Genomic DNA, 144179 nt, shown 5'->3' with positions numbered 1-144179 from the left:
TTGTTGTCAGGTTAAAACTTAACAGATTCAATTCAGTACTGTGTCCTTGCATTATGTTTTCCCGACAGTCTGACACAGATATATCTTTAAAATAAATAAGAAAACACTCCTCATTCAAATCACCGTTTTCTCATAATTTTATCCATTCCTAATCATCTTGATATAAACAAGACACAATTCCATCTCCGTTGTTTTTTCAATAACAAGTTTTATCAGTAATCAATCTTCCAGTTCCAGGAAGCATTAGTCATTTATTTTCGAGCCAGCCTTTTTTTTAAGAAATTCATATGTTTACCGTTTCCGATAAAATCACTGCCAATCAGTGGCTCTAGTTTATACCACATGATCGTTCAAGATGGTTTCTGTATTGGATACAGTGGACTTTCATATTGGGCGGTTCAAAAAAAATGAAAAATCGGACATCAGTATTCATATGGCGCCATTGTTGGATTATTCCACTGCGAGTGTTAAACTATTTTATTCTTTCTACTTTGCTCACTAAAAAAGAACAGAAAATAAGAGTTATTTAACATTGTTCATTAAAATACTATATCGACTTGTGTAATATGACTTTTCAGCTGAGTGCTCGTCCAAATATATCTCTTTATTATATACCTTTATAAATTCTGTAAAAAAAACGGCCTGTATTTCACAATTAGATAGGAACAGGCAGAAAAAATTCCGTATTGTATGCTGCCGGACTACTTTCATTAATATGCATGACCTGACACACTTCTATAAATAGCGCACATAAAAACTTCACTTAGTTCCATTTTAATATTGATAAACATTGAAGATTTCGTTCAATAACCAAACAACAAACAAAAGGTAGAGGTATATCATTAAAGAGTCATTATAACAGTAGCTAAATCTGGGATTTTGTATTCAGCTCTCATGGATTTTGCAAGGTCGGATCACACTCGGCGCTTGCGCGCCTCGTGAGATCCGATCTGGCAAAAATCCACTCGAACCGAATACAGCATCCCAGATCGAGCTACTGTTATAATAACCCTATTATTCTTCAACATTCTGAGCTAGCATTGCCCTGTACATGATTCTGCTACAGTAATTACAACAACTCCTATTACTACAGTAGTCAGTTGCCGACTCTCGGGTCCTTCAGACCTTTGATTAATCACCGGTCGTTCTTTACTTTTTTTTTCAGGTGTGGGTAGAAAATCCTACTCCAGGTTCCCTAACGGTGACTATCACTGGACCGCAATCTCACTCAGTCACAGAGACGTCAGTGATTTATACGGGAGATAATTTGTACGAAATTTCCTACGGAGTTGCGCATCCTGGAAAGTATAAAATATACGTAAGGTGGGGCGACAGGTCACTTTCAAAACATCCATATATATGTGAAGCTACATTGTAAGGTACATTGTATGCCTCTAAAGTTTTAAGCACTACAGTTACATATAGCCGGATAGGTCCTTATTAATTCAAAAGATATGGCAAAACATGAACACAGTTTTTTTCATAAAGACATTCACAATGAAAAGAGTATTTAGAGTGACATTGATTACAAATGTACTAGCTTTACTGTTGGAGGAGATCCAAAATGGTCATCCGTGCATTATTTGAAACTCTGCAATCGAGCTGTCGAAAGCCAGCTAGTCATCGAAGAGGAAAGTCAATGTTTTTCGTATCCTGCCTCATACATCAGTTTGGTGCAATGTTTTGTGTAAGGCTGTAGAATATTTATATGTTCACTGCTATTTTTCCTGCCCCGTGGTGTTTGTTATATTCACATAATACACGTGACTACCCGTTCATTACAATAACACACAACTGTTATTATGCCGAGAGTAATTTTAGTGGAATCATTGTTATTGCATGTTATATATAGTATATTTTCTATATCATCTGTTTGGTAATAAATAAAATCATTATATTTGTACACACGACTGTTCTTATGCCCCCAGAAAAAGAATTGTTGGAGTCGAAGTGGGGTGCATATAGTTGCCGCATTGTCCTTCCGTCAGTCTTCCCGTCTGTCCAAAAATCTTTGCTGAAACAACTCCTACAGCTTTCAAGGAATTTAGCTCAGATCTACAGAAATATATCACTATGAATTGAAGTCATGGATACTGTCTGGACATTACTTTCCTGATTTAGGAGTGCAATTTTAGTATCCAGCGACCCGTCTTCCAACCGCTTTTGAAATAAATGATTTTAACAGTTGCAGAGTTCTTTCTGAACAATCTGCCTAAACAATGAGATATATTTATTGGAAATCGAACAACCGTCATATTGTTACAACAAAGATGAAGTGTTAAGATCTTGCTGCTTTTAGCATTGAAATACAGAATTTTCCATGTGTAATACGAAGACTATTATGTACATAACTATTCATGCTGAAATAATTTTAAATGTTTTTACATCATAAAAAATTGTCTTGGGAAGAAACACAGAGTTCAAGTTACAGTGTTACCATGACAATATCTGCGTGATATTCTAATGGAAAATATCTGGGAAAAAAATCTGTTAAAGGTATTTTCTTTGCTGATGTTTCTTTGCTGAAACAGCAATTAGAAGCAAAGTGAACGATGCACTGTTAAGGTGTCAACGTATCCTGTTAATTAGTATTCACACTCATTTTATAGTTGCTTGCAACCGCCAGTGTCATCTTGTCAACCGTAAAAAAAGGCGCAGTCAAAGGTGCAGTGCTGTATTGGAGACTTGCATCCGCTTCGTGCATTCGACATTTTTTTAGCTCATTTGATTTTTTTTTAAATGATGAGTTATTGTCATCACTTGATCGGCGTCGGCGTTGGCGTTGGCGTTGCCTGGTTAAGTTTTATGTTTAGGTCAGCTTTTCTCCTAAACTATCAAAGCTATTGCTTTAAAACTTGCAACACTAAAGTCTTGTTCATCATCAATAGCTGACTCTGCACATCAAGAAACATAACTCCATCCTGCTTTTTGCAAGAATTATGGCCCCTTTTGAACTTGGAAAATATCAGATTTCTTGTTTAAGTTTTATGTTTAGGTCAACTTTTCTCCTAAACTATCAAACCTATTGCTTTAAAACTTGCAACACTTGTACACCATTAACAGCTGACTCTGTACAGCAAGAAACATAACTCCATCCTGATTTTGCAAGAATTATGACCCTTTTTGGACTTAGAAAATATCAGATTTCTTGGTTAAGTTATTGCTTTAAAACTTGGAGCAGTTATTCGCCATTAAAAGCTGACGCTGCACAGCAAGTACCGTAACTCTACATTGCTTTTTGTAAGAATTATGGCCCCTTTTGGAAAATCATGGGTAGAACAATATTTCTATTATACAGACAAAAAAATCAGATGAGCGTCTGCACCCGCAAGGCGGTGCTCTTGTTGTAGATGACATCACATTAAAGAAACATGCGAAGTCAATCCATTATATTGTATACCCATTGTATACCTGGTAAATTATTCCTGTAGAGATGATGCATGATGCTGTACCACCTCTAAAACGTTGTCGCAAATCTCCTGATTGCACCACATTTAACAATTTGTCACTAGCCTCTAAAACGTTGTCCTGAACCTTACTGTACCACCTACAAAACGTTTTCAGAAACGTTGCAGTACCACCACAAACCTCCTTACTGTACTACCTCTAAAGGTTAGAGAACACCAGTTGTTTTCCCATAGACTTCCGTTATAAGATTGTGGCGTGTACAGCCTTCCATATATCGAAACATGTATATCTAATCACATTTTTTCGAGAACTATCTTAGTTCCACCAACGAATCGGACGAAAAACATGAATAGTGATACTATATTTAAGTAATTTTCGTGCGAATGAGATGACCCCCTAGTTTACATCGTTGGCATTGCGGACACAACTTTTTTCAATACACATAACATGTAGAAAATGTTGTCAAATTTGAAGAAGAAAAAAACAGCTCTTAAGTTTGTTTACATGACTGACCAATCAGAACGGACAAACATTACCTTATCCCCAGGTATACACTTACCTTATTCCAGTAAGTTCCCTGTACGTTTTGAATCGGTGCTCTATGACATAAAACGTTGTCAGAAACCTCCTTATTGTACCATCTCTGAAACGTTGTCACAAGACTCCTCACTGTACCACCTCTGAAACGTTGTCACAAATCTCCTTACTGTTCCACCTCTGAAACGTTGTCACAAACCTTATTACTGTTCCACATCTGATTCGTTGTCACAAACCTCCTTATTGTGCCACCTCAGACCCGTTGTCACAAACCTCCTTACTGCGCCACCTCTGAAACGTTGTCACAAACCTCCTTACTGTGCCACCTCTGAAACGTAGTCACAAACCACCTAACTGCCACCTCTGAAACGTTGTCAGAAACCTCCTTACTGTAACACCTCTGAAACGTTGTAAAACATCCCTCCTACTGTACTACCTCTGTACCATCTCTGAAACGTTGTCACAAACGTCCTTACTCTACCAACTTTGAAACGTTGTCACAATCCTCCTTACTGTACCACCTCTGAAACATTGTCACAAACCTCTTTACTGTACCACCAATGAAACGTTGTCACAAACCTCCTTCCTGTGCCACCTCTGCAACGTTGTCACAAACCTCCTTACTATGCCACCTCTGCAACATTGTCACAAGCCGCCTTACTGTGCCATTTCTGAAACGTTGTCACAAACCTCCTTACTGTGCCACCTCTGAAACGTTGTCACACATCTCCCTACTGTGTCACTTCTGAAACGTTGTCACACATCTCCCTACTGTGCCACCTCTGAAACGTTGCCATAAAGCTTATTTCTGTGCCAACTCTGAAACGTTGTCACAAACCTCCTTATTGTGCCACCTCAGAAACGTTGTCACAAATCTCCTTACTGTGCCACCTCTGGAACATTGTCACAAACCTCCTTACTGTGCCACCTCTGAAACGTTGTCACAAACCGCCTTACTGTGCCACCACTGAAACGTTGTCAGAAACCTCCTTACTGTACCACCTCTGAAACGTTGTCAAAACCCTCTTACTACAGGTACTACCTCTGTACCATCTCTGAAACGTTGTCACAAACGTCCTTACTCTACCAACTCTTTAACGTTGTCACAAACCTCTTTACTGTACCACCTCTGAAACGTTGTCACAAACCTCGTAACTGTTCCATCTCCGGGCCGTCTTTGCACCAGCTCTGAAACCTTGTCATAAAAAAGGGTAAAGATTCTTGTTTAACGCGGGAAGCCGACGAAAGTCCCCACCTGGAATGGATGGAACAACTTATTTCCAGCCGCGCCATAACAGGTGTCATATCACAGGCGTTTGAAGCTCTATCAATAGATATATGCATTACCATACCCCACCCACCTATATACTCTTCAAGAGATCTAACCTGCATATATATTTTATTGATTGAGCTTCAGACACCTGTGGTCATATTTACTTCCCCAGCATCCAGTCTAGGCCGATACTGCTGGAAACAGTACCAATTTAAGTAAATACCCAGCACTGAACACTAGTCGGGATATCAGCCGCGACCGCTGGCGTTGTAGTCCAACCTGCTAACCATTGCGCCGCTGACTTACTATCATGAACTCCTTACTTTGCCAACTCTGAGACATTGTCGCAAATCTCCTTACTGTACCACCTCTGAAACGCTGTCATAAACCTCCTTACAGTACCACCTCTGAAACGTTGCCACAGATTTCATTACTGTACCATCTTTAAAACGATGCCACAAATCTCCTTACTGTACCACCTCTAAAACGTTATCACAAACCTCCTTACTCTGCCACATCTAAAACTTTGTCACAAGCCTCCTTACGGTGCTACCTAAGAAACGTTGTAACAAGCATCCTTACCTGACACGTTATCATGGCAACCTTACTGTACCACCTCTGTAACGTTGTCCCAGACCTCCTTGATGTTCCGTGTCTGAAACGTTGTTACAAACCTAACTATACCACTTCTGAAACTTTGTCACAAAACACCTTACTGTTCCACCTCTGAAACGTTGTCGCAAACCGTACTGTGCCATCTCCGAAACGTTGTGTTGTTAGAAACCTCCTTACTGTAACGTCTCTGAAACGTTCTCATAACCCCCCTTGCTGTTCTACCTCTGTATCATTTCTGAAACGTCGTCAAAAAACTCCTTACTGTACCAACTCTGAAACGTTGTCATAAACCTCCTTGCTATTCCACTACCTTACAATCACTGCACCATCTCTGAAAGGTTGTAACAAACTTACTGTGCTAGCTCCGTACTACGTCTGTTCGATCTCTAAAACGTTGTCATAAACCTCCTTCCTGTATCACCTCTGAAACGTTGTCACAAGCCTCCTTACTGTGACGGTCGGCATTAATTATCCCGCATTGAGAGTACGCACGCATTGAATGAACACTATGTTAAACCTAACCCTAACCTTTAGTCAGTATATTGTACACTCAATACGTGCGTACATCCAGTATGGGCGATGTAATGTTGGCGTTACTGTGACACCTGAAACCTTACTTTACCACCATCCACCCGTCGGTCCATATCCATCCATCCACCCATCCGTCCGTCCATCCATCTACCGCTACTGTTACACCACTCTTGAGTGTTTTGGACAGGAGTGCGTGCTATGATTAGTGAAGGGAACTGTTAAACCACTGCTGAGAAAGTTCAAAGTGGATAGTGAGAACATGAAATGATAAAGAAGAAATAAGAGAAAGTTGAAAACGTTAAAATACCCCTTGCCGACGTAATAGTTTGATTCTTAGACAGCCTGCTTGAAGGAGTTCAAACTACGCTTGACAGCAATGTAATGAAACTAGAGGTAGACCATTCCGGAGTAATATTGTAGGAGGAAATAAGGAGATTTTAAAATAATTCGTGCTAACATAAACCTGGTGAAGATAATAATGGTCCATAAGGCGCGTAATCCTTACAGAAGGTTAGAGATCAAGAGGGAAGTTGAGTAGCCACCAAATTATTATAAATTTAGCCAGGCATCATTTCTACGGTAATCGGGACGTTCAACTTAAACTCAGTTGCATTTGGCAAAGGACTACTCCTATTTTCCATTGTATTCCACGGTGCTTCACCATCTCAAGGTTATTTATGTTCTTTTTATGGTCAGGCAACCAGACGGTTGATGCGCACTCAGGTTTGGGATGAACATCATAAAGAGTTCTGCTGAAAGCCCATGTGGCGGGAGGGGCTTGAGCTAGGGGTGTTACACATTCTATCATCTCTAATGAACAGATTCAGTGAAACCGAGTCTGCTGTGATTTTGTTTGAGCGCGTTCTATGCTTTAAAAGGATCTTCTTACGGATGGTTTTATCTATATAAAATTTCAAAATTTAATCTTTAGCTTGCAAAATTTCTAAAATGGACTAATCCATCATTCAATCTGGCAGTACCACTTATTATTCAAAGGGGTGTTCACTGAAAATATACTAACTGAACAGCGACTGTGCAGACCATGCTCAAGCCTGATCTTGGTCGGCACTGGTCGAAAAAAGCAAAATCACTTGCCGCCAGCAGGCTAAAGGTTAATCAAGATACCAACGAGAATTTGAGATAAACATAATAATTGTCTTTTAAAATTTGAGTTTCGGCGATATGTATTCGGCAGCCTTTCGCAGACATGTTTGTGACGTCTGCATTGGCACTTAAGGTGTGCATTTTTTCCGTATTGCTAGGCTTGTATTTACTGTACGAGTAATTGGGAATACGTACCCCAGATTGACTAGTTCAACCTTGTTTTTGGCAACTTAACCCTCAACCTGGTCATTTTTATTGTGGCCAAAATGTCACTTTGACGCAGTTTTTGAAAAGAAGACTAAATCCTTTTAACAGTTTTCCCATAATCGTGTGTAATCTCGGATATGTTCGGTCATTGTTACAATCTGTGCGTTTTATTTGTGCAGATCTAAACTCAATTAATAACGATTTATTGGAATTAGAATTATTTGTATATAAACAAGGCTTTGCTATTTGTGAAACGTTTAACACGGTTTCTCAAGAGAAAGGCCTGTACTGATACGTACTTCGAGAATCGATCAGTTAACTTTAGACAATATTTAAACAAACATTTGATAACTGAAGTAAGGTGGATAATAAGAATCGATGTTTGAAGTGCAATAAAACTGTCAAATATAGCATGGTACATACTTATTACTACAGGATATGCATGAGATATACATGCTGATGGATTTTTACATAAACTTATACATGTACAAAGTTATATTTCATAAAGACGGGTAAGTGTTGCAAATTCTTTTAAAGTTTTCAATGAAAAGAAGCTTATTAAAAAAAAAACGAATATGATAATTTTCTAGTGTATATCTAACACAGACTTTCACTTAAACCTTTCTTTGTTTTATCTCCTTCAATTTAGGGAAAGAATTTTGTATAATTTGTAAGATTTTTACTGCGAGACTGTTGCAGTAGGGGTCTCCGTGCCTGAGTGGTTAAGACTGCCGACCCTTCACTAATGTGGGATCGATTTGAGTGTAGAATTGTTCATGTGATCTAGTGATGGTTTACCGATTTGCATTTTTCAAACATACATATAATAACCTCTCTAAATTGTCCCGAATTACAAAAAAAAAAAAGGCTGACGCAGTGCTCCACTTATTATTTATTACACAGAGTTGATATTTAAGACTCGCAATATTTTTGTTAAATGCTGCACAAAATAATAATGCTGTGAACAGATTTTTTTTACTTTAGGCTTTAAAAGACGTAGGTGCTGAAATAAAAGTATTTGTCTAGAAGAGAAGTGCGTTATTTGCAAGGCTTCCTATCTCCAGTGGTGTTAAACTTTCAATCATGACCTCAACTGTTTAATAGAAGTGAAGGGCATCAGCCTGAAGTTTTAAACACAAAGGTTGGCACCTGACAGAACCGTTTAAAAAATGTAGGTCTTCATTTACAAAGTAAAAATGAGTTTATAAATTGACGGCTATTAAAAAGGAACTCAACAATGTTTGCATTTAGAAAAGGTTTTTAAAATTCAATGCCTCAAACAACTGGTTCCCCCTGGAGTCAATCTTTCCTATAAGCGTTACTGTTTCGTTTAAACAGTCCAATTAATAACAATTACGTGAAAGTGGCTTTTACATTTGAAAGGCAGAAAATTACTTTTGCACTTGAAAAACGTTTATAATGTGTTTCTTTTGTCGTGGTAAGTGAAATAAGTCCTCACGGATAAAATATTTTATAATTTCTTTAATTGTTATACCATTCATTTGTTCGAACATACAAGAACGCCGGTTATCTGGTGTAATGTTAATATGGAAATCAGTCAGGTTTATGAACAATATGCGAAAGCTAAACTTTAGATCATTTGGAACAATGCAAAATGATAAAAGTCATAAAGTTATTGATTTGAACCGAGCCTTTCTTAATTAAAATAAGAAAACAAACGATATCTGTTTACAAGTTTCAATGAAAGGGGTAGTGTTCCAGAAAGATAAACTTTTCTCAAGTGACAAAAATTGTGACGGTTATTGTACCCTTGCTCATGGAGATTTTGTTGTTAGCTACATTTAAGCTAACACAGTATGCGTCACAGTGTTAATTATATTAATGAAAAAGGGAAATTTCATTTGAAATTCTGACATATCTTGAACAATATAGTCTCCACTACCGTTTCAGGAAGGGAAAAGAAGAGATGAGTAAAACACAAATTAGATATTCATTGGAACTGATATTCACTGGATCTGATGTTCATTGGAACTTATAGTAGAATCCGGATTATACCAATTTGAAAAAAGTTGATTTAGTTCGCACGTGCCCACATGCCGGAGATAGTGATGACACATTCAGAATCCTCCGTCACGTGCTCGACGGATGTGACCAATCATATTAAAGAATTAACGGAATATATGAACAGTGCAGATATTATGCCAGACGGGTTCAGTGATAGTGATGAAAGTTTAGAAAACGAGGGCTCAGTCTACCAACCAATCTCTAAACACACGCAAGACGTTATAGAGACGGAAAAACGATTGCTACACACACTAGGATTAAAAAACGAATTGTTTGAACGCCGCGTTCCTCTAAAAGTTTACAAAAATAAGAAAGCTGAGGAGAAACATGACAAACAATTACACGTGCGTCCGAAATCTACTGGTACGACGTGTAGCATAAAAAATAAGTCTGAGAATCAAAATAGTGATGAAAAGACAAAACATGAATCAGCGCATAATGACAAGACACACAAACATGATAACGAACATCCTGATAAAACACATCATCATCATAATCATCATCACCACCAACATCACCATCATGGGAAGTCACATCATCATCAAACGCAACATCAAAGTACTTCCCATCACCATGAAAGCTCTCATGAAAAGCATCAAAACAACCATCATCACCACCGTAATCATCACCATTATCATCACCACGAGGGGTCACATGGAAAAGAGCACTATGGGAAGTCTGGTCAAGGAAAACACCATAACGAAAAAGGCGATCAGGAGATAAGTGATAATTTTGACAAAGAATCGACCCCTTTTGACGCAAGTTTCTTCGAAATTATTTCACCAGGACAGTCAGAAGAGTTTTTGCACATGCCATTAATGTCTCCTCCACCGAAAGTAATCTCAGAATCTCCAACGGGGAGCAGCAGCAGCTATTCCAGACCAATATCCTATAAATTCCTTCTTGCCGGAGAAACCATAAAATGCAATTTCGACGAGAATAAGAACAACGACGCAAAAGCAACTTTACTGTCAGAACAATTGAAAGATACTCAGCCTGTCTGTCTTTGTTCGTCATATAACGCATATGATGACGCTTTTACGGGCTGGGAGGTCCCGCAGAAAGGGAATAAGACAAAAAATTGCCGCCGGAAAAGAAATATGAAACCAGGATCCTCAGACATCACGTTCAGTAGACTTACACACACTATGGGCAAAGACCCGGTGATTTTTCAGCATTACAACGACTATTCTAAGTACATAGAACGATACCGTTTCTATCATACGGTAGGGAACGTCGGACGGCCGTTATCCTACTCAAATTATGCGGAAAAGGGGGTGGATTCTGACCCCTACTACAGTAAAATGAAGTCAAATTTAACAAGGTATGTATATATGTGTAAAATTTCTATAGACATGTTGTTCCGTTGTAGTAGTAAGTAAAATCGGACATAGGAATTAAAAGATCATTTTCCATAGGTTGCAAAACATTTTGATTTTAAGTACAGTATATTAAGCTGAAAGTCTTAATCAAAAATAGTTTTCGACAAAATATATTTACGTGTTTAAAAATATACATATGTACAAAAATGCTAATCTTCTTAAACGGAGATTCATTGCACAGCTGTTGCTTTCGCAAAACATTGAAAAGTTCTGGCGGTCAAGTTTCTCACAGCTGGGCAAAGCCAAACTTAAGAGTGCAGCTGGTCCGTATTTGGCGGGTACTCGAGCCTAATGAACTCGTTGATCACCAGTATGTCCCTAAAAGGTCAAAGCAAAGCAGATTAATGACATGTATAGGTCTACACTGAAATATACATAATCTGTATATGAATTTACAATATCGCAGAAAGTGATTAGATAGTAAGACAGCACCTTATGCTGGTCTTAGTTTCAGACTTAAAGCGTTGACGACTTTGACTATGGCAATGGATACATGATAAAGGTTCGGGTCTGGCGTATCAATAGTTTTAGAACTCTATTAATCGTACAAGTAGCATTATATTTAAATAAGATTACACTAAAGAAGAAACAAAAATAAATATAGCCTAGCCGAAACCTTGGAAATACTGGAATTTTTATCAGATCATTCCGCCACAGAAGAGAAAAGACTGTTAAAACATTTACATAATACAAACTAGATTTCTGTCAGGAGCAATGAACTATTAAATATTGATGCGGTTTTATAATTCCTATGTAAATGAAAGATAAACTCTGACAGTTTCTTATTTGATTGTCAAAGAATATCAAAGCAGATTATGTCAGTTTTGAACTTTATCTCGGATTTGATTAAATAAGTTATTAATATGGTAAAGGAGCAATTCACGCAATGAAATATTGAAATTAAACATGCCAATATACAGTTGACGCACCAGAAAAATGCGGTATCGTAATTACCGACTTAAAGGTTTAGGAGTATATCATCAAAATACAGATATAGTTGATAAACGAGCGCAGTCTATCTGACCACTGGCATCAGCTCTCCCGCATTGAGTGTACGCACGCATTGAATGTACACTACTATGTTAAACCTAACACTAACCTATAGACAGTCAATGTACACTCAATAAGTGTGTACATCCAATAGGGGCGATTTGATGTTGGCGTTTGACTATTACAGGTTTTCAGGTACTGGCCCATACGATGGATACTTAGGATAGCCTCAAAACGTTGTCCCCCTTCAAAAATGAATACCATTTGTAAAGAAATAATGATAAACAATTGTTGAAAACTACGTTCCGCTTAGTTATCTTAAATTTCAGCACTACGATTTTATTGTAAATGCATCAAAACGAAGACATATAACAGTTCTTAAAAAATTGTGAGTTTTTTTTAATGGCATTGAACTGTCTGAAAGTGTGGCCCTTTTATACGGTCCCTTTCCGGCATTACGGTTTTGTAGAGTACTATACATGTCAATTTTCATGTGAAACAACCCTTCCTTTGTATAATTTGGTGTAGATCGATTTTTTTTTCTTCTCAAAATATAAGGCTAAGCGTTAAGCGCGAGAACACCGTGATTCATATGAATACATACATGTAGTAGTCTGGTGTCGCCCTTATTTGTTGGTTGTTGGGTTTTTTTACACTCAGAAAAAGCCACAACCTGATTTTTTTTTCATGATCCAGCGTAGATATAAAATATGTTATATGATATTCATAAAAAAATAAAACCCTTTCATTTCATGCCCGAGTTGCAATGACTCCAGGTATAATACTTATAGTTCTTTAGCAATTCACGTGTGCATAAAAGCTGATACGGGTATCTTAAGTTTGATCCCCTAGCGAGGCAGTTTTGCTCAGTGGAAGTAAAATAGTTATCAAAATAAAAACAGAACGCATTTATGGTTCGTTTTATAAAAGTAAAAACAGCAGTATTACAATGGGTTCCTTCTACTCTAGAATAGTTTGCCAATTACCCAGCTATTTGTTCAGTTCTAGCCGTTCTGTTTGTGTTCTGTATATCTCATGGATTTAATGAAGTGACAGAAGTGTAACAATTATTGGGTCCACCAGTGAATACTTTAGTGATTCAGCAGATTGTTCAGTCAGTATTCAATATCACCTGAACTGCTGGCATGCCGAGAGTAATCGATTACAGGCGATACAGTTACTATTAAAATCCGTTTTAAATCGTGATAAACACGTTGGCTGCCTGTGGAAAATACATTGAGGGCGTTTAATTAAAACATATTCTCCTATTAAAGCAGACAAGGTAGATCCAGAAGGGTTACGGTTTGGCGTGTAAAAATGCAATGTATTATCAGACTGCCCTTTGTCTTTTTACTGTTGAAGAAAAAATTTATATCGAGAAAATATAGAAATAGTAATCAACTCGGACTGCAATATCTTCCCTGACATCCTTCAGGGCAAACTGACCAAAACATCTACATTAAAAGTTCTGTTTAAAATATGCTTCATTAAATATTATTTCCTTTACTATTTTATTGTTGCAGTGCCATAGCAGGTCCCTTCTACGGGCTAGCTGCTCAACTTTTGGAAGAAAAGACTGGGTACGTGTTTTTCCATTGCAAGCTTTCCCACAAATATTTTCCATTTATTTACCGTACTAACAACCTTTGGATTTATATCGCGATTTATCAAGCTGAATCGAGAGATAATTCATAATGAAACAAGAGCTCGCCGAACACGAAATGCCCCTTTTGATGAATTCAGTAATTGCACAAGTAACAGAAATTATTTGCTCACTGTAAACAGAAGTTCTACTAATATGGTTTAATGTGACATTGACCTTTGACCTATTGACATCAGAATCAACAGGAGTGATCTGCTGGTCATGATCAACCTCCCTATTAAGTTTCGTGATCATAGGCCCAAGTGTTCTCAAGATATCGTCCGGAAATGGTTTATCTGTTCCGGGTCAATGTGACCTTAACCTTTAGCATACTGACCTCAAAATATACAGAGGTCACCTACAGGTCATGACCAACCTCCCTATCATGATTCAGGATCCTAGACCCAAATGTTCTCAAATTATTGTCTGGAAATGGTTTAAATATTCAGCATCACTGTAACCTTGACCTTTGACCTACTGATCTCAAAATCAAAAGGGGTCATCTGCTGGTCATGATAAACCTCTCTATCATCTTTCATGACCCTTGGCCCAAGCGTTCTCAAGTTACCGTCCAGAAACCGTTTTACGGTTCCCGGCCAATGTGACCTTGAACTTTGACCTAATGACCTCAAAATCAATAGGGTCATCACCCTATCAATTTTCCTGATCCTAAGCCCAAGCGTACTTGAGTTATCGCCCTGAAACCATTTTACCATTCCTGGTTAATGTGACATTGACCTTTGACCTACTGATCATAAAATCAATAGGGGTCATCTGCTAGTGATGACCAACCTCCCTATCAACTTTCCAATCCTTGGCCCATGCATTCTTGAGTTATCACCCGGAAACCGTTTAACTGTTCGGACTTGACCTTTGACATACAGATCTCAAAATCTATAGGGGTAATCTGCTGGTGATGACCAATCTTCCTATCAACTTTCATGATCCTATAGGCCCAAGCAATCTTGAGTTATCATCCGGAAACAGTTTAATTGTTCAGGGCCACTGTGACCCTGACCTTTATTGTACTGTTTTATATGATATGCTCTATTCATTAATAATTATGTGATGTTATACTTTAATGATTGCACTCGCCATCGCTACGATAAGTAATATAGACGTACATCATTGTTGTTGTTTAATAAATATATATCTATGATATATTATTTATTATCATTACAGTCCTTTTGCCAGTAGAGTCCAGAAGGTAGAACCCTCTGCCCATACAAACAAATATGTTGCCACGTATATACAAATGTCGGCACAAATAGCAGCATATATAGCTCTACCGAAGCAACCCGTGACATTTGACATACAGATCTCAAAATCAATAGCTGTCATCTGCGGGTGATGACCAACCTTCCAATTAACTTTCATGATCCTAGGCCCAAGCATTCTTGAGTTATCATCCGGAAATGGTTTTGTCTGCATACCGACCGACAGACCGACCGACATCAGCAGAATAATATACACCTCCTTCGAAGGGTGGGGGGGGGGGGGCATAATAAATCAAGAATATGTTATTGTTTCCTTGTGTAACACGTCTGTTTTATACTGGCTCAAACGTAAATAATACAGCAACTGAGTCTTTATGGATAAATAAACTATTTGCATTTTATGGTCGAGCGTGGCTTTCCGGAATGATGCCGCTATAGCCACATCATTTTTCATATTAATGAAAGACTTACACAATGTCCATTGATGCTAAAATGACGTTCTATATCTAAATAGATTTCTTTCGCCTTGGAACTGTAAATTTCCAATTAAAATGCTACATTTTCAGCGTAACTATTTAAACAAATATGACTTTTTCATGCCGTTTTCAGTTCTGCATCGAGTAGAGGAAGTGCACATGACAGGCCAAGATCTGATGATGACAGTATAGAAGATAGTAGTGTTGATGCCAGGCCATACTCCATGCGTGACAGGGGCAAAGCTTTAAACCTCGCACCAGTGCGTGAATGTACTGTTCCGAATCTCAGACCTACGGATAAAATTGACATTATGCAGTTAAATAAATACTTAAATCTCACCACGCCTCCGGTGCCTAGTAACTGTATACAGCTTAATTTCGATGAAGTGAAAGCAAAACGTTACGGCATAGCCAATGAGAGCAACATGTTTCCTGCATCAAGCCCTCGCCGTGGTGGGCGGACCTTGCGGTTAGGTAGTGCAGAATTTGTAAAACCAGGAACGCCAGATGCTAATCAGAAATGGACTGTAGATAAGCGTGGTTTGCATCGGTCCGCTGTTACTTCAGGTGGCTCCATGCCCGGAAATCTTTTCGTAGGTAGTACCGTGTGGTCACCAGTACCATCGAATACGACACGTGCTAAAAGTGGCGGGAGAATGTCACCATATGTGCAGTTTCAAAAAGAACATTTACAAAACCCCTCTACACCGCCGCAGCAAGTATCAGGCCAAAATTTCAAGTCATGTGAGCGTGTGACAGACTTGTCGGGTAAAGATGGCAAAGAGCGCGGAAAATTTAGTTACACACACGCGGCGAACTCTGAACGGCCGCCACCACCAGTACGCACAGCTACTGCAGTAGATTTCCAAGAAACTTATATACCACGTGACAGATCTCGTACAATCACGTTAGATGTAAATCACCTTGGAATAAGAGGTCAGCCATATAAACAAAGAGAACAAATAGTGCTTTATAAAAACAGACGAGCTCAGATTGCAAGATCATAAAACAGAGTAGAAGTGTTTTAAATATTGTTGTAATATGATTGACTAGATATGCAAAAAACATAATTTTATATATTTTTTTAAATAAATAAAAAAAATTGTGTGCATGTATTTCTTGAGCAGTCTCGTTACTCGTCTGGCTTGATGTAACTCCAACTAAATTGTTTCGTCGTTTATGGCATTTTACTGTTGCCAACGACTGTCCGGTCACAGTTCAGGAAATCATATTCTTCCTTTTCAGTTGTAATGGTGAAGGGAGAGCCCAAATGCCCCTCCAAGCATTGTTTCAGGTGTGTGTTAAGGGCATGCGATTTGAAGTCGTGATCCAAGAGGTGCTTGGACATTCCGGACCCGGACCATACTCGGGACAACACGGACCACTTTTCAGAACGACCTTTACCATGTCTCTTAAAGTTCTGTAACACTATTTTTTACCAAATCATGTTTCTTGGTGTTTCAGAATAACTAGTACAACCGAAGATGAATAATGCTCACTTTTAGTAAACCTTAATTCTAGGTTGATGCAAAGTACTATAAAAATACTTATTTTTATAGCTCTTTGGTTGATGCTATCATGTCAGGGACGACCCGGACAATACGAAGAACTACCCGGACCAAGATAGCACAACATGTACTATGTTTCAATATCTTCTTTATATTGGAGTTGTAAAATGATTATATTCTCTGGTTATTTCCAAGATAAATGAAATGAGATAATTAGGATTTGTAGTTTAATGAGGAGACGAATGATGTGCTTTTCTGTTTTCTTTAAAATTAACCGAAGGCATAATGTACGGAAACACTGGAGGGACATTTATTTATAGATTATAACTTATTATTTATTAGTTATAATTTATTACTTATACATATGTAACTGAATGTATGGACCCATAGCATTCTGGTAGAAAATTGCCTGAGGTAGACGAAAAGAAGACGAATAAAGAAGGGCCACAAGCTGTTACAGCAGGTTTGTATTTGTACGACTGTTTTCCCTAATCTTACAGTTATGATTTTTATCTTACTACTTATTTGAGATTACTTATTATTTATGACTTATACGACTCGTGATTTAATTATTGCGCATCCGAATTCCTGCCCATATTTTATTAACTGATAAAATATGGGAACATATTTATTATTTCTTAATTAATAACTTATCATTTATTACTCTAACCCCAACCTTATGGACTATAGCACACTATCATGCATTCTGTATGGTGGGAGATATTTGAGTACAGATAGTATATATGTGAAGACCCTCTGTATCCAGCTTTAATGACTGCAAAAGACCCTATGTATCCAGCTTCAATGACTGCAAAAGACCCTATGCATTCGGCTTTAATGACTGCAAAAGACCCTATGTATCCAGCTTAAATGACTGTAAAAGACCCTACGGGTCCGGCTTTAATGACTGCAAAAGACTCTATGTATCCAGCTTAAATGACTGCAAAAGACCCTATGTATCCGGCTTAAATGACTGCAAAAGACCCTATGCATCCGGCTTTAATGGCTGCAAAAGACCCTATGCATCCTGCTTTAATGACTGCAAAAGACCCTATGTATCCAGCTTAAATGACTGCAAAAGACCCTATGTATCCAGCTAAAATGACTGCAAAAGACCCTATGTATCCAGCTTAAATGACTGCAAAAGACCCTATGTATCCAGCTTAAATGACTGCAAAAGACCCTATGTATCCAGCTTAAATGACTGCAAAAGACTCTATGTATCCAGCTTAAATGACTGCAAAAGACTCTATGCATCCAGCTTAAATGACTGCAAAAGACCGAATGTATCCAGCTTAAATGACTGCAAAAGACTCTATGCATCCGGCTTAATGGCTGCAAAGACGACCATGCATCCGGCTTTAATGACTGCAAAGACCTATGCTTCCAGCTTTTAATGACTGCAAAAGACTCTATTGTATTCCAGCTAAATGAACTGAAAAAGGATTATGCATTTAATTATGGCATCGAATGATCTGCTCTGTTTTTTTAATAAGAAATATGGGAAACATGACATTTATTTTTAATTATAATTAACTTTATTCATTTATTACTCTAACCCACTTGGAACTAATGATGCATGCATTCTGTAGGAGAATTGTGAGTAGCGAGAAGTAATAAGAAGGGCCAAGCGACACGTCTGTTTTGTACATCCGCTATCTTAAGTTGATGATTACACTACTGATATTGAGTCTTAAATGACTTGAAAGACTCGTGATTTAATTATTGCGCATCCGAATTCCTGCCCATATTTTATTTACTGATAAAATATGGGAACATATTTATTATTTCTTAATTAATAACTTATCATTTATTACTCTAACCCCAACCTTATGGACTATAGCACACTAGCATGCATTCTGTATGGTGGGAGATATTTGAGTACAGATAGTATATATGTGAAGACCCTCTGTATCCAGCTTTAATGACTGCAAAAGACCCTATGTATCCAGCTTTAATGACTGCAAAAGACTCTATGCATCGCTTTAATGACTGCAAAAGAGCCGCTATGGAAGCATCCAGCTTTAATGCTGCAAAAGACCCTATGATCCAGCTTAAATGACTGCAAAAGACCTATGTATCAGCTTAATGACTGCAAAAGACACACCTTATGCCAAGCTTGCACGCTTTATGACTGCAAAAGACCCTATGTATCCAGCTTAATGACTGCAAAAGACCCTATGATCCAGCTTAATGACTGCAAAAGACCTATGATCCAGCTTTAATGACTGCAAAAGACCCTATGTATCCAGCTTAAATGACTGAAAGACTATGATCAGCTATGATGCAAACTCTAGATCCAGCTTAATGACTGCAAAAGACCTATGTATCCAGCTTAATGACTGCAAAGACAGTGATCCAGCTAATGACTGCAAAGATCTAGCATCGCTTTAATGACTGCAAAAGACCCTATGCATCCGCTTTAATGACTGCAAAAGACCCTATGCATCCAGCTTTAATGACTGCAAAAGACCGAATGCATCCAGCTTAAATGACTGCAAAAGACTCTATGAATCCAGATTCTAATGACTGCAAAAAGAACATATTATTCCAGCTTTAATTGACTGCAATAGACAGCCTATGCATCCGCTTTAATGAACTAGCAAAAGACCCTATGATCCAGCTTTAATGACTGCAAAAGACCTATGTATCCAGCTTAAATGACTGCAAAAGACCACATATTATCCGGCTTTAAATGACTGCAAAAGACTCTATGCATTCCGCTTTAATGACTGCAACAATGACCCTATGTATGGCTTAAATGACATGCAATATAGACTCTAGATCCGCTTAATGACTGCAAAAGACCCTATGTATCCGGCTTTAATGACTGCAAAAGACCCTATACATCCGGCTTTAATGACTGCAAAAGACCCTATGCATCCGGCTTAAATGACTGCAAAAGACCCTATGCATCCGGCTTCAATGACTGCAAAAGACCCTATGTATCCGGCTTTAATGACTGCAAAAGACCCTATGCATCCGGCTTTAATGACTGCAAAAGACCCTATGATCAGCTTAAATGACTGCAAAAGACCTATGCATCCAGCTTTAATGACTGCAAAAGACTCTATGTATCCAGCTTAATGACTGCAAAAGACCATGCTATCGTTAATGACTAAAGACTAGCACGCTTAAATGACTGCAAAAGACCCTATGTATCCAGCTTATAATGACTGCAAAAGACTCTATGTATCCAGCTTAATGACTGCAAAAGACTCCTATGTATCCAGCTTAAATGACTGCAAAAGACCCTATGATCCAGCTTAAATGACTGCAAAGACGATGCATCGCTAAGCAAAGACTATGATCCAGCTTTAATGACTGCAAAAGACCTATGTATCCAGCTTAAATGACTGCAAAAGACCCTATGCATCCAGCTTAATGACTGCAAAAGACTCTATGTATCCAGCTTTAATGACTGCAAAAGACCCTATGCTATCAGCTTAATGACTGCAAAAGACCTATGCATCCAGCTTAAATGACTGCAAAAGACCCTATGTATCCGCTTTAATGACTGCAAAAGACCCTATGTATCCAGCTTAAATGACTGAAAAGACCCTATGGATCCAGCTTTAATGACTGCAAAAGACCCTATGATCCAGCTTAATGACTGCAAAAGACCCTATGCATCCAGCTTTAATGACTGCAAAAGACCCTATGTATCCAGCTTAAATGACTGCAAAAGACCCTATGCATCCGCTTTAAATGACTGCAAAAGACCCTATGTATCCATGCTTAATGACTGCAAAAGACCCTATGTATCCAGCTTAAATGACTGCAAAAGACTCTATGCCTCCGGCTTCTAATGACTGCAAAAGACCCTATGTATCGGCTATGCTGCATAAACCTTATCGGCTTATGACTGCAAAAGACCCTATGCCTCCGGCTTTAATGGCTGCAAAAGACCCTATGCCTCCGGCTTTAATGACTGCAAAAGACCCTATGTATCCTGTTTAAATGACTGCAAAAGACCCTATGCATCCAGCTTAAATGACTGCAAAAGACTCTATGTATCCAGCTTAAATGACTGCAAAAGACCCTATGTATCCAGCTTAAATGACTGCAAAAGACTCTATGTATCCAGCTTAAATGACTGCAAAAGACCTATGTATCCAGCTTAAATCACTGCAAAAGACCCTATCTCCGCTTAAATGACTGCAAAGACCTATGTATCCGCTTAATGACTGCAAAAGACCTATGATCCGGCTTAATGGCTGCAAAAGACCCTATGCCTCCGGCTTTAATGACTGCAAAAGACCCTATGTATCCTGTTTAAATGACTGCAAAAGACCCTATGCATCCAGCTTAAATGACTGCAAAAGACTCTATGTATCCAGCTTAAATGACTGCAAAAGACCCTATGTATCCAGCTTTAATGACTGCAAAAGACCCTATGATCCAGCTTTAATGACTGCAAAAGACCTATGCATCCAGCTTAAATGACTGCAAAAGACCCTATGCTATCAGCTTAATGACTGCAAAAGACCGAATGATCCAGCTTAAATGACTGCAAAAGACCCTATGTATCCGCTTTAATGACTGCAAAAGACCCTATGTATCCAGCTTAAATGACTGCAAAAGACCCTATGCCTCCGGCTTTAATGACTGCAAAAGACCCTATGTATCCAGCTTAAATGACTGCAAAAGACCCTATGCATCCAGCTTTAATGACTGCAAAAGACCCTATGTATCCAGCTTAAATGACTGCAAAAGACCCTATGCATCCGCTTTAATGACTGCAAAAGACCCTATGTATCCTGCTTAAATGACTGCAAAAACCCTATGCATCCAGCTTAAATGACTGCAAAAGACCTATGCTCCGGCTTTAATGACTGCAAAAGACCCTATGTATCCAGCTTAATGACTGCAAAAGACCCTATGCATCGCTTTAATGAATGCGAAAGAACCCTATGCCTCCGCTTTAATGACTGCAAAAGACCCTATGATCCAGCTTTAATGACTGCAAAAGACCTATGCATCCAGCTTAATGACTGCGAAAAGACTCTATGCATCCAGCTTAAATGACTGCAAAAGACCCTATGTATCCAGCTTAAATGACTGCAAAAGACTCTATGTATCCAGCTTTAATGACTGCAAAAGACCCTATGCATCCAGCTTTAATGACTGCAAAAGACCCTATGCATCCAGCTTTAATGACTGCAAAGACCCTATGTATCCAGCTTTAATGATTGCAAAAGACCCTATGATCCGCTTTAATGGCTGCAAAAGACCCTATGTATCCGCTTTAATGACTGCAAAAGACTATGTATCAAGCTTAAATGACTGCAAAAGACCCTATGATCCAGTTTTAACGACTGCAAAAGATCGTATGTATCCAGCTTAAATGACTGCAAAAGACCCTATGTATCCAGCTTTAATGACTGCAAAAGACCCTATGTATCCAGCTTAAATGACTGCAAAAGACCCTATGTATCCAGCTTTAATGACTGCAAAAGACCCTATGTATCCAGCTTTAATGACTGCAAAAGACCCTAATGTATCCAGCTTTTATGACTGCAAAAGACCCTATGTATCCAGCTTTAATGACTGCAAAAGACCGAATGTATCCAGCTTAAATGACTGCAAAAGACCCTATGCATCCAGCTTTAATGACTGCAAAAGACCCTATGTATCCAGCTTAAATGACTGCAAAAGACCCTATGCATCCAGCTTTAATGACTGCAAAAGACCCTATGTATCCAGCTTAAATGACTGCAAAAGACCCTATGCATCCAGCTTTAATGACTGCAAAAGACCCTATGTATCCAGCTTAAATGACTGCAAAAAACCCTATGCATCCAGCTTAAATGACTGCAAAAGACTCTATGTATCCAGCTTTAATGACTGCAAAAGACCCTATGTATCCAGCTTAAATGACTGCAAAAGACTCTATGCATCCAGCTTTAATGAATGCGAAAGACCCTATGCATCCAGCTTTAATGACTGCAAAAGACCCTATGCATCCAGCTTTAATGACTGCGAAAGACTCTATGCATCCAGCTTTAATGACTGCGAAAGACTCTATGCATCCAGCTTTAATGACTGCAAAAGACCCTATGTATCCAGCTTAAATGACTGCAAAAGACTCTATGCATCCAGCTTAAATGACTGCAAAAGACCCTATGCATCCAGCTTTAATGACTGCAAAAGACCCTATGCATCCAGCTTTAATGACTGCGAAAGACCCTATGTATCCAGCTTAAATGATTGCAAAAGACCCTATGGATCCAGCTTTAATGACTGCAAAAGACCCTATGTATCCAGCTTTAATGACTGCAAAGGAGCGTATGTATCAAGCTTAAATGACTGCAAAAGACCCTATGTATCCAGTTTTAACGACTGCAAAAGATCGTATGTATCCAGCTTAAATGACTGCAAAAGACCCTATGTATCCAGCTTTAATGACTGCAAAAGACCCTATGTATCCAGCTTAAATGACTGCAAAAGACCATATGTATCCAGCTTTAATGGCTGCAAAAGACCCTATGTATCCAGCTTTAATGACTGCAAAAGACCCTATGTATCCAGCTTTTATGACTGCAAAAGACCCTATGTATCCAGCTTTAATGACTGCAAAAGACCGTATGTATCCAGCTTTAGGACAGGAAAAGACCTGGAAGGGCAATAGGTTTTAGACAAAATGATTTGGGTTAATTTTGACCCTAGGGGCACGATTTGAACAAATCTGGTACAGGACCACCACACAATGCTACATGCCAGATATAATGCTCAGGGCATTACAATTTTAGACATGCCAAATATCTAAGATTTAGGCCTTGAGAATTTAGACAAGAAGACTTTTTATTTTTTCTAGTAAAAAGCTATGTAAAAGAATTGTACCTTGAACTGAGACCAACATTGATCCAAGTGGCATCATTTGAACAAATTCAGTAGAAGACCATCAGGCAATGCTACACACAATATCTAAGCTCTGGACCTTGCAGTTTTGCAATACTTTTTAATTATTTTCCTTTTGGTTGCCATGGCAACCAGAATTCTGCATGGAATGGAATTATTTGAACAACCCTGGTAGAGGACAATCCAAAGAACAACCAAGCCAAGTTTCTTCAACTTCCACCAAATGATTTATGATGAGGTGTTGTTTGAATAAAGGAGTAGATCGATGGACATATGACAGACAACATACAATGAGTGATAACAAAAGCTCACGCTGAGTATTGTGCTCAGGTGAGCTAAAAATGTTGATGCAGGATGATAAACCATGGATGCAAAATCATCAGCCTTTATTAATACCTCACCCTGAAAAAAGTACAGGTGAGCTAAGAATAACTGGGGGTGGCAGGTGGGGGTGCGGGGGAGACACAATAGTTACAAATTATTTTTCAGTTATTTTCTATTTCACAAAATGACATAATAAATGAACAAAACACGAAAGACTTGGTATATTACAATGATGGCAGATCAGTAGCGCCTTTCATAAGAATGTCTGTGTTTGGGTTTTCTAGCAAGATCCGGATTAAACATAGAATTATACCCTCTATCTCTCTCATTCACTGTTTCTTCTGTAACCTTTGTCTTCTGACCCTGACCTCCAGATATAAGGTCCAGAGCTTTTTGTCTCTCCTGTCGTTCTCTATTTAACCTTTCTGCCCTTAACTGTTCTATAGTTTTTGTTGCCGAGACATGTTTCTCTGTTTTTTTGGAATCTTTTTCTTTACTCTTCTTCTTGTGTTTATGTTTATGGTGCCTTTCCTGAAACAAAATACAAACAGAGCTACTTTTGAGAAAAGCACATGTCTCCTACAACTGCCTAATCATCTGAATAGTATTACATGTATATGAGTCAACCATGCACCAAGACCTCAACTGCGTTATGAGACTTTTAGTGCTTTAATCATCAAAAACAAGTTTCAAGGGCCATAATTCCGTGGCGGAGTGGTTAAGGTTGCCAACTTCAAATCACTTGCCCCTCATGTGGGTTCGAGCCTCACTCGGGGCGTTGAATTCATTATGTGAGGAAGCCATCCAGCTGGCTTACAGAAGGTTGGTGGTTCTACCCAGGTGCCCGCTCATGATGAAATAATGCATGGAGGGGCACCTCGGGTCTTCCTCCACTGTCAAAGCTGGAATGTCGTCATATGACCTATACATGTAAATAAATCATTTCAACACAACAAGCTCTGATAAATGTGAAATCTGAAAATTATGAATTCTGAACAAAACTGTTGGCCACAGAAATGCACTCTGTTACTGTTATTTTCCTCTGATGGCTATACATGTATGTGTGTAAATTTGAAGGAGCAAAAATCAGGAAAAAATTATTTAAGTTAGCAAAAACTGCAAAGCACTGAAAGATCACATCTTCTTTAAACATGACATGTCCATTCATTCAAATGACTTGTAATTGACAGTGATGTTTACAGAGATTTTATCTACGAACAGTTGCATTTTTCAAAATTTGACTTACAATTTAAAATAAGTTTTATCAAGCATATTTGTATCATTTTTTAAACTAAATCAGACTCTCACACAGTCTAAAAATAAATGTTTGTTTGAAAAATGGGCTGGCACGTGGCAACAGTCTAAACATTTAACAAAGTTTATCTATATTTTAAATAAAAGGTATTTCTGCTTTTGTTTGTCATTTAAAGATACTTTGGTCAGAAATTAGCATATATGTTCAAATGAATACCATCTCTAGTCAAAATTCAAAAACGTTTACTTTTTATTAGAAATGTAACATGGTCTAAGGAACTGAACAGCTATGAAAACTGAAATAATTAGAGCTATCACTAAATGTGATGAATGTACCCCCTGCATGCACTGACACAGTACATTGCAATTTGACGCACACAAGATTGCATAATTATGTGGACTGTATGTATATAGACTGTATGTATACAGTATAGTAACAAACAAGAGCTGTCTCCGTAGGATGACACATGCCCCCGATGGCACTTTGAATGAATAGTTATGGCCAATGTTAGAGTTTAGGACCTTTGACCTACGGAGCTGGGTCTTGCGCGCGACACATCGTCTTACTGTGTCACACATTCATGCATAGTTATTTTAAAATCCATGCATGAATGACAAAGATAAGGACCGGACATGCCCATCAATGCATTATCATGAAAAATGATCTTTAACGTCTAAGTGTGACCTTGACCTTTGAGCTACGGACCTGGGTCTTGCGCACTGCACGTCGTCTTACTGTGGTACACATTCATGCCAAGTTATTTGAAAATCCATCCATCGATGACAAAGATATGGACCGGACACGCCCATCAATGCACTATCCTTTAACGTCTAAGTGTGACCTTGACCTTTGAGCTACGGACCTGGGTCTTGCGCACTGCACGTCGTCTTACTGTGGTACACATTCATGCCAAGTTATTTGAAAATCAATCCGTTGATGACAAAGATATGGACCGGACACGCCCATCAATGCACTATCCTTTAACGTCTAAGTGTGACCTTGACCTTTGAGCTACGAACCTGGGTCTTGCGCACTGCACGTTGTCTTACTGTGGTACACATTCATGCCAAGTTATTTGAAAATCCATCCATCGATGACAAAGATATGGACCGGACACGCCCATCAATGCACTATCCTTTAACGTCTAAGTGTGACCTTGACCTTTGAGCTACGGACCTGGGTCTTGCGCACTGCACGTCGTCTTACTGTGGTACACATTCATGCCAAGTTATTTGAAAATCCATCCATCGATGACAAAGATATGGACCGGACACGAAAATTGTGGACAGACAGACAGACTGACAGACAGACAGACGGTTCAAAAACTATATGCCTCCCTTCGGGGGCATAAAAACAAAGTCCCATAACTATGCAGAATATCTATCTAAAAGAATGTAACATGCCCATGCACAACTAGGGTTGGTACTGATCACTTGTGTGAAGTTTCATTTAATTGTGTGTACGGGTTTGGCAGATTAGGCACGCACAAGATTGCATATGCAGACTGTATGTACATAGTATGTTAACAAGAAACAAAGTCCCATAACTCTGCAATTTTTGTCGCTGAAAGAACCTAACATGACCCATGCACAACTACTGTTGTTACTGATCACTTGTGTGAAGTTTCATTAAATTGTGTCAAGGGGATGAGGAGAGATGGTGCGCACAAGATTGTGTCTATGTATATAGTATAGTAACAAAAGAACAAGGTCCCATAACCCTGCAAATTTTTTTTCTGAAAGAACCTAACATGCCCCATGCACAACTACTGTTGTTACTGATCATTTTTGTGAAGTTTCATTAAATTGTGTTAAGGGGATGAGGAGAGATGGTTCGCACAAGATTGTGTCTATGTGTATAGTATAGTAACAAAAAAACAAAGTCCCATAACTCTGCAAATTTTTTTTCTAAAAGAACCTAACATGCCCCATGCACAACTACTGTTGGTACTGATCACTTGTGTGAAGTTTCATTAAATTGTGTCAAGGGGATGAGGAGAGATGGTGCGCACAAGATTGTGTCTATGTATATAGTATAGTAACAAAAAAACGAAGTCCCATAACTCTGCAAAAATTTTTTCTAAAAGAACCTAACATGCCCCATGCACAACTACTGTTGGTACTGATCACTTGTGTGAAGTTTCATTAAATTCTGTCAAGGGAATAAGGGAGAGATGGTGCGCACAAGATTGCGTCTATGGACAGACGGACAGACAGACTGACAACCTGAAACCAGTATACCCCCCCCCCCCCCCCCCCCCCCGTTACAACTTTGTTGTTGGGGGGTACAATAAGATTTAGAAGCTGTACTATACTATTTGTAACAAGAGCTCGTCGAACACGAAATGCCCCCCTTGATGCATTCAGTAATTGCACAAGGAACAGAAATTATATGCTCACTGTAAACAAAAGTTCTACCATTCTGGTTTAATCTGACCTTGACCTTTAACCTATTAACCTAACAAGAGATTACAGAGTGATCTTGGCGCCATCCACTGAGCCATTTTTGAATGTTCCAAATTTCAAGACTAGCTCAAGGTCAAAATCAAAGTCAAATTTCATTTTGGTACAAAACAATGTGTATGTGGTCCAAATTTGAAAGCTGTGGCTTGAGAAATGTGAAAGCAGGTAACTAAATCAATTTCAAGGTCAAAGTTCATTTTGGTAGACAGAACTATGCATGTGCTTCAAATTTGGAGGCTGTAGCTTGAGAAATGTGAAAGTAGGTAATAGGTAAAAATCAATGTCAAATTTCAATTCAGAACACAAAAATAATTATGCATGCGGTCCAAATTTGAAGCCTGTAGCTTGAGAAATGTGAAAGTAGGTCACTAGGTCAATGTCAAGATCAAAGTTCATTTTGGTACACAAAACTATGCATGTGGTTCAAATTTGAAGGCTGTAGCTTGAGAAATGTTAAAGTAGGTCACTAGGTCAAAATCAAGGTCAAATTTTATTTCAAAACACAAAACTATGCAAGTGGTCCAAATCTGTAGCCTGTACCTTCAGAAATGTGAAAGTAGGTCACTAGGTCAATCTCAAGATCAAAGTTCATTTCAGTACACAAAACTATGCTTGTGGTTCAAATTTGAAGACTGTAGCTTGAGAAATGTTAAAGTAGGTCACTAGGTCAAAATCAAGGTCAAATTTTATTTTTGAACAAAAAACTATGCATCTGGTCCAAATTTGAAGCTTGTACTAGGTCAAAAACAAGGTCAAAGTTTTTTTCGGTACACAAACCTATGCATGTGGTCGAAATTTGAAGGCTACAAAAATGTGAAAGTAAGTCACTAGATCAAGATCAAGGTCAACTCAAGGTTCATCTTGCCATTCAAAACTATACATGTGGTCCAAATTTGAATGACGTAAGTTATGAACATGAAGATTCTAAGTTTTTCCCTATATAAGTCTATATGAACCATATGACCCCTGGGCTGGGGCCATATTTGACCCTAGAGGGATAATTTGAACAAACTTGGTAGAGAACCACTAAATGATGCTACATTACAAAATATCAAAGCCATAGTCTTTGTGGTTTGGACAAGAAGATTTTCAAAGTTTTTCCCTATATAAGTCTATGTAAACCATGTGACCCCCCCAGGGCGGAGCCATATTTGACCCTTGGGGAATAATTTGAACAATCTTAGTAGAGGACCACTAGATGATGTCATATACAAAATATCAAAGCCCTAGGCCCTGTGGTTTTGGACAAGAGGTTTTCCAAAGTTTTTTCCTATGTAAGTCTATATAAACCATGTGACCCCTGGGGTGGGGCCGTATTTGACCCCAGGGAAATAATTTGAACAATCTTAGTAGAGGACCACTAGATTTTGCTACATACCAGATATCAAAGCCCTAGGCCCTATGGTTTTGGACAAGAAGATCAGAAACCATTTAACTGTTCCTGGCCAATGTGACCTTGACCTTTGACCTAATGACCTCAAAATCAATGGGGGTCTTCTGCTGGTCATGGCCAACCTAACTATCAATTTTCCTGACACTAGATCCAAGCGTTCTTGAGTTATTGCCTGGAAACCATTTTACTGTTCCTGGTCACTGTGACCTTGACCTTTGACATACTGACCTCAAAATCAATAGGGGTCATCTGCTGGTCATTACCAACCTCCCTATCAACTTTCATGATCCTAGGCCCAAGTGTTCTTGAGTTATCATCCGGAAACCGTTTTACTATTCAGGGTCACTGTGACCTTGACCTTTGACATACAGACCTCTAAATCAATAGGGGTCATCTGCTGGTGATGACCAACCTCCCTATCAACTTTCATGATCCTAGGCCCAAGCATTCTTGAGTTATCATCCCGAAACGGATTGGTCTACATTCCGACCGACCGACATCTGCTAAACAATATACCCCTCCTTCTTCGAAGTGGGGCATAACAAGAATATAGATGGTTAATTTCATTCATGAATTCAAACACTTCACAATGATATTTTCCAGCCCTAAGAATCGTTAAGGGGAGGCAATACTGACTACAACAAGTGCTTGTTGAACAAGAAATGCCCCCTTGATGCATTCAGTAATTGTACAAGAAACAGAAACTATTTGGTCAATGTGCACTGGACTACTGACATACTGTCCTCAAATCAATAATTGTGGGTCATTTACCTGTCATAAGTAAACTCCATATCAAATGTGATTTTAGCCCAAAGCATTCTCTTGTTATTTGGCAAAACAAGTTCTACTTTTCTGGGTCAATTTGACCTTGAACTTTGACCTACTGAACTCAAAATCAATAAAGGCCATCTGCAGGTCATGATCAACCTCCCTATTAAGTTTCTTGGCCCTAGGCCCAAGTGTTCTTAAGTTATTGTCCAGAAATGGTTTAATTGTTCTGGGTCACTCTGACCTGGACCTTTGATCTACTGACCTCAAAATCAACAGGGATCATCTAATGGTCATCATCAACCACCCTATCAAGTTTCTTGATCCTAAGCCCAAGCATTCTCAAGACATCGTCCGGAAACGGTTTAACTGTTCTGGGGCACTGTGACCTCGACTTCAGACCTAATGGCCTCAAAATCGATAATGGTCAACTGCTGGTCATGATCAACCTCCCTATAAGTTTTATAATCCTAGGCCCAAGGGTTCTCAAGTTATCGTCCAGAAACGATTTTACTGTTCTGTGTCAGTGTGACCTTGACCTTTGACTTATTGGCCTCAAAATGAATTGGGGTCATCTGCTAGTCATGAACAACCTTCCTATCAACTTTCATGATCCTAGGGCCCAGGGTTCTCAAGTTATCATCCGGAAACAGTTTGATTCATGTCACTGTGACATTGACCTTTGACCTACTGAACTCAAAATAAATAGGGGTCATTTGCTGGTCATGATCAACTTCCCTATCAAGTTTCGTGATCCTAGGCCTAAGCATTCTCAAGTTATCGTTCCTAAATGGTTAAACTGTTCTGGGTCACTGTTACCTTGACCTTAGACCTACCGACCTCAAAATCAATAGGGGTCATCTGCTGTGGTTATGACCAACCTCCATATCAACTTTCATGATCCTAGGCCCAAGCATTCTTGAGTTATCATCCGGAAACTGAATGGTCTATGGACCGACCAACCGACATTCTGACCAACCAACATTTGCAAACAATATACCCCACCCTCTTCGAAAGCGGGGTGGGGGGGGGGCGGGGGGGGGCATAAAAATGAGAAAGGAAGCAGAATGCTGCTTCCAAAATGTACATCTGTTTGGTACCTTATCTTCATGTTTATGTTTGTGTTTGGTCTTGTGTACATAGGATTTCATCTGATTCAACGGGTCCAAACTTGCTTTCAACTTTCTGTCTTTTTCAACACTGAAATTGAAAATTCATTTAACTAGTTATCTTCAAGTATAAAATGCAATATGTAAATGATGCTTTTGCATACAAAAATCAGCTGTAAACATAAACATGATAAAGTTATCAACTTAATTTTCTTGTAGGTAATTTGAAGCAAATATCTTTATGAAGTTCAGTAATTCTTCCAGTAATATAGACAAATATCATATAAATGGGTATACAGACAACAAAATATTAACAATATTAAAAACTTTGCCAATACAGAAATGGTACCAAGCCTGATGGTCATTAAAGGATGTGAATTTTTAATAACACTGTCCAATGTACCAGAGCCTATTTGTCAAAAAGAAATTACCAGACGATGGACGCCCTTCCAAGAGTACCTGGCTATATAGCCTTTTTATCAAATATGGCCTTTTCAAGTACTCCGAGAGAAATACCAGTGTGAGATAAGGTAAACTCACAAAGGTCATTGACTGCAATACTTTAATATGTCTTTATAGCTTGGCTGCATATTTAAACCTTATCTATGCTAAAGTTAACTAAAATGTATCACACACAGTTTCAGAAAGTAATAGTATTTGACAAATCAAATGATTACACTTGATGACGTCATTGTTATATGATGTCACTGTAACAGACTTGTAGTTGGGTAATTAGTTTAATAAATGGTGACAAAATAAATCTACCAAGCAGTTAACTACAGTAATAAGGAAACATCATCCCCATTTTGAGAGATGTCCAAAAAACATTGCAGAACCTCGTTGTTTGGACAATATTTCCTTATCCACAAATTGTGAAGTGGTAGATTCACTATACACATGTATTAACACTTAAGCCACAGTACAAAAAGAGCATTTTAATAGTTGTATTATTTTGAATTCCCATGTCTATAGAGACTTCTCCCTGCAAAAACTCTGTCTGCTTTCATCGGGAGTTCAGGGTAAAAAATGTTGTTGCTTGCAAAAGGCCTTATTACATCACAGTGACTTAAGGCCATCATTTGTATAGCCGTGAATCACTACTACTAAAGGATGCTTCCAGCTGATTTGACTAAATTCCATCCCCTGACTGAGGAGGAGTAGTTTACAGTTAAGGTTAACAATCTTTACTAAGTTATGTGGCTGTTCTGCAGTAGTAGTTTGTCCTTTGATGACTCATATCATCTGACCATACAACTATCATACTGTAGTACTTACGGGTCTAAAGGTTCCTTCTCTCTCTTTCTCCCCGATAAATACCAAGGTGCTTTCTCTGAAATTAATACGTATAAAACATGAATTAATTGCAAATATATATACACATAAAGGGTTATACTGTTTTGACCAGATATAACTTATAAACCTGCCAACAATATATGTTCTTTGTACAGTGAAATATAAATTACCTGTATGATAGAGCAGTCTACAAGCTAGTGAATAACCTGGCAACTGTTGATTTGACAGTTAACAGTACAGGTCTTGAATACGATCTACATCTTGCTGCCCAATACAGACAAAAAGTAACTTTATGAAATTATCTATATCTGTGTTCTACACAAATTAAAAACGTAACCCATCAATTCATGCCTTCATTCAGAGGACAAAATCAATAACTTGGTTTTTCAAGAAATGCTGTGACTCCTTATATAAATCGCGTCCATAGTTTGTGATACTGGCTGGTTTATAGTTCAGCACTTAATTTTGCTGGGCTTATGTAAAAACTTGAAGAACAAAATTATGAAATTCTACTCAAGGAAAGGCTTGCTAGTCAATAGTTGCGGGCAAATAGTAATGACATTTTACTTGCAAGCTACTCAGTAAGTGTACACTATTATGTCCTGAAATTTGATTGAAATATTACTGTTATGTTGCACTTTTGATACTTTTACTGACTGTAAACGAAGTGTGACGGATTCTGGCCCCTGTGACCTTGACCTTTGATGGAGTGCTTGAGTGACTCCAAAATCCATAGGGGTCAACTTCTCAGTATATCCAATCATCCTATTAAGTTTCAACGTTTTGGGTCAAGTGGTTCTCAAGTTATTGATCAGAAATGGTTAAAACTTTTGCACTTTCAGGCCCCTGTGAACATGACTTTTGATGGAGTGACCCCAAAAAAACAATAGGGGTCATCCACTCCATAAGCCCTGTCACCCCATGATGTTTGAAGGTTTTAGGTCAAATGGTTCTTCAGTTATTGATGGGAAATGAAGTTTGATGAACGAACGGACAGAAGGACGGATGTACAGGCCAAAAACAATATTATGTCTCCCCCTACCAAATATTTTCCCCATATCCAGTCAATAAAAAAAATCTCTTTGCCGTGGAAATATGTCCAGATATTAATATACCTTTAGATTCCACTGCACTCTGTCCAAGGTATGTCAACAGACCAATATCTTTCTCCCATTTTTCCTTCTCTGCTTTCTTTTCTTCTTCATGTTCTGCATTTTTCCCCTGCTTTACTTCCTAATGGAGTTGATATAACTTCAAGTTCAATAAATTATTTTAAATAAGACTACTGCCAAGCAATAAAAGTCCCTTACCAGAAGATTTGTCAGAGCAGCTTCCATAGGAAGCATATTCTTTTACACTGAAACTTAAAGAACCTGCATATTCTCCAAATAACGTACCGTCTGTAAGTAAGGTTTCATAAAAATGTTTCTTGTACTTGAAAGGTTAACACTGAAAGGACCTATTTTTGTGACTTATGGATGGACAGACCGATGGATGAACTGACAGAAAACGGGACAAAAGATCTGTAAATTCTACATACTGCATTCTATCTATGTACAAAGTGTCATGAAAAAAATCATACTTTTATAGCTATGACAGAGTCCACAATCTGTGACTGACAGAAGGGCAGACAAATGGATAAATTGACAGACAACTGGAGAAAATAAAATTATGTGCATGTTCTCCATACTGCCTTCTACCTATTTATCAAATTTCATAAAATAAAACTCTTACAAATTTTATCACAGGATCCCATTATGCCACTTATTTTGTCATTTTTTAAAACTTTTTATTGCCAAAGCAATCATAACTTTTAAGCAACAGAATAAAAGGATATGCATATTCCTCAAAATGTCATCTTTCTATGTGCAAAAATTGTACCAAGTTTCATGAAAAAATATGTTGTATTTTTACAGTAATCACAAGACAAGAGATCCCACTTTGGAGTTGGGAAGTCCCCTCTAGTGAAACACCAGTAGGGGACTATACTATTAAGTTGAAGCAAGCTGATTTTTCTTTCTTTGTCTCAGTTTACAAAATAACTATCTACTAGTATTGCAATTACTATGAGTTACAGACCTGCTTATTTTTATGCTTTATCAAGGTAATCAAGAATAGAGCCATGGTATATCATATGGAAACATAAAACATGCAGAGAATAAAGTGTAATCCTTATGTAAATAATACATAGTTCAGTTCATTTCCGTACCTGAAAATGTGACAGCAGTTGAAGTGATCTTTCTACAGGCTTTCATTATGAAAACTGATCAAGGTTCATACTTTCAATTATGTCTGGCTAAAAAAAAACATTTCATACAAATATACTCAACTACCTTATTCTTGCACATCAGATTTCCGGTGATTTCTATGGTAACTGTTTTGGTGGTAAGAAGGCAGAGGCAAACAGTTACTCTCTGCCCACATCTGTATCTACAACTAGTGACAGGTTATTATAATCTGTATAATCTGTATGTGATATATTCCAACTAGCAAAATGCTTACCCCTTCTTCCACATCTTTGAAGAAATTAATATGGCCTGTATATTGGACTTCAGATTTTGATGTGCCTTGTTCAACAGTCTGAGAAGCTGATGGAACATCTGCAACAAATACATAAATATATGTGATTTATCTTTGAAACACAATATGTATATATTTAAACAGAATAACTCAGCTTTGAGTAGATGGTGTGTTTTTTTTTGCTACTGATCATTCCGATCAAGTTTCATTCAAATTCCACTAACAGTACTGTATACAAGAAGTAATAGACAAATTTTAATCAAAAATTACCTTTAAGAGACCATAACTCCACAAATAATAGTACCAATAACTCTTGTGACTGCACTGGAAGTTTAGGAGTTGAAGCATTTACAAGAGTCTCTAAATAGACTCAATACATAATAATCAAAAGGCCTTAACTCAGTGAAAAAGCTGCAATCATATAACCTGTAACATATGCACAACTATACTTGGAACTAACTGTTCCTTAATTCAACTTGTAAAACTTCATTTGAAACAAACTGATTATATGAAAAAGTCTGGACATTTGTGATGATTTAAATCCCAATCTGCATGACACAGTCCTTGGCCAGACATGATTTCCCAGACAAACAAACACACACACTTTAATAGACAGGGATAACATTGCTGATATATTTCTACGTCTTTGCTATTATCATGGCAGGGGCATAAACAATCTTTTATTTTTTTAAGACCTACAAATGGAAGTGTATCAAACTAGAGCTATCACTAAAGGTGATGGATATCAAAGTGTGGCCTTGACTGTGGACCTAGTGTCTGCATATCATCTTGATAAGGTCAGGAAATGAAGCTAGTATTATGTAAATCCTTCCAGTGGTATATAAGATAAGATGCAGACACTAAAACACTATTTGGCATTTGGCCTCTAAGCATGACCTTGACCTTGGACCTGGTCACCTAGGTCATGTATGATTCTCTTCGAATTTTCATTGCAAACATTTTTATGTAGCCAGTCATAAAAAACGATTTGAACTTTGACCTCCAAGTGTGACCTTGACCACTGACCTAATAATCTGTGTTGTGTGCACTGTACATCCTTTGATGAGGTAATGCATTGATGCCAGTTTTATGAAAATCCTTCCAGAAGATATGATGTAGACACAAAGTTAAGCTATTTGACATTTGACCTCCAAGTACGACATTGTCCTTGGATGTAATGATCTGAGTGACTGACACCTGATTTTTGTTGTATTATCATGGCGAACAGTTACCTGCAGTTATTTGAAAATCCATCAAACTGTTTTAGAGATATGTCTCCGGAAAAGAATTATGTATCGACTGACATGCATGACACCAATACAGTACATCTGGGGGTATGATGATAATGCAAATCTTAGTTTAACATGTACACTCTGAAATACAATGACCCTGGCATACTTTTTTTACAATTAGAATCCTCAGCTTATAAAGATGTATGGTAACAATAACAGCTTACTGAATCGCAAGGTACAAACCTCATTGCTTCTCAATAACATTGTAATGTTTTACATACTGACCCATAAATTAAGAAGTATGGTTTTACCTGTGTCATCGATTCTAGGTAATTTATCAGTAGAATGTTCTATTTGGTCTTCACCATGTCTAGTCTTTGCTCTTTTTCTCAGTAAATCTGTTCTCGCTTCTTGTTCCTAAATATAAGTTACAGTATCATACAGATACAAATTTTAATATAATTCTTACAATATTTTAGCTGTCTATTGTGGTCAGTCAATATAACATGATTTCAAAATATCATACCACCACTCACTTGTTCCTTGCAGGCAAATGTCATCTTCCCTTCTGTCAGACATGAAACAGAGATGGACAGCATATGACTTTAATCACCTTTATACATGAATTCTTTATACTTTACTTATGAATAACAAGGAACATTTTTCCTTTCGATCTGGGAACAGAATCCTACAAGTCTGATCTGATGCGTCAAGACACACCGGCTCTGTTTCATACAGTAAAACTTCTTCAGTGAATACACACATTAGCTGATACAATACAGTATTTGCACGACATTCCTAGCATAAAGGTATTCTGCAGTTAAAGAACATGTTGATTCTATATTAAAAACAACAGACATTAACAAGAGCTGTCACTAATGGTGACAAATGCCCCTGCAGCACCTTGACCTTTGACCTGGTGACCCCAATGTCAGTAGGGGTGGTGTACTCAATAAGTACTATCAGCATGTGAAACTTTGAAGGTCCTGGGTGAAGTGGTTCACATGTAAAGTGCCTTCATGCAAAAAGTTAACATTGGCCCCTGTGACCTTGACCTTTGACCTGGTGACCCCAAAGTCAGTAGGGTTGGTGTACTCATAAAGTACTATCAGCATGTAAAGTTTGAAGGTCCTGGGTGGAGTGGTTCGCGAGTAAAGTGCCTTCATGCAAAAAGTTAATGTTGGCCCCTGTGACCTTGACCTTTGACCTGGTGACCCCAAAGTAGTAGGAGTGGTGTACTCAATAAGTACTATCAGCAAGTGAAGTTTGAAGGTCCTGGGTGCAGTGGTTCGCAAGTAAAGTGCCTTCATGCAAAAAGTTAACGTTGGCCCCTGTGACCTTGACCTTTGACCTGGTGACCCCAAAGTCAGTAGGGGTGGTGTACTCAATAAGTACTATCAGCAAGTGAAGTTTGAAGGTCCTGGGTGCAATGGTTCGCGAGTAAAGTGCCTTCATGCAAAAAGTTAACGTTGGCCCCTGTGACCTTGACCTTTGACCTGGTGACCCCAAAGTCAGTAGGGTTGGTGTACTCAATAAGTACTATCAGCACGTGAAGTTTGAAGGTCCTGGGTGCAGTGGTTCGCGAGTAAAGTGCCTTCATGCAAAAAGTTAACGTTGGCCCCTGTGACCTTGACCTTTGACCTGGTGACCCCAAAGTCATTAGGGGTAGTGTACTCAATAAGTACTATCAGCAAGTGAAGTTTGAAGGTCCAGGGTGCAATGGTTTGCGATTAAAGTGCCTTCATGCAAAAAGTTAACATTGGCCCCTGTGACCTTGACCTTTGACCTGGTGAGCCCAAAGTCAGTATGGGTGGTATACTCAATAAGTACTATCAGCACGTGAAGTTTGAAGGTCCTGGGTGTAGTGGTTGCGAGTAAAGTGCCTTCATGCAAAAAGTTAACGTTGTGACTAACGAACGAACTACTAACGAACGAACGGACGGACAGTTGAAAACTAATATGCCTCCCTTTGGGGGCATAAAAAGATATTAAAACAATATCCCAGAAAGAGTTGTACAAGTTTTTAGTATGAATGAATGAATGAATGAATGAATGAATAAAAACAATGTACAAAAAAACTTGTACCTGCATACCCTAGTTACTTAATTGTTATACCTTTATTCTGGTATGTTTGAAAGTGAAAAAATTGCAGAAATAAATTATTCAATGCTGTTGCGGTGGTTAATGCATCAAAGGCTGGGGGTGGAGGTGTTGCTTTAAGCTGTCAAATAATCGATACTATGGACATTGATATGCAGGAAAAACTTAACTCAGTCATATGGAACAAAATTAGTTTAGTTGGAACGACATTCCACGCACATGTATGGTCGTTCAAAAAACAAAAATAATCAGAACAAAGTCAAAGTAAAGTAAACATACAGCAAGGGCTATCCGTCTTTGTTTTTCCTTTTCCTCCTCAGCAGCTTTTGCTTCATCTCTTCTTACTCTCTCAATGTTCTTCCTTGTGCGAACATGCCAGCTGAAAAATATAAGAATACATTATTTTACATGACTAAACAAAAGAAACAACAGATTATTTCATTGTAGACATAATTCTATTAGAAACATTTGAACTACTTTTTAAAGAAATTTGTGCTTATAAAAAACATACACACCATGATGGCCTGGTTGTGTAATTTTCAGTCTCGGGTATACTATGATCTTAGTCCAACTAATCTGACACAAACCTAAAAAATATTGATTTATTTTTTATGGGCAATATCTCCACTTGCATCAAACACTCAAAAGACCATGCACAGTGGAGGAAATTTCTGATGAAATTGTCATCGCTGCCGATTTGGGTTTAAATGCTGTTTTTGTTGCCAATATGAGATAAATTCAAATAAAACTTACATGTATCAAAAGGGGATTCAATTCCTCATTCAAATGTAAAAGTTATTAAGTAATTTCCAAACCTGACCAAAATTACAAATTGTCTGCATATAGTTTTTGTGTAATGATGATTTACATTTTATGAATAAATATCAGTTATGAAAGACAAGCGCATCATTGATGGTATAAAATGTTGAAAGGCAGAAGTTTATCAATCAAATTAGGATCTTACAAATGTATTCTTCCTAATGATTTATGGATATTAAGGCGATTGTTACACATTTTATCAATTTGTAAAGTTTTTGAACTTTATTGACATTAATAAAGCTGTGAAGCTGTTGCAGTTTTAGTTGCTATACTTGTATTTAATTAAGAGCTTCTTTAATCTGAAATATATACATACTACACAGGCCTCGATCTTAACCTACTTTTGCTGGTAGCTAGTAGGGCTTCCAACTTGTGAAATCAAGTAGCCCGACCAGGTTTCTGGTAGTCCCGTTTTGGAAAAGAGAAAAATATATTAATTCACATCTTTTTACTAGCTTATTTTTACAATATTTATATTAATATTTATATATTGCCACATGACTGCATATATAACAGCTTGTTTGCTTTCGCATTCGCCAGAGTTGTTACCTTCGTGATGTAAACAAACTCGTTTTAGGTGTGCGCTAAAATGCAAGCGTCTATCAGGACTGCGATAATTGCTCTACCAACCCGTTCCGTACCGTGAAATTGCTGCTAGAATCGTAAGGGGAAGCAACAGCTGCAGGTAGAACAACAACAACAATGGCCGACCAGTGTTATGTGGACCGAAAATATCGTCATTTAAAAGGAAACATCAGATAAATCGGTGAAATTTCACGCTTCTATTATTAACATGTTTGAAAACTTAGTAGCCTGATGGACTACCCATCTTGGGAATTTCGGTAGTCCGTCTGAAAAACTGGTAGCCTCTGGCTACCGGGCTACCATCAAGATCGAGGCCTGCTACAGTGCCAATTCCTAGTACACAAGTCGCAAATGTCCCATAGAAATTTCTGTATGTCACATAAAATTTTTAAATGTCACATAATTTATTGTGTACGAGGGGCCATTGTCCCATGGACAAAAATTCTTTCCCAGTCACTGGTGACAGATTAGCAACCCCACACTGATTTTTGAAATATATTGAATAAAAAAGAGAATGGCACCATTGAAAAGGGCTTCAAAAGAGCTTTTCAGAACAGTTTAAATTATTAAGACAGCTTCAGTATTTTTATAACAAAAGCTACAAAATTTTGAAGTCGTGAAAAATCACTCTGACTTTGGCACATTTTCTCTATATATAACATAGGAAGCCGGACGCTTATCATGGATATGTACTGCGCTATCGGAAATTTCAGTGATATCGTTAATTAATGTTTAATTTATTAAGGCAAGTAAGTCTGACCAATATATTATGTCTTTTTTTTTTCTTTTTTTTATGTCTTTGTTTTCCTTACACTAAAATGCAGATACGGGTAAGACTTAAACCCCCAACTGCCATATAAAAGCCACAAGATGGTGCCGGGGCAGGTTTTTATATAAATTATGCATGTTTCACATCAGAGAGCCCTTTTTCAAAATTTTAAATAAACCACTGAATAAAAAGTTATGAAAAATTGCATAAATACACATTGAAATATTCTTTATCAATTGGTGTTTTTATTTTTTAAAACAAAAATTGTTGAAGTATAGTTTCAAAAAATTATTTAAACCTAACTGCCAAACATTTGAATTTGCCGGGAGGAGCTAATGAGGTCATGAACCCTAGAGGAACAGAGAATGTAAACAATTCCCACGTGGTTAATTTTATCAACAAACCTGATCGTCAGAAGGCTTCGTATCAATGGAATTAACACCAAGCTAGAGTGCATTGCAAAACTTCTCCAGAAAGTAATTTTGAATTTTTAAACCAAATAGAATATCATAGTCATTTCTACAGTTATATTTTTATATGTCATATCATAAAAATGTTTTAAAGAAATAGGGAACTACTAATTACAGACATACAGTGATAAATATAATTTCAAATAGCTTATCATTTTTATTAGTCCTTATCACAGCAGCACTTGCTAATTTGTGTGTATTGTTCTGCATCCCAGATGTGTGAAAGAACCCTCTGCCATAGAAAAAAAGATTTAAAAGGCTTTAAAGTTTATTATTTCTACATTTATTGCTAGGTTATCTCAATTAATGGACCAGCCAGCAATGATAATATTAGTTAAATGAATGTTTGATTTTGAGTTTCATTGTTAAATTTACATAAACAAGATTAAAAATCAGGAATGCTAGTCTTGACTCAATTTTTCATAGGATTGATACTGATATGGATGCACAATATGGATAATAATAATTGTTTACCATCAAAACATGCAAACTAGTTCAAATTTCTTCTTCAACTGACCATTGTTTACATCTGCCTGTGAATCATATAAAGTGAGCTATTTTTAGCTAACAGACAGCCTAGAGTAGCGTTGTTATTTGATAGGCTCCTCCTACAAAACTTACTGCCAGGGTAGTAAAAGTTGGGGCTTTAAGAGGGGCTGACAACTAAAAAATATCAGATCTACAATAAGTCATCCCGATAAGCCAGATGAGTAAGGCTAGTACTGTACACAATTAACGTTTATCGCGTCTACACAGCAATATGTGCAAGCGATAAAATCAATAACTTTACATGACTGTGTGACATTGATTTTGATCATTCACCATTATTTCGGTCGTTCAAAGTTTTGTCAGTAAATAAGATTGCCGTCACAAATATAAAACAATCTGACCCCTGAATTATTTTGACTGATCTTTGACTTTCTGACCTGTCATAATATCATATTAACCTCATTAAAACAATTATGTAATGAAGTGGCTGAAGGACAAAATTTTCTACAACTAATGCTGAATTGACCACAATTGGGTACGAGTTAATTAGGGGACGAGTTGAATATAAATAAAGCGACTTGTAGGCAATAATTTCTGTTCGTTCACAGAAAGAAAGAAAAACTTCTATGATAGTAGTCAGTCTGTTTTGCTTATTTACCTCTTCTGTGGAAGAATATTCATTATTTTGTTAAAAAACAAAATTATCGTTATTTCACTTCCGGTGTAGGTACAGGATAAATAAAGTAAAAATATGCAAAATCGAGTTGGTAGTAGGCCCCTACTTGGTACCTAGTGTAGTTGATTAAATTTATCGGAATACCACGTACGTTAGACACTGGTAGGAATCTCACTGGGCCTAAGCATGTTATGAGTTCATTCATTTAAGTTTACTCTCATTCCTGCTTGTTGTATCTACTTTAACACGTCCATGCGGGTTTTTAAAATATTATCCCTTGCCTAAAATAATTGGAATCCCGGAAAAACCCGGAAGGACACGTGATTTAGAACAAAAACAAACTGACATTTGTCAACATTTCAAGTATTTTCTATATCTTATTATATATAGTAAACAACTATCACTAGTATCAGGTAATAATATAGAATTGTCATATTATGTTTTTGCAAGTGAAAAAGCTGCAATCGTGAAACTCAAACTCGAGTCAAAGCAGTGTCAGAAGTCCAGTCCACAAGACGTTTCACCTCCTAGACGTTTATCCCCTAGACTTTTCACCTCCTGGTTGTTTCACACCTAGATGTTTCACCCCCTGATTATTGATAGTGATTAAATAGGTGTCACAGTTGCGGATTTTAATTATTAGTGTTTTGAAAACACAAAATATTTAAATTTATGATTTAACAGAATAGCTACATTGACACATTAAAAACAACAACAACAAAAAGTTGCTGTATTATCTACAAAGGCTTATTCACCATACATCAACTAATATTATTATATATATCATAATTGCAGTTTATAGCCATTCTTTTTAGGATTAAACCTCTTTTTAGATAATTTAAACTGAAACTTTAACTTTAGAATAGAATAGTTTTATTATGCAATAAACCTGACAAGATTCATGAGCATAGCATCATATACAATTCATAATCTAAAAACATGGTATGGCAAGATGACAAAAAGTACAAATTTGATACAAGTTTCACTGTCTAAATAAATTGTTAAATGGGAGAGACAGCATGTATTAGATCAAATAGTGTTTGGAATAGTTGTTTTAACATAGGTTAGTGTTAATATGCATTTATATTGTACAAAAATAGAAAGCTGAAAATTAAGACGACAGCTATACGTATATCACAAGTGTACGTCTACATACCTTTAGACCCTATTTGTATTATTTCTTACTTCAAAAGCTTTGTATATACAAGTGGATAAATTACGTACAATAGTGATATTATCACTTTTAAGTAATTGTAAAAACTTAAAAAAAGCTAGGATGGCGCCAGAAATAATTTCTAATATACTGTTTTCGGAGGCTTAAGAAATCCTGGCATTCTATAACGAAATGATATTCGTCCTCGAGTGCATTACACCTTGTACATTTACGGTCGTCATAAGGGATACTTTCTGGTTTTCTCCATCTGCCTGTTTCCACTGCAAGTCTATGAGAGGCTAGTCTTAATCTAGACAGTGCAAACCGAAATTTTTTTATAGTTACAATATTCAGATATTCATTAAATTTGAAGTCAAATTTATTTCTATAAAATATAGCTCTACTCGATTCAAGTAGACTTGTTCTTAAGTCTTGTACGTATATGTCCTTAATACGTTGTTTCAACTGACGCAGAAATATATTGACATCCCCTACTCCCTGTGAAAGCCAGACATCATAATAACCTAACCTTGATAAGATATGTTTAACCTGTGAAACCCAATTTATTTTCTCTGGATTTAACTCGACATAACTTTTTAAACAATTATAGACCTGTTTAATATATTTGTCTTCATTAGAGTTACAGATTTTCAACCAGTATTTTATAATGTTTAAATTTCTGCCATTTTGTAGATTCATTCTACCCGTATCTCCATAAATGAAAGAGTTCTGGGTTGTGACTTTAACACCAAGTAACCTTTTACAAAAACCTAAGTGTATACGTTCAACTTGTGACCCTTTGTTGAATCCCCATACTTCAGAAGCATAATTAAGTATTGGTAATATGAGTTTGTCAAAACGATCAAGAGTATGCTTAGGTTGTAAGTCTGTAAATTTATATAAGTATTTATTCATTTTAAAAATGGCTTTTAGTGCTTGGCCTGCTAGCATCTTATCTGTCTCATTAAATGACCCGTATGAGCTAAATAACACTCCTAAATACTTAAATTTGCTTACAATTTCCAATTCTTTATATTTGTATATAAATCTAATATTTCTGCTAAGTCTACCCCCTTTTCTAAAAACCATGATTTTTGTTTTCTTTGCATTCACTGTTAACTTCCATCTATCACAATACTCAGCTAAAACATCTAAAGACTTTTGTAACCCTTCCGCGCTTTTGGAAAATAGAACAATATCATCTGCGTATAGAAGTAAACAAATCTTTATAGTTCCGATGTCAATGCCTTCAATGCCTTTTAATAAAAATACTTCCTCAATATCATTAAGGTACATGCTAAACAGGAAAGGGGACAGGCTCTCACCCTGTCTGACCCCTAATGTACATACAAAACTTTCGCTTAATGAGTCAAAACTCTTGACCTTTGACTTAACGTTGTTGTACATGGATTTTATAACCTTCAATATATTTCCCCTCACACCGTATTTAATTAGTTTATACCATAAGATATCCCTTACAACAAAATCAAATGCCTTCTGGAAGTCTACAAAAGCGCAAAAAAGTTTATCTCCCTTATTAATACATAGACTTATTAAAGAATTTAGTATAAATATATTATCAATCGTGCCCATCCCTTTTCGAAAACCAGCTTGAGCCTCAATATAAACAAAATATTTCTCAGCCCAGCAATTCAACCTTTCATTTAAAATACGTGTGAATAATTTTCCTAAAGTGCTAAGTAGTGTAATGCCTCTGTAATTTGCAGGATCATTTTCGTCACCCCCTTTTGGAATTGGAATTATAAACCCTTCAGACCATTTTTCTGGAAAATAACCAATGTTCAAACAGGAATTAAATAATTTATGAAAATAATGTATTAAAGCATCCGCCCCATGTATGAAAAATTCATTCAGAAATAAGTCCGGGCCTCCACTTGTATTTGGGCGTAATTGTTTGATAGCTTTGCGTATTTCATACATAGTGATTTCCGAATCTAGCTCCGCGAACATAACCTGCATTTCCCCATCTAGAAAGCGCTCGTTGAAGTACAAAATATCTTCATCTGCCTGGAAAAAATGATCTTCGGGATTATTAATTGACTTAAAATATACAGCAAAATTGTCCATACTAATGTTTGGTTTTGAAACACTTTTTGTACACTCTTTTAACAGTTTCCAATATGACTTTGCATTTGATACTCTAGCTTCTATGAGTTTACTTGTATTTTGTTTACGATCATTAAATTTTTTCTGTCTGATGACTTTTTTATATTCTGATCTAGATTTAATAAGATTTACTCGATTACTCTCTGTTTTATTTAATCTAAACTTATTCAAATCAAAATAGAACCGTCCTCTCTTTAATGCACACTCGTCGTCAAACCAGGGTTTATGTTCTACATAATTGGAATTATCTGATGATTTCTGTATATTATTTTTAGTTTCTTTTCTAAATAATGGTGAACAAACGTCGTCCATAATATTAGAAAACTGTAATATATTACTGTCAATATCTGATGTATTGTTCGTATTATTCATACCACCAGTTAACACATCAATTGATGATTTAAATTTATTTGCATTTAATTTATTCTTATACTCATTTACTTTACTACCATCCCACCTGTACGTAAATTTAATCCTATCAGAATTTTCTGCCCCCGGAGTTTCTTCTATCGATCCAAAAATACTTAAACTAAATGTTATTGCGCAATGATCCGACAGTATATTTGGTTCATGTACTTTAAATGATTCAACTTTGTCCATAATTGTCTGACTACAAATGACGTAATCCACGACACTGCGACCGTTACGCCCGACATATGTATAATCGCCGACGGCAGCGTCATTGCCTACCCGGCCATTCATAATTCGCAAACCACTTTCTTTACAAAAATCTATAAGGATCCTACCATTTCTATTTATACATTTATCTTGAGTTATTCGGGGATAATCATTTTTATCACAAATATAATCGTCTGGAAGAATATATACATTTTGATCAAAATCATCATTTTCAACAAAATCGTTTAAACTACCTACTCTGCTGTTTAAATCACCTAACAAAAGAAATGTGCAAGCACCTTCAGTTTCGTTAGAACTTTTCACCATATCTGCTAAAATTCGCTCATATACATTTATTTCTATGACATTTTCCCGGCTACTACCTTCCGGAACAACATAACACAAGCATACATATAAATCAGTTTGTGTACATAACAATTCTTTAGAAAAAATTAACCAGAGGATATCATCACTTTCACTCTTGTATACAGTAACAAATTTTGTATACATGTCTTTTATATAACAACATATTCCGCCTGAGTTTCTCTTTGTATTTAACGTTTTTAAATGTCTATGAATGCTGTATAATTTGAAACCAGAATAAGACATGTCCATTAAATCGTCAGACCAAGTTTCACATAAGAAAATAAAGTCGTTGTTTTTAAATAGATCTATTAATTCACCATGTTCCAGTTTATTTATGTTTTTTGAGATTAAGCACTGTATATTAAGCAATGCAAATGCTAAAGATCGTCTCTCCCCGTCGTCCTAGTGTCCATTCGCTACCGTTACACCTGGCTGATTTACCTGTCGAGAAATTTCGTCTGCATTTGTGGGGTTAACAGTTGACCTTTTGACCTGGCTCACCTGTTGAGCGATATTCAGGTTGTCTACAATCCTAACGTTTGCCGAACTGTTGCGCGCGGGGAAAGATGGGAAGTCCTCATTGGAAATATGCTCGCTCGAAATCGGCGGATTGGTTGGCCAACACGTGTGTTTGTTATTGTTTATACCTGAACTAGAGTTAGGCATTTCTTCAGGCGATTTTGAAATGTCAATGTCGGTAGACACCGAATACACGCTTTTTGGGATTTGTGTTGCGCGTTTGAATTTCTCGAGTCTGTTCATATTTAATATTTCATGCCATTCTGGAAATTCATCCGCGACAACTTTACCGTTAATCAGTAACTTTGCCGGATACAGAATTTGTACTTTATCGCGAGGCGATGCATTTGATTTTTGGTATTCCCAGAGTCTTTTTCTCGCTTGTGAAATTTCGATCGGATAATCACGATCAATTCCGTATCGAGTGCCAAACAATTTATAAGCCTTTTGCATAATAGTTTCTGTGTCGCCGTAGTCCCTGAATGCCACAATAATAGGTCTCCGTGGAGTCTGGCTGTAACTTCTTGCTTTAACAATAGATCCTAGGCGATGGACCCGATGTACACACATATCATCAAGCTCTAGATCTAAATAGTCATTCAAAAAACATCTTAGCAGGTCATATGTATTTTCATCCCTTGTGTCTGCTAAACCGTAAAATATTAGGTTATTCCTCCTTGATCTAGCCTCAAGATCAACACTATGGTATGCTAATTGTTTCATAAATAATGATTGCTCTTCAATAGAGCGTTCTACACAATCAACTCGACTTATCGTATGGTTCACTTTGTAGGTCATTTGCATGCATAATTCATCATTTTTAAGTCAATCATACTTTTCATATTCACATGGGGGTGAAACAATTAGGGTTTTGGGAGGTGAAAACAACTAGGGGTGAAACATCCAGGGGGTGGAACGACCGGTATTCCACGTACGCACTGCTGCAAGTGGCATGCAAGTAAAGTTTAGTTATCAGTCAGGGGTGTAACTGTTTCAAGATATCACAGTTTATAACCCATTTGAGTTATTGCTTATTCTTTCATAACTTGTTTCAGTTATCATAAAATATTAAAAAGCCCTCCTGTGCCAATTCCTTATTTTGAATGTGACTAATACAATTATTTCCTGAATCCTTGATCTTTTATCTTTCCAGCTATGCAGTAAAAATTTTTACGCAAGGCTGATAAAGTTTTACGCAAGAGTTTTAAAGCTATAAAACTCTTAACATTCCATTATGCTTATCAGGTCATGATCAGACTAAAAGAGAATTTGATTAACCACAGTTTGCTACTAATTTCACTATAAAGGTCACTTTGTGAGAACAGCAAAAAGACTTTTTTTTAATAACTTACCTGAGTTAACTATATTTTATAACTAATACAGGTTATAAAATGCTTGAAAAAGTAACTGAAATAGGTTACATAACTTAAAACAGTTACACCCCTGACTGGTTATGAGACTGAGAGCTTAGTATATTTCTTTGGAGATGTCTAGGGGTGTGATAGGCCAAATTATAGCATGTTTAGGGACAGCATATGACTGACGCTGTATGTAAGAGGTCTGGCAACAAAAATGAAATAATTTTCAGCTTGACTATACGAAGTATGGAGACTATACGAAGTATGGAGAGCTATCATACTTGTCCTGGCGTCGGCGTCCTTCTGCTTCCGCACTTTGGTTAAAGTTTTGCTGCACTTTCGCTTTATTTTTATTACTTGATGGATTTACTTAAAACTTAAAATAGTTGTTCCACATCATCATCCACATCATATGGCACAAGGTCCATAAGTCTGGCACCATTATTTCATGAATTATCCCCCTTTTTACTTAGAATTTCAGCTTAAAGTTTTGGTGCACTTTCACTTTATCTCAGTTATTACTAAATGGATTTGATTCAAACTTAAAATATCTAGTTGTTCAACATCATTACTCACATCATATGACACAAGGATCATAACTCTTGCACCAGTATTTCATGAATTATCCCCCCTTTTTACTTATAATTTCAGGTTAAAGTTTTGATGCACTTTCACTGTATCTGAGTTGTTATTGAATGGATTTGATTCAAACTTAAAATAGTTCCACCTTTATCACCCACATCATATGACACAAGGTCCATAACTCTGGCACCAATTTTTCATGAATTATGCCCCCTTTTACTTAGAATTAAAGGTTAATTTTGATGCATTTTTACTATATCTCAGTTATTATAAAATGGATTTGATTCAACATGACACAGGGTGCACCAATCTTGCACCAATATTTCATGAATGATGCCCCTTTTTTGCTTAGAATTATACTTTTTAATGTTTTGATACACTTGATCCTTATCTTTCTTATTACTTAATACTTTTGACACAGACTCAAGCTATTATCCAATATCTTCATCCACATTGGAGTCATTAAACACTCCAGTGACACCTCCAGCTTTATCAAATATGCCTAGTTTCACTATCCAGCATCGAAATAGTCGAGCGCGCTGTCTCCTGTGACAGCTCTTGTTTATTTTGTTGTAGATGAAATAGAGTAAGATTGGGTAAATCTGACACCTTCAGAATACCGACACTTTTGCGTTTTTCCTTTATTACTTAATTTCTGAGCCAATTCACTTCAAACATGGGTTGCTTTTTCAATTTCATTTGATTCTTTTGTATTGTAACTGTCTTTCAAATAGATGCTGGTATAATGTGTGAACTGTGTGTAAAGTACCTACAAACAGGACTTTTTTTCTGAAATAATGTTATTGATAGTGAAATAAAACCCGCAAACCTTTGTTTTATAGTCTGTTGTCATACCATTGGGTCCCTGCTTTTCTCCAGCAAATGATATCAAAGCAAATGTTTTGTTAAGTACAGTAGTATTTATGTATGACAAAGTCCCAGCTCTTTAATTGTCTGTCAGTTAATTAGATTTGTAAAAAAAAATGTCCTAAAAGGATAGTTAATTTGAATTTCTCTGAAACACAACATTCTGAAGGTATTACCTCTGAGACTTAGTCTTTTTGGTAGTCAATAAAGTTCTTTTAAATATAGTTTATCAAGTTATGTTATAGATTTCTTTTTCTACCTTCAGAAGATACCAGTAAGTAAACTCCTCTGTGTTCTTGAAAGAAAACAAAAGGATAAAATTGCACAATGTCATCTTCAAGTACAGAAGAAGGTAATGTGTTTTAAATACTTGTATATTTTTAGATAATTAAAACTTTGTTTGCCTGCAATTTTTCTATGTAAAAAGTGCTATTTACAGAAGATTTTCAGTTTGCTCCTCATCTAATTAGGTTTTTGAAAATAATAGTGTACTCTTATTGTTATGAATATATTAAAATTATTTTCTTCATGAGAAACTCGAGGATAAAATATATATTTCAGAGGGGGAAGAAATTAGATGATTTTTCATATGCAACTGGTTATGACCAGGCCCTTTTTGCTTTTTTCCCCCATTCTTTCTTAGCAGTTTTGAAATTAAAGTAAAATGTCAAATCTTACTTAAAGTTTATACTTGTGTTATTTCATGAAAATAATTATGTTTGATTCCAGAAATATGTTTTCTCAGTCTTCATCATTTGGTATGTATATAAGAGAGGGATTAAGAGATTCTGATGAACAATACACAAAAAAAACAATGTTTATTTTTTGTTATGTGAATCTGCCAAATATGTCTTGCATTCCTATTTGCATGTCATGACTGATGTATTTCCATATAATATTATCAAGCTTTAACTGTGCTTATTGTTTAGCCTTACGCAATCAGTTTCGTTCCAAGATGTCTTTTTGTACATCCTTTCCCCCATACCAGAGGTCTACCATAGTTTCTTGATTGTAGTTTGTCTTAGGACTATGTCCCACCTCTGATGAATGAAAATGTATTACACCTGAATGTCCCTGGATTAGAAGGTAATACACCTGAATGTCACTGCATTTATAGAGTTGGTAGCTGTGCTCTATACAGAACTGCTAAAAGAGAGGAAACCTTGCTACGCATCAGAAATATGTGATAGAGTGCCGGGGTTAAGGAGAAAACAGGATGCAGTTGCCAGACTTTTGCAGATAATGTGTGAGAATGGTATGGCAGTCAACATAAGGGGAAAATATATCCTGAAGGAGAACTTGCCACCTGAGCCAGGTTTGTATTTACATTTTTATCTTGAAGTGACTTCTGATTATTTATTAGTGGGAGAAAACATACTGATTTTACAGTGTTTACACTACTTGCTGTATACAGTTAGGCTGTATTTACCCAAACCTCAGGAAATATTAGTATGAAGTGCAGTTGTGGATATTATTGTCATGTTCTGATTATTTTAGATAGAATCATGACTCTTGATATGTCAACTTCTTTGATTTTTGCCACTTTTCCGATACCACTGGTTGAAATTCCACCAAACTTCAGAGGAGTTACCACTGCCAAGCCTAGTTGTATATATAGTTGGAATGATATGGTTCAGTGATATTCCCTGGGTTGTGGCCCTTAATTTATGGCATTTTACAATTTCTGCATGGTAAATTTAGGGCATGAAAAACAATCTCTAGTATTGGTTTTGTTTTTCCTCCAAAACCTGGAAAAAAAACCTACATAACAAAGATGAAATTAAGGCTTCTCTTGGTCCTTCATGTCAAACTTTGATGTATTTTTGTACACACAAATTCTGTTCAATGTTCTGATTCCAAGGTTCACGACTACTGTCCAGTTACATGTCTGCTTCTTTATGTCTCCTCGAATGCTATACATGTATATTTTATAGGGATAATTGGCAATTTCTTGTGATTACATATTCTGGTATGCTGTTTTGGCTTCCTAAGACATAACAGAAAATTGCTTTTCAATAACAACTGTGGAATGCCAAAATCACATACCGAGAATAGATAATCAGACACTAAATGCCGATTGTCATCAAGGTTCTTTACTTTAAAGCTTTGCTGTTTTATTCCTACCAGCATCTGAATCCACTTTGTCTTTGGTGGATCCATAGTTTAACCATTCTTCATGTTATTTTGTTACTTTAGTGTTCGGTAGCTTTTTTCCTGCAACTTTATATATTGTATTAGTGGTTCATATCAGTCACGCATATATTAGTCCCAAATATTGCTATGAAGAACAGTTATTGACATGTTAGTTAGTTTCTCATACTTAAGATAAGAACATTTTATCAGTAATAAATTTTCTACATATATAGAAAATGCAAATATTTTCGCAAACAGAATAGCTACTTTTGATATTTTTTCAAAAAATAATGTAATGCAGAAATACTCACACAGTATCGTTTCAAAGACTTGTTTTTCTGAACATGTTATTACAGTGTAACTACAAAAAAACGGACCTTCTGAAGTCGGAAACCTTTGAATACCGCATGAAACTCAAGGTCCCGTTTTTTTTCTGTTCTCATTTCTATATAATTTTAACTTCTGAAAACCGGAACTGCTGAATTCTGAAAACCGGGCGATTTTTTGAAGGACTGTTTATATTTTAACACTAAAATTGACTTCTGAAAACCGAACAGCAAAATATTGGCCGGAAAAATTTGCCTCCTGTTAATCTAAAAACGCCCGTTGGAAGTTGTCAAAATGTTCTTTTGTTTATCTGTTAGTGTCGCATGTTTATTTTGACATGTTTTATAATCTCAATTATCATTAGATGTAAAAGTAAGGAAGTAATCGGCGATTATTTTCATTTGTATTCAATTTATGAAAACATGATGAATAAAATATCTTAAGTGTGAAAATCTTTCTTAATGTTTGAATGAAAGAGAGATCAGTGTTTTAATTGATTTAGTTACATTGATTAAACTATATATTATCATCGTTAATTAAATATTGACAAAATCGGGACTCCAAGGGTGGTGAAATGTAAGTGGAAAATGTTTGCGTAAATGCTATCATTAAAGATATGTTTTTAGCTCACCTGTCACAAAGTGACAAGGTGAGCTTTTGTGATCGCGCGGTGACTGCCGTCCGTGCGTCCGTAAACTTTTGCTTGTGAGCACTCTAGAGGTCACATTTTTTGTGGGATCTTTATGAAAGTTGGTCAGAATGTTCATCTTGATGATATCTAGGTCAAGTTCGAAACTGGGTCATGTGTCGTCAAAAACTAGGTCAGTAGGTCTAAAAATAGAAAAACCTTGTGACCTCTCTAGAGGCCATATATTTTACAAGATCTTCATGAAAATTGGTTAGATATCTAGGTCAAGTTCGAAACTGGGTCACGTGCCTTCAAAAACAAGGTCAGTAGGTCTAAAAATAGAAAAACCTTGTGACCTCTCTAGAGGCCATATATTTCACAAGATCTTCATGAAAATTGGTCAGAACGTTCACCTTGATGGTATCTAGGTCAAGTTCGAAACTGGGTCATGTGCCATCAAAAACTAGGTCAGTAGGTCAAATAATAGAAAAACCTTGTGACCTCTCTAAAGGCCATATTTTTCATGGGATCTGTATGAAAATTGGTCTGAATGTTCATCTTGATGATATCTAGATCAAGTTCGAAACTAGGTCACGTGCGGTCAAAAACTAGGTCAGTAGGTCTAAAAATAGAAAAACCTTGTGACCTCTCTAGAGGCCATATATTTCATGAGATCTTCATGAAAATTGGTCAGAATGTTCACCTTGATGATATCTAGGTCAGGTTCGAAAGTGGGTCATGTGCCTTCAAAAACTAGGTCAGTAGGTCAAATAATAGAAAAACCTTGTGACCTCTCTAGAGGCCATATTTTTCATGGGATCTGTATGAAAGTTGGTCTGAATGTTCATCTTGATGATATCTAGGACAAGTTCGAAAGTGGGTCACGTGCCTTCAAAAACTAGGTCAGTAGGTCAAATAATAGAAAAACCTTGTGACCTCTCTAAAGGCCATATTTTTCATGGGATCTGTATGAAAGTTGGTCTGAATGTTCATCTTGATGATATCTAGGTCAAGTTCGAAACAGGGTCATGTGCGGTTTAAAACTAGGTCAGTAGGTCTAAAAATAGAAAAACCTTGTGACCTCTCTAGAGGCCATACTTGTGAATGGATCTCCATAAAAATTGATTAGAATTGTCATCTTGATGATATCTAGGTCAAGTTCGAAAGTGGGTCACGTGCCATCAAAAAGTAGGTCAGTAGGTCAAATAATGAAAAAACGCTGTGACCTCTCTAGAGGCCATATTTTTCATGGGATCTGTATGAAAGTTGGTCTGAATGTTTATCTTGTTGATATATAGGTCAAGTTTGAAACTGGGTCAACTGCGATCAAAAACTAGGTCAGTAGGTCTTGAAATAGAAAAACCTTGTGACCTCTCTAGAGGCCATACTTTTGAATGGATCTTCATGAAAATTGGTCAGAATGTTCACCTTGATGATATCTAGGTCAAGTTTGAAACTTGGTCACGTGCCCTAAAAAACTAGGGTCAGTAGGTCAAATAATAAAAAAACCTTGTGACCTCTGTAGAGGCCATACTTTTCATGGGATCTGTATGAAAGCTGGTCTGAATGTTCATCTTGATGATATCTAGGTCAAGTTTGAAACTGGGTCAACTGCGGTCAAAAACTAGGTCAGTAGGTCTAAAATTAGAAAAATCTTTTGTCCTCTCTAGAGGCCATATTTTTCAATGGATCTTCATGAAAATTGATCTGAATGTCCACCTTGATGATATCTAGGTCACATTTGAAACTGGGTCAGGTGCGGTCAAAAACTAGGCCAGTAGTTATAAAAATAGAAAAACCTTGTGACCTCTCTAGAGGCCATATTTTTCATGAGATCTTCATGAAAATTAGTGAGAATGTTTACCTTGATGATATCTAGGTAAAATTCAAGACAGGGTCACATACCTTCGAAAACTAGGTCAATAGGTCAAATAATAGAAAAACCTTGTGACCTCTCTAGAGACCATATTTTTCAATGGATCTTCATGAAAATTGGTCAGAATTTTTATCTTGATAATATCTAGGTCAAGTTCAAAACTGGGTCACATGTGCTCAAAAACTAGGTCACTATGTCAAATAATAGAAAAAACGACGTCATACTCAAAACTGGGTCATGTGGGAAGAGGTGAGCGATTCAGGACCATCATGGTCCTCTTGTTTATATTTGTTAATTATGTATTTATTATCCTTAATGTTTTTATTTTTAGCTCGACTATTCGAAGAATAGTCTAGCTATGCTACTCACCCTGGCATCGCCGTCGCCGTCACACCTTGGTTAAGTTTTTGCATGCAAGTACATACAGCTATCATTTAAAGGCATATAGCTTTGAAACTTATTTATTCTTTTTCTAGGTCAATTACCAACCTCACTGGGTCGAGTTCCATAACTCTAACATGTATTTTGAGCAAATTATGCCCCCTTTTGGACTTAAAAAATTCTGGTTAAAGTTTTACATGCAAGTTACTGTCTCCAAAACTAATGCAGATATTGAATTGAAACTTCAAATGTGTCTTCGGGGTTATAAAACTAGTTGATAGCACTAAGTCCCATGACTCTGACCTTCATTTTGGCCAAATTATGCCCCCTTTTGGACTTAGAAAATTTTGGTTAAAGTTTGGCGTGCAAGTACATACAGCTATTACTAAAAGGCATATAGATTTGAAACTTATTTTTTCTTTTTCTAGATCAATTACCTACCTCACTAGGTCAAGTCCCATAACTCTGACATGTATTTTGGCCAAATTATGCCCCCTTTTGGACTTAGAAAATTCTGGTTAAAGTTTTGCGTGCAAGTACATACAGCTATTACTAAAAGGCATATAGATTTGAAACTTATTTTTTCTTTTTCTAAATCAATTACCTACCTCACTGGGTCAAGTCCCATAACTCTGACATGTATTTTTGGCAAATTATGCCCCCTTTTGGACTTAGAAAATCCTGGTTAAAGTTTTACATGCAAGTTACTATCTCCAAAACTAATGCAGATATTAAATTGAAACTTCACATGTGTCTTCAGGGTTATAAAACTAGTTGATAGAATCAAGTCACATGACTCTGACATGTATTTTGGGCAAATTATGCCCCCTTTTGGACTTAGAAAATCCTGGTTAACGTTTTGCGTGCAAGTACATACAGCTATTACCAAAAGGCATATAGCTTTGAAACTCATTTATTCTTTTTCTAGGTCAGTTACCAACCTCACTGGGTCAAGTTCCATAACTCTTAACATGTATTTTGAGCAAATTATGCCCCCTTTTGGACTTAGAAAATTCTGGTTAAAGTTTTACATGCAAGTTACTATCTCCAAAACTAATGCAGATATGGAATTGAAACTTAACAAGTCATGTTTATTCGGGGTTATAAAACTAGTTGATAGCATCAAGTCCCATAACTCTGATATGCATTTTGGTCAAATTATGTCCTGTTTCGAACTTAAAACTGTTTTGATATTCAACATTTTGGGTAATAATTTCCTGCTTCTGTGACAATATTTCGAATAGTCGAGCTTGGCCGTCTTACGGACAGCTCTTGTTTATTAATCAATTAATTAATTACTATATATAACCTTGTAAAATTATAGAGGAAAATAATCTCCTTCATTCTACATGTAAGGAAACATAACTCTTGTGCACACGTCCACTTTGCCTACAAATTTTGAAACTTCTGAATTCCAGAAACTTCCAAATACCGAACTTTAAGGCTGGTTCGGTGGTCGTTCGGTTTTCGGAAGTGACACTGTATTAGTGTTAAAATCATTTGATATTTATATGTTAACAACAATATATGGGTTTTTATGTGTTGCTACTTGTTACCTGTTGAAATTGTTTAAATTTTAGATGAAAACTTGGCATCTCTGACCTGTGATGGTCCAGTTTATGGTACAATTTACCAAAGAGAAGGTATGGTTATCTTCACTTTTTTGCATACCCAAAGTCATGTTGTTTTTTTCTTCCATGTCTGTATTTAACAGAATATATTCAGTATTTTTATGCCCCCGAAGGGAGGCATATTAGTTTTCAACTGTCCGCCCGTTAGTTCATTCGTTCGTTCGTTAGTCACAACGTTAACTTTTTGCATGAAGGCACTTTACTTGCGAACCACTGCACCCAGGACCTTCAAACTTCACTTGCTGATAGTACTTATTGGGTACACCACCCCTACTGACTTTGGGGTCACCAGGTCAAAGGTCAAGGTCACAGGGGCCAACGTTAACTTTTTGCATGAAGGCACTTTACTCGCGAACCACTGCACCCAGGACCTTCAAACTTCACATGCTGATAGTACTTATTGAGTACACCACCCCTACTGACTTTGGGGTCACCAGGTCAAAGGTCAAGGTCACAGGGGCCAATGTTAACTTTTTGCATGAAGGCACTTTATTCGCGAACCACTGCACCCAGGACCTTCAAAGTTCACATGCTGATAGTACTTATTGAGTACACCACTCCTACTGACTTTGGGGTCACCAGGTCAAAGGTCACAGGGGCCAATGTTAACTTTTTTTATGAAGGCACTTCTCGCAAACCACTGCACCCAGGACCTTCAAACTTCACATGCTGATAGTACTTATTGAGTACACCACCCCTACTGACTTTGGGGTCACCAGGTCAAAGGTCAAGGTCACAGGGGCCAACGTTAACTTTTTGCATGAAGGCACTTTACTTACGAACCACTGCACCCAGGACCTTCAAACTTCACATGCTGATAGTACTTATTGAGTACACCACCCCTACTGACTTTGGGCTCACCAGGTCAAAGGTCAAGGTGCTGTGGGGGCATTTGTCACCATTAGTGACAGCTCTTGTTGTTTTGCTGCAGTAGCATTGCTTTATGTATTTCAAAACTTAAGAATTGAAATTGAGACCAGTATATTACAGATTGTGCACTTCTGATAAAATTTTGTAGTACATGTATAATGCAACTTTAAGATGCATGAAAAAGTAGTCCCACATTTTGATAAATTCACAGTAAACATTCAAACACTATTATTATTATCAAGTAAGTCTTAATTACAAAGAAAATGTTGAATTCTCCTCAGTAATATAATCATTGAATAGACGTTTGAAAACATTTCTATTTATACACATGTCTGGCATCTTTCACGTGCATAATGAAATAAATTATTTAATATGTAAACATATATTTCAGGTACAATGAGAACAGCTCCGGTACTATCATCTGTTGGAGCTGTTGGTAAGACATTTTATGCCCCCAAAGGGAGGCATATTAGTTTTCAACTGTCCGTCCGTTCGTTCGTTTGTTCGTTCGTTAGTTAGTTAGTTCGTTCGTCACAACGTTAACTTTTTGCATAAAGGCACTTTACTAGCGAACCACTGTACCCAGGACCTTCAAACTTCACATGCTGATAGTATTTTATGAGTTCACCAACCCTACTGACTTTGGGGTCACCAGGTCAAAAGTCAAGGTCACAGGGGCCAACGTTAACTTTCTGCATGAAGGCACTTTACATGCGAACCACTTCACCCAGGACCTTCAAACTTCACATGCTGATAGTATTTATTGAGTACACCACCCCTACTGACTTTGGGGTCACCAGGTCAAAGGTCAAGGTGCTGCGGGGGGGCATTTGTCACCATTAGTGACAGCTCTTGTTTTTGTTACTTTTCTAGCAACATGTTCACATTTTTGTTGGTAAACATGCAATTGTGTCAAAATTTGATGGTTTAAAAAAAGCATTATTATCTTGTTAATTATTGAAGAACTTTTCTTCACAGTTAATGGAAGTCAGAGTGTATGTGTGTTTCTTCATTTCAGTTCCAGTCCAACAGACAACAGTTCAAAGGTCATCATCTTCAGATTTCTCTTGTGATACTTCTGACCTTATGGTCTATACAGGTAAGAATAACACAGGTCAAGAACATTTGCTACAAATTGTTTAACAGTCTGATATGGCTCAAAAGTTAGGAAACAGAAAGCCCTCTTGCCTTTGGTATATTTCAAGAATTGACAAATCTGATGATTGTATGCCAAAATCAATTTTATAAGAAGCTGAAAAGTCAAGATCACTCAAAGGGTTCAGAATTAATGTTTTATTGTCAGATTGCATTACTCACAAGAAACACTTTCTTCTGTGTCCTAACATCACAATACACTGAGGTTATTGTCCTTACATCACACAGCAGAAAGATTCCTGTCCTAACACAACACTGCAGGAGGTTAGTGTCCTAACATCACACAGCAGAGAGATGCCTGTACTAACACAACACTGCAGGAGGTTAGTGTCCTAACATCACACAGCAGAGAGATTCCTGTCCTAACACAACGAGGCAGGGAGGCTCTTGTCCTAACACCACACAGCAGAGAGAGTCCTGTCCTAGCACATCACTGCAGGGAGGTTAGCATCCTAACATCACACAGCAGAGAGATTCCTGTCCTAACACATCACTGCAGGGAGGTTCTTGTCTTAACATCACGCAGCAGAGAGTTCCTGTCCTAACACAATCATGCAGGGAGGTTCTTGTCTTAACATCATGCAGCAGAGAGTTCCTGTCCTAACACAACACTGCAGGGAGGTTAGGGTCCTAACATCACACAGCACAGAGATTCTTGTCCTAACACAACACTGCAGGGAGATTTCTTGTCCTAATGTCACACAGCAGAGATTCCTGTCCTAACACAACACTGAAGGGAGGTTCTTATCGTAACATCTCACAGCAGAGAGAATCTTGTCCTAACACAACATTGCAGGGAGGTTTCCCGTACTAACGTCACACAGCAGAGAGATTCCTGTCCTTACACAACACTGAAGGGAGGTTCTTGTCATAACATCACACATCACAGAGATTCTTGTCCTAACATCACACAGCAGAAATTTATGTCCTGACATCACACAGCTGGCAGATTCATGTCCTAATATCACACAACAAGTGCATAATGTCCTAACATCACAAAGTTAAGAAATTTATGCCCTAACATCACCGAGCAGGTACATCATGTTCCAACATCACACAGTGGAGAATATGTACCCTAACATCACACAACAAGTATATCATGTATAACATCACACAGTGGATACATCAAGTCATTTACATCACACAGTGGAGTAATGTGTACCCTAACATCACACAGCAGGTACTTTATGTACTAACATCACACAGTAGGTACATCATGTTATATCATAACACAGTGGGTACATAAAGTCTTTACATCACACAGTTGAGAAACTTCTGCTCTAAGAGTGCACAGCAAGTACATTGTGTACATTAAGTCTAACATCAGACAATGGAGAAATTTGTGCACTAAAATCACACAGTAGGTACATGATATCCTAACATCACACAGTGGAGAAATTTGTGACCTAACATCACACGGTGGCTACATCAAGTCCTAACATCATACAATGTGTATATCAAGTCCTTACAGCACACAGTAGAGAAATTTTTGCCCTAGCAGCACAAAACAAATATATCATGTCCTAACATCACACAATAGGTACATTAAGTCCTAACATCAGACAGTGGAGAAATTTGTGCCCCAACAACACACAGCAGATATATCATGTCCTAACATTGCTCATTGGAAAAAATTTGTGTCCTAATGTCACACAATAGGTATATCATATCCTAACATCTTACAGTGGAGAAATGTGTCCTAATGTCACACGATAGGTATATCATGTCCTAACATCTTACAGTGGAGAAATGCGCCCTAATGTCATCCAGCAGAGATTTGTGTCCTAACATAAACAGTGGAAAAATTTGTACCCTAACACCATACAGCAGGAGGGTTTGAGTCCTATAGACACATTTCTTGATAATTGGGATGGAGAGTCTTAAGCTGTAGTATTTTTTATATTTTCTAGAACAAGTTTAATTAGCCTTGTGTTGATCAGGAATAATTATTATACAGAATTTTTATAGCACTCTTTTCATGATAAATACATACAAAGATTCCTTTGCATTACAAATACAGACACTCAAGGTGCAGAATTCATTCTGTACCAGTACAGATATAAAGTGATCTGACCAGAGGGACAGAGCAAGAGAAAGCCCTCGAGACAGAGTAAGAGAAATTGTTAAGATACAGTCATATATGGGAAACTAGGCCTAGCTCTTTGCAACTTGACAACCTGGTTGTTTAACATGCCTGGTGTAAAGTACAGATACACGTGAAGCTAGTTTGCCCTGAGCAGAAAGAGTACTGTCCTTTTAAAAGATGCTTATTTTTCTTAAAAAGTTTCCAGACTTTTGTCTATGGGCAGCATTTAAGAATGTTGTTTATTTTTTTTTTTTTTTTATGCCCCCGACATCTACTGATGCGGGAGGCATATAGTGAACGTCCTGTCCGTTCGTTCGTCCGTCCGAGCTCACATTTGCATACTTAGGTGGCTATAGGAACAATAGGTAACTGTACTTTTTCTTTGATGTCATTCATTCCGTAAGGCTTTTATGTGGCTTTTTTTCTCTTACGTGGCTAAAAGAACAATAGAGAGAACAAAAGAGTAGCCACATAAGTATCCATATGTAGGAACATCCGTTCGTCCGTCCATACGAGGTTAACCAAATGGGACCATTTCGTCTAGCATCAATACCCCTTACTAGAATGACTTGATACTAATGCAAATGTAACCTGTGAACATTCCTCATCTTCAGACATCACCTGACCTCAGTTTGACCTTGACCTCATTTTGGACTTAGGTTGCTTTATATAGGCCATCTCCTGGTTAACCAAATGGGACCGTTTCGTCTAGCATCAATACCGCTTACAAGAATGAATTGATACTAATACAGATGTAACCTGTGACCATTCCTCATCTTCAAACTTAACCTGACCTCAGTTTGACCTTGACCTCATTTTGGACTTAGGTTGCTTTATATGGGCCATCTCTTGGTTAACCAAATGGGACCGTTTCGTCTAGCATTAATACCGCTTACAGGAATGAATTGATACTAATACAGATGAAACCTGTGACCATTCCTCATCTTCAAACATCACCTGGCCTCAGTTTGACCTTGACCTCGTTTTGGACTTAGGTTGCTTTGTATCGACAAGGATGCCACTGGGGGCATCAAGCGTTTATTAAATGCAGCTCCTTGTTTTTTTGTTGTTTTTTTTGTTTGATTAAAGCACAAATACTAACAGTATGTAAAATAGCTGTATTAAACTCTAATCCTTGCAATTTATTTTTGGAGAAGATACTGTATTATATACATAAAAGATATGATATCTTTAATTACAATGACTTTTCATTTCAGACATTTTGACGAAAATTACAGATTTTCTGAAAGGTTGTTCAGGTGCTGTAAAAGCCAAGGATATAGCCCAGAGAACAGGGATAGGTCAGTCGAGGTCTGATGTCAATAGATACCTGTATTTGTTAAAGAATCACAATATTATACAAGATAACGGGAAAGCAGAATGGACATTGATTCAAGAAGTAAAAGGTAAGTTTCAAGATATAAGATAGATTAATTTTTTATGCAATGCAAAGAAATATTTATGATGTCGTTTCCCTTAAACTGAGCCTAAAGACATAACTGTATTGAGAAAGTGTTCTGAAATGTTGGCAGTCAGATAACTTAAAAAAAATCTTTATAGCCTTTCTCTAAAAACTACAAAGTCCGGTTGATGACTTAAAATGGTTTGTCTCTACATTTGTATTAGTCTGAACGAAGCCATGCAGTAATTGATTCTAATTACCATTATTATGTAAAGGTATTGTGATACCTGTATCCATTTCTGTGTGATGTTAACTATTCTACTGTTAACATTCTTAACGCCACATATATGGCCCAGTCAGATTGCCGCCAATTTAAATCATAGAGAAACCTGAACCCTTTAGAAGCCATGTTGTCTGCTTGAGCTATCTGAAACTAGACAGAATTTGTGTTCGTGTCAGGTTTAAAACTGGGTTATCCAGGGTCAAAACTAGGTTACTAAGTCATACCGTTAGAAACCCATGTTTGCACTCTAAAAGCTCTGTATAACCTTATGGGACCTGATATCACAGTGTTTGCCTTCATAAACTTAAATCAGGTTCAGTTTGGTCATCTGGGGTCTAAAACTAGGTCAGTAAGCAGAATTAGTACCTAATTTTTTTAAAACATAGGTATAAAGTTATAAGCCTTGAAATGCAAATGTCACTATATTTCTCAAAAATAGATATATCCATAATACTTTAACCAAAAGTACATAGTTATGAGCATAATTTTTTTTGTGATCAAGAAAATGTAACTCCTCTTAGACATGGAGAACTGAAACAGCAAAGGGATACAGTATACATGTATTGGATATTTTCTACTTGGATGTATTTCATTTTAAATTCAGCTGTGATCTGTCTTGCTAAACAATGATCCATTGTACTGTTTTCCAAAAAGATAGAACATCTGGAATAGTCAGATAACCTTCAAATATATGATGTAACAGAATGCAAATATTTAAGCTATGACCAGGACTCAAACCCAGGAACTTCTCACACCTAGGGCAGACACTCTACCACTTCACTATAAAAGCAGGGTCTATAGCTAGGCAGTGGAAGTGGATTCTTATTTTCTAACTGACACATTATGTGAACTTTAACAATTTTGTGACAGTGACATGTTTGGAATACTCAGGACCGCCAGAGGGCATAGCCACTTTTTCCCTATATATATTGGAAATCTTCTTGTGTGAAACTGCAGGCCTAATCCTTGTTTGACTCTCTGCCAAGATTGTTCAAAACACTCTAGATGTCATATTTTCTACCTAATCCTCATGAAACTTGGTCAAAGTGTCTGTCTTTATGGAATCAATGTCTGTTTTCAAATCAGATTAATTGAGGTTAAAAATTAGATGACTGTGTCAAATAAACCTAGCTTATACTCCATAGACTTTGTCAGAATGTTTGTCTTTCTGAAAACTAGGTCAAGTTCAATGAAGTAGGTTAGGTGAGTGATACAGGGCATTCATGACTCTTTTTTCTTTCAGGTGATGATCTTCGAGTCTGTGCTGCCGAGTTGGCCAAAATTCCTGGAGGTAAATCAAAGGGAAAGGTGCCACAATCAGGTAAATTACATTTAAGTTTCTTTTCTGCTTTTCAGCTCATCTGGACTTTGATCAGGGAGAGCTATTAGTATAGGTGGATAGTCCACCGTCCATAATCGTAAAGGAAGGAACTTTTGCTGTGACTATTTTTACTTAGAGAAAAAATCTTGTGTCCAACTTCTTAAAGGGAAAGGCAATGTTGTTTTCATGTTAATTCCATCTGATGGGATTTCTTTAATCTTTAAGAAGCGAAAGAATTTTCAAAATCAACTTTAAAATAAGGAAGTTATGAGCATTTAAATATTTGATTATAAATAGCAGCCATTTTGTTTCCATGGCAACAAAAATCAAAATGGCAGATTTATTAAATTTTTAGACACATATTTGAACTCTATTTACTCATTTCTTTTAAACAATTTATCTATTTTTTCCAGCTTTGATGAAAGAAATTACCATGTTTTACATGTTACACCCAAGCAACATATGGAATTAATCTATTTTAATGTTTATTTGCTAAATAAAGGATTCAACAGTGTGTAAATCACGTCATAAACACACAAAATGGCTGCTTCCATGATCAGTAATTTTCTTAAATTTCAAAATGCCATATCTTTTTCAATAGTGGTCGGATTTGAAAATTCTTTCAGCGTTATGAAAGACTTGCAGATGATTTTCATATGAAATTAACTTATTGTCAGGCTTTCCTGGTCCTTTAAACACTATTGAAAGGATATGCTTCAAAATTTCACAGATGAACAAGCATTATGGAAGGATCTTAAGCATTGACTATTTTACTGCAGTTATGGCCCTTTGATAGTTTTGCTATATAGAATATAGAAAAAAGTCTTGTGTGTCTAACTCCTCAAGGATATGCTTGAAAGTTTCACAGATGAAGGACCTTGATGCGGAGATGGCCATAAATATTGGGCCTTTTTCTTTGGCTATTTTTTCTAGAATTTTTGGCTCTTTCTGAATTTCACAAAATAGGCCATAGTGAAGAAATTTGGTGGGTACAACTTCTCATGCACTTTTTGATGGAATGGATTCAAAGTTGCTCAGATGCACAACCTTAACTGAATACAATTTGCTTCAATCTTTTAGTTGAACATCCTTCATGTGAAAATGGACAGTACTAAAAAAATTGCTATTTAAGAGAACAGCGCAGTATGTGGTGGTATAAGTGTCCTATGGACACAAGTAGCAAGTTTTCATTCATTTACTGAACAAATCCTAGTCCATTCTCTATGTATGTACTTCAAATTAAAGATATAACAAAAGCAGGTTGTCTTCAAACTTTATGCCTTTCATAACTTTACAAAAATTGGGAAAAAAAGATTTTTGAATTTGTTTGAAAATGTGAATGATTTTGTATAGATATAAACATTTTATATGTTGATACGTTGATACTTACAGGTTCTTCAAGCAGTTTGTGTGATTGTCCAAACGCTGGTCCAGGATGTGTACATGTGACTAACAACTACCAGCAGAATATACACCACCATCATCATAACATACAAATAGGAGAACGTAATCAAATGCTAGCAGGCCTACCTCCAGGTATATGTCCTAATCAACAGTTAACTGATCATTTGTTTCTTGCATATAGTGCTTAGATGGACCCAACATCTTGTTCTGTTCTGTTATTGTTACAAAGATATCAGCTTTTTCTTTTGGGATTTAGTTATTTCTGACTCGGGATATTTTAGTTAATGTGGAAACATAATGTGCAATCATTTTGTCCTCAACCTACAACCTTCACCTTGGCAGTTTGTTAATGTACATCCTATGATAAACCTGTTATGGTGGTTTGCCACTTAAAGGGGAACATGCAGCATTTGGCAACAAATCTTATATGAAATAACTAGGTGAAACAATAACACTGACAAACACATTATGAAAATCTTACAACAAACAAAAAAGATATAGCCAATTGAATACCATCTATTTAACAGCAGCTGTTTTATATGTTTCATTAAGCCCTTTTTAAATGTTACATATTCTTCTTTAATATAGACAAAGTTTTAGGACAGATTAAGTTGTTACTGGCTGAAAGTCATCTGCATATACTGTTCACAAAAATATAAAAAAGCAGATGTATAAACTACTGTGAGTTCTGTGATTACAGTGGTTATGTGTTACTTGTTTTGTTACAGATGGAGCACCACCTGGAGGGCATCAACAGCATTAACAAGGGGAAAAAGCCTGAATGGAAAAATTTGATTTAATTCCACCCATTCCACTAAATAAAAAGAAGATAATAAACAATTCATCTTGGGGCACCTCCTATAAAAAGAGGTTCTGAAGTATTGTGAATGTGGTAGTGGCTGTGGAATGGAAAAGCAGAAGGCAAAAATAAACTGTTGTAAAAGACAGTATGAAATTTAACTCAAAACAAATTGATAACATAATTAAAGGAATATCCCTCCATTGCCTCATTCTGCTCTGTCATACAGTATGTGTAGTGCTAGATACTGGTAGGCCCATCAAAATGGTAATTTCTTGTAGCTTTGCCGAGGACTGCTTTACAGCCAAACGACACAAAACATGAATACATGCAAAGGTTGTCAGGAAATTTTTTACCCTGCTAAAAAAGAAGAAATATTTCTTCTTAATTATGCTCCCCTTCAAAGAAGGAGGGGTATATTGTTTTGCAGATGTCAGTTGGTCGGTCTGTCGGTATGTAGACCAATCCGTTTCTGGATGATAACACAAGAACGCTTCAGCCTAGGATCATGAAAGTTGATAGGGAGGTTCATCATCACCAGCAGATGACCCCTATTGATTTTGAGGTCAGTAGGTCAAAGGTCAAGGTCACAGGGACCCGGAACAGTTAAATGGCTACCGGATGATAACTCAAGAACGCTTGGGCATAGGATCATGAAAGTTGATAGGGAGGTTGGTCATGACCAGCAGATAACCCCTATTGATGTTGAGATCAGTATGTCAGAGGTCAAGGTCACAGTGACCCGGATGTTAACTCAAGAACGCTTGGGCCTTGGAATATGAAAGTTGATAGGGAGGTTGGTCATGACCAGCAGATGACCCCTTTTGATTTTGAGGTCAGTAGGTCAAAGGTCAAGGTCACATTGACCTGGAACAGTAAAACAGTTTCAGGATGATATTTCAAGAATGCTTGGGCCTAGGATCAAGAAAATTGATAGGGAGGTTGGTCATGATGAGCAGATGACCCCTAGTGATTTTGAGGTCATTAGGTCAAAGTTCAAGGTCACATTGGCCAGGAACAGTTGAACTGTTTCCGAACAATAACTCGAGAACGCTTGGGCCAAGGATCATGAAAGTTGATAGAGAGGTTAATCATGACCAGCAGATGACCCCTTTTGATTTTGAGGTCAGTAGGAAAGTTAAACCGTTTCCAGACGATTACTCGAGAACGCTTAGGCCTAGGATCACGAAACTTGATAGGGAGATTGGTCATGACCAGTATATGACCCCTTATGATTTTGAGGTCAGTAGGCCAAAGGGCAAGGTCACATTGACCTGGAACACTTAAACTCTTTCCTGACAATAACTTGAAAACGCTTGGGCCTAGGATCCCGAAACTTAATAGGGAGGTTGATCATTGTTTACAGTGAGCAAATAATTTTTGTTGTGGCAATTACTGAATGCATCAAGGGGGGCATTTCGTGTTCTACGAGCTCTAGTTATATTCTACTTAGAAAATCCAAGACTTAAAATGCTTTGTGATGAACAGCTGTAGAATATTTGGTTTTAGGATGGAAAAACTTCATGTGATAACTGCTTGAGGTCGATAGGGGACACCTTTTGGGTCAGTGTATAAAGGTCAAGTTAAAGTGACTTTAATACTGAAAAAGGTTAGTTTAAACATATTTTATTATGCCCCCAAAGGGAGGCATATAGTTTTTGAACCGTCTGTCCGCAATTTTCGTGTCCGGTCCATATCTTTGTCATCCATGGATGGATTTTCAACTAACTTGGCATGAATGTGTACCACAGTAAGACGACGTGTCGCGCGCAAGACCCAGGTCCGTAGCTCAGAGGTCAAGGTCACACTTAGACGTTAAAGGTCATTTTTCATGATAGTGCATTGATGGGCGTGTCCGGTCCATATCTTTGTCATCCATGGATGGATTTTCAAGTAACTACGCATAAATGTGTGGCACAGTAAGAAGACGTGTTGCGCGCAAGACCCAGGCAGGTCTGTAGCTCAAAGGTCATGGTCACACTTAGACGTTAAAGGTCATATTTCATGATAGTGCATTGATGGGCGTGTCCGGTCCATATCTTTGTCATTCATGCATGGATTTTAAAATTATTGGGCATGAATGTGTACCACAGTAAGACAACGTGTCGCGCGCAAGACCCAGGTCTGTAGCTCAAAGGTCAAGGTCACACTTAGACGTTAAAGGTCATATTTCATGATAGTGCATTGATGGGCGTGTCCGGTCCATATCTTTGTCATTCATGCATGGATTTTAAAATTATTGGGCATGAATGTGTACCACAGTAAGACGACGTGTCGCGCGCAAAACCCAGGTCTGTAGCTCAAAAGTCAAGGTCACACTTAGACGTTAAAGGTCATATTTCATGATAGTGCAGTGATGGGCATGTCCGGTCCATATCTTTGTCATTCATGCATGGATTTTAAAATAACTACGCATGAATGTGTGGCACAGTAAGATGACGTGTCGCGCACAAGACCCAGGTCCGTAGGTCAAAGGTCCTAAACTCTAACATCGGCCATAACTATTCATTCAAAGTGCCATCAGGGGCATGTGTCATCCTATGGAGACAGCTCTTGTTTGTCTATATACAACTATATAAAAAAATTTGCACACAACAAAAATGAAAAGGATTAAGTTGAAAGCAAATTAATGCTTATTGAAGCTCTTAATATTGGTAGAAAATATGGCAGGTTTCAATTTAGTAATATAGTTGACGAAATTTGGTTATGCGTGTACTTGATAGAAAGAAAATAAGATGTGCAAGAACATTGAGTATAAGATGGTGATGAGAGAAATGATGATGTTACTAGTTAAAGATTTTCAGTGCTTTTATATATAGGTTGCTTCCTGTGATGTGTACTTGATTGTTATTTATTATCACTGTATTTATGTTATTGTTTTTGTGCCCTTGTAAAGAGTAAGCATGACAGGTGCTTTATCATAAGTTTAATTGATTTGTAGGCATTAAAGCAGCATGCCTCCAGATTTGGCTAAAAAATAATCGTTCTTTCAAATTGAAGTTTGGTCATATTATGAACATTAGAATATGAATTTTTGTTTCTAAAAGATTTTAAAAGTTCCAAATCAAGAAAAAAATATGACCGCGCCGGGAATCGAACCCCGGACCACCGCGGCAATAAAGACATTTTCCCGTCATCTTAACCAATAGCGCTATAGCTGAAGTAGTGAATAATGACTTCAAAATATAGATATTTATAATCGAGACAGCTAACCTGGAGTAAAAGCGTGACAAAACGCTTTTCGATTTTCATAGTAAAAAGTAGTAAAAACAGCAAATTCTCATGTGTTTCTGTAACATAAAGTTTGTCAGTAATTAAGTTTTAAAGCCTTCTTAAGAAATATACTATTTATTTCAAGATATCTAACAAAAATTTATTTATGTTGTTGTCGAATGATCTGGAGGCATGCTGCTTTAAATGTTGACTTTGTGTTTTGTGTTTTACAATACATTGTACTTCAGAATATACTTAGAAAATTCAGCAAATAAAAAAGATGGGGTCATGTGGTTGACTTTTTGCTAAACTGGTTTGAAAGGTCTGGACCTCATGTTTTTTTGTTGTTTTTTTTCATAATGGGAGTCTATCAGAAAATCACAACTTTCGTAACATATTCATGTATAGAAATTTTTCTGCAATGTAGATTTTGATGAAACTTCTCAAAGTCGTAAATAAACGTATGGCCTATAATGTGATGAAATAAAATGTATAGGCCCATGTGCTTATTTTTGAGATAGTTGACCACAACTGAATCCAGGCTTTATTCTACATTTTCCGGATCATCACTTCTGGTTTATCAGTCATGCAGAACTTGACTTTAAGCTTAGTTTATGTTACCAGCTATTTATATAATAGCTTTAGTCCTCTATCTTATTATAAGTATATTAGGAAAAGATTGAAATGTGTTTTACTTTCATTGCTTTAGGTGTATGAAATCTATTTATCTAATTCTGTTTAATGAGTAAATGATGCTAAGACTTTCATATCTTCTGTAACTGCAAAAATTCTAGCTTATAAACTAAGTGAACATTTGCCTAAATGTTTCATTTATGATCTGTCAGGAGAATTCAGCAGAACATTAACAACTTTACTGAAAAATAGTCACTTAACTTTCAATGTGTAATATTATGTGTTTTTATCTACATGCATCATTTGACTGTTAAACAGTAACTTCCAAAGAGTAAATAGTTTTACCCTACATGTATCATTTGGCTGTTTGACAGCAACTTTCAAGTGGTATGTGTTTTTTACCCACATGTATCATTTGACTGTTTGGATATGTTTTTACCCAAATGTATCCTTTGACTGTTTAACAGTTACTTTCAAAGGGTATGTGTTTTTACCCAAATGTATCATTTGACTGTTTAACAGTTACTTTCAAAGGGTATGTGTTTTACCCAAATGTATCATTTGACTGTTTAACAGTTACTTTCAAAGGGTATGTGTTTTTACCCACATGTATCATTTGACTGTTTAACAGTTACTTTCAAAGGGTATGTGTTTTTACCCACATGTATCATTTGACTGTTTAACAGTTGCTTTCAAAGGGTATGTGTTTTTACCCACATGTATCATTTGACTGTTTAACAGTTACTTTCAAAGGTTATGTGTCATTTGACTTTTCAACAGAGGGTGTGTTTTCACTTAATAATGAATCACCGATTTTCAAACAGTATTGGCAGAGTATGTGTTTTCACCCACATGCATAATTAGACTAAGTAACTTTCAAAGATGGATTTTTACTGACAGGATAGTTTATTTTGTTTGCAGCAATATAAATGTTTGTGCTCTATGTTTACTATTGTTCAAATTTTTATTCAGTACAGTCCCATCTACGTATCTAAGTTTTTACATATGTATACTTAGAATATACTGTAGTATCCGTCCACTGTTATATTTGAACTGTCTATTGTTTTATTTGAACTATTTCTACCTACCTAATAGATAATGTATATATCTGTCTGATCACCCGCCAGGGTAGATGATCCTCTCTTTCCCTAGGGAAAAACATTGTCTAAAACAGCATACACTGAAGTGACGTCACAAGAGTACATACACTATTATGAAGTCATATACTACATACATAATATCAGGAAATACAAAGATCTTTTTACTTTTACTCTGATTGGCAAGATAAATGTTCCTGCATGTCTACTTGTGAATGACCTCGCAGAGGACAGCATGCTATCATTGTATTTTTCATTCCACACTGTCTCCAGGTAGGGAAAACCTTCGTCTTACATAGACAGGCATGTAAGATCCTTATAGTCTGAACACCCAGACAACAGCCAAGAAATTTTCAAACATTTAACTCGGTTTTTAAGTATAATAGACCATTTATTGACCCATAATGAATTGCGTTTTGCACCAGCAGAGCACAGTGAAAGCAAGAACTTATTTCATTAGAAGGTCAGTAAGACTTAGTGCTCTACAGTCTGTTTAAAGTTAAACAAAAGACAAAATGTTAACAAAACTGTGACCTGAATGTTGGCCTACTACAGCTATGCTAATGATTCACTTAATAAGTACTATGTAATCCATTATAATATACATGTCTGGTTTCTAACTGGATGTTGAACTATTATAACAGGTCACACTACATCTGGCCAGCAAAGCCATTAAGTAGGTCATTTATTTAGCCAATATGGGGACTGCTAATGGTTACATTCTGGTTCACATATTAAACTATCAATAGTCAGTGACCTTCTAAAGAAATAATTTCTGGTGTTTCTTTGCATGAACTCAGTTATCTATAGACTATAATCATTACTTATTTGGCTTCTATGAATGCAAGAGAGGAAATAAGTTCTTTTAATAACATCATTCTTACTTTAGATCCTGCTACCGAGTATTTCAGTCTTGTATAGAATGTATGAGGGTCTGAAAAACAATCTGTAAGACTTTGGTTTTACCAGTTTATTTGTACATTTGTACATAATTATGCATTTAAAAAAAAACAGACATAACATTATTTATATATATCAACTGTGGTAAATGGCAAAAGATTGGCTTTTTTGAGAAACCTTCAAACATTTAACACATCCCAATTGTTACATATTATTTTAATAGAATGCTACATAAAATAAACTATACAAACAAGCATTCACCTCTTCATATTTTCACCTTTCTCAAATTCTGCAATTGAATAAATTGTTGAACTTTTATTCAGATTTGATACCTGTGAATAAAATTACCTACCGGTAGTTTTGATTTGTGCATGTTTTATGCTATATGTTATGATGATGAAATAAAATTTAAAAGCAATTAAATTTTGTTTTCTGTCTTTTATGGCTGTTTGGTTTTTTAACACCATTTTCAACAGTATTTCAGTTATGTAACGGTGCAATTTAACGTAACCCATATTATTTCTGATTCCGTACCAGTACAAATCTGTTCTCCGCAAGTAACTGCCAACATGAATCAGAGGTGGAGGACGAATGATTTCAGACACAATGTCTTACCAAATTGTCACAAAGAACATATCCCTCACCTACTAGGGATCACACTCAATGTGACCTTGTAGATCTGTGCTCTCCCTATTGAACTAAGAGATGCCTGATTTCTAGATTGTACTTCTATCTCAAACCACTAATTAACTGAAATTCACAGTCTTTATAGAGACAGACATACAGACATGTTCCAATTCTCCCCTCGATTCATCATTAAAACTGTACATATACATGTATTATGAACCTTTTAAAACTGCTTTACATATCTCCCAATTTCACAAAAAAATATAATTCAAGTTTAGTTTCAACAAAGTATAAACCAATTTACAAATATATGAAGAAAAATTTTATATTCTGTTCAACGGGTTCACCAAAATCCTGAAAATCTTAATTGTTGGACCTGAAAAATTTAACAATTACACATATGCACTTCAATTTAAAGCTCTGACTTCCTTCCATTGCACTACCTTAAATCAAGACCAGCGTGCATACAAGCTAATACACAAAGACTCCTTGCAATATTCACACAGCTTTAATGAAATTCAAACTGATAAGAATGTTGCCTGGTTATGTTGTGCAACCACTTATTGTTGCATTTGTTAGCACATGTCGGTCACATGCCAACATGACCCAATAATATGGCAATTTCATCCCTGTATTTGTTGGTAGATTTAGAGATCTGTACATCTTGTTCTCAGCTCTTTCCTCATGACATTGGATCTGAAAAAAAACAGATCGTAAATGTAACCTAAACGACCCTATCTCTTTTAAAACTGCCCAAATTTTCTATGTTTACATGGCGTTAGCAATATGACTTCTTCTCGGCGATATATGACCATTTTGTGTTGATTCGCCTCACTCACTCGCTATGTTTACATGGTTTAATAAAATTCTATATTGAAGAAAAAACCTGACCTGGACATGCTGATATACCTTGTGGTTATTGGCAGTTCTTCCTACGGAAATCAATTGGGAGAGTACCCTCCAAATACATTGTGTTTGTAATCACTATAGAAATTCAAATTTTCTTAGATTTTTTACACTTTTAATATCAGAATAATTGACAAGTCGTGTAGGGCCATGTAACTTTTTAGTCAACTGCAATCACAATTTAAATTACTAAATATAGATAAATTACAAATGCATATCAATGTTTAATTTTCTTCTGACAATCTTGCAACAAGCTTTTTTCTGTTCATTTGTAATTCTTCCCTTGAGTAATAAAGGCCTTTCCTACCCCTTACAAATGTATAGTTTGAATATTTTTTTCAAGGCAGATTAACTTATAACCTCTTTCTCTGATACAGGAACATACAAAGCTGCCCTCCTACATTACCTTCATCTTTGTCTTTTCCTTTCTTCTTCTTGTTCTTCTTTCTTTTTCTGCCACTGCCACTTTCTTTCTTTCCGGATGGTTCTTTAGCACTTTCTTCTGCTTTGCCTGTCTTTTTATGCTTGGCTGGTTTATCATGTGCATCTGATGCATTTTCTGTCAGAAAATTAAATGTACAATGTATCTTCTAAGAAAGTAATATTTAAGTCTGTTATAAACATTACTATAAATAGTAACAAAATTACACAGGACTGAATCCTGTAGCCCGGGCAAGTAACTGCAAGTTGACACAATAAGCAGTCACTGGATTACCATGTTGTCTTAGGTTGCCAGCCACTTGTGTTTAATAAGAGTATAATATAATAACATTAGCTTTCATTTTCACAAGGCAGTTTGAAAGACAGCTATATCCCCCGCCGCTGTTATGGATAGTGAAAGGGTTGATGGTATTGGGTGGAAGCATTGACGTTGTTAAGTAAATTTTATAGTCCATGTATGATGACCTTGAGCCAACATGGCTAACTCGAGTTCTGCATATCAACTTGATGAGGTGATCATTTGACCAAAGTTTCATGAAATCCTTTAAGGGGTTTAGGAGATACCGGTATAGAGCGGACACAAAATGGAAGGCTCAAACCTTAGACCTTGAGTTGTGACCATGACCTTAAGCCGATATGGCTGACTCTTGAGTTCTGCATATCGTCTTGATGAGGTGATCATTTGACCAAAGTTTCATGAAAATCCTTCAACGGGTTTAGGAGATACAGAGCGGACATAAACTGGAAGGCTCAAACCTTTGACCTTGAGTTGTGACCTTGACCTTGAGCCGACATGACTGACTGATGAGTTCTGCACATCATCTTGATGGGGTGATCATTTGACATAAGTTTTATGAAAATCCTTCTAGGGGTCTAGGAGATACAGAGCAGACACAAAATGGAAGTCTGAATCCTGACCTTGAGTTCTGACCTTAATCTTCAGCCGACATGACTGACTCAGGAGTTCTGCACATCATCTTGATGAGGTAATCATTTGACCCAAGTTTCATGAAAATCCTTTAAGGGGTTTAGGAGATACAGAGGGGACGCAAAATCTTACGGATGGACGGAGACCATTCCTTTAACCCCACACCACTCATGGCAGGGGATTAATAAAGACTAACTGTAGTATAGAAGCAGAGATGTATGCATGTATCTAAGTTTTAATGTATTCATATCAGCTTTACTTTTTGAAGAATGTAAGTCATTTTAGGATTTTGAGGATTGTGCAACATACAGAAGATCCATTTCCAGACTTTTCCTCCAGTTATTTTTCCTGCCAGGACCTATGTATACGTAAGACCTTGATCTGATCTGAAAGGATGCTACTACATTTGACTGCAATAGTAGATCCCTAGTTTCATAACCCAGTATACTACCACTGAGTGTATGTTCTCTCAATGTAAACAACTGTCATCTATATTTTTTAGGCATCACTTCCTTGACTATAATTTTCTGGTTTTATTTGCTTTCAGATTGAAATTTGTTAACTGTGAAAACTTTTCATATCTGCAGCAATATTATACAGACTGGCAAATATTTTATTTCACTATAAATTTCTGGTTATAACAAACTTTACAATATGATAAAGCAGCTCAAGGGGTAAATATGAAAAAGGTCTTAGTGCATATTGATAAAGAAGTGCTTAGCCTTCTTTTTGCATTCACCCATCAAGTTAGTTATCTGAAGTTTCACTCCCATGTCAGACATAATAGATTTGGGTATACATTCCCTCTGTTACCTGTTACCTGTTGTTTCTTGCAGCGCTCCATTGCTGCCAGATTCTCGTTTCCTTTGACTATTCAACCTGTATACATATATAGTTACCTGTTGTTTCTTGCAGCGCTCCATTGCTGCCAGATTCTCGTTTCCTTTGCCTATTCAACCTGTTACTTATAGTTTAACTGTTGTTTCCTTGCGCACTCCATTGCGCCAGATCTCGTTTCTATTTGCCTATCAACTGTATACAATGTAATTACCTATTGTTTTCTTGCAGCAGCCCATTGCTGCCAATTTCATTTCTTTGCCTATCAACTGGAACATATTAGTTACCGTTGTTTCTTGCATGCTCCAGTGACAACTGTGCAAATTCTCATTTCTTTTGACTATTTCCTGTAAAATATAGTTACCTTTATTTCTTGAGAGCCATCCATTGTGCCAGAATCCTCGTTTCTTTGCTAGTTAACCTTGTTTTTTCTTGCAGCGCTCCATTGCTGCAGATTCTCATTCCCATTGACTATTCAACCTGTACACATATATAGTTACCTGTTGTTTCTTGCAACACACCATTGCTGCCAGATTCTCGTTTCCTTTGACTATTCAACCTGTATACATATATAGTTACCTGTTGTTTCTTGCAGCGCTCCATTGGTACCAGATTCTCGTTTCCTTTTATGTTTATGTTTCTTCTTGGTTGGCATCTGACTCATAAATCTGTACTGCTCTGGTAACTGAAAGATCATGCTTGTAATAACTAGTAGTCAACATTGTACAAAAAGAAAATACACAAAAATAAAGATACTAATAAAACGTCTAAAATATCATACTTTAATGTGAATTTGTCATTATTCAAAGAAGCTCATATGGAAAAACAGTTAAAATACCACAAAACACATTTACAACAGATTTAACACATGTCCAGCCTCCAGGTCTTCTTAAAAACCTTGTGTTAAATGTCAGCACTGGATCTGTCTATAGTTTCTGTTCAGCATAAATAATGTTTATGACTGGATAACCAGCTCTTTGCAATATTTAATGATTTGTTAACTTACTGGTCCAGGATGAAGTCTAAAACTGGTTAGTGCTGAGTTGGAAAGTGGTATTATTTCTTTCCCTACAATTGGAGGTTTCTCTATCAAAGAATGAAGTGAGCTGAAAAAGAAAGACTGAATTGTGAATCTCCTTTCTTTACCTACACTCTTTTAAATTTATAAATAAAGTGTAACCTCTATAAAATAACACTGCATAGAACACTGAAATCTGTTTGTTCTACAAGGTCTGTTGCTCTGCTGAAGTTAACTTAATATGAATCTTGCCTAGTGAGATACTTAATATTTGCCATTGTAGAGAAGTACCCTAAAAGTCTGATCAGGTGCAGCTTATTTAAATTTTTCATAAGGAATTGGTGGCTTAATTTCCTGCACAGCCTATCTGGAGTACTGTTTACAGCATAATATCAATTACATTATTATTCTGTAGATGTATGTACCTTTCAAGCTAAAACAGAATTGCATGCAGGGATTTTCCAGTTATAAAGCATCACCATGAAATAAAGAGTTTTTTTCAAAATCAGAATCAATCAGATATGGTACTTAAGATTTTCCCTTTATACAACTGATACCAATATTCAACAGATTCAATTTTCTGATAAAGTTCACAACACATTTTGAGAGTCAGGAGGGTAGAGATTGTACAGCGCTGTGCAGTCAGGTATGCTACCAACACGAGCAGTGTCACTGACATGATTGACAAGCTTGGTTGGGAGTCCCTTGAGTCAGCTGGTCATGTTAAACAAGATACTAGTAGCCAATGTCTATGTTGACATCCAGGCCAGTCCATATCTAAACCTGCATCAGTGCAAACCAGGGGGGACCACAATAAACCCTATAACCTGATAAGCGCTTATATGGACATCTAAAAGTACAGCTTTTTTCCATGCAACATCTGAGTTCGCAACTCCTTACAGGCAGCTATTACTGAGGCCCCTGATCTGGTATCCTTCAGGCAGGGGCTGTCAACAATGACCTTCTAATGAGGAATACTCTGACCTTGAGTACAGGTACCAAAGATAAACAGAGCTACTTCAGTTGGGTGAATTCATACTGTTACCAGACTTTCTAGCCCAATGGGCTGGAAAGCAGTCAAGTCAATCTGTACTACATATTTCCATCTTTGATCTGTCTGTTTCTATCTTTCCTTTATTTTTTCTATTTCTCTTAAAAGTCTCTGTAGTGCCAAAATCTAATGGTCAGTCACTGACAGAAGTTTTGTATTAATGAAGATGTAGAATGACATTAAAATCAGATAGAAACACAGTCATATAATTCCTGATGTTATAGATAATAGACAACTTGTACCAGGTAAGAATATTCGAGAGTAAGGTGCTACATACAGAACTGTACAAGTATCTATCAGAGGTGATAATAAGTCATAATTATAAGACCTGTCAACCAAAAAGCCAGGAGTCCAAGGGCTACAAGTCCCCATAGGTGACGTACAAGGACAAAGCCCCATTCCAGCCCCATCAGATTTAAACAATAGCCAAGAAGTGCAAGAGATGAGCTAAGCTCTTATCAGTGCTAGTTATCTAAGTTATTTTAAAAAAGTAAAAATCAACAAGGTGTGATTATATATCAGCAAGTAAAGGAAAATAAGAAGAGTTCTAACCTGTTATCTTGAATTCCTGGGGCATCAATATATCCAGGTAGGTGTGGAAGAAATGAACTAAGCTCTTCTTTTCCTTTCTTGTTGCAGAACTTATTGTACGTATGCTCAAGACCATTAAACTCTACAAGATTTGTGCAGCCTGTAATCTCAGTCTTTTCTGAAAAGCAGAAACAGTATGTGGGTCTGCAACAATCACAAACTTATACACAAGTGGTGTGATGAATAATGAACCCTGACAAGAGACCAAATGAATTCTTCATTCTATGGTCCCCTGAAATTCATGAAACAAGAGGCCAAAATGGGCCTAAGTCACACATCTGAAGAAGATATTGTCATATGACCTTGCTTCTGACTAAAGTTTGGTGAACATCCTTTAAGAAGTTGTTTTTTTCTATATTTTGATGTGACAACCCAAAAACGTGTTTACCATTAGAACAAGGTAACATTTTTTCTCTCTATTTTTAGCTCTATAAAAGGAAGGCTATAGGCTATGCATCGATCTTGTTTCCAGGCATCGTTTTAACATAAATATTGACGGTAAGCTACTTATTATCTAAAGTATAATATAATGTTTTAAAAGAAAATACATAATTCTTTACTAATTGATTTCCATAAATGACTAGACACTGCCTAAAAATAAATTATAATAATAATGCTTGAAATTTATCTCAAATTCTGTTTAGCAGGCTGGTCAAATTACCCGATCGGGCTCAAATTTATGAAAAGAAGAGTGAAATTATGGCCATATCACATACAATCCTAAACTTAATACATTTTGACTAAATAAGTACATTTATGAGAAAAACATCATTAAAATTTACATTGTTTAATGCGCAGATTTGTTGGAAAATGTTTATTCATGTCCAAATGGGGGACATTTGTTATGTAATCCGCCTATATAAACAAGAGCTGTCACTAATGGTGACAAATGCCCCTGCAGCACCTTGACCTTTGACCTGGTGACCCCAAAGTCAGTAGGGGTGGTGTACTCAATAAGTACTATCAGCATGTGAAGTTTGAAGGTCCTGGGTGCAGTGGTTCGCATGTAAAGTGCCTTCATGCAAAAAGTTAACATTGGCCCCTGTGGCCTTGACCTTTGACCTGGTGACCCCAAAGTCAGTAGGGTTGGTGTACTCATACAATACTATCAGCATGTAAAGTTTGAAGGTCCTGCGTGAAGTGGTTTGCGAGTAAAGTGCCTTCATGCAAAAAGTTAATGTTGGCCCCTGTGATCTTGACCTTTGACCTGGTGACCCCAAAGTCAGTAGGGGTGGTGTACTCAATAAGTACTATCAGCAAGTGAAGTTTGAAGGTCCTGGGTGCAGTGGTTCGCAAGTAAAGTGCCTTCATGCAAAAAGTTAACGTTGGCCCCTGTGACCTTGACCTTTGACCTGGTGACCCCAAAGGCAGTAGGGGTGGTGTACTCAATAAGTACTATCAGCATGTGAAGTTTGAAGGTCCTGCGTGAAGTGGTTCGCGAGTAAAGTGCCTTCATGCAAAAAGTTAATGTTGGCCCCTGTGACCTTGACCTTTGACCTGGTGATCCCAAATTCAGTAGGGGTGGTGTACTCGATAAGTACTATCAGCACGTGAAGTTTGAAGGTCCTTGGTGCAGTGGTTCGCGAGTAAAGTGCCTTCATGCAAAAAGTTAACGTTGGCCCCTGTGACCTTGACCTTTGACCTGGTGACCCCAAAGTCAGTAGGGGTGGTGTACTCAATAAGTACTATCAGCATGTGAAGTTTGAAGGTCCTGGGTGCAGTGGTTCGCGAGTCAAGTGCCTTCATGCAAAAAGTTAACGTTGGCCCCTGTGACCTTGACCTTTGACCTGGTGACCCCAAAGTTAGTAGGGGTGGTGTACTCAATAAGTACTATCAGCATGTGAAGTTTGAAGGTCCTGGGTGCAGTGGTTCGCGAGTAAAGTGCCTTCATGCAAAAAGTTAACGTTGGCCCCTGTGACCTTGACCTTTGACCTGGTGACCCCAAAGTCAGTAGGGGTGGTGTACTCAATAAGTACTATCTGCATGTGAAGTTTGAAGGTCCTGGGTGCAGTGGTTCGCGAGTAAAGTGCCTTCATGCAAAAAGTTAACGTTGTGACGAACGAACTAACTAACTAACGAACGGACGGACAGTTGAAAACTAATATGCCTCCCTTCGGGGGCATAAAAATCACACCTTTTGGTATCGGTTTGTATAAGTGGTATCGAATATTGAATTGAGAAGTTGATGCCACTTTGAAAAGATGCCATTCAGAGATATTTAAGACTGCCTTATTTTAATTTAAAAAAAAGAAACAACATATAAAACCAAATTTTATTTTCAAGAAAACAAAAATCGATAGTACAGCCAGACTGATTCCGCTCTCTGCCGCAGATGTAATATATTAGCCGTGTTGGGGTAAATCCTATCGTCGCACCACGTAATTTTACGCACACCTATTTCGACGCCATTTTTGTTTTGACCTCGTTCTCGATTAACTTGGGGTTTCCGATGACGTAATTACTCGGTGTAATGACAGAAAACATCATGGTTACTTTTACCGATAAAAAAGTTGGAAAGTTCAGGATTTGAAGATATTTATCAACTTACATTTACCCTATACATGATTTTTGATGTTTCTATTAATGCAAATTTTCATCCATTTTAAAAACGTCCCAGTGGAAGCTTAGATTAAAAAATTTTCTGGAAATTTTGTTTTACGTCTGCAGCCGACTTTAGTGCTGTCAAGGTCACATCACTGCCACGTGATATATGTAGTCGCACTATTTTATGCACTGTTTTGGAAGGTGTACGCATTATATATCAATGCCATCATTACTACACACTTCATTTTTTTCTCTTGTCAAGTAGGCTGTGAACACTGGGTTCATCTAAAGTTTTGTATAAAACAAAATGTGCCAAATTCCTCTGTAAACACTGCAGTCCAGAAAAATGAAAGAAAAAACATCAGACAGTGTTTATAAAAAAGCAGAGTGATTATTTATGTTCATAGCCTCTTATGTTCATGAATGTTAAAAAGTTTTCAGATTTATTTATATCATTTGGGCCCTTTAAAATTGATTATCTACTTGCACCAGCTTTTGTGTCAAGTTTTATTGCAGCATCCATGACAGTTATGGTGTAGCACATTACTTATAGTGATTGCACAAATATTTAAGCCAATCAAAAGCTTCGTAACAAGTATCATGTAAGATGCGTCGAAATAGGTGTGTTAGAAAAAAGTATGGCCGACCACACTAGTTGTTGTTTACCTTTTGATTTCTGGCAGTCAGCTGTTTAGAATAAGATGTTATTGGTATGATTCAATGCATAAAAGGTTAGTGTACATGCAACATCTAATGGAGTCACGTATGTTACTGAATGAAAAAGCGCGGCCAAGTTGCTTGTTATGTGCGTCGAAACTGGTGAGTCTGGGATACTTTCGTTTTCAATCCACCTCAAAATTTAACTTTTTTTCCCCCAGGATTTTAGGCGAAAATCTGGGGTGGGTATTATACACGGGTGCGCATTATACACAGGTATCTACAGTGATTCTTTTTTTTATCTAATCCCTAAAAAGAATCTTTTATACCTGAAATTGGCATCTCTTTCATCAAGTAAAATGGACCTGAATGAAGAACTGACGGTACTTTTCCTAAACTTATTGTGGTTTTTAAAGTGCCAGAGGAGTCTGGTCTTTGATACGCAGGTGATACTGAGCCTCGAGGGCTCGACTTTGGAGAAATCTGCTCCGGTCTACGCATTTGATCATTCATGATGTTCATTGTCCACCATGTTAATTATGAAGCAGCTTATGATATGGAATATAACATATTTGAAACCAAAATGTATAGCGTTTTGATATTTTAATGGAGTTATTCAATTGATAAAATTGAAAAAAAGTATTACTCGGGTTATTTTTATTTCTATTAGAAATATGGGAATATTGTTGTAAAATTAGGTATATTGAAATAATGATTGAAGCGGCTGAAATTTCAATATGGCAGCTCCCATGATTTGTTTGTGAGACGTGTCTAAATTGACCTTATTTTCGCTGTTATCTTGCAATCTACGGTGTGTCATTACTAGAAAATGAAGGCTACAGCTAAAACACCCCGTGCTGCAATTATCGGCATTACAGTGACATGTGTTTTTGGAATTTTATTATCAATATATGCTTATCATGTGGAGGCAAGTATTCACAGTGATCCAAGCTTCAGAGCTTTGTGTGACATATCCGAGAAGATGAGCTGCTCAAAGGTATTCAATTCGAGGTAAGGAATTTTTGGAAAATCTATGTTTTTGAAATACAATACAGTGTTTTTTTTAAAAAGAAATTGTGAATGGGTCCTGTACCAGAAAAATTGTGAAAATTAGCGTTGTTTTTCTCAAAGTTCAAACCTGTGATCTTTTTCCCCCTTTATAATTTTTGTGAATTTTTTAAATACTTTGTGAATCAAAAATTATGTCATGGCAGTCTACCGGATAAGACCCTGTAGGGACTATTCCTATGGAATGAAATACATCGCTGTCATCTTCTTATGACAGGTACACAACCCTTACGAAATGGTCAAAAATCTGCGAACATTATGTAACCTATTCGCAGGAAATTCGCTGCTACCTGCGATCATGCTGCGATTGATTTGATACTATAGTTTGGGGGATATGATCGCGGTATGTGTGCGAGAAGAACTTAGAAGATTATATAACCATTTGGTAAACTGCTAATGAAAAGCTTTGATAAGAGCAGGTAATTGTAGATCAATTAATTTTTAACATTATCTGTAAGGTCACAGTATGAGTCTGATAAGTTAATTACAACCAGATATTTTGGACAATTTTGTTTAGAGGGAAATCTGTATGCATTACAGACCTTTTTCATTTATAAGAGAATGGTGAATCTTAAAGGTTGTTTTTAGAATTACGTCCCTTTGTTATTACTATAAATAGATTTTATTGTAACTTTTTTATTATTGGCCGTAGAGAAAAATCGAGACCACTTTTCTGTGGTACAACATGCATGTTACAGCCAGTTTTTAGGTGTATTTTGACCTATCTCTACCTGGTAAAGAGTTTCTTGTGGACTTATATTATATAGATTTTTTTTTTTTTTTTTTTTTAAGATTAATTTTCTTTTGTTGGTACTATAAATAACTTATATGATAACTTTTTTATAATCGGCAAAAACATTTCAATATGAAAACAACTGTGGGTTTTTATATATGCACATTTTAATCCAAGTGTGTTGTTATAACATATTGTATATATAGTACAATATTGTTGATACATCATTGACAGATATCAGTACATTATGTTATATACTGCAGTAGAGAAAATTAGGTGCCTTCCAGTAGGGGACTTTGTATTGCATGGCAATACTTCATTCACTTGTTTTCACTATCTCAGTCACTATTATATACTCCTGGTTTAGCCCCCGGGTGCTAAACCAGGAGTATATATAAAGCAATGATGGTGGTTCTGGGGGCTAAACCAGGAGTATATATAAGACAATGGGAAAAGACAAAAAGTTTGAAATGATTTAGGCATCATGGTATCAATTCTGCGGAATGAATGTGTTTGTTTAACTAACTTGCATAATTTCGATTAGATTCATTCTGTAGATTTTATACTGTTACTATTCGTCTGTAAGATTGGACCTGAAAACGTTGCAAAGTCCATCATCATTGCCTTATATATACGCCTGGTTTTGACTCCGGGGGCTAAACCAGGAGTACATAAAAGTGACTAAGAATATAAAAAATAGAGATAATTTAGGAGTCATGTTATCAACTCTACGGAATGAATACATTATATACTCCTGGTTTAGCCTCCGGGGCTAAACCAGAAGTATATAAAAGTGACTGAGAAGATAAAAAATTTCAGAATAATTTAGGCATCATGGTTTCAACTCTACGGAATGAATGTGAGTGTGTAACTAACCATTTTGTGACAATGAAGATAAAAAAATTCGAAATAATATAAGCATCATGGTATCAACTCTACGGAATGAATGCGAGTCTGTAACTAACCATTTTGTGACAATGTAATTCATCCCATAGAGCTGATTCCCTGGGGTGTTAAAGCAGGAGATTGCCGATCGGCAATCTACCAGATTAGACCTCGTGGGGACTATTCCTATGGAATGAAATACATCATTGTCATCTTATGACAGTTACACACTCACATTCACTCCGTAGAGCTGATACAGTGACACCTAAATTATTTCCATTTCTTGCCAGTGTCTTGACTGCTTATCATCCAGACGCTTGATTACAAAACATTTGTCATCCAGACGCATGATTACGAAACATTTGTTTATGGACAAAGACATGCGAGATCCAATAAGGAAGTGCATGCCTCTAGGCGTTTATCTAAGGCTGGTTGACATAACACAACAAAACGGTGTTAATTACCTCGTTAATTGACTGCCTGTGTGAGAGCATTAATAGAATCCGATCTACCAGGTGTCCGTGATTGTATACACCTCCCACAAAAAACAAAAATAAAAATAAAAAAAGTTTTTAATCATTTCAGTCTTTTGTTCAACACAATGCTTAGAACTATGCATGTATGTCTGTACTTTTTAACTCACCTGAGCACAAAGTGCTTGGTGTGAGCTATTGTTATCGCTCAACATCTGCCATCTGTCCATCCAACATTTATCCATTGTCCTTCCATCCACACTTGTCTTCAGATGACATCTCCTTTGAAATAACTGGTCATAATTGCACCAAACCTGGTCATTAATGTCCTGGCATGGTCCTCTATCAAGTTTTGTTCACATGTTTCAGGTTGGTTTCTTTAAGGGGCCACCAGAGCTTAAAATAGGAAAACCTTGAAATGACTTCTCCGCATGAACCGCTTGATGGATCTTCATCAAACTTAGTCTGTAGTACCATTACAGTATAAGGTCGAATTGGGCGCTTGGCCCCTTTGAAGGGCTGCTAAAGCTAAAAGTAGAAAACCTTTAAACAACTTCTTCTCATGAACCACTTGATGGATCTCCATCAAATTGGTCTGTAGCATCATTAAAAGGTCCTCTCTCAATTTTTTGCAAATGAGAGCACTTGGACCCTTGGAGTTAATAATAGAAATACTTTTAAACAACTTCTTTTTATGAACCACTAGATGGATCTTCATCGAACTTGAACTATTGCATCATTATAATGTCTTCTCCCAAATTTACTAAAATGGGCAGGCTTGGTCCCTTTTAGGACCTGCTAGAGTTAAAAATAGAAATACTTTTAAACAACTTCTTTTTATGAACCACTAGATGGATCTTCATCGAACTTGAACTATTGCATCATTATAATGTCTTCTCCCAAATTTACTAAAATGGGCGAGCTTGGTCCCTTTTAGGAACTGCTAGAGTTAAAAATAGAAATACTTTTAAATGACTTATCATAAACCGCTTGATGGATCTTCATCAAACTTGGTCTGTAGCATCATTATAAGTTCCTCTCTCAAATTTGTTCAAATAGAGGTAGTCGGCTCCTCTTTAGGGGCCACTAAGGCTGAAAATGAAGATATGTTTATACGACTTGTCAATTCTCATGAACTGCTCAATGGATCTTCATCAAACTTGGTCTTCTCAAAAATTTGTTCAGATAGGGGCCAATGGCCCCTTTTAGGGTCCACTAGAGCTAAAAATAGAAATACCTTTAAACTACTTCTTCTCCTGAACCACTGGAGGGAATGTCATCAAAATTAGTCTTTAGCATCATTATAAGGTCCACTCTCAAATTTGTTCAAAAGGGGTTTGCACGTGGCTCCTTTAAGCGGCCACTGGAGCTAAAAATATAAATGCCTTTTTTTATGACTGCTTTTCATGAACCACTTGATAGATCTTCATCAAACTTGATTTATAGCATCATTATATAAGGTCTTTTACCAACTTTGTTCAATTGGGAGGTACTTGGCCCCGTTTGGGGCTGCTAATGCTGAAAATAGAAATACCTTTAAACAACTCATGAACTGCTTGATGTATCTTCATCAAACTTGGACTGGAGCATCATTATAAGGTCCTCTCCCAAATTTGTGCAAATTCAGGCACTTGACCCCTTCTAGGGGCCTGCTGCTAGAGCTAAAAATAGAAATACCTCTAAATAACTTCTCATTCATTGCTGAAAGCCATTATAAAGAGACCTTCCAAAACTCCCTCAGCCTCATCCAGTGGTATGTTTGTATTGTTCCACCTGTCACACTTATTCATGTTGCTTCTTGAACTTTTGACACCTGTAGCATAATGTAGACCTCTTTCAAAATTGCACACTGTCAAGCCTGTTTAAACTCTGAAACTAAGGTGAGCAGTCTAGGGTCATCATATCCCCATTTTTAGAGCTTTCCTTCTAAGATAACAAACTGTGAGCACCCTGCTTGCCCATATTTCACTGACTACTAAGAACAGTGTTTTAAAAATTCTAGAGTAGTCTTTGAATTGTTATCAATGAAAAAATAGCACACTGTTCTACTCTGGTGCTCAGACCTATTGAAGATATTCATGGCAGATAGGAACCAAGACGTGCTTTCCATGTCATAAATAATTGTTCTGTCTGCACCAGGCTTTATTTAGAACAGTGAGCACATGTTCTAAACAGTCCAGAACACATTCGCTATTCAGTCAGTATCTTTTTTGGTATGCACCCCTTTTAACTGTTAATGGTTCTGTCCAATTTGAAAGAATGGACAAGTTCATTTATATACAAATTTAGCAGGATAAGGGTTAAGAGTATGTGCAAAATCTTCTGAGCAGTGAAAGGAATATGACCCTTGTTATGTCTCCCCCCACCCTCTGAGGGAGACGTATTGTTTTTGCCTTGTCCGTCCGTCCGTACGTCATACTTGATTTCCAATCAATAACTGGAGAACCATTTGACCTAGAACCTTCAAACTTCATATGGTGGCAGGGCTTATGGAGTAGACGACCTCTATTGTTTTTGGGTTCACACCGTCAAAGGTCAAGGTCACAGGGGCCTGAACATGGAAAACCATTTCCGATCAATAACTTAAGAACCACTTGACCCAGAATGTTGAAACTTCGTAGGATGATTGGTCATGTAGAGTAGATGGCCCTTATTATGCCCCCCTTTGAAGAAGGAGGGGTATATTGTTTTGCAGATGTCGGTCGGTCGGTCGGTCTGTATGTAGACCAATCCGTTTCCGGATGATAACTCAAGAACGCTTGGGCCTAGGATCATGAAAGTTGACAGGAAGGTTGGTCATCACCTGCAGATAACCCATATTGATTTTGAGATCTGTATGTCAAAGGTCGAGGTCACAGTGACCCAGAACAGTTAAACGGTTTCCGGATGATAACTCAAGAACACTTGGGCCTAGGATCATGAAAATTGATAGGATGGTTGGTCATGACCAGCAGATGACCTCTATTGATTTTGAAGTTAGTATGTCAAAGTTCAAGGTCACAGTGACCCGGAACAGTTAAACGGTTTCCGGATGATAACTCAAGATTGCTTGGGCCTAGGATCGTGAAAGTTGATAGGGAGGTTGGTCATGACCAGCAGATGACCCCTATTGATTTTGAGGTCAGTAGGTCAAAGTTCAAGGTCACATTGACCAGGGACAGTAAAACGGTTTCTGGATGATAACTCAAGAACGCATGGGCCTAGGATCAGGAAAATTGATAGGGAGATTGATCATGACCAGCAGATGACCCCTATTGTTTTTGAGGTCATTTGGTCAAAGTTCAAGGTCAGATTGGCCAGGAACAGTTAAAACGGTTTCTGGATGATAACTTGAGAATGCTCGGGCCAAGGGTCATAAATGATGATAGTGAGGTTCATCATGACCAGCAGATGACACCAATTGATTTTAAGGTCAGTAGATCAAAGTTCAAGGTCACAGTGACCCGGAACAGTTAAATGGTTTCCGGATAATAACTAAGATTGCTTGGGCCGAGGATCACGAAAGTTGATAGGGAGGTTGGTCTTAACCAGCAGATGACCCCTATTGATTTTGAGGTCAGTAGGTCAAAGTTCAAGGTCACAGTGACCAGAAACAGTAAAACGGTTTCCAGGCGATAACTCAAGAATGCATGGGCCTAGGATCAGGAAAATTAATAGGGAGATTGATCATGACCAGCAGATGACCCGTATTGATTTTGAGGTCATTTAGTCAAAGTTCAAGGTCAGATTGGCCAGGAACAGTTAAAATGGTTTCTGGACGATAACTTGAGAATGCTTGGGCCAAGGGTCATGAAAGATGATAGTGAGGCTCATCATGACCAGCAGATGACCCCTATTGATTTTAAGGTCAGTAAATCAAAGTTCAAGGTCACAGTGACCAGGAACAGTAAAACAGTTTCCGGGCGATAACTCAAGAACGCATGGGCCTAGGATCAGGAAAATTGATAGGGAGATTGACCATGACCAGCAGATGACCCCTATTGATTTGGAGGTCATTTGGTCAAAGTTCAAGGTCAGATTGGCCAGGAACAGTTAAAACGGTTTCTGGATGATAACTTGAGAATGCTTGGGTCAAAGGTCATGAAAGATGATAGTGAGGTTCCTCATGACCAGTAGATGAAGCTTATTGATTTTAAGGTCCGTAAGTCAAAGGTCAAGGTTACAGTGACCCGGAACATTTAAACCGTTTCCAGACAATAACATGAGAATGCTTGGGCCTAGGATCATGAAACTTGTTAGGGAGGTTGGTCATGACCTGAAGATGACTCCTATAGATTTTGAGATATGTAGGCTAAAGGTCAAGGTCATATTGACCCGGAACAGTTAAACCCTTTCCAGACGATACATTGAGAACGCTTGGGCCTAGGATCACTAAACTTGATAGGGACGTTGATCATGACCAGGAGATGACCCCTGTTGATTTTGAGGTCAATAAGTCAAAGGTCAATGTCACATTGAACCAGAACAGTAGAACTTTTGTTTACAGTGAGCAAATAATTTCTGTTCCTTGTGCAATTACTTAATGCATCAAGGGGGGCATTTTGTGTTCGATGAGCTCTTTTTGATTTTGGGGTCACTCTATTAAAGGTCAAGGTCACAGGGGCCTGAACATGGAAAACCATTTCCGATCAATAACTTGAGAACCACTTGAAACAGAATGTTGAAACTTCATAGGATGATTGGACATGCAGAGTAGATGACCCCTAATGATTTCGGGGTCACTCCTTAAAGGTCAAGGTCACAGGGGCCTGAACATGGAAAAACATTTCCGGCCAGTAACTTGAGAACCGCTTGACCCAGAATGTTGAAACTTCATAGGATTATCGGACATGCAGAGTAGATGACCCCTATTGATTTTGGGGTCACTCTATTAAAGGTCAAGGTCACAGGGGCCTGAACATGGAAATCCATTTCTGATCAGTAACTTGAGAACCACTTGACCCAGAATCTTGAAACTTCATAGGGTGATAAGACTTACAGAGTAGATGACCCCTATAGTTTTTGGGGTTACTCTATATAAGGTCAAGGTTGCAACAAACAGAACATGGAAATCCATTTCCAGTCAATAACTTGAGAACCATTTGACCTAGAACCTTCAAATTTCATAGGGTGATAGGAGTTAGAGAGTAGATGACCCCTATTGTTTTTGGGGTCACACCATCAAAATTCAGGGTCACAGGGGCTGAACATAGAAAACTCTTTTCAATCAATAACTTGAGAGCCACTTGACCCAGAATGTTGAAACTATATAGGATGATTGGACATGCAGCTAGAGTAGATGACCCCTACTGATTTTGGGGTCACTCGATCAAAGGTCAAGGTCACAGGTGCCTGAATATGGAAAACAGTTTCCAATTCATAACTTGAGAACCACTAAGCCTAGAATTTTGAAACTTTGTGGAATGATTGGACATGCCAAGTAGATGATTCCTACAGCAGCCAACCATCAGTGTTGCTTTGACTTTGACTTCCTGCCTATATGACTATGCATTGGGGGAGACATGCGCTTTTCTACATAAGCATCTTCTAGTTTCTTTACAAATTACTTTCCTTGCCAAATACACTTCTATAGTGTGTACTATTTTCGTTTCTTTATTTTTTTGGAGGGATGGGGAGTGGGGGTTGACAGACACAAGTTGGGACAGTTGTCTTTTTCAGTTTGTTAAATTATTTTTAACAGATGAAAATGGTTTTCACCATTGTTTTCCTTAGAAATAGACCTGCCTGTGCCACTCAAAATATAGTATGTGTCACTCATTTAGGAGAAAAAACATTGCTTGTGATCACTGTTAATGTTCATAGTCCTTCACTAATTCCAACTCTGATGGGGAAAACCAGATCATATCAGGCTGTTTCAGTGCTTTCTCCAGAGAGGTATAGAATGGCTTAACCAAGACTGTGAACTGGTGAAGTGTATGATTGACCTACAATAAAAATTTCTTAGGAAATAAAAAATCTTGATCTCCTAACACTGAGGCTAACATTTCATTTTTCAGATATGGCACTGGATTTGGTTTGTTGGAGCATATTGTAGGAAAGGACAGCATACTTAACCAGCCAAACAGTGTCTTTGGAGTTATATTCTACGTTGTCATGGCAGCACTAGGTAAGCTTAATACATGAGAGAACAGATATTTCTGTTATCATTGAATAAATTTTTCACTCTTAAATGGTTTTGTATTAAGGCTATTATTTCAAAAAATGTTTTAATGAATTGGTCCATCCATAGTTATACACCAGTTTTGAAAAAAAATCGGACGTATTATGTGATGGCGCATGCATCTGTCTGTCCGTCTGTCCATCATAATTTCTGTCCAAAGCATAACTTCATAACCATTAAAGGTATTGACTTAAACTTGGCATAAAGGTAGATGACAATGTGTAGGGCATTTGAACCGGCTCTGTAGGTCAAAGGTCACAAATTGAGCTAAAAGGTCGAAACTGTTCAACTTCATCATATTTTGTGTCTGGAGCATAACTAAATAACCATGTAAGGTATTGACTTCAAACTTGGCATGAAGGTAGGTGACAATGAGATGATGTGCAGACATGAACCAAGTCTATAGGTCAAAGGTCAAGGTCAAATCTGCCCGTCATTTTTCATTGTCCAGGACATAACTTAGAAAATCTCAAAGTTATTGACTTGAAACTTGGAATATAGGCAGGTAGTGAAGAGAAGATGTGCAGACTGCAACAATCTACATTACAACCCCTTCCCAAAAAAATTCATTTATTTTCTTGCCCTTAAGTATCCTTTCAGCACCCCACCCACACACACCCCTCACAAAAAAAATCTTTAAAGTTGGATTTTTCATTTAATTTTGCTTCAGGCCGCCTCTGATGTAACCCTTTGGTGTATATTGCCCCGCTTGCAGAGATCTTGTTATAAAATATATAGTCAAACATTAAAAAAAATCTTAGAGGTCCTGTCTCTCATTTTTGATGTGTACTAATGTTAATATTAATTTTCATAATATTTTGTCCATTTATCAAATGGAAGCTTTGTCACTGATGCAAAAATGTCAAATGTATTGAGCATTTTTGCAGATACGAAAAATAGAGGATAATAAAACACTTGCATTTTTAATGACATAAAGTACTGGTTTATACTGTATATTATCTAACATGGCAGGTTATGCTCACTTGCAAGCAAAACTGAATGATATATTAGAATAATATGCTGTTTGATTTCTGTTTATCTTAATAGAAGTACTTTAGATTAACCTAAAAAGCTTACAGTCATGTTAAGGTAGTCGGACCGTATTGACAGTTGGCAATTTTAGTTATATTATATATTTTACTTGTGCGGTTTTGGCTTTCTCTGGTTTTCATTAAAAATCATATTCTCGTTGAGCTACATTTTGTCGTTAGGATGCCATAACAGCAAACTGGAATAAAAATTGCTGATTATCATTACAGATCCATTACCTTAGCCCGCTTATGTCAAAACATCAAGCACACTTGTCTACCTTATCTTGTTTATTGCTTGAATTTTATTTTAACATGGAGCGGGTGCACCTATTACCGAACACCTAAGCCACTTTTTTTGTTGTTCGGAATTATGAGCACTTCCAATCAAAGGGAAACAACTTCAGACTAGATGTGTATATATGCTATAATTTTGTCCGATACCGAACCATTAAAGTGTATACAGAAGGACGTTATTGTCCGGACAAATGTACGACCAACTGCCTCTAATTCCGAACAATGATTCTAATTCCGAACATAAGTGCCCCTAATTCCGAACATGAGGACATTTTTTAAAAAATATCAGGAATAAACAAATACAAAGCATATTTTGTACTTCAGGTATTTTCAAACACTTTTATTTGTTTAACATGCTAACAGTTCTAATGCAAGAGTACCAAACTGCTCTTAAATATGTACATGTACAGAGTAAACCTTTTTTTGTGTCGGTTTGGACCACTTCGTGTCTATTCTTTTTTCTTTTATTTTATAATGAAGTACTGCGTTTAGCAATACTTACACTCAAACGGCAGTTCATCCGGGCCATCAATAAGCTCATCAGAAACACAGGCAAGATGAAAGCGCCTGAAGCAATTTGTGCATTTTATATACTCCTCGTATGGGGTCTCGCACTTAAAACAATCAGTCACCTTAACGTGTATGTTATCATCCGAATCGGAAGCTTCTATTTCTCTCATAATTTGTTCATTTGCTTGCCTCTTTTTCTCTTTCAGTTCTTTCCTCTTTTTCTGTGCTTCTTCTCTATCTTTGCGTTCCTTTTCAAGTCTGATCTTTTTTTCTTTCAGCTCTTCTTCTCTTTTAAGTTTCTTCTGCAATCGTTCTTCCTGTCATTGTTGTTTTTCTTTTAGTTCTATTTCTTTTTTTGCATCTTTTTCTTTCAACCATTCTCTGTATTTTTCCCCAGTTATTGCTTTTGGCATTATCATTTTTCGCACCTTTGGTTTCTTTGTTTCTGTTGTTGGAAGCAACAAATATTTACTAAATGGTGATGTAGCAGCACCAGTTGCAGTTGGCAGGCATTTATCTGTTGATTTGGCTGGCGTTGCAACTGATTCAGTTGAACAGGTATGCTTTGCAACCAAACCAGATTCTATTGCTGTGGGCGTCGCAGGGGATTCGCTCATTGTCATGGCAGGAACTGCAACCGCTGCAATGACAGCGGGTGTTGTAATAGTTGTTTCCAATGCTGTGGACACGACAGGAGATTCGCTCGTTGTCATTTCTGGACCTGCAACTGCTACAACAGCGGGTGCTATAATAGTCGATTTTAATGCAATAGTGGTTGGTTTTGTAATGGATGATGAATCAGAGTCTGTCGTCGAAGTCGTAGCAGTGGGAGCCTCAGTAAATATAGTGCTTGGGGCAAGCTTCACAGATGCCAGCACTTTCTGTGGGTTCCATGGAAAAATGCCGGAGACCTGAAAACCTTTGATGGCTGCTTCGACCGTTGCACTTTTAAGCCATGCTGTTTTAAAGACTCTGGCAAAAGTTTGCTTTGTTACAAATTCCCCTATGTTCTCTGATTGGTACGCACGAACAGCCTCACGCCAAGATTGCTTTAAAATGCCAAACAGACGTAAGTCCAATGGTTGGATCAGGTGGGAAGAATGTTCTAGCAAGCAATACAGTTCAATGCCGTGCTGCACACATATATTTGAAGCGTTCATTGTAATATGGGTCTTATGTCCATCTATGAGTAACAGTACAGGTTTTTTTATGTGCCTAGCTTCCACTCCCGGGATGAAGACCTCCTTCAACCATGATGTAAACACCTGGGAATCCATCCATCCGTTTTCTGACCTCCCAAGGGCTGCCTCCTCAAATCCCTCAAGTGGGTTGTAGGAAAAGCGCTGTCCTGGGTAGATAATCATGGGCTGGATGTAGTGACCCACTGCACTTGCTGCTGCCATTATTGTCATTTGAGTTTTATCGGAGTTCCCGTATTGGTAAACAACAGGTGCACCTGCTTGCCCTATAACTTTGCGATTCTTAGTCTGACAAAGCGATATGCCACTTTCATCGGCGTTGTAAATTCTACTTGGATCTTGCAGCAAATCAGCATCACCAACTTCATCAGTAACATACTGCTCCAAATCATGGAACCATTTTATTATTTTGGCTTTGTTGATGATTGCACGTTCTTTCCCAAGTTGCACAGTGGTTCGCAGATTGAGAGCAGGATGACGGGCAAAAAAGCCATCCATCCATTTTCTCCCAGGACAATTATCTACAAAAGGAGTTTTTCTGCCGTCTTCATCAATGATCTGTTTGACTACATGGGCAAGTTCTTTCCTGGTTCTTCCATATCCGATCCGAGACATGTGGAGTGCCCATTGTTCGAGTCGCGCCTCCTCTTCATGGGACAATACCGTTTTCACCCCAATCTTGGTGCTTGTGTATTTGTTTTTCACGCGGTCATGTAATGTCGTTTTCGGAACTTTGTACGTTCTAGACGCCTGGCATAAAGACATACTGCCGCTCCTGACAGCCTCAGCGGCATGATCAACCTTACAGGGATCATACGCTTGTCGTTTAACCCCAACTTGACGGCTCATAACTGCAAAATAAAACGAAAGGTTTGATCAGCGCAAACAGTAGGGGAGATCCTTTGAATGCAATGAAAGCAAAAAAACATTCAATTAAAACGACATACTACTTGAAAGGTTTATAAATAACAAGCATTTATAGTTAAAGTCTTTTGTTCGGATTTTGGAACAGTTGTTGAATTGTGTATGTAATTCCGAACACTATCAGATACTCAGTCACGCGACCTTGTAACTTGCTCATGAGTATCACACGTGAAAATTACATGTGTCTACGTCATATATTTCTATAGAACGTTGCTAGAGCAAAATTATGTACAATTGCATAACCTTAGCTAAAAAGTGCAAAAAATAAGCTAGATGAGTAATATCACTTACCGAAAAGTAGAGGATCTAGTTGAATGTGATTTCAAAGGGAACTAGCACCACCTCGACAACAAAATGTCACCGTAAACAAAGAGAAAGGAAGTGACATCAATATAATGACGTCACATTCCAAGAATCAATCATGATTAATTCTTAGGTAAGATATTTATATTTTGTACGGAATTAGGAACATGGTCGGTAATAGGTACACCCGCTCTGTATTATTACGACGCTTTCATAGTTTGTAAAACCAGAGTTAATTGTAGAAAATAATTTCTTTGTTCTTTATTTCAGCTACAAACATGTCATACAGCTTGGTTGTACTTCAGCTGATAACAGCGATTGCGGGCGGGCTGGGAAGCGTCTATCTTGCGTATATACTTGTTTTTATTCTTGGAGACTTCTGTGTTGTCTGTGTATCGACTTATACTCTCAATTTTATATTAATTGTTTGCTCACTGAAAAAGTACAATGCTGTCAGAAACATTGCAGCTGTCAAGAAAGAGAAAAACAACAAGAAGAAAGCAAGTTAGGGGAATTTTCTTTGTGGCTGCATGTTGATACTGGTTATACTAAATATCTGTGTCTGTGAATCATTCTTTCGGAAAATAAGGCATAAACAGAACTACTGGATTATTGATGGACCTGTTATATTTGTTTGTTACAGTACGTGGAAGATCAAACTATATTTCACCATGTAGACACCAGATGCAGTATTTTCACAACATATAATGTAAAAACTGGTGTTCACAAGAAATAAATGGGCCGTTCCATGAGAAAATCTGTATTAAAGACAAAAAAACAAATATTGAGATAACAAAATAATCCTAAAAAACAATCTTTTACCTTTCAGATCTGAAAATTTGAAGTAATCATCTTCAATATTTTAAGAGTTACAAGGCTTTTAAGTAAGTCACCGAAGGCATTTTGAGATGGGACTTTAAAAACGTCATGAAAGTAATATGACATCATCATGCATGGCATGCATTTTTCAAGTCATTAATGCAACAAATTATGTATATCACTTGCTAAACGTCATACATTTGAATATTTAGGAACAGTTTAAAATGGTTTTACTGAAAAATAACTTAAACGTATATTTTTGGTTGCATCACGAGCCTAGCTTTTATCTATACACCTCTGTATTTTCATAATGCATAGGTGCTTTGGAATTTCCATTGCCATGACAACACAAATAGCATTTACTTGTAAGATATGGTAGAATTTGATAGGCCTTACATAACTGTATTACAATGTACTTGTTTCTAGTTTCTGCATGATCATAAGAAAAACAATGTTAATCCAGTATTCAACAGTGAATAAGCACACAGTTTTGGAAAGTACAATGCATGATTTGTTTTATATTAACATACAGTGAAATCATTAATATTCATGGGGGACTAATTTTCATGGATTTCGTGGTTGTGTCAATCCACGAAATTTAATCCCAATGAACAAGTAAAATGCCAGTTCATTTTATGTTCAAAAGTTAAAATCCACGAATTCATAAACCCATGAAATTGCCGTTTTGACTAAAACAACAAAATTTCATGCCCACGATATTAAATGACTTTATAGTACTGGTTATGCGACAGACAAATACAGAAATCACCATGTCATTTGCAACTGTTTCTATCAAAAAAGAATGACTACTTTTGGGGTGTTTCTAATGTTTGCTAGAATAACTGGGTGTGAGTGTTGTATCAAAATGCCCAGATGAAATATTTATTCATGGAATTCTTTCCTTAATTGCTTCATGTTTTTCTTTTAAACACACCCCAAAATGTGATGCATTAGATTAGATTTAGTCAGTTTACTTTAAAAGATACTTAGTTGCATTTTTACTTGTACTAAATTACATTATGTTTAATCACAGTGAAATTACCAGATATATTTCACTCAGTGTTTTAGTTTTTCACTGAAAAAGAAATTGTACTACCCAGTAAGCCCTGATCTCACTATGACCCCTTCAAGGATGAATGGGTATGTTGTTTTCCTCAGGGTCTGTTTGTTGGTCTGCCAGACTGTCCTTAGACCATTTGGTTTCAGGTCAGTAAGTAGAGAATGCTCTGTTTAATTGTAGAAAATATATGATCAGTATTTAGTAAATGGGTGCTGATTTATTATTGGGTCCTGGACTGACTATAAATGTTTTTTTAGCTCACCTGTCACATAGTGACAAGGTGAGCTTTTGTGATCACCCTTCGTCCGTCGTCTGTGCGTGCGTGCGTCAACAATTTCTTATCTGCACAATAGTGGTTTCATTTATGATTTTATTTTAACCAAACTTGCACACAACTTGTATCACCATAAGGTCTCGGTTTCCTTTCTTGAACTGGCCAGATCCCATTATGGGTTCCAGAGTTATGGCCCCTAAAAGGGCCAAAATTAGCTATTTTGACCTTGTCTGCACAATAGCAGCTTTATTTATGATTTGATTTTTACCAAACTGGCACACAACTTGTATCACCATAAGATCTTGGTTCCTTTCTTGAACTGGCCAGATTCCATTATGGGTTCCAGAGTTATGGCCCCTAAAAGGGCCAAAATTAGCTATTTTGACCTTGTCTGCACAATAGCAGCTTTATTTATGATTTGATTTTTACCAAACTTGCACACAACTTGTATCACCATAAGATCTTGATTCCTTTCTTGAACTGGCGAGATTCCTTAATGGGTTCCAGAGTGATGGCCCCTGAAAGGGCCAAAATTAGCTATTTTGACATTGTCTGCACAATAGCAGCTTCATTTATGATTTGAATTTAATCAAACTTGCACAAAACTTGTGTCACCATAAGATCTCGGTTCCTTTCTTGAACCGGCTAGATCCCATAATGGGTTCCAGAGTTATGGCCCCTGAAAGGGCCAAAATTAGCTATTTTGGCCTTGTCTGCACAATCGCAGCTTCATTTATGATTTGATTTTAACCAAACTTGCACACAACTTGTATCACCACAAGGTCTTGGTTCCTTTCTTGAACTGGCCAAATTCCATCATGGGTTCCAGAGTTATGGCCCATTAAAGGTCCAAAATTGGCTATTTTGGCTTTTGCAGCCATATAGAGACTTCATTTATGGTTTTATTTGATACAAACTTCCAAAATATCTTCAACAACAATAATTCTTGGATTCCATGACAAACAGATCCAATTATAGGTTCCAGAGTTATTTTATATCTGATTACCTCCCCTGATTGTAATCAAAATGGATTTATATCAGTAAGTACTTATAGGACTTATTTGAAATTTCATTATTGTCATTAGTTGGACTGAGACAATCAGGGTAGAATACTATGGACTGATTTTATTTCAGATTACCTCCCTTTATTTCAAATTAAAATGGGTATATCTCCTTAACTAATGAAGATACTGATCTGAAATTTCATTTATGTCAACAGATTTATTTGGCAGATCCTTCTTTTGTTCACTTACAATAATTTTTTTTAATTACTTCCCTTTTATGTTACTATAAATAGCTTATTTTTAGTAACTTTTTTATTATTGGCCGTAGGGAAAAACCGAGACCACTTTTCTGTGGTACAACATGGATGGTACCTCCAATTTTTAGGTGCATTTTGACATATCTGTACCTTGTAAGAATTTTTTTTTCTTTTTGGTTAAATTTCTTCCCTTTGTTGTTCCTGTCCTTTGGACTTAGATATTTTTTCTGAGGACCTTCTTGTCCTCAAGTGCAATGATAACAGGTGAGCGCTATAGGGCCATCATGGCCCTCTTGTTATAATTATGTCTCCCACCACACAGTGGTGTGGGAGACATATTGATTTACTCCAGTCTGTCTGTCTGTCACAAAGCTTGTCCGCACTCTAAGTCGAACATTTCTCATCCGATTTTCACCAAACTTAAACAAAATGTGTTTGACCATAAGACCTCAGCCAAGTTCGATAACTAGCTAAATCTGCCAAGACACTTTGGAATTATGGCCCTTGACAATAATTTATGAATCACCTAGATGTATAAAAATGCTGGTCTTCATTCTCAGACATGCACCAAAAACCATTCATCTTGTCCGCACTCTAAGTCGAATATTTCTCATCCAATCTTCACCAAACTTGAACAAAATGTGTTTGACCATAAGACCTCAGCCAAGTTCGATAACTAGCTAAATCGGCCAAGACACTTCGGAATTATGGCCCTTGACAATAATTTATGAATCACCTAGATGCATCAAAATGCTGAAGTCTTCATTCTCAAACATGCACCAGAAACCATTCATCTTGTCTGCACTCTAAGTCAAACATTTCGTATCCGATCTTCACCAAACTCGAACAAAATGTGTTTGCAAATAAGACCTTGGCCAAGTTCGATAACTAGCCAAATCGGTTAAGACACTTCGGAATTATGGCCCTTGACAATAATGAATCACCTAGACTCATAAAAATGCTGAAGTCTTCATTCTCAAACATGCACCAAAAACCATTCATCTTGTAGACACTCCAAGTCAAACATTTTTTATCCGATCTTCACCAAACTTAAACAAAATGTGTATGACCATAATTCCTCTCCCAGGTTCGATAACTAGCAAAATTGGCTTAGGCACTTCAGAATTATGGCCCTTGAATTACTGAAAATCAGCCATATTACTCTTCAAAGGTATATTTGTTGTGACTAAACAGTATAAAAACACTGACTTAGTGTTTAGATGATTAGGCAGTTGTGGGAGACATGCGCTTTTCTCAAAAGTAGCTCTAGTATATATCATCATTATTGACAATACAAATGCGCCGAAAGCCTATGGTATTTTCAAGTCTCAAACATTGAACTGTAAAACTCTCTCTTTCTCACTCCAGAATCTTTTCAGTCTCAAACAGTGGCCAGTAAAACTAAGTAGTGGTCATAACAAGAGGGCCAAGATGGCCCTAGGTCGCTCACCTGAGAAACACACCATAACAGTGTAAACATGTTTGACCTAGTGATTTCACGGAAACAAATATTCTGGCCAATTTTCATTAATGTGGTCTCTTGAGTTTAAACAAGTATTTTCTTTGATATAAACTAGTGACCTAGTTTTTGACCCCAGATGACCCATATTCAAATATGGCCTAGACTTCATCAAGGCAATCATTCTGACCAAAATTCATGAAGATCAATTGAAAAATACAGCCTCTATCACATACACAAGGTTTTTCTTTGATTTGACCTAGTGACCTACTTTTAAACCCCAGTTGACCCATATTCGAACTGAACCTAGATTTCATCAAAGCAATCATTCTGACCAAATTTCTTGAAGATCAATTGAAAAATACACCTTCTATCACATACACAAGGTTTTTCTTTGATTTGACCTATTGACCTACTTCTTTACCCCAGATGACCGATATTCAAACTTAACCTAGATTTTATCAAGGCAAATATTCCGACCAAATTTCATGAAGGTCAATTGAAAAATACAGCCTCTATTGCATACACAAGGTTTTTCTTTGATTTGACCTAGTGACATACTTTTTGACCCCAGATGACCCATATTCGTACTGATCCTAGATTTCATCAAGGCAATCATTCTGACTAAATCTTATGAATATCAGTTGAAAAATACAGCTTCTATCGCATACACAATGTTTTTCTTTGATTTGACCTAGTGACCTAGTTTCTGACCACAGATGACCCATATTCAAACTCGACCTAGATTTCATCAAGGCAATCATTCTGACTAAATTTCATGAAAATCAGTTGAAAAAATACAGCCTCTATCGCATACACAAGGTTTTTCTTTAATTTGACCTAGTTTTTGACCCCAGATGACCCATTTTCAAACTCGACCTAGATTTCATCAAGGCAATCATTCTGACCAAATTTCATGAAGAACTATTAAAAATACAGCCTCTATCGCATACACAAGCTATATGTTGACAGATGACAGACAGACAGACGCCGGACATCGAGCGATCACAAAAACTCACCTGAGCATTTCAGTTGAAAATCAACTAAAATAGTCTTTAATATGAAAATTATGTTTTATCTTAATTCAGCACATTTAAAACATAATGAAAAGTACATTAGGGAAAAGTTCCATCAGAGAATGTTTACTTTACGGTAGCATAAATAATTACAGTAAGGTTCTAGTGTTCTTTTTGGGTTGTTTTTGCTTTTCACATCGTTTATATGGACAGTTTTCATTTTCATAAAAAAAAAATATTTATCATAGTACAAATAAAATGTGAAAAAGCCTGGATCTTGAATTTCCATGTGGTATTTTTTTCTTCAAAATGATCCCTGATTCATGATTGTACTAGTTAGTGGAATGTTTAACAGTTTTATGCTTTATTATCAATTCATGTCTTATGTTTTGTTATGTAAAAACAGCTTGTGTATACTTTGGTACGTTGAATGCATCTTGTGTTTAAAAAAAATTGTGATAAAATGAAGTCTCAAATACGTACTGTATTAATAAATACTATGACATATTGTTTGTAATTTTTCGTTTGATGTATCCATAACTTTTATGTATTTATTAGATCTGAGGTCCCTGTTGCCTTATATTTGTAGTGAAAATAATGAATGTTGTTATAGATTTAGGTTTGTTGTATTAACAAAATTAAGAAAGAAGTTCTTTGAATGAAGAACATGGAGTATAATCCAGGTAAATGCTATTGCAGGACAATAAGCTCAACATTTACTATTTTCGAAGAAAAGTTTGTTTTTACTGTATCATACTTGTATTTTGTAATGCATTTATTTGATATACTTCACCACAGGGATTGCTGCAATATTTATAAAATGACTTCCCATGAGTAAGTGAACCATTTGTCTGTTATATTTATAGAGCACCTGTGCATAGCACAACATATTGTAACTTAAAAACCTAAATCCTACAAATAAATAGATATTCATGTAAGGTAAAGCTTAAAATTTACATGCATATTTTAAAAGAGCAGTGGCCAAAACATACTGTAGTTTATGGAAAGAGTAAGTTTACAAGATCAATCAAAGTTTTGAACCAGTAATGCAGACAGTGCTCTATAGATAATGCAGACAGTGCTCTATAGATAATGCAGACAGTGCTCTATAGATAATGCAGACAGTGCTCTATAGATAATGCAGACAGTGCTCTATAGATGCAAATGATGGTTTCCTTTCCAAACCATTAGCAGAAGTATGTATACATGTGGTGAACCTGTGGATTATATCACAGAATCCGACATATTGATTTTGTTTTCTATCACTTGATCTCTTAATAATTATTGTAAATAATAATAGATACAAGCATAAGGGAATAAACACCACCACATTGCTTTAGAGATACATAGTTTTTCATAGAAACGCTTACAGATATGTTTTTTTCTTCATAGAAATGCTTTACAGATATGTTGTTTTTCATGGAAACATCTTTAAATACTTAAATCAAATATAGTACCAGTCCTAGCATAGCTAGCTTATAGTTTAAAGCAATGTCCCAAATATGTATTGTTTTAGATATTTGTACTGTTACAGTGCCTTTGTCAGTGTGAATAAAATATCAGCACTTTACTTGCAGCCTTGTTATAAATTTAATCCAAGGATAACAGTATGACAGGGGCAATCTACTTGACTCTTCAAATAGAAGCAGTAACTTACATGAAACTAGAAGTTTATCTATAGAACAATTTATCAGTCATAGTTTAGCCTGCCCGCTTAGTTCAATAGGCAGAGCGCAGATCTACAGATCTCAGGGTCGTGAGTTGAGCCCTGGGCGAGGCATAGTGTTCTCTGTGCAGATTTCATAAAAGACATTGTGTCTGAAATCATTCGTCCTCCACTTCTGATTCATGTGGGGAAGTTGGCAGTTACTTGCAGAGATTTGTACTGGTACAGAATCCAGGAACACTGGTTAGGTGAACTGCCAGTCATTACATAACTGAAATACTGTTGAAAAACGGCATTAAACCCAAAACAAACAAACAAAATAAGTCATAGTTTAGCTAATGTAAGGGAGAGTTTTAGGGGCAGTTTTCAGAGTTTCATAAACTTAAATCCTTTATATATGTATATTTGCCTATGTAAAAGGTAAGGAGTTTGGTTTAACTGAGTGAAATCTCACACAAAACAGCTGATGCAGAATAACATTCCTATAAATGTTAAGAATGTTTCTCATTGCAGAGTTGGTGCAGCCGTTTTGCGCCTGCGCGGAATTATCCATTGGAGCGCACGGCAAAATTACTCATTTTTTTGCATGTTCACACGCATTTAGAGTATCAAATGCATAATATACCGACTAGAGGTTAGGGTTAGTATCACCATGGTTACAAAATATATACATTTAAGATATTTTCTTTCAAATTTAGTTAATCCGATATGTACCGGAGTCTGTAATATATCACAGGTGCACCAACTCTGTATTTAGTCACAGCCAAATGTTAATGGCATGAGGGCTAAAGGTCCGGAGACAGCGTTCAGAATGTGACATTACCATTGGATAGTAACTGTACTTTTGAACAATGAAGTGCTGGAGTTTTAAAACTGGTCTCTAAAATATGTTTTAGGCTCATGTCAGATTTTAAGGAAATATGAGTCAGTGATGCTAACTTCAAGGCTCTGTTTGCATATTTCCAAGCAGTTCAAGGACCTCATGTTTGTTGTTACTGGGTAAAATCACAAATGAAACCTTGGGTCATATATTTTTGAGAATCATGCAGCACAGCTGTGACACAATAGGATGAACAAAAGCAAATCTACATCCCTTCTACCTTGTTGGGGTAGGGGTACAAAACTTATTAACCTTTAGCCTGCTGGCGGCAAGTGATTCTACCTTTGTGTCTGTGCAGGCTGATCATGTTCTGCACTGTTTGCTATTAAGTCAATAAATTTTCAGTGAACATCCCTTTGTTAACAAGTGGTATTACCCAAATTGAATGATAGACCAGTCCATTTTAGAAAATTAGCAGGGTAAAGGTTAAATGTGGGAATGTCTTAGTATCTGGTTTCCTACAAGATAGGATGTTTAACATGTGCATATGTCGACGCCCCAGAATAAGAAGGGCGTAAGTGTTAGTTACGCCCTTTTATGAATCATACATTTTTTTTAAACTACACATCAAGGGGCATAAGTCTGTAAAAAAATTTTTTTGGCACAAACTGCTGTGTTGACCAAATTCACCAATAATAAAAGGGCGTAAGTGAAAAGTTTTTCAGAATCCCAGTAACAGAAGGGCGTATCTGCACTTAATTGTTGTACCAGAAAAGTCCACTTGCTCCCTTAGAATTAGAAGGGCGTATCTGTCATAGACAGTTTTTTTCATTTTGCCGAAAACTATGATTTTCCACTTACGCCCTTCTAATTCTGGGGTGTCGATGTATAATGTGTTTCCTCAAGGAGAAAATTTAAGATCTAAACCTTCCAGCTTATTATTGGACAATCAGATCCATTAGGAAGAAAAAACAAGACAATGTATTCATTTAATTATTTTTAATTAAAAAAAAAAAAACTTAAATTTACATGAAACTGATTAGCTAGATTCTGGTTTAATTTGTATATGATATGAATCAAGTTCAGCCTGAGATACTGGAGCAGGGGCTTTGCTCATTGGATCTCTGCCATCTTGTGACTTCGGAAACGCAATCACATCACGTATACTTGATGCACCACAAATAATAGCAAATATTCTGTCGAGACCTGAAACAAATGATCACTATGTATAAAAGCTGCAAAATGGTTGCTTACAGAACACAATTGAAACATATGTAGGATAGTGTTCCTTTGGTATGCACTTGAATAATTATAATTTCTGTCAAGTTTAAATGCCCTTTCAAAACCTTGTTATCTATCCCACTGATTAACCAAAGGTCAGTGGTTCCACCGAAGTGTCTATCCATGCCAAAAACAATGCTTGGATGGGTACCTGGGGTCTTCTTGCACCATAAAAAATCTGGAAAGTCTCCATGACCTAAATTATGTCGGACTTAAAATCAAACACAAAACGGACAAAACTTGTTAACAACTACAGTATTGGAAGTCTACCTAATGATGAAAAACTCTAAAAATTCAGAAAATCCAAACAACCATGAAAACTGTTTTGAACATTTTTGTAAAATTACAGACCTAGAGCTATCCCTCCATGAGGTGGACATCCTGTAGTGAAAGCTTTCAATAAGTGCTCTAATTCACTAGAATCCTCCTGCAAATATAAATAAAACCAGATTTTGAACTACATGTACATGACTGAAAGAATATTACCCCCTGAATAAGGAGAAATGGGAATGTGATGGAGAAAAGATAACAAAATAATCTTAACATGGCATTTTCTGATGCATCAGGTGATCAATTTATTAAATGCCCAGATAGTGTGAACTAAATGTCTTATTTGGTTATCTCCATGTTTAACAAGATTTCACTCTCTGTTCATATTAAAGCTTCATTTTATTTTATAGGTCTTTCTGCTGACATGATCTCAATTAATGAGTTAACAGACAGCCATTTTTTTCTTGCATCACTGTGGAACTAATGTATCACTCGATTATCTAGGTACAAGTACAACATGTTTAATGAAATAATCTGATAATACTAATAAAATTACCTTCAAGACTTCTTCCAGAACATATTTTTGTACATCAGGGTTATGGATCCTGATAGAACCACCTCCAATTTCATTCCCATTTAATACAAGATCATAGTGCTGGCCTCGAACCTGAAACAAACATATTAAATAAGTTTAGTACCTATAAGTCAATGGTTTTAACCCTGTAGTTAAAATATTAAAGGCATATGATTGTGCATTTACATTTTTCCTGGCGCAGATTCAATGGTGATTCAAATAAGCTTCAAAGAAGTTTTGTTTAACTGGTGTATGGAATTTCTTGGGGTCCAGGGACATGCCCATAAAGAATTCCCACAGCCCATGAGCTGAGCGACCAACACATAAACCACTAAACTAAAATCTCCCTTAAATAAAAAAACTACTTTTACAAGCACACAGATACAACAAGACAGATGGGAGAGTTGTTCTGTACATCCCTGATAAAAGATAACCACAATATCTATTTGAATTGTCGAAGAGAATTTCAGATTCTGCAGCAGTTACAAAAATCAATACACAGTTTCAACAGCTTCTTCCAAAGTGTTGCTATTGTTGTTTTCAATCAAATGAAACCTTAAAGTGTCTTGTCTGACAGTGTCAGATTAAATACCTTAAAGGTTTCCAATCAATACAAAGATTACAAAGAAAAACATGATGGGAAACCCTTAGAAAATGTTGATCACCCAATGAATGGAAGTTATTGAAAAGCTGTCTATTTATAAGAAATGACATTACATGTTTCATTTTGCTATGCTCTGCATCTAATCCTCAGAAAAAATTAAGCAGTATGGTGTAAAGTCTAGATGTAATTTGGGACTATTCACCCTTGACTATCAAGCACTATATAAGATTTAAATTCAGCATTTTCTATATACAACAAACATGTTTAGTGATTTATAGACAGGTCACAAGAATACAACATATCTTAAAATGCAAAGAAAAGAGTTAACTCCCAGTTCATTATGCAGTATAAAAATACATTGCACTAAAAATGATGAGAAAAAATATTTATGACAATGTAAATGCGTGGCTCTGGGGCTGTGTTTTTGGTGCTCTGTGCTTCCGAGAGATCTACCCTTACCAATTATCATACATATAGTGAATATTTTATAAATAACTCAGGCCAGTGAGGGTGATATGGTATACTGTCAACCCATAGCTGTAACCATTTTCCCCCAAGTTTGACAATAATTTCGATATCACCCTCACTGGCCTATGTTATCCAGTTCATTACATTGAATTTCACATCCCGAGATATTTACCAAACTAAGCATAGACTTCAATACCAACTTGGTTTGTATCCTCTGACCACAGGCATTTGAAGCTCAATCAGTAAAAATATGCAGGGTATCTTTCTTGAGAAGATCATATTTTGTGGTATATTAAGTATGTGGGATGTGATAATGCATATATTTTTAACAGAGCTTCCAGTGCCTGTGCCCCAGCACAGGTTATAATACCTTTACAGAAAGGACTCGTTAGATAACCACTTCTGACCAACTATTTTAGATTGGTTAATATTTTCAATCATTTTATTTTCACCAATATTTGTGAATAATGGCACTTGTAAATTTAAAATATTGGTAAATATTAATCTGAATTAAGTATTAAAACACAAACACATATTACGAATTCTTTACACTAAATACAGCATAGGCAAAATGTACCCAAAGTCAAGTACTCAAAATAAGCATGAGAATGATAATAATTTGTTCTTGGTTTCTAAACTACAATTTTGTTTACTGGATACATGTACACAACTGAAAATAGTAGTCTCTCTGTAGTTTTTACAATTTAACAAAGGACCATAACTCCAAGAATTTAATCAATTGCATTTTTTATTTTTAAAAGGTTCAACCAACTTTGCTAACAAATGAATGAGGAGTTTCTAGACAGACATTGTCACAACGGCAATTCTATAGGTCTCCAAATATAGAGAGGTAGGGTGGCGGGTGTGAAGGGAAGAATGTGTTTTTCCATCAAATATTCTCCTATCCATATTTATACATGGCTCCTGACAAACTGCAGGTAGATCAGTTTTACCTTATCTGGATGTGTATGTAACATATGTCTGTCCTCCGGATGTACATCTGTAAATGGATGGTGAGCAGATTCCAGGCCTTCTGTAAAAGTGTGTAAATCATACTGATGGCTGTTACTCTAACAGTTACAAAAATTTATCAATAACAGAAATATTAAACCTTCAATAAACACAACCACTTGGGGTCAGGTCACATCCCATATCCCCTCTGCCTTTACCATTTTAAAATGGACTGAGTACAGGTGGCGATAATAAAACAAGTTTTGTTACAATTTCAGCAAATTAAAAAAAAACTCTATCAATGCTTTATCCGATATTGGAAAAAGCACCGACAGCAAAAAAGTGCAATTTTAAAACACGCTGAATAGTTATAAAGCAAGTTTTATGATTGTGCTCCGTTCGTTGCAAATTACTAGAAATATACTGTTAAATCATTCAATTATGTGGACATGAAATATCATAGTTTTGATCAAATGGATCATTTCATAGGAATACGAATTCACAGATGTCAACATCAACTGGAACTTTTCTTGTTTGTTGGGACTTATCTCTAATTTTTTGGTATGATTAAACCATGAAATCCTCAAATATTAGCCCTCTTGTCAAATGTATATAAATGATTTTGCAGTAGGCTGACAGTAACTTGGTGGGGATAAAGGTTTTAGGGGACATAGCCCAAAGTGTCAGTGTAAATAAATTACTGCCTAGAATTCCCAAGAATTACCTTTTATATTTATTTCAACACCAAATTCTTAGCCTTTCTTATCATTTATAATCTGTCAGTTTTGGCTATCAAGTGTTTTGAAGTTTGAAGAATACAAAATGAACTGTAAAGTAGATAGAAACAGTTTCTGTTATTTTATTGATTCATATTGCACAAAAAAATGTTAAGTGCTTCAAATAAAACAGCAAAATTAAATATACCTCCTTCCTCTTTTGGCAGAAACAAAGGGAAATCTACAACCCATAAAAAGTTGAAAGCATTCTTTTGTCTAATTTGAAGACCTGAAATATCAACCATCTATATCTTGTATTTATGTTGACAATTTAAAAACATACAGTAATACATAGGGTAAAAGACAAATGGCTTGACATCACAAAGGGAAGAGAAAAACTATTTATCTAGGGTTTCAAGCAATCCAAAAACTGAAAAGATAAAGGAAAGACAACCAGGGTTTGCATAAATTGCTTGAGTAACTCAAGCATTGATACTAAAGTACAGAAAAAACTTTCGAAATCTGACTGTGGCAGGAAAAGTCGTCAATTTGAAAATTTGACACGGCTGCATCAACAAAATAAGATCTTCCTGTTGAAATAAACTGAAAATACTAAAGGCCAAAAAGCACAACATTTATAGCCACTTATATAATTTTTCTTGCAATCAGTTATACATCAATGGAACACTGATGAGTAAATTTTACAATGTACTAAAATTAGAACCAAAGAACTTTGTATGTAACTTTGACTATTGCGATTACAATTTGTCCCAGAGTTACCTTCCATATTAACACTTACCAGTGCTCTCTAAATAATCTGCTAATAGCAACCTCATTTTGCCCAGGGCTTCATGCTGTAATGTTTACAAACAAATGTCACTTAAAAACAAAATCTATTTACATGATAACAAAGATAGTATTACTTTAACAGTACTGCTTGATTCCTTCCCAGTGTACTATTTAACTTATTCTCTACAAGTGAATGATAAAACTCAGACAATTATTCAATCAGATATAGTATTACCATATAGACAAAGAATGACTTCATACAAAATGCCATCTACCAACATGCCATGAGGAGCATTATCTCACTCAAGGATCAAACTAGATCTTCTTTGGTACTCTTATGCTCCATCAACTCAACTAACCTTGTAGCTTCACAGTTTTGTATGGATGAAACCGTTTATATAGGGCACCGCAAATCAACATATTAAGGAATTCATAAATGGTCATTAAATTAACTGGCAACAAGATTGGTGGTGGGTGAATCCTGCTTATAAAAACTTAAAATTCATGAACTACAAAAGTTTACTATTAAGCTTACCGGTTTAAAATGCTGTCCAGCAGCAAGTACCACAAGGTCACCAGACTGAAGGTCAAGGTCACTGGTAATAATATCCTTGACCTCTGACCTTAGATGTTTAGCAATAGGTGACTGCCAAGCTCTATCCTCTGTTATTCGAATAGGAATAAGGACAGTCTGAAACAAAAATGATGAAATCATTTAATTTAAGGGCAAAGTAAGTTTGGCAAGCAAACATTTATTACAATACTCAGTTCAATTGATAAAATGTAATTATAAAACTGCAATGCTTTACAGCATCTTTAAGTCTACAAAATCATGTCAAGAACAAAAGGGTCATATACTGCATGCAAGAGTTTCACAGCTCAAACAGGTAAAACAAGTAACATTTCTGCTAAATTAATTTGTAATCTGGCATTGGTAACATTTTGTAACCGTTTTACACAAATCTAAAGATCAAAACAAAATGCAAAAACCTCATCGGCAATGCTGTATTCAACCTGAGTGGATTTTGCAAGGCCTGGATCCATGAGGTGCTTGTGTCCAAGTGTGATGGGGATAGGAAATATCCACAAGAGCCTAATACATCACTGCCGGTCAAGGTTCTGCTCTAAAGACCTTTTTATTACATACAAAACCTACTTCTAGTGCTATATCAGCCAAAATTGACAATAATTTTAGAAAAATAAGGCTTGAGACACTTAGGGAAATGTGATTTTTTTTTATGCAAGGAACATCGAGATGCCATAATTATGTCACAATATCAACAATGCAATATCTTTCTGCATCCAATGGGAGTTGAATACAGGACTTTGTATTTGCTAGTGAAATACAGGCTATATTCAGACTGAAAATTCATAGGTTTAATACCTGTGTATCATTTAAAGCATTCAATGCAACTGACTTCAGATCTTCAAGTTTCTTCTTGGAAATGTGTCTCTGAAAATATCTAGAAACTTTGTACATTGTTAAAAATTTAAATACCAGTAAAATTGTGCTTATTACTAGACAGCAGGATAAATTCTCTGCATAGCAACATTTTTGGAGACTTTTAGCTGTTAAGGGTGACTTTACTAAGAAAGTTGTGTAACAGGAAGAAAATATCTGTATAATGAAGTCTTTGCTCTTCTATCTTATTAGGTAATGAAGTTTTCCTGACCACTACAATATATCATTTGGAACTGAAAAAAGACTTTACTAATACCTGTTTATCCTGTATTTTTATAGCCACTACCGAGCCATTTCCTGTCTGTAACTGACTGTCAATCACCTGAATACCACAGTCTAGACATCTAGAGGTAATATCTTGTATCTGAAAGTAGAAGGTGAAGTTTCCACTTTATACAGGGAAGAGTGACATCACCCTCTGGTGGCCATGTTTTTTCGATAAATCTGAATAATTTAAATGGACAGATGGACAATGTCACCACTGTATTCCTACGCCTTTGACGAGGGATAATAACATTGATATCATACAACATTTAAAAGAAGTCCAAGTGTGGTAATAAACTTTTATAATTTTCAAATTATCAATTTTGAATTGTCATCAAAAACGATTTTAGTGGGCATTTTCCATTTTGAAATATTTTTGACACCAATATACTAGAAAAAAATTGTTTGGCTTAATTTTTTTTTTGATGGATTGCTACGGAACTTTCAGGATATTTTAGTTACCATATAACAACAACTTGTAAACTTTCTAAAACAATATTCGGCGATATATGACCATTTTGTGTTGATTCACCATAAAACTCAACTCACTCACTCACTTTAAAACAATTTTAAATTGGAATTCTTAAAAGCATTCTAAAATTAAAAGAAGGTACTATACTACTATCTACCTTTAGATGATGCATAGTTTATTCTGGATCTTAAAAAATAAAGCTGCAAGTTCACCAAAAAACCCTGTTACAGACTAGGTGGATCAAACACTGCAACATACATTCCAGCACATTTCATAAAAATATGCTTGTCTCTGTTAAAATACGCTTACGCTAGAATGATGTCACGTTAGCGTGCGGTGACATCCAAGATTTTGTTGCGATAAAGAAGGAGCACTACTATATTTTATCTACTGTTTTAGATTAAAGGCATATTAGAATTAAATAATTTATAGCAAAACTGCGTTTTAACACTATTTATACACTTGGGCAGTAATACGTCATACAAATAATTTCATGAGGGCTATGCCCTCCTAAAATTATTATGCCCAACGTATAACCGCTGATCGTGCATAAATAGTGTTAAAGCACTCTTTTGCTATAAATTATTTCTTAAATGAAATATGAAGACCATTTCCATCAAAGACAGCCAGACATATTTCCTTGCACATAATAGGTAAATACAGGACCTATAATACCAGTCTTCTACCACCTACCTTCATATCAAACCTTGTGTCAGGTTTATCTGAACCATAAAGTCTCAAAGCTTGATCGTATGTTAGGTGAGGGAAAGGGGTGTCTATCCCTGACTGATCTTCTGGCCAACTATACACCATCAAATCTTCTATCAACTTTATAACACCCTCTCGGTTCACAAATGACATCTCTATGTCTAACTGAAAAAGAGAAAATAAACTGAAAGGTGATGCTGTAACAGTGTTTTAAATAAGCAATTTCTTTACAGTCTATAGCATTTTCATGCTCATTTAAAATTTTCGTTTTTTCTGAACAGAGCGACTGAGACAACTGATCTCTGTCATATCTGCAAGTCTAGTGGTACTATAAAGCAGGGTGATAAACAGATCTAATTCTAACAGATAAGTTTCAAAACAAGTAGTCCTAGTCCAAACTGGCTGTGAACTGATCTTGTCAAACTGTCGAGTTATTTAACAATAAAGCATATACAGTGGAACCTTCTGAACTGAACAGATGCCAGACTAGAGTTCAAGTTTGGTTTGGAGCAGTCTTCAGAAAGGTTCCAGTTAGATGATGTTTTGTCAGTGCACTACATAGCACAGAACTGTTTTAATGACTGTCTGAAAATCTTACAAATCTGAACTTCTGATCTATTCTGTTACTTCGTCAAATAACCTTGAGTTTTAAGGACATATGCTACAATGTACAGCAATTTGATCTAATAATGATAAAGGTAAAGTGTCAAATGTCTGATTGCTATAAAGACTGGTATGATTTCAACGGTAACTTACATGAACTGTTTTAAGAATTCTCTAGAAAATAAAAGTTATTACATTCCATCTGAAATTGCTCTGTCCTCTATGTCATTGTTCTCTATCTTAACAATAATAAATTAACTTATTCAAAGGGCATTTTAACTTATCATATACATATATATATGTATGGTATATCTAATATTTATCTTTTATTTGTTTACTGTTATCAGTTCTAAGAAATTCTTGTTTACAAGCTATGATTGACATACTGTCAAATTCTTTGAGTATCGAGAAAGCTATGACAGACTGTTTGATTTTGAAGGTTCTACAGTATTCAAAGGTCAGTTTTGTAAAGTACTACAGTACATCATGAAAGTTTATGGAGGTTTATCTGAATGCCTACTTTATATATCGGTCAGTTTAGAGGAGTTCTACCGAACTGGTCCTGTGTTCACAAACATTTTCAGTCTCAGCCCAGTTTGATAATGAAAATTTATTTATATCTAAATAACATGTTTTAAAACTTAATTTAAAGTTAATAGCTATTTTCAAATGACTTTCCAGTACTGATGCTCAGTTTCAGTTGGAATTAGGTCTTGAAGTTTTAGTAAAATTGATATCAAAATATCAAACTCAAACTCAGCTGAGACCGAAATATGTTTTGTGAACACGGGGCCAGAATGTATGTTTTTGGAGGTTCTACTGTATAGTGGTATCAGTTAGAGAAGGCTCTACTTCTTTTACACAAGGATCAGTTTATGGAAATTTTACTGTACTAAAGGGTTGGATTAGCGGGGAGCTACAGTACAGAAGAGTCATTTTATGGAGGTTCTACTACATAAAAGGGTCAGATAAGGGAAATACTACAGTACAGAAAGGTTAGTTTATGGAGGTTCTACTGTATAAAATTGTCAGAGTAGATGCTACTGTTAAAAGGGTCGGTAAAGGAAATTTTATTGTGCAGATTCTACTGTACAGAGTGGTAAGTTAAGGGATGTTCTACTAATTAACCTGTGTAAATTCTGGCTGTCTGTCAGGTTTTGCTCCTTCATCCCTGTAACATCTAGCGATCTGAAAATACCTGTCTATACCACCAACCATCAACAGTTGCTTGAACTGAAAATACATAAACCTATACAGAGAGCAACAAAAATAAAAAACAGGCAACTAAAATGTTATACTATGTAAAGACCTTTACAACAGTATTGAATAATCATGAGTTATGTGCCATTTTTTTTGGTTTCTTTTGTTTAATGTAACACTTGGCCAATTCAATTCATATGGTGACTTTCCTGCTTCTATCAGTGAAGGAGAACCTTAAATGACCCTCTAGACAACTGGACTCCAACAAGGCCCTGGACAGCTTCCTTACAGAAAAGATTTCTACATACAAATAGGGGCTCTGATCCCACAGCTGTGGGTATAATGATTTCAAGTCTGTAACTTTTACAACTCAGCCAGCAGCTCCAGTTATGTGCAAACTGTGATCTTTACAGCAACTGGTAGACATAAAGTGCAGAACTAGTCTCAACGCTCCTACTGTAAATACTTTTAATTTCACTGGCATGAAATTTTGTACTTTGAGGTTTTGTTAAAAACAGTTACATTGTAGCGATTTGAATCTGTACATTTCAATTTCTGAAAATAGAATGAATGGCAATTTTACCTGTTTCTTAGGATTCAGTTATATGGACTGACAGAGCAATAAATTAAGGAAAATTGGTCTTTCATAAATAATTTCCAACACAATCATAATCATATAGCAACTTCCTAGGTTTGATGGTGGAGGAAGATCTCAGGTGCGCATCTGTACATTATTTCATCACATGGCACGTGGGTAGAACCACCAACCTTCCACTGTATTTTTTATTCAATGTCATGTAGACCATTAAACTAAACTTTTTATTCATTTAAACAAACCTGTTGTGGTGACTGTGGTAGACTGTAGAATTTTCCTCGCTGACCACTTGGTACTATAAACTCCTTAGCTCCCTAAAACAAAATAAATATAAAACCATCCAGAGTTATATCATGAAATCTGCAACAATGCTATAATGTTGATAGATAGGTATCTTTATGATGATCCTGATATCATAAAGACACACATTCTGCCCAAGTTTCAAATAAATAAGGGAAAAAATGGACTCTGGCACATCATCAAAGGTTTCTTATGATTTGATCTAGTGACCTAGATTCTAACCCCAGATGATCCAGTTTTGAACTTGTCCTATACTTCAGAATGACAAACATTCTGACTAGGATTCATAAAGATTAGATAGAAAATTTGGCAGAGTGTTAAAAAGTTTGTTTTTTTCTATTATCTGACCATGTGTCCTCATTACTGAGCCTATAATATAGGCTCAGTAATGAGGACACATGGTCAAATAATATATGACCAAGTTTTGAATTTGATTTGGATTTTATAAAATACAATCTAACAAGATTTCATTTAGATCACGTAGAAGATAAGGCCTCTACAGTGTTTACAATGTTTTTCCATTATATGACCTTGTTTTCAACCCCACATTACCAGTTTTGAACTGCTAAACATTTTATAGAGGCAAACATTCTGACCAAGTTTTATTTAGATGTGAACCTCTATGGTGTCCATTGTAAAAAATCGAATGAAGCACAATTGATAATGATGACGGACAATGGATACCAGAGTACCACAAAAGCTCAGCTTAAGGACTTGTGAACAATGAATTTGTAGATTTAACTATTTCTTAGTTACGTCAACCAGTTTTGGTCAATAGTAGCCCTTCGTCAAGATATGGGAACTTTTAACAGATCTGTGAAAATTTGTCCATACAGTTGTGGCATTTGTTACTATTTACAGTAATAATTGAGCTGCACCATGAGAAAACCAACATAGTGCATTTGCGACCAGCATGGATCCAGACCAGCCTGCGAATCTGCGCAGTCTGGTCAGGATCCATGTTGTTCGCTAACTGTTTCTCTAATTGCAATAGGCTTTGAAAGCGAACAGCATAGATCCTGACCAGATTGCGCAGATGCGCAGGCTGGTCTGGATCTATGCTAATCGCAAATGCACTATGTTGGTTTTCTCATGGTGTGGCTCATATGTTATTATTTTTGGAAAATAGATGGCATTCTACCAAAACTTAAGGATGTGTTCCACTACTGTTCTAGAGTAAGAGTTAAAATCTGAATATTTAGTTAGTATTTGTATTAAAATCCCATAAATGCAGTGTACTTTGATGGTAAGTTATTCATGTAGCTATGCATCATGTATTCATTTACACATACAGTCTCAGACAGTACTTGTGGATTACTGATTGTTATTACTTCACTCATTTTATGTCAAGAATCTTCTTAGACCTTGAAATTACATGTATCTTTAGCCTGCTAAATTTCTAAAATGGACTGGTCCTTTACTTGGCAATACCATTTATTATTTGAAAGTGTTCAATGAAAATTTACTAACTGAATAGTGAACAGTGCAGACCATGATCAGCCTGCACATCTGACCTTGGTCTGCACTGGTCACAAAGGCAAAATCACCTGCTGCCAGCAGGCTAAAGGTTAAGGATCCTTTTCTTTCTGTGTTTAAAGTCTTATCAATACATCAATGTAAAAGCAATATTTGCCAGTTGATAAATCAATGTAAGATTTTCAATCAATGAAGCCCTTCTTTTTGAATCATGCTGCAGTTAAAAGTTCAATTGCTGAAAGGACCCGCAGTCAAACTGACAATACAACACCTATCGGTATATGTTCCTCCCCTTGAGTGATATAAATATAAAAAGTAATAATAATAAACTTACTCCCGGGGTTCTCCTAAAGAGTGTAGGTGTTTCAACATCAACAAATTCTGAAATGTTTACAATATTGTTGTAATTATGTAATAAACATATATTCTGACATAAATGACCTATGAAATATAAAGGCAGCAAGTCAAAAATTCCCCCCCCCCCCCCCCCCCCCCACAAAAAATTTCCATGAAAACCTTTCCAGTCTCAATGTCACTCCTCAAGTGGTGCTAAGACATCCTATAGTTTGAAAGTTGCAGCCATTACCAGTATATACTTTCTGACTAAGAGTCTGAAAACGAAAATGTTGACAGATAGACGGATGGACATCGCCATTCTGTAATACATCCATTTTTTTATAAACCGCTCATAAAAACCTGTTTGATTCTTGTATAATACAAATAACATACCATGTTCATTTGCAAGAAACTCTCTAATTTTCATAATCATCTTGGAACGTAGTCTGAGATTTCGCTGCATCTGTTTGTTTCGGATGTCCATATACCTGTACTCCATTCTAATATTCTCATTTACCTGTTGCCAGAGACAGTTATATAAACAATTCATAATATACATTTTGTACATGAATTTAACATAATTTATAACCATACATGTTAACATAGCTGCAGTTCACAGTCAGACGGAACATGATTTCAAGTAGATGTGTGTCAATTTGAACCTGTTGCCCTCACTCCTGTCACTGTATGCATATTTTTGGCAAGGTCAAGGACCAGAAGTCTGGTCTTGCTGTGTGAAATCCTGGTTAAAACACCAGGTGCACAACTCAACATGTATGCTGAAAAAAAAATCCTGTGAGCTTTGATGACTCTTGGTCAAATACTGAGATATGCACAACACAAAGTCGGATGGATAGAAGAATGGACAGACGTACTGACCAGGGCAAATCATAAAAACTCTTGGAACTTCCTTCTCCACAAAGTATATGACTGTTGCCCCAATGTTTCAGAAGTACACTACATGATGACTGAACTCTCAACTGTTAGGTTAGCTACTTGGTTTGTGCACTCCCTGCGGAATTACATGGCCTGACAATAATGTAACGAAACATCTTCGGTGCATCAATGGTGAAGTATTTTCATGCATGACTGTGTGAAAATCTTTCATTTACTGAGTTTTCACAGTGTAAGACTAATCCACGCAGAGATATGCATAAATAAGAGACATGGAAAGTTAACCTTCCTGCATCAATCTAAGGAATGGACATAAGGGTCGTTTCATTTTCATTTGGGCCTAAAAAGAATCAGCTGTGTTTATAACTTTTGGCACTGTTTTTGTTTTGTTTTCAAAGAGGAATTCATTCTGTGATAACACATCTGTGCAGGGAAGACATTTTACTATGTAATGGAAGCTGCTGGAACAACAACAACTGAACATTTTCTACTGACAACATCTGATAAACTGCATGACTTAAATGTTCGATATCAACTTATGGAATGAACACGTCTCACGTTACAACACAACAGACTATTAAGCATGCATACAACTCAACCGTAGCTGTGGCAACAAGCACCGACCTTTTGAAAATCTGTAACAGGTATGGGCAGTTCCTGCGAAGCTTTATTCAGGACTTGTATCTTCTCTACGTCTACTTCAATATCTCCTGTAGCCATGGCCTGCAATATACTACCTCACATTACAGCAGAATGGGAATTTTTCATACAACTTTTATTTTATGATTTTATAATTAAATATTTATTGTGACAAGACTTATTTGTAACACCTAGAATTCATTACTTCACCACGCCTTACAACATATAAAAGTAATGAACATTTAATTAACACAAAAGTTGATAATTTACAAAGCAAACGATAGCGATGAGCATTTCCAAATTTACCTTAAAATTAACACTGTAGTCATTGCTTTAAAATCTATAATAGTAATACTGACTTTAGAAGTAAATATACATTGTATATTGATGTTGTTTATAAATGTATTTATATAAACTATGTCAAGACTCAATTTTTTTGTCAGTTAAAAAAAGAAGGAAGTCAGGCATTGTATATTCAGCAATAAACAACGGCTGACATGCAGACCAGTGAGAGAACATTATGATGTCAGTTATGATGACAAATAGATGCAAGATGGTTTGACTGTGCGAATGATTGAATTCAGCATAGTTTTTATCATCTTGTTATTAATGAGCATGTTAGAATGAAAATAAACAATGCTTTCTTGAGGTATATCATCAGATTTACCATAATGGATTGTTCAAATGCTTGGATATTTAACCAATCGGGCTAATGCTATTTTGGTTCAATTCCTGCATATTTTAACTCTGAACAATTGTAAGCCAGAGAATAAACAATGTGAAATTTTGATTATTTGATTAAGTATGTTAATCTGTTGTCCACTTTATCAAGACATCTTAGGACATATAAAGAACATAGGAGTAATATGTTTCACAAAGATCATTTGAAGTTGATTCATTCAGCTATTCTTAGAAGGAAATTAAATTTACATATTTTCAAAATGATAAAAGTATATCCTATGAAATAAACTTGTTTTGAAAGTAAATACTTTATAAAGAACTTAGGATGAAATTTATGAACTTTTGTGATACAAGCCCCTAGTTTAAATTAGGGCATCCTCTTCTATTAACTACCGCAGTGGCAAAAAGATGTCTGAAATAAGCGGCAAAAATTAGTTCTTGAACTGCTTTTCATAATCCAGAAGGCATCTTTTTGTACATTAATTGTTTCTGTTACTTATTAGTCTTGCAGAATTAAGTAATCCAACAGTTACATGCATTTACATTACAATGCGCAATTTTATAAGAAACTTACTGGATTTGCTTCCCCTTCTGGGCGCGGTATAACCTTTCCAATGACCTCTATCACAGATTCAAATGTCAAGGATTTGACCAGCTCTTGCATTTCATTCTGCAATATTCAAATGTAAGACATATTAAAACCTGAAAAACTGGGCAGAAAATGGGCCATTTACTAAGAAATCATTACTCTTTGTGGGAGACTGGTGAACTGTGCACCAATCCACAAAATAAAATCCCAATTAACATACCAAATTCCCATTTATTTTATATTCAAAATCTAGGAATTCATGTCCACACCACATGGACATAAACCATTGCTCTGCTAAATTTCTATAATGAGCTTGTCCATCTTTCAATTTGGACAGTACCATTAACTGTTAAAAGTAGGGATGGCAACGAATAGCCAATTTTGGTATTCGAATTTTCGGTCAGCTTCCGAACGAATATTCGAATATTCGGTCATCAAATGATCATTTAAACAACTCAAATCTTATGAATTTAAAAGTACCCTTAGCAGCGCTCTGCATTAATTCTACTTTCGTTTTTCAAACCCGAAGTAATTTAGGGCATTGACGAATTAAGACTGACTTATGTTTACATCGCTTGTTCATCTTTTGAATATAAAATATTTGTTATTTGCCTCCATTTACATATAATCTATATAGGTTTTACTTATTTTACATGTTTTTTACAGGGGGTAGCCCTCCCGTAAGTAGGTTCTCTCCACACTATTACACGTAGCCGACTTCTTTTCGGATGATCGCGTGAAATACTTTAAAAAGACAGGCGGCATTGCTTGCATTTTGGGCGTAGATTCACGTAATAGCATTTAACAATATTTTTGATTAAACGGGGGTGGTAAAATTAAGATGTGGGGGTGGGGGGTCTTATAAAATATATTTTTGCTTAACTTTACCTCTGTATGATTATTTTGGGAGATTGTACTATTTTTTCCATACGAAAAGCATTTTTATCAAGAGAAATCTGTTTTACATAAAAATAATTTTCATCAACATTTGACTTGTTTTCAACACTTTTTCGGCATTTTTCTTTACTGAATACATCTTGAATCGACTTTGATTGAAAACCGAGTCATTAGTTCAAGTGCTTTCTGATGATTTTTTTAAAAATATGCGGTTCGCACCTACCGAAAACAAGGCGATTTGTTTAAGGATTTTACATCAGTTGGGGACTAATAAAATTTCTAAAGGTAAGCAAATTAGCGGTACTTACTACAGGGTACGATGTCATCAACATAGCGATGTACAATATCGGCACGCTAATAATGTAATATACAAAGTGACACCTCTAACAGCAACGGAAGCCATTTTCGCGCGTATTTACCATGAAAGCGAATTTTGGTAAATTAGATAAACGAACATACTGGTTCTTGCATTTTGGTTTTTATTTATTTATTATGATTTTATTTTTTTTCCGAATATTCGAATAGTGTAACAGTATTCGAATATTCGTGTCATGAACGAATATTCGTTGCCATCCCTAGTTAAAAGAAGTCCTTACCAAAAAGATACTGTCTGAATTTCCTATACCAGTAATGGTTTAAGTGTTTGGTTTACATCATATATTTCATTCAATAATAAAAATAGATGTTAAAACATTGCATAGTTTGATTCAACAATAGTTCTTGACGAAAGGAAACCTGGAGTTTTTTACTTTTGGAGTTTTTCAGTTTTTAGGTCATTCTTGGGCAAAAGTTGACCTTCTTTCTCGACAGTGTCTTGCTTTGAACATATCTGACAATAAATTCAAAATAACGAAGCAGAGATGATAGGGCTACATAAACCTTTTCTGATGGAACAATAAGTTGTGTTATTCCAGACCAATCTCTTATGACAAGGAACTTTGCACCCCTGTTGTATTGTACCCAACCGCATAGCTTGACTGTTTGTCCAACATCTCTGTGTCTTAACGAACCACATGTGTGTGTCCTGTTTGTAAAGCTCACAGCATCTTGAAAGCAGAAAGAAGTAACTTTTCAAGAACTTTAACAAAATCTGACAGAAATACGCATTTACAAAGAATCAAGTAATTCATTAACTTTTTTCCACCATAGTAATCACAACTGTTATTTCAAAGGCCAAAAAATCCTGTTTTCAGAACAACAAATTTTGAACAAAGATAGGGTATAAGTACACTACAACTGACAATGGAAATTTAAGGTATAGTCTGATGTCTTAACTGTTTTGTATCCAGATATTCAATTAATTTATTAAGCTGACTAAATATTTTTACAAAAAGTTGGAGTTTCTTTTGGATTTACCATACACCGAGCATAAGTACCTTGCAGGCAGAATGCACTGTATCACTAGATCAGTCTATAAACATGTCCCAGAAAGCTCACATATTTGCTGTATGGCTAGTTCTGGCTATACATACTAATAATAACTGTCTACATTATATGTCAATATCTGTATTATCAAATATAAAATCATCAAATTTTTATCCCATTCAAATTGTTTATGAGACAAAAGACAAACACAAAAAAAACGAGATCTATACAGTCTCAGTTTCAATACATGCTGGGAATTTCTGCTATAATTATAAACAGGAGGGCCAAGATGGCCCTAAGTCGCTCACCTGAGTAACATACAATAACAGTGTAAACATGTTTTACCTAGTGATTTCATGGAGACAAATATTCTGACCAATTTTCATTCAGATTGGACCAAAAAACATGGCCTCTTGAGTGTAAACAAGCTTATTCTTTTATTTGACCTGGTGACCTAGTTTTTGACCCTACATGACCCAGATAAAAATTCATCCAATATTTCAAGCACACAAACATTCTGACCAAGTTTCATGCATATCAAATGAACAAGAGTGTTAACAAGCTTTTCCTTTGATTTGACCAAGTGACTTTGTTTTTAATCCCATATGACCCAGTTTCAAAATTAGCCCAGGAATCATCAAGATAAACATTCTGACTAAGTTTCATAAAGATAGGGTCATAAATGTGGCCTCAAGAGTGTCACAAGCTTTTCCTTTGATTTGACCAGGTGACCTTGTTTTTGGCCCCATATGATCCAGTTTCAAATTTGGCCTAGAAATCATCAAGATAAACATTCTGACCAAGTTTCATGAAACCTCTATATGGCTGAAACAGCCAAACTAGAAAATTTTGCCCCTTTCAGGGGCAGTAACTCCAGAACACATGATGGAATCTAGCCGTTTTTCGAAAGGAACTGAGTTCTTACTGTGACTTAAGTTGTGGTTGAAATCAAATATAAAATGTCACTTCTATCGTGTTAACAAGGTAAAAATTAACAAATTTTGGCTCTTTGGGTCAATCAGGGGCCGTAACTCTAGAACTGATGATTGGATTTGATAAATTCATCATGGAATCCAAGATTTATTGTTGTTGAAGATATTTTGCAAGTTTGTATCAAATCAAACCATAAATGAAGTCTCTATATGGCTGCAAAAGCTTAATAGCAAATTTTGACCCTTGAAGGGGCCATAACTCTGTAACCCATGATGGGATGTGGTCAGTTTTTGATAGGAACTGAGATATTATGCCAATACAAGTTGTGTGCAAGTTTGATTAAAGTTGACTGCAAAATGTGGTTTCTATCGTGTTCACAAGCCAAAAACAGAAAATTTTGACCCTTTAAGGGGCCATAACTCTGGAACCCATGATGGGAACTGGCCAGTTTTCAAAGGGAACCGAGATATTATGCCAATACAATTTATGTGCAAGTTTGATTAAAGTTGATTGCAAAATGTAGTCTCTATCCTGTTCAAAAGCCAAATATAGCAAATTTTGGCCCTTTAAGGGCCCATAACTCTGGAACCCATATTGGGATCTGGCCAGTTTTTGAAAGGTACCGAGATATTATGCCAATACAAGTTGTGTGCAATTTTGATTAAAGTTGATTGCAAAATGTGGTCTCTATCGTGCTCACAAGCCAAAAATAGCATATTTTGGCCCTTTAAGGGGCCATAACTCTGGAACCCATGATGGGTTCTGGCCAGTTTTCGAAAGGAACCGAGATATAATGCCAGTACAAGTTGTGTGCAAGTTTGATTAAAATTGATTGCAAAATGTAATCTGTATCGTGTTTACAAGAAACTGTGAATGGACGACAGACAAAATGCGATACAAAAGCGCTAATTAGTATTAACAAGAGCTGTCGGATGACAGCGCGCTCGACTATTCGAAGAATTGATTGAAGAATGGGGTCAAAATATTTCCATAGATTTTCAGACTAAACAAAAAAATGGATTAAACAAAAAATGTTCCTGTATTTGTGGATTTCGATTAGTCTTGCACTAAATGGCAATGTGTGACCATGATGGCAAATATGTTAAGTTATATGTTAGGCAAAACATGGACTTATATGAAAAATTTAACTAATTTCTAAGTCCAAAAAGGGCCATAATTCAGTCAAAATAGTTGACAGAGTTATGTACTCTTGCCTACAGATGGAAATCATGTTGATAAACTAGTGTTAAAAGTTTCAAAGCCACAGTTCAAACAGTGTTGACAAAACGCTGACTTGTAAGAAAAACTGAACAAATTTCAAAGTCCAAAAATGGCCATAATTCAGTCAAAATAATTGTCAGAGTTATGTACTCTTGCCTACAGATGGAAATCATAATGATAAACAAGTGTTTAAAGTTTAAAAGCCATATGTCAAATAGTCTTGACAAAACATGGACATTTACAAAACAGAACCAATTTCCAAGTTCAAAAAGGGCCATAATTCAGCCAAAAAAGATGAGAGGGTTACGTACTCTTGCCTATTGATAGAGACTATTATACTAAACAAGATATAAAAGTTTCAAAGCCATATGTCAAACACTTTACACAAAATATAAACTGGTACGAAAAACTTAACCAAGATTTCTAAGTCAAAAGGGGCCATAATTCAGTCAAAATGCTTGATGGAGTTATGTACTCTTGCCTACAACTGGACATTGTGATGGTAAACAAGTGTTGAAAGTTTCAAAGCTTTATCTCAAAAGACTTTGTCAAAATGTGGACTGGTACGAAAAACTTAACCAAGATTTCTAAGTCAAAAAGGGGCCATAATTCAACCAAAATGCTTGATGGAGTTATGTACTCTTGCCTAAAACTGAACATGGTGATGGTAAACAAGTGTTGAAAGTTTCAAAGCTTTATCTCAAAAGACTTTGTCAAAATATGAACTGGTACAAAAAACTTAACCAAGATTTCTAAGTCAAAAGGGACCATAATTCAGTCAAAATGCTTGACAGAGTTATGTACTCTTGCCTATAACTGGACATGGTGATGGTAAACAAGTGTTGAAAGTTTCAAAGCTTTATCTCAAAAGACTTTGTCAAAATGTGGACTGGTACGAAAAACTTAACCAGGGTGTGACGCCGACGCCGACACCGACGCCGACGCCGTGGTGAGTAGGATAGCTCTACTTATTCTTCGAATAGTCGAGCTAAAAAGCAGTAAGGCTTGTCTATATAGCTAATCTGTGACCTTTCTAGGACCTGATAAATACTAGTCTAAATTGATCATCCTTTGTATATCATTTCGAAAACAATGCAGTTAGTGCTTTGATAACACTTTAGTTTGCATTGAACACTAATCAGATTATTTACTTCAAGCACATGATTCAACCGCTCTAAAATTACATATTCTGTCAGAATTCTTTCATGACGTTTACCATGTCTTCAGGGCTGATGTAAGCCATGGTGTTAGCTTCTGGAACCTGCTTCTGTTTATATGTACTTTTTGTGTGTCTAAAACTTTGTCCAACTTGTAGAGTTTATTTGTCCAGAGTTTGTCTATCTTATATTTAAAAAACAACATTCTCTGATAACGATGACTTTATCTTTTTGACCAAGGCTATCCGCATGGCTGCCGTGCCAATAATTTTCTTTATCTGCACAACCATTGTGCCAATTATTCAACAGTCTTATGGGCAATATCTCCACTCACATCAATAGTGGAGGAAATTTCTGATGAAATTGCCATCGAGTACTGCCGAATTTGGTTTAATTGCTGATTTTATTGTGAGTACAAGATAAATTCAAATAAAACTTAAATGTATCAAACGGGATACAATTCCTCATTGACTTATGTAAAAATTATCAAATAATTTCCAAAATTAAAAAATTTCCTGGTGACTTAAACCTTTGTATGTATCCCTGTTTCTCGTATTCTCAGGGTTTCTCATATTCTCGTTTTTTGCCTTCAAGTTTTCAAATAATTTAATGTTTGTTATTTTCTAGACAGGAATGGTACAAAACTGACACACTGAAAATTTCAAGTGATTTGAATGCATATTGACGAAACTATCAGCATTTTACTCAATTTTCCAAAAAATCCTTATTTTTTTCTGGTGGTGTTAGCAAATTTGCCATAAATTATTGATTATGCAATTAATTGTAATATTTCTTGATGTATTTACTACAGAATATATCTTTTTATAACACAATGGTAATTTTAATGTTTTAAATTCTACAACTTATTTGTGATGAAAAGTCAAATCTAAATCCACGGGAATACGAGAAACTCTTGGTCCATTTCTGCAGGTGAGGGTGGTATCAAATACAGAAACAAAATAATTAAATGGGATAATTTCAGTAACATTTTATGACTCCATCTGAAAGACAGGTGAATTTTCTACAAAATAACACCCAAATGCTGTTTATGAAATGGTTAATCTGTTACTGGGAATAAAAACAACCCCTTAGGCCCCCGAGAATGAGAACAAGAGCTGTCTGATGACAGTGCGCTCGACTATTCGAAGAATTGACTGAAGAATGGGGTCAAAATATTTCCACGGATATTCAGACAAAAGAAATAAATAGATTAGACAAACAATGTTCCTGTATTACTTTGATTTCGATAAGTCTTGCACTAAATGGCAATATATGAGCCAATTTCAAAGTCCAAAAAGGGCCATTATTCAGTCAAAATAGTTATGTACTCTTGCCTTCAGATGGAAATCATAATGATAAACAAGTATTCGAAGTTTAAAAGCCATATGTCAAATAGTTTTGACAAAACATGGACTTGTATGAAAACAGAACCAATTTCAAAATCCAAAAAGGACCATAATTCAGCCAAAATAGATGACAGAGTTATGTTCTCTTTCCTACAGATAGAGACTATTATACTAAACAAGTGATAAAAGTTTCAAAGCCATATGTCAAACACTTTACAAAAAATATGAACTGGTACGAAAAACTTAACCAAGATTTCTAAGTCAAAAGGGGCCATAATTCAGCCAAAATCCTTGATGGAGTTATGTACTCTTGCCTATAACTGGACATGGTGATGGTAAACAGGTGTTGAAAGTTTCAAAGCTTTATCTCAAAAGACTTTGTCAAAATATGAACTGGTACGAAATATTAACCCAGATTTCTAAGTCAAAAAGGGCCATAATTCAGCCAAAATCCTTGATGGAGTTATGTGCTCTTGCCTATAACTGGACATGGTGATGGTAAACAAGTATTGAAAGTTTCAAAGCTTTACCTCAAAAGACTTTGTCAAAATATGAACTGGTACGAAAAACTTAACCATGATTTCTAAGTCAAAAGGGGCCATAATTCAGCTAAAATCCTTGATGGAGTTATGTACTCTTGCCTATAACTGGACATGATGATGGTAAACAGGTATTGAAAGTTTCAAAGCTTTATCTCAAAAGACTGTCAAAATATGAACTGGTACGAAATATTAACCCAGATTTCTAAGTCAAAAAGGGCCATAATTCAGTCAAAATCCTTGATGGAGTTATGTGCTCTTGCCTATAACTGGACATGGTGATGGTAAACAAGTACTGACAGTTTCAAAGCTTTATCTCAAAAGACTTTGCCAGAATATGAACTGGTACGAAAAACTTAACCAAGATTTCTAAGTCAAAAGGGGCCATAATTCAGCCAAAATCCTTGATTGAGTTATGTGCTCTTGCCTATAACTGGCCATGATGATGGTAAACAAGTGTTGAAAGTTTCAAAGCTTTATCTCAAAAGACTTTGTCAAAATGTGGACTGGTACGAAAAACTTAACCCAAGGTGTGACGCCGACGCCGACGCCGACGCCGTGGTGAGTAGGATAGCTCTACTTATTCTTCGAATAGTCGAGCAAAAAGGATACAGTCCACGACTAACTTTACTGCGTCACACGGCAATAAGTCCAAATAATTTGACATCAAAAGTGATTCTGAGATATTTTCATGATAGGTCATAATCCCTCTCTTTACAAAAATTATCACAATATCGTGACTCTCGTACAATTAGTTCGACTACAATTAAGGCAATATGTGCAAGTGATAAAACCAATAACTGTACATGACCTTGTATTGTGATTTATCCTTCATTATTTTGGTCCTTTTTACGCTTTGATTGCAAGTCACAAATATAAAAGAATCTGACTGTCTAATTATTTTTACTACTATATATACGCTAAAAATAGAAACACTTTTAAAGATAAAGATACTAAAAATAATGTACATGCAGGTCTAGGAAAGTGGTATATTTACAGATTATCTGTAAATTTACAGATAATCTATAAATTTACAGAATTTTCGATCTGTAAATTAACAGATTGTGTGTATGAAAATTGATGAAATTACATTTATTCCCAAAACCGCAGCTTGAAATTGATTGGTTTATTACAGTATGCACAAATTAATATCATTTGTGAGTTTCAGCCATTTTCATTGACTGAATTTTTGGCATTTTCAAAAATATCAAAGTCAACAAAAATGACTGAAAGTTACAATTGACCTTATTTATGCGTAACATAAGTAAATCCATTAATTTCATGGGAAACAGGCTGATTTGGACCATGGCTGATTCAGCCCAGGCTGATTCGGACCAAATAATTTGGCTGATTCGTACCACATACTTTGAATAAAAGCAAATAATGACCATATATTTTGGCTGATTCGGACCACAAACTTTTATTTAAGAGTCAATAATGGCCATATATTTTGGATAATTTAGCAGTGTTCATGAAATAATGTTGATTATAAATATGGATTAACTTGAAGTAAGGACATAAAATATACTACGTACAAGCAGGTAAGAACTTTGACAAGCTAAATGCATCATTTATGCTTCTAAATAAGCATTTTAATTATTCTTTGCATCAGAAATTAAACTTAATACTCATAAATGCTATTTTTACTTGTGATATTAGTGTCAGGAAAACTTAAACAAATTGGACCGAATAAGCCAAGTAAATTTGGACCGAATCAGCCATGGTCTGAGTCAGCCTGTATTCATTCTGGAACAACTGATACGGGGACTGGAAACTGGCATTTATCTTATCTTATGCTGTCGTCCAATCGAAGCGTATGCCGTAGGTTATTCTGCTATTACTCAAACACTTACGCCTTACAGTTTAACTCGTCCTTTCAGTGAAAATCTGGGAAAGCATTTGTTGAATTTTTTGTTGAAAACGGAAGTTCTGCCATGAAATTATTGCCTGCATCTGTTTTTAAATGGAAAATATCTACATTAATGTTACTTTTCGCCCTGTGAAAATGGCTAAATCTAGACTTGTCTTACCCAGAAAGAAAGATGTCCTTTTTTTAAATGATATTTGCCTTGTTGATTCAGAGTATTTAGAACAAAAAAATTAGGACATATTTTAATGAAAATTGCAAGTCAAAACTGTAAACTGTTGCCTGAAAATATCTGTTTATGATATTGCTCTGTTCTTCACCATTTAAATGCGTGTTAAACCTAGATGATTTTCTGCAGTTTTATCTAAAAGTTCAGAATACTAAATGTAACTTCGTTGTCGGCCTTTTTAAAAAAATATATTGTTATTTTAATTTAAATACATTGTATTTTTCACACATCAGTTTTAAGATTAAATTTATTAAACTAATTTTTGGAGTTTAAACAACAATTTCGTTTGAAACATTCCCTACTTTGAAGAAGAATGTTTGTTTCTGTATGTAGAAATCTGACATTATGATTATAAACAATAATTATAATTAAGGCTCTACAAGATTAAGAAAAGTGTCAGCTTTCTGTTATTTTCCTTTTTTTTTATTCAAATCCAACAAAAATCGGCCCTTTGATAAAGGTTTGAAGTTACATGGTAAAATATTTCTTCAGGGAAGTGAGCTCGAGTTAATTCATAATAATTAAGCATATCACCACATGCAGTCGCATGCTGTTTTTGCTTCAGAATCCCTTTAGATCAATCTCTGATCATCTAATTATCGCCACTTAACATGTGACTGGTAAACCCTTTGAACAGTAAGTGTTATAGCTCCATGATTAACATGAGGTAATATGCTAATTACATGCTAATCGATAGTGGCGAAAACAAAATATCGATCGCTAACTGTAGTAAGCAAGTCTACAAGATAGATCAAGCTCCGCCTATGATATCATATTTCATTATTGTTTCTGTATGTAAGATATATACATATTTCTATAGAGAGAGTGTGCATTTATACTTTGGATGCAACACACATATTAAATATATAAACCATCCTTCGGGTCTTGTTCTGTTTGTGTGTCAATAAGCCATCTCAATAGATTAATAGCAGAGCTACCGGCGCCGCTTACGGTTAAACGTATGAAAAATAAAATGAACAGAGAGATCTAACTGTGTATACTATCGAGCTGAAAATTCGTGGTACTTATTGGAATCGGTGTTGTTCGGATTTTTTCAAGTACACTATGCACATAGTAATTAATCAGTAAAGACGTCAGTAGATGCTTACTGTTTACGGTTGACAAAAGCGTCTCGCTTACTGCTTTGAATATTGAATAAAAATGCAAATGAGCGTTTGATAATAAGAAATTAATGCTAAATACATTTTCTACGAAGAAAAAAAGAAATAAAACACAATATTTTCAGTTTGAAACGACTTTTGTCACGCTGCCATTACTGAACTTTATTATATATACTTATGTTTGTCATCATGACGTCATAACTCCACAATGGTGTAGTGGTTAGCGAGTTCTCGTTGTAATCCAGAGGTTGTGAGTTCGAACCTCACCTGGACCAGATTTTTTTTTAATTTTGATTTTTTATTTCATTTTTTTTTTGTATTATTAGGAGTTTTGAAAATATTGTATAACTAAAGTCTATTGTAATTAAATTTGGAATTGGAACATTGACTTTTTACATTAAGTCCTCATTGCCCAACATTCACACGCAAAGACACAGAATTCCTTTGGCTATTGGCCTAATGAGATTCTGTTAGGTTTGAAATTTTCAAAGTTCAAGCTTTTCAATTTGAAGCAGTTATCATTTTGTGACTGGTTTCCAGTATGATAATAAGTTATGTAAAATTGTTGATGCAGTGCGTTTTAATAAGAATAACAGAAATTATTCAAATACGTTTTTTTTCTCTTTATCTTGGTGCAGATGTTAATCTATACCAAACTTTCTTTTGATTATATACAGAATATTTGTAGAGTTTTCACATGTCGAGAATTAATCTTGATGCAGTCTAAAACATGCATTCAGAAATCATGAATTATCATTAATAATTTTAATAGATCTAAAGAACATAAACTTCCTAAACGAATCCATAATTCCAGATAATTCCAGCACCACTCCTTTAATTTTTAACGGGCACTGGTGATTTTTCATGGGAGCTCTGCCTTTTAGGTAGCACCTACTTTCATATTACATATATATTACAATGACGATATATATTACACTAACGACTGATCGATATTTACAGGTATGGACGACAGCATAATACAGATAAATGTATTGATTTATACGGAGTTTCTACTCCCCGTATTAGACCTTCCTGATTCATTTCATGCTGCGATTTTGAGTCAAAGTATGATTTTAGCAGTTTTCAAACATTTGATCTGTAAATTTATAGCAGAGCTACCGGCGCCGCAAAGCGGCGCCGACAGCGTCGCATTACAGTTAGACGTATGAACAAGAAAACGAATAGAGAGATCTAACTGTATATACTATCGAGTTGAAAATTCGTGGTACTTTTTGGAATCGGTGTTGTTCGGATTTTTTCATGTGCACTTTGCACATAGTAATTAATCAGTAAAGACGTCAGTAGACGCTTATTGTTTACGGTTGACAAAAGCGTCTCGCTTACCTGCTTTGAATATTGAATAAAAATGTAAATGCGATAATAAAAAATTAGTGCTAAATACATTTTGTACGAAGTAAGAAGAAATAAAATACAATATTTTCATTTTGAAACGACTTTCGTCACGCTGCCATTACCGAACTTTATTATATATACTTATGTTTGTCATCATGACGTCATAACTCAACAGTGGTGTAGTGGTTAGCGAGTTCGCGTTGAAATCCAGAGGTCACGAGTTCGAACCTCACCTGGACCAGATTTTTTTTTCAATTCCTTTTTTTATTTCAGTTTTTTTTCTATCATTATGAGTTTTGAAAATATTGTATAACTAAAGTCATTCATGTGAAATTTAACAAGACTTTTAGTGTTTAGTTTTGATGTCAGGTTCCAATGTAGTGCCTGTGCAGTAGTCAGTAGACATAACTTTAAAAACAAAAACAGCTTTAGGATCAAAATATACAGGCATTGAACTGTGAAAAGCAAATAATGCTCTTCTCCCCGTTCGCATATAATATTATTTCATCCGTTAGCTTTAGAATCACTGACCAGAGTTTATCAAAAAAAAAAAAAATAAAAAAAAATAAACATCAAAAAGGTTCTTACTACCATCCCTATTTAATAGTGCTAAAAGATTAACCATAAAATGCCTGGTAGAAATGTTAACTTATCATTAAGTAAACAGAGTTTTTCGAGAATTTCGACAAACACTGTTTTTCTCAGGTAAAATTCTGATCATTAACTTTTAAAAAATGCTAGTCTTTTGGGTTTAAAACAAGCTTTGTACAGTCATGTAAATGATTGTAATTTTCCCATACCAGGCGTCTATTATAGCAGTATTTTTTTACTGAAAGTTGGACACAATCATTCTTGCTTTCAGAAAGAACAAAACTTTGACAATAATGACATTTAAAAGAATTACAATAGTCATTTCCAGGATTACGTAAATTCTAATTTCTATTAACTTTGGAATTGAAACATTAACTTTTTACATTAAATCCTTATTGCCAAATATTCACACGCAAAGAAACAGAATTCCTTCGGCTATTGGCCTAATGAGATTCTGTTAGGTTTGAAGCTTTTCAATTTGAAGGAGTTATCATTTGTGACTGGTTTCCAGTATGATAATAATTTATGTAAAATTGTTGATGCAGTACGTTTTAATAAGAATAACAAAAATTATTCAAATACGTTTTCTTCTTTATCTTGGTGCAGATTTTAATCTATATCGAACTTTCTTTAATTATATATACAGAATATCTTTCGAGTATTTCACAAGTCAAGAATTAAATTTGATGCAGTCTAAAACATGCATTCAGAAATCATAGATTATCATTAATACTTATAAATTTAATAGATCTAATAGAACATAAACTTCCTAAACGAATCCATAATTCCAGACCATTCCAATACCACTCCTTTAATTTTAAAGGGGCACTGTGATTTTTCAAGGGAGCTCTGCCTTTTAGGTAGCACCTAATTTCATATTAGATCGAAAATTCTGTAAAATTATAGATTATCTGTAAATTTACAGATGATCTGTAATTATACCACTTTCCTAGACCTGATGTACAGTGAACTCGCCTATTCCGAACCAGTCTATATATCGGGGTCATTTCCAAGCTTTTTAGCAGCCGGCGCGCATACGTCAAAAAAAAAACGTAAGTTATGTTTTAGTTTTATATCTAATGCATTAAAGTAGTAACTCATTGCTGGTAAATGTTCAAGTTATTCTTATATAATCCATACTTGCAACATGTCCAAATGCCGTATTTTTTCTGTATGCGTAAATCTGACGAATGTAAACAAAGAAATCAGATTCAAGAGGCGCTTGCGTTTCAGTTATTTGACGAAATGAAACGAAATGGGTATTAAAAAGAAGGAATTTTTACGCTCTTTCCAGACATATATGCCACATATAAAACAACTTGACCATTAAGATGCATAAAAAGGAAATATAGCTGGCATACATTGTGCCTATTCCCAATCACACATTTTCAGTTACGTTCTGCTGAATGTTGTTTAAAGATCGCAGAAAAAAATGTTGGTTGTGTCCAAAATATTAATTTATGTTATTAAGCCCCCCATGAGTGGTGGGGGCATATAGATTTGGTCTTGTCCGTGTGTCCGTGCGTCCGTCTTTTCGTCCGTCCGTCCGAAGTTCGTGAGGCACTTAGCTCAATAAGTGTTTCATATAAATTGATTAAACCTTGCATGACTCTATCATGAAATGAACTTGTGCACCTCATATCTTTCGTCTAGCTCCGCCCCCTATTTCCAGAGTTACCGCCCCTGAAGTAGTAAAAACGATGCATTTTTTACCTTGTGACGCGCCTAGCTCAAAAAGTACTTGATAAAAATTGATGAAAATTTGCTTGAGTCCTTATCATGATATAAAATTGAGCACCTATTATTTTTCGTCTGGCTCTACCCCTTATATTGTTGAAGTTATGGCTCCTGAAATAGTAAAAATGCACATTTTCACCTAATGACGTGCCTAGCTCAAAAAGTATTTGATGTAAATCCATGAAACCTTGCATAAGTCTTGACCATGATGTGACCTTGCACACTTGGCATTATATAAATTCCAGAATAATGCATTAGCGGACCTATGTACATATTATTTTAAATAATAATATTTTTTATTTCAGATGGGAAAACCTAAAAGAAAGACATGCCAAAGCCCTGCACAAGTTTCTGCAACAAAAGTGAGAAAGAAATATCTGTCACCAGCAAAGAAAGCCAAGACTGCCAAATCTCCAGGGAGAGCGAAACGGGCACTATATAAGGTAGAAAACGATAACATTTCTTTAAGAAAAGCAGCTAAAGATATGAATATTTCCTATTCTTTCCTTCAAAGGAGGGCCAGTGGTGCGGTGGACATTGAAAGTAAAAATGGACGTAAACCTGTGTTTACAAAAGCAGAGGAAGAAAAAATGGCCCATTACTTATCTGAAATGGCTGCTCGAGGTATGGGTTTGAGAACAACAGAATTTCTGAACTTTGTAGGAAATATCATAATAAAAGAAAAGCGCCCTAACCCATTTACAGACAACACACCTGGCTATAAATGGTACAGAGGGTTTATGGAAAGAAATAAACATATAGTTGAGAAAAGAACTGAAACACCTTTAGAAGCATCAAGAGCTAAAGTTACCCCATCTGTCATTGACGAGTGGTTTCACAAATATAGGATGTTTATTTCAGACAACGAGTTACTAGATAAGCCCGAGCGCATTTACAATGCTGACGAAACCGGATTCACAATGGGTAGCAAGTCAGGAAAAGTGATTGGTCCATCTAAAAGTGTTCATTCTGGTCCTGTTCCACATGTCTCTGGAGGCAAAAGTAAAGAACGTGTAACTGTTATGTACTGCGCCAATGCAGCAGGCACCGTGATTCCGCCATATTTTGTGTTTGCTAAGCCAAAACCGGTGTCATATGACCACCTTGCAGGTACAGCAAAAGGTTCAGATGCAGCTTACACTGATAAGGGGTGGATGGATGTTCCTACTTTCAAGAAGTTTATTGGTCATTTAGATAAATATGGCGAAAAAGAAAGGCCCATCGTGCTCCTTATTGATAGTGTTGGAAGTCATGTCAACATAGAGTGTTTTAGTGAGGCAAAAGAACATGGAATAGAAATCTACAGGCTAGTTAAAAATGCTACACATATTATGCAACCACTTGATGTTGGCGTATATGGTCCGCTAAAAAGTGCGTGGTATAAACATTTAAGAGTACATAACAGGGAACATCCAGATGATCCTGTATGTAAGAAAACCTTCGCAAGACATCTACATGCTGCCTTCATGGATTTCTACAAACCCCTCACTGTTCAGCATGCTTTTACTTCAGCTGGTATATTTCCTATACAGCGCGAAGCTATTTCTGATACAAGACTGAAACCTGCTCTGACCTATGAAAGTTGTCAACAAAGTGACCAATGCAATGTGAATTTGGTCTGCACACCGAGTACACAAGAGTTACATGTAGATCAACTGCCACATGAAAATCCAACATCAGGTTTAGATGTGCTTGTGCAAGCGGTGGATATAGTAGGAGCCAGTAAATCACAGAGTAGATCTGAAAGTATATCACCACATGTTCAAGAAGCAATTAAACTACCTGTTGTTAAGGAGAGTAAAAAGAAACAAGTTAGACTTAGTGATAAACTGGCCGACCACCTGACATCAGGCGAATCTTTGAAAACAGCTGGCTTGAAATCTCTTGAAAAAGTTGAAGCGTTTGCAAAAAAAGAGAAGAAGGCAAAAGAAAAGTATCTGCGTCAGATAAGCAAAGAAACAAAACGCACCCAAAAAAGTGGAAAATGTAAAAGCAGTAAAGTTAAACAAACACCTGAACCAATACCAGTCACTCAGTCCTCTTTAGTCGTACTATGTGTATTATGTCAAACTGATGATCCGAATATTAAGCAGTGGATAGCGTGCGACGTATGCGATTCCTGGCTCCACGTACAGTGCATTCCTGTAGATCACCAGTGGGATAGAACTGCATTGTCCGAGCAGTCTGTCCAGTTTGTATGCCCAAAATGTGTATTGCTTGACTGAGAGCATAATTATATACTTGTAACATCGAATATGAGCATATGATGTGAATTGTTGAAATGCAAAACGTTGTATAATTTACCAGTTTATTACTTGTTCAAGTGTTAAGTTGTTTACAGTAGACATGATAGTTAGAATCCTTAAACTGAATTAATATGTTATAGAAATTATCTCTCATATTTGTTGATTGTCTTTATTTGTACTGCTAGTCAAACTTGATCTTAATATATGAATCAATGTTACATAACATGTCGGGTTAGTTTTTATAATTTTGAAAACTTAAAAAAGAAACGTTGTGTAGTAGGGTAGAGTATAAGGGCGAACTTATACTGCATTGCTATTGAATAAGCTTTTATAGCGACGTGTACCTAGAATGTCCGCCTTAGGTGTGAGGGGTCCCGGGTTTGATTCCCGGTCAGGCCGGAAGTATTTTCAGTCTGTTACAATTGTGAATTCATTTATTTTTTAGGATCACAAGGATGTCGATGGAACAGAGACGATGGTAACAATCAAGAATTGTGTTATCAAGGGATACCATGATTTTAAAATAAGACCGCCGTTGCTGTTAACCTTACGAGTAGATAGAGAGTACACAAACATCCATGATGTCAGTGCATGTCTAGTATGGCTCCCGGATACCGTTAGTGGTGATCAGCTAAATCTTGAGACAGATTCTAAAAGAGGTCTACGGCTTAAAGACATCCTTGGTCTACCATGCGGGCATGCCCCACGAGGCATTGCTCCGGCGTTTAGATATATTTTAGATTGTGGGGGGAGAATTGAAGCAAAGGCTACAGGTGATCCTGTGCCTAGTTTTTACCCATGGCCAGATGTGAAAGAAAAGGGCGGAGGTATTGTTATACCGTGTGACTATTTTATTTTCACCAAGGACAAGGCCGCCCACATGACTGTTTTAAAACAGCATATTTCGATAATGCCAGAGAAGGATGCCATGGCTATAGTTTAAATCATTCCATTTGTCATTGAGACGTGCTTATAAACAACTATCTTTGCACTTTTGTTAATAAAGTTTAACATGTAATCTATGTCAAGTTTGTTTTTAACATGTCACACAAACAGTTCATGTTTTTATCATTTCTAATGTATACCTGTGACGAACTCATGAGATGAATAGTCCACATTCTTTGATGGAAACCAAACGGTTACTTTACAATGGCCTTAAATGCGATTATTTCTATTTCTAACATAAATTATTTTAACACAAACAGTTCATGTTTTTATCATTTCTATGTATACCTGTGACGAACTCATGAGATGAATAGTCCACATTCTTTGATGGAAACCAAACGGTTACTTTACAATGGCCTTAAATGCGATTATTTCTATTTCTAACATAAATTATTTTAACACAAACAGTTCATGTTTTTATCATTTCTATGTATACCTGTGACGAACTCATGAGATGAATAGTCCACATTCTTTGATGGAAACCAAACGGTTACTTTACAATGGCCTTAAATGCGATTATTTCTATTTCTAACATAACTTATTTTCAGTTTTAGATTCAAGATTGCAGTTTAAGGTTGTTGTGGATAGTAATTAGAAAAACATTTCACACCATTTCACACCATTTCAGTTCATATGTGGTGATTCGGAATAGGCAAGTATGACCCGGATTACGCACAGTACCAGTCTGACCAATTACAGAATTCTGTTACAAATAATGTTTTGTTCCGAATTTCTTTTCATACTATTTTAATCGTGACATATTTGTCCAGCTTTTAAGATGAAACTTATATTTTAAATATAAACTCGGCGAAGTAGAACAAGAAAAATTTAAAAACTGGTTCGGAAAGGGCAAGTTCGCTGTACCCCGGGCATACAATTTTCGCAAAATTATCTTTGCCGGCTTTCCTCTCCGCAAATACTTACTGGATAAAATGCGAATTTGATTGTGTCGTCTACATATTCCTACATAAAGCAATATATTTTCCTTCTTAGTTCTTGTAAAGATCGTTCTTAAACATTTAAAAAACATATTCACAACTAACTACTTTCATTTCATGGAGGCTGACATATTGCAGGAAAGGAGTAAATGGTTTCTTGTTTTTGATTGGATAATAAAAGAGGCCGAGGTAAGAGACCACCAGTCGTTTCACCATGGACTACCAGGTTACAACACACTAAATAACTGTTCTTCCCCTTACAGGTCAGAGACCACCAAATCAAAAAAGTGCAGTACAATTTACTGGGAATGAGGTAAGAGTATACCTGGGAATAAGGTAACGTCTGTGCATTCTGATTGGTCAGTCATTTAAGGATGTACGAGCGATTATTTCCTAACGTAAAAAAATGTATTCATACCCTGTGAGCTTGAAGAACATTAGTTTCTAAGACAAACAAGGGCCGAAAAAACATAGGTCACCGAACTCGTTTTAATTTTATAGGGTATATTCTTCACCCACTGTTTATGCATTTCTGAAATTTTGTAAAATTGAAAAAATGTTGGTACTTTATAAAACATATAATATCCTATTTAATCTACATCTACATCTATCTACATCGGTACAACCAACAATCGATTTCCGATTATGACTGGTCGGCGCTGTCAGAGAAACAGTTGTTAAAGAAATTTAGTATATTACAGTATTAAAAGTAAAAGATAAAATGACAGTATGCTACAGTTAAAATAGGACAGAATGGAAGAATTACATAGTGACCGCCGCCAGCCTCTCTGTAAAGATACTGAGGCTGGGGCTAGCTTTGACTGATGTGGGGAGGGAGTTCCAGAGACGGATGGTTCTAGGAAAATAAGAGTTAGCAAAGTATTGAGTGCTGGAATAAGGGATCAAATAGTTAAGATTTCTAAAGGGGGTCAAGTAACCTTGGTCAATAGCAACGGTCTGGGTCCTTACTTTGTAAAACAAAAGTAATGAACAGTTTAATCTACGGTACTGGAGAGTTTTCCATTCTAAGGATTTCAACATTTCAGTTACACTGCTTGTATAGTTGTAATCATTCATAACATACCTAGCTGCTGACCTTTGGACTCGTTCAAGTTTATGGGTGAGGGTTTTCTGCCAGGGATGCCACACAGTTGAACAGTATTCTAGCTGTGGGCGGACATAGGTGGTGTATGCAGCTTCTTTGACCTTTATGTTATCTGTCTTGACATTTCTCTGAATAAATCGAAGGGAAGAGGTTGCCTTAGAAGTTATGTTTTCTATGTGTTGTGACCAGTTCAAATCATTGGAGATAGTTATTCCTAGGTATTTAGCTGATGAGGTGGACTTTAACTCTGTATTGTGTAACCTGTAGGGGTATATAAAGGGATTTCTCTTCCTACTTACTCTAAGGACTTCACATTTGTCGGGGTTAAATTCCATTTGCCAGACTCTTTCCCATGTTTCTAATTTATGGAGATCTTCTTGAAGGGCTATGCTATCATTATTTGATTTGACAGTGAGGTATACGATGGTGTCGTCTGCAAACATACGGGTTTTACATTTGACTGAGTCAGGCAGGTCGTTAATGTATACAAGGAAAAGGCAAGGCCCAAGGACAGACCCCTGTGGAACTCCAGACAGGACCGGAAGTTCGCTGGACAGGTGACCTTCAACTGCGACCTTCTGAGTACGATTAGAGAGGAAGGATTTGACCCAATTGGTTATTTGGGGACTAACACCTAGGGATTGTAACTTGTAAATTAGCCTCAAATGGTCGACTTTGTCAAATGCCTTAGAAAAATCCATTACGATGACGTCAGTTTGTTGGCCTTGTTCTAAATTGCTATAAAGTTCCTGGGTGAAATTAATAAGCTGAGTTTCGCAACTATGACCCGACCTAAAACCATGCTGGAACTGGCTGATAATATTGTGTTTGTCAAAGAAGGACATAAGATTTGAAACCACGATGTGCTCAAGGAGTTTGGACGCAATACAGGTTAGAGAAATTGGTCGATAGTTGCTGGGTTTTGATTTGAGACCTTTTTTAAAGACTGGTGCAAGTGAAAATGATCTGTTAGAGAAACTTGTGTACAGTCTAAAAAACATTTTCATTGTTTCTGATCACCTTAAACTAGGTTCCATCATTTAGAATGTCTTTCAGTTTTCCAAGATAATTCTTCCTTATGTTTTGAAAATAATTACAACGAGCCAAAAGGTGTTCTCTAGTTTCATCCATATATGGCCTAAAACTGGTAGTCTTTCAAAATCTGTAAATAACTGCATAAGATTCTTAATTTCAATCTAAAACAATGTATGTGGAAAATACCAATGACTATAACTCTTAAAAATCATCATGGTCAAAATTTTCTCTTGATCATCAATATATGAAGCTTGTTCCTACGTTTGAATCCGGCAAACAGTTAACTCAGAGCATGCATGTTGGCTACTTAAAAATTAACAAAAATGAGGCTCAGCATAACACTGAGTACTAATGGTGTTTCATAACTGTAGTGAAAGTTATCCCTTCTGCCCTTTTCGTTACTAAAAGTATATGGGCTGTTACCTTTTGTTACTAGTGTTACTAAGGGGTCTGTAGATTAAAGTATATTTTACTTTTATAACTATAGTGGATGTTACCCCTTGTGCCCTTTTTGTTACTAGAAGTATATAGGTTGTTACCTTTTGTTACCAGTGTGAGCCTGCAACATTTTCGTTTTTGTCGTGTTGAGCGACCTGTGAAGTGTCCTTATTTTTCTATTTTACTAAGGAGCCCGTAGATGAAACTATATTTTACTTTTGTAACTGCAGTGGATGTTACCCCTTGCGCCCTTTTTGTTACTAGAAGTATATAGGCTGTTACCTTTTGTTACTAGTGTTACTAAGGAGTCCGTAGATGAAAGTATATTTTACTTTTATAACTGCAGTGGATGTTACCCCTTACGCCCTTTTTGTTACTAGAAGCATATTGTTCGAAATATCAACATAGTTGGTTCAAAAGCACCTAGAGTGCTTATGTTGTATTGTTACTTGTCTTGCCGACTCAAAATAAAATTTATCTTATCTTATCTTATCAAAGACACCAATCTTAATGATTTAATTCAACGCATCAAATGTAGAGAAATCCTCATAGATTTTGCAGATCTAGTTAAATTAACAAGTATTACAGCTTCAACATAAAAATATAAAAGGCTAATTACCCTCGCAATTTTGAATTTCCAAATCGATCGTTTGGTAAAAAGAACCCTGAAGTCCGTTTATTCAACCCTCAATGGTTCAAAGAAAACAATGAATTGCGTTTTACCTTTATAATGCCATTTAATGACTAAAATGCTATAAGGATTAGATTACCCCTTTAATTCAGGGTCTTGTGCTCGATATCCTACTTAGACATTACTGGTTTTACCCTGGCAAGACATTGTCCGTATCTAACATCGTACTTCCATTATGTACAGTGTTTAAACACAGTAAACTAATTAGGGGTGAAAACTCGAAAAAAAAAACGAGTATGTTCAACACAGATACTGAGCAGTCCAAGAAGTTGCCAGACTGCACCATATACTCTAGCTATATGCAAAATTTTCCCGGGGCCACCCCGGACCCCGTTCATAGGAGGGGGACACCCCCTCCCAAACCCACCCCCTCTGCCGCCCCAATACTCAAATCGTCCCTACGCCCCTGTACTAAGGAGCCCGTAGATGAAAGTATATTTTACTTTTATAACTGCAGTGGATGTTACCCCTTAATTGTGCCCTTTTTGTTACTAGAAGTATATAGGCTGTTACCTTTTGTTACTAGTGTTGCTAAGGGGTCTGTAGATGGAAGTATATTTTACTTTTATAACTGCAGTAGATGTTACCCCTTGCACCTTTTTTGTTACTAGAAGTATATAGGCTGTTACCGTTTGTTACTAGTGTTACTAAGGAGTCCGTAGATGAAAGTATATTTTACTTTTATAACTGCAGTGGATGTTACCCCTTGCGCCCTTTTTGTTACTAGAAGTATATAGGCCGTTACCTTTTGTTACTAGTGTTACTAAGGAGCCCGTAGATGAAAGTATATTTTACTTTTATAACTGCAGTGGATGTTACCCCTTGCGCCCTTTTTGTTACTAGAAGTATATAGGCTGTTACCGTTTGTTACTAGTGTTACTAAGGAGCCCGTAGATGAAAGTATATTTTACTTTTATAACTGCAGTGGATGTTACCCCTTGCGCCCTTTTTGTTACTAGAAGTATATATGCCGTTACCTTTTGTTACTAGTGTTACTAAGGAGCCCGTAGATGAAAGTATATTTTACTTTTATAACTGCAGTGGATGTTACCCCTTGCGCCCTTTTTGTTACTAGAAGTATATAGGCTGTTACCTTTTGTTACTAGTGTTACTAAGGAGCCCGTAGATGAAAGTATATTTTACTTTTATAACTGCAGTGGATGTTACCCCTTGCGCCCTTTTTGTTACTAGAAGTATATAGGCCGTTACCTTTTGTTACTAGTGTTACTAAGGAGCCCGTAGATGAAAGTATATTTTACTTTTATAACTGCAGTGGATGTTACCCCTTGCGCCCTTTTTGTTACTAGAAGTATATAGGCTGTTACCTTTTGTTACTAGTGTTACTAAGGGGTCTGTAGATGGAAGTATATTTTACTTTTATAACTGTAGTGGATGTTACCCCTTGTGTCCTTTTTGTTACTAGAAGTATATATGCTGTTACCTTTTGTTACTAGTGTTACTAAGGGTCTGTAGATGAAAGTATATTTTACTTTTGTAACTGTAGTGGATGTTACCCCTTATGCCCGTTTTGTTACTAGAAGTATATAGGTTGTTATCTTTTGTTACTAGTGTTACTAAGGAGCCCGTAGATGAAAGTATATTTTACTTTTATAACTGTAGTGGATGTTACCCTGTGTTACCTCTTGTGCCCTTTTTGTTACTATAAGTTTATAGGCTGTTACCTTTTGTTACTATTGTTACCAAGTGACCTGTAAATGAAAGTTTATTTTACTTTTATAACTGTAGTGGATGTTACCCTGTGTTACCCCTTAATTGTGCCCTTTTTGTTACTAGAAGTATATAGGCTGTTACCTTTTGTTACTAGTGTTACTAAGGGGCCTGTAGATGAAAGAATATTTTACTTTTATAACTGAAGTGGATGTTACCCCTTGTGCCCTTTTTGTTACTATAAATATATAGGCTGTTACCTTTTGTTACTAGTATTACCAAGTGACCTGTAAATGAAAGTTAATTTTACTTTTATAACTGTAGTAGATGTTACCCTGTGCTACCCCTTGTGCCACTGAGTACCAATGGTGTTTCATAACTGTAGTGAAAGTTATCCCTTCTGCCCTTTTTGTTACTAGAAGTTTATAGGTTGTTACCTTTTGTTACTAGTGTTACAAGGTACACATAGATAAGCGAACATTTTTATTCACATGAACTATATATCTGCATGGTTATGATGTTACATTTTGTTACTAAGACACAGAACATTTGTTACTGGTAACAAAAATACTAGGGTATGTAGCAACCTCCAGGTTTGAGCCATATATCTATCGTCGGCAACAAATTAATGCTTAGTGATTGGTACACACGGAATTTTCTGTCTTGCTTTACTCAATCACTAAGCATTAATTTGTTGTCTCGTCAATAAACATATGAATAAAAAGGGTCTTCATAAACAAGAACACTATTAATGCTTCCTCGTGATAGCGGATCCCATTTCACATAACATAACGTTACTTTACCTACTCACCAAAGGCAGTTACTGCCCTTCGATCAAATGCGCCATTTGTCCTAGACGTCTGATAAATTATTTATAGTGTATATATCGCCGCGGACTATGCAGATGTCTTTGTACCCGTACTTTTATCCACTTTTAAGACAGTCATTAAAGAGTTACTTTATTACAGTTTATTGTACATTTTAATATCTGTTAGTGCATTTTTTAATTGAAGCTGATGACAGAACAGGAGAGGTAATTTTAAAACACTTTATTTGCAATAACTTTTTAATTTCATTTTCTTCTACAAAATCTAGGTTCTGATTCTGCACCAGATACATCCAGGACAGATTGGACAAATGACAACAAGAGGCTATGGAAACTGTTAGCAAACCAGATTAGAAGCCACTTAAACAATTCTAAGTCTTGTTCTTAAACAATTCCAAGTCAGTTGCTGCAGTTGTTGAAGTTAATTTTTTCAAAAATCATTAATTTTTAAAAAGACATATTACTCAACATGCCTAAGTTATGGATATAAGCAAATGTTTGTCCCCATTTTAAAGCAGGAGATGGAGGAAATAGTTACATTAGGAGTGTCACAGGGGTCTGTTCTTGGGCCTATTTATTTTTAATATATAAATGACGTCCATGAAACAGTTCAACCCCGCCAAGTTTATTTATTTGTAAATGGCACTGCAGATGTGCCCAGGTTGTTACATGTTCTCACCATGTCCACTAGCGCTGTGTTAAACAGAAGCTTTTTTCAAACAATAAGTTGTTCCA

The 144179-nt window shown here is 36.3% G+C and overlaps 8 protein-coding genes across 13 annotated transcripts in view; 5 read left to right on the top strand and 3 right to left on the bottom strand.

Annotated features, from left to right (window-relative positions):
* Positions 1-1897, top strand: part of LOC123534440 (uncharacterized) — a 35245-nt gene extending 33348 nt beyond the window's left edge. Inside the window, exon 13 of the mRNA XM_045316690.2 lies at positions 1166-1897. Within this exon, the coding sequence (XP_045172625.2) occupies positions 1166-1378 (213 nt within the window). The 3' untranslated portion in view covers positions 1379-1897. The remainder of the gene's footprint in view (positions 1-1165) is intronic.
* Positions 1898-7897: 6000 nt separating this feature from the next.
* LOC123534937 (uncharacterized) lies at positions 7898-16512 on the top strand. 2 transcript variants are annotated; one of them, XM_053520272.1, is made up of 4 exons: positions 7898-8187; positions 9587-11024; positions 13596-13652; positions 15541-16512. In XM_053520272.1, the coding sequence occupies exons 2-4, from the start codon at positions 9730-9732 to the stop codon at positions 16412-16414; spliced, it is 2226 nt and encodes a 741-aa protein (XP_053376247.1). In that variant the 5' UTR covers positions 7898-8187; positions 9587-9729; the 3' UTR covers positions 16415-16512. The 2 variants fall into 2 exon arrangements, with proteins under 2 accessions (XP_053376247.1, XP_053376246.1); XM_053520271.1 differs by having other exon boundaries at positions 7898-8191; positions 9591-11024.
* Positions 16513-24254: 7742 nt separating this feature from the next.
* LOC123534170 (leukocyte receptor cluster member 1 homolog) lies at positions 24255-42167 on the bottom strand. 2 transcript variants are annotated; one of them, XM_053520270.1, is made up of 8 exons: positions 42023-42167; positions 38512-38611; positions 36444-36549; positions 34883-34968; positions 33496-33613; positions 32363-32417; positions 31079-31178; positions 24255-24631 (listed from the first exon to the last, which is right to left on the bottom strand). In XM_053520270.1, the coding sequence occupies exons 1-8, from the start codon at positions 42043-42045 to the stop codon at positions 24341-24343; spliced, it is 879 nt and encodes a 292-aa protein (XP_053376245.1). In that variant the 5' UTR covers positions 42046-42167; the 3' UTR covers positions 24255-24340. The 2 variants fall into 2 exon arrangements, with proteins under 2 accessions (XP_053376245.1, XP_045172215.2); XM_045316280.2 differs by having other exon boundaries at positions 34883-34980; positions 42023-42166.
* A 166-nt stretch (positions 42168-42333) lies between these two features.
* LOC123534939 (uncharacterized) lies at positions 42334-70534 on the top strand. 4 transcript variants are annotated; one of them, XM_053520267.1, is made up of 11 exons: positions 42377-42403; positions 49896-49982; positions 50360-50388; positions 50748-50945; positions 56556-56618; positions 57868-57912; positions 58495-58575; positions 61935-62123; positions 63646-63723; positions 65116-65259; positions 65856-70534. In XM_053520267.1, the coding sequence occupies exons 3-11, from the start codon at positions 50364-50366 to the stop codon at positions 65888-65890; spliced, it is 858 nt and encodes a 285-aa protein (XP_053376242.1). In that variant the 5' UTR covers positions 42377-42403; positions 49896-49982; positions 50360-50363; the 3' UTR covers positions 65891-70534. The 4 variants fall into 4 exon arrangements, with proteins under 4 accessions (XP_053376241.1, XP_053376240.1, XP_053376243.1 ...); XM_053520266.1 differs by lacking the exon at positions 50360-50388 and having other exon boundaries at positions 42334-42453; XM_053520265.1 differs by lacking the exon at positions 50360-50388 and having other exon boundaries at positions 42341-42403.
* A 1290-nt stretch (positions 70535-71824) lies between these two features.
* Positions 71825-81918, bottom strand: LOC123535185 (mediator of RNA polymerase II transcription subunit 19-like). The gene is made up of 6 exons (XM_053520269.1): positions 81699-81918; positions 78130-78286; positions 76515-76614; positions 76088-76193; positions 73709-73861; positions 71825-73092 (listed from the first exon to the last, which is right to left on the bottom strand). The coding sequence occupies exons 1-6, from the start codon at positions 81889-81891 to the stop codon at positions 73079-73081; spliced, it is 723 nt and encodes a 240-aa protein (XP_053376244.1). The 5' UTR covers positions 81892-81918; the 3' UTR covers positions 71825-73078.
* Positions 81919-82090: 172 nt separating this feature from the next.
* LOC123535186 (vitamin K epoxide reductase complex subunit 1-like protein 1) lies at positions 82091-102408 on the top strand. Its single transcript, XM_045317746.2, has 3 exons — positions 82091-82380; positions 90525-90634; positions 95220-102408. Exons 1-3 carry the CDS (start codon positions 82199-82201, stop codon positions 95456-95458), a joined length of 531 nt encoding a protein of 176 aa, XP_045173681.1. The 5' UTR covers positions 82091-82198; the 3' UTR covers positions 95459-102408.
* Positions 102409-104308: 1900 nt separating this feature from the next.
* Positions 104309-137818, bottom strand: LOC123533456 (aspartate--tRNA ligase, mitochondrial-like). The gene is made up of 18 exons (XM_053520264.1): positions 137668-137818; positions 120973-121139; positions 119182-119277; positions 117912-118010; positions 116787-116910; positions 116392-116438; positions 114524-114595; positions 113615-113719; positions 111869-112048; positions 110696-110803; positions 110362-110430; positions 109513-109668; positions 108988-109042; positions 108397-108477; positions 107475-107554; positions 105432-105542; positions 104957-105032; positions 104309-104530 (listed from the first exon to the last, which is right to left on the bottom strand). The coding sequence occupies exons 1-18, from the start codon at positions 137771-137773 to the stop codon at positions 104364-104366; spliced, it is 1899 nt and encodes a 632-aa protein (XP_053376239.1). The 5' UTR covers positions 137774-137818; the 3' UTR covers positions 104309-104363.
* On the top strand, positions 132786-136458 carry LOC123552954 (uncharacterized). The gene has a single exon (XM_053520262.1). The coding sequence runs from the start codon at positions 133858-133860 to the stop codon at positions 135775-135777; it is 1920 nt and encodes a 639-aa protein (XP_053376237.1). The 5' UTR covers positions 132786-133857; the 3' UTR covers positions 135778-136458.
* Positions 137819-144179: the final 6361 nt, after the last annotated feature.

Source organism: Mercenaria mercenaria, chromosome 12 (assembly GCF_021730395.1).
Source record: "Mercenaria mercenaria strain notata chromosome 12, MADL_Memer_1, whole genome shotgun sequence".
NCBI lineage: Eukaryota > Metazoa > Mollusca > Bivalvia > Venerida > Veneridae > Mercenaria > Mercenaria mercenaria.
Note: the sequence above shows the minus strand (reverse complement) of the source record. Positions and strands in the feature narration are given on the sequence as shown.

What these genes read in the sequence shown, in the direction of transcription:
- LOC123535185 (XM_053520269.1), bottom strand. Translation starts at nt 81,891, where the DNA reads ATGAACATCATGAATGATCAAATGCGTAGACCGGAGCAGATTTCTCCA. An exon ending in CCAGGAATTCAAGATAACAG is followed by an intron (nt 76,615 to 78,129) that starts GTTAGAACTCTT and finishes TTTCTTTTTCAG; the next exon opens with CTCACTTCATTCTTTGATAG. An exon ending in TTAGACTTCATCCTGGACCA is followed by an intron (nt 76,194 to 76,514) that starts GTAAGTTAACAA and finishes ATGATCTTTCAG; the next exon opens with TTACCAGAGCAGTACAGATT.
- LOC123534937 (XM_053520272.1), top strand. Translation starts at nt 9,730, where the DNA reads ATGCCGGAGATAGTGATGACACATTCAGAATCCTCCGTCACGTGCTCG. An exon ending in ATGAAGTCAAATTTAACAAG is followed by an intron (nt 11,025 to 13,595) that starts GTATGTATATAT and finishes TTATTGTTGCAG; the next exon opens with TGCCATAGCAGGTCCCTTCT. An exon ending in CTTTTGGAAGAAAAGACTGG is followed by an intron (nt 13,653 to 15,540) that starts GTACGTGTTTTT and finishes TGCCGTTTTCAG; the next exon opens with TTCTGCATCGAGTAGAGGAA.
- LOC123534939 (XM_053520266.1), top strand. Translation starts at nt 49,958, where the DNA reads ATGTCATCTTCAAGTACAGAAGAAG. An exon ending in ATCTTCAAGTACAGAAGAAG is followed by an intron (nt 49,983 to 50,747) that starts GTAATGTGTTTT and finishes CTGCATTTATAG; the next exon opens with AGTTGGTAGCTGTGCTCTAT. An exon ending in GAACTTGCCACCTGAGCCAG is followed by an intron (nt 50,946 to 56,555) that starts GTTTGTATTTAC and finishes TTTAAATTTTAG; the next exon opens with ATGAAAACTTGGCATCTCTG.
- LOC123535186 (XM_045317746.2), top strand. Translation starts at nt 82,199, where the DNA reads ATGAAGGCTACAGCTAAAACACCCCGTGCTGCAATTATCGGCATTACA. An exon ending in TCAAAGGTATTCAATTCGAG is followed by an intron (nt 82,381 to 90,524) that starts GTAAGGAATTTT and finishes TTCATTTTTCAG; the next exon opens with ATATGGCACTGGATTTGGTT. An exon ending in CGTTGTCATGGCAGCACTAG is followed by an intron (nt 90,635 to 95,219) that starts GTAAGCTTAATA and finishes TCTTTATTTCAG; the next exon opens with CTACAAACATGTCATACAGC.
- LOC123533456 (XM_053520264.1), bottom strand. Translation starts at nt 137,773, where the DNA reads ATGTTTTTTAAATGTTTAAGAACGATCTTTACAAGAACTAAGAAGGAA. An exon ending in TCAAATTCGCATTTTATCCA is followed by an intron (nt 121,140 to 137,667) that starts GTAAGTATTTGC and finishes TCTGCTTTCAAG; the next exon opens with ATGCTGTGAGCTTTACAAAC. An exon ending in GACAGCCAGAATTTACACAG is followed by an intron (nt 112,049 to 113,614) that starts GTTAATTAGTAG and finishes TCTCTTTTTCAG; the next exon opens with TTAGACATAGAGATGTCATT.
- LOC123534170 (XM_045316280.2), bottom strand. Translation starts at nt 42,045, where the DNA reads ATGAATATTCTTCCACAGAAGAG. An exon ending in AAAGACGGATAGCCCTTGCT is followed by an intron (nt 36,550 to 38,511) that starts GTATGTTTACTT and finishes ACTTATATTTAG; the next exon opens with GAACAAGAAGCGAGAACAGA. An exon ending in TCAAAGATGTGGAAGAAGGG is followed by an intron (nt 33,614 to 34,882) that starts GTAAGCATTTTG and finishes CAACTCCATTAG; the next exon opens with GAAGTAAAGCAGGGGAAAAA.
- LOC123552954 (XM_053520262.1), top strand. Translation starts at nt 133,858, where the DNA reads ATGGGAAAACCTAAAAGAAAGACATGCCAAAGCCCTGCACAAGTTTCT.